This window comes from Haliotis cracherodii, unplaced genomic scaffold (assembly GCF_022045235.1).
Source record: "Haliotis cracherodii isolate W230 unplaced genomic scaffold, xgHalCrac1.p SCAF_37, whole genome shotgun sequence".
In the NCBI taxonomy this organism is placed as follows: Eukaryota; Metazoa; Mollusca; class Gastropoda; order Lepetellida; family Haliotidae; genus Haliotis; species Haliotis cracherodii.
The window spans coordinates 779,762-881,399 of NW_027266294.1; the positions used below are offsets into that span (position 1 = coordinate 779,762).

At 40.4% G+C, this 101,638-nt stretch overlaps 3 protein-coding genes and 3 pseudogenes across 3 annotated transcripts; 4 read left to right on the forward strand and 2 right to left on the reverse strand.

Moving 5' to 3' along the window:
- The first annotated feature begins 18,404 nt into the window (after positions 1 to 18,404).
- On the forward strand, positions 18,405 to 28,991 carry LOC139477875 (uncharacterized; annotated as a pseudogene).
- A 21,964-nt stretch (positions 28,992 to 50,955) lies between these two features.
- Positions 50,956 to 52,762, reverse strand: LOC139477876 (clumping factor A-like). Its single transcript, XM_071260309.1, has 2 exons — positions 51,742 to 52,762; positions 50,956 to 51,047 (listed from the first exon to the last, which is right to left on the reverse strand). The coding sequence occupies exons 1-2, from the start codon at positions 52,760 to 52,762 to the stop codon at positions 50,956 to 50,958; spliced, it is 1,113 nt and encodes a 370-aa protein (XP_071116410.1).
- Positions 52,763 to 57,145: 4,383 nt separating this feature from the next.
- On the forward strand, positions 57,146 to 60,484 carry LOC139477878 (multiple epidermal growth factor-like domains protein 11; annotated as a pseudogene).
- A 4,954-nt stretch (positions 60,485 to 65,438) lies between these two features.
- LOC139477909 (ankyrin repeat domain-containing protein 50-like) lies at positions 65,439 to 89,157 on the forward strand. The gene is made up of 9 exons (XM_071260350.1): positions 65,439 to 65,491; positions 67,443 to 67,724; positions 68,986 to 69,270; positions 69,846 to 70,139; positions 72,436 to 72,523; positions 73,360 to 73,373; positions 84,920 to 85,003; positions 85,490 to 85,537; positions 87,863 to 89,157. The coding sequence occupies exons 1-9, from the start codon at positions 65,464 to 65,466 to the stop codon at positions 88,864 to 88,866; spliced, it is 2,127 nt and encodes a 708-aa protein (XP_071116451.1). The 5' UTR covers positions 65,439 to 65,463; the 3' UTR covers positions 88,867 to 89,157.
- On the reverse strand, positions 80,482 to 81,372 carry LOC139477869 (uncharacterized; the record flags this gene model as incomplete). The annotated part of the gene is made up of 1 exon (XM_071260304.1): positions 80,482 to 81,372. A coding segment is annotated over one exon (891 nt), but the record flags the coding sequence as incomplete, so codon positions are not given.
- Positions 89,158 to 95,167: 6,010 nt separating the features above from the next.
- LOC139477879 (streptococcal hemagglutinin-like) lies at positions 95,168 to 101,277 on the forward strand (annotated as a pseudogene).
- The last annotated feature ends 361 nt before the right edge of the window (positions 101,278 to 101,638 follow it).

A 101,638-nucleotide genomic window follows, 5' to 3' on the forward strand; every position in this document is an offset into this window, starting at 1 on the left:
CTATCATGGGTTTCCTAGTCTACGTGTTGGAAACTATGCAGTGCATGTCAACATTTGGCCTAGCTACAGCATGGAGGGAACTCATACCATTTAAACTTTAAACACAATGATGCATTCATCTTTCTCCCAGACATTGGAAGACAAGGTTTCTTTTTTCAAATGCATTTCTTATTAAGGATACAAAATAAACAAGAAAACAGCGTCATCAATATCCCCCACCATGGGGTACATAAGTATTTTGTTTGTTTGTATAGCAGTGACTGATAAGGAAGATAATATTAGCTATGAAAATAGTCCTATAAAGAGTGAAGAAAAGATAGGCACTAGGGTCGCTTTATGCCAGCAGAAAAACATGTTTAAATGTGAAATTAATACCCACAAAAGGCCCTTTTTAATAATCAGTAGCACCAATTTTCGAACTCAGTCTTCACAAGTATTCCTTAGATAGACGTGCAAATTTTTATGTTTGTAACTTCAGTAGTTTCTCAGAAAACGTGTCCCCATTTCACGCAGTATGCGCACAGAAAATAATCAAGTCTAGGACAACTAATCCAGTGATTGACATCATGAGCATCTATCCACGCAATTGGGATACGATGACATGCATCAACCAAGTCAACCAGTCTGATCACTCGATCCCGTTAGTCGCCGCTTATGGGCATATGTTGCTTAAGACCAATTCCAAACCGGAATCTTCACAGGACTATTACGGTTATCAGCTAGGTTGACACGTGATAATCTGCAACATGGTTGCAACACATCATCAATGTTTGTTTGTTGTTTTACGCCGCACTAAGCAATAGTCCACCTTTATGACGGTGGTCTTTACATTGTCGAGTCTGGACCAGACAATCCAGGGATTATGAGCATCGATCTACGCAATTGGGATACATCAACCAAGTCAGAGACCCTGAAAATTCGAGTTTTTTCTCGTTACTTTGGTTATGTGTTCGTGATTTCAATCATTTTCTTGGTACTTTCATTATTTCAAAAACTCGGTTATATTCTCGTTGCTTTGATGTTATTCTTGTTGCTTCAATTGTTTTCACATAATTTCAATTTTAATTCTCGTGATTTCAATTATTTTCTCGAAATTTCTACTTTTAATATTTGAGAAAATAAAACTCGAAGCTACGAGGAAATAACTGAAATAACGAGTAGAAATTCGAAATTTCGCGGTTTTTAAATATAAATTTGAAAGGAAAATAATCAAAATTACGAGAAAGAGAAAAACCTGAACATTTAAGCAAAGAGGAAATAATTGCAATTACGGTTATATATCCCCAGTAAAATCGCTTACAGTCTCAGTAGTATAGGTAATGGAGGTTCTGCAGCAACCCCCACTGGAGCCAAATTTATATACCTATACTGCTACTACAGAAGGAATTTTTTATGCAAAAATGATGATGCACACACACAATCGTCATGAGACTAAGCTAAATTGTAAAGAAAAGGGCTCTAGCTCACCACTACCCGAACCATTTTCGAACCCCATCAATGCTTCTATGATATAAATACGATCGTCATGAACTAAATTGTAATGAAAGTATTCTCTATAATTTATACTCATACGCATTCCATTATTTTGAACAAAGTGATATTCAACATTTTTTCTAAGTTCTTCATTCTTTTTACTAGGAGACAAGACTATATACTCTTTTTCGAAAGAAACTATTGATGACCGTATTTGGTTGGTTTGACATCATTGATATGATATATACCCTGTGGTAGTTCTCACCATTTGATTGGCTTGTAATTCTCCATTATTATATACTTATGTAAGCATTCGTTGACATGTGATCCAACGTGATCAAGCAATCTATTTTAATTCTCCAACCAGTTCTTTGGTTTTGGCATGGAATAATTGACGCGCTTGTTGCCTCCCCTGTTCTATGAACTTTTTTTTCTCGTCTTCGCTAATACCTAATTTGATCGAATCTCCTGCTTCATTGCGTTGTATTTGGTGAGTTCTGACAACACTAAACGAAACTCCTCCTCAGATATCTTACAATCAGCCAGTGCTGTTGAAATATGATCGTCAATGCTGTTCCACTTCGCTTCAAATATTATCATATTTCAATGCTTTCTTTTGCAACCCACGAGAAATAAATTTTATCGCTATTCCTGCCAGTCCTGAGACTCTGGCGGCTACTTCCATGCCAAGTACGATAGGCGTGGTGATTATAGTTGATAGTAATATCATGGTACAACATTTATACTAAGTTATCTTATAATAATTAGATCTACATCAAGTGCTTTTATGAGTTATCATGGTGTAATATTTATACACCATTTCATATAATTATAGTTTAGCAAGTAATAATTATCATCAGGTAAAATGCATATATTAAATATCAGTAGTTTCAGTTATAGCTTTTTAGATGGCTGCTAGCCTAAGGTATCAAGATCCCATCTCCCAGACAAAGGATATTTATTTAAGTATATCTGTCATCACCTACCGGGGTATATTAGAATAACATTACTTCAATTAAGACTCATTGAGGATTAGCCCCCATACAAGCTCGTCTATAGTGCATTAAGGATTAGCCCTCATACAAGCTCATCTATAGTGACACCCTAATCTCTTTCAAAGCATCCAGTAAATATGTCAACAAGATTAGTGCCAGTCCAACAGGATAAACAGGATTTAGTATTCCCCTCTGTCTAGCCATCCATTTAGCTTAGGACACAACCAATCGTGTATCAACCAATCACATTCCTTTCTATTGTTCAAACTTTCATTAAATACATACTGTAGCCAAGTTCTAGCAGAGAAGGGGTTTGACTCTCTTACCAAGCAGACCTCTCTCCCACAGCCCAGAGTGTGTACCGACTCTCTGTGGCACCCTCAGTTATTTTTTAAGTATATTGTAAATTGTTAATTGTTCTTGTAAATAAAATTGTAATTAGTCTCCTGTGTCTCTGGCTCTTTGCTGACTAATTCCCCAAGAAAACCAGCACGTCATTTGGAAGGTATTGTTCACCCAGAACAGTTCCATGATAATTTGGCGGAGAATCATCGTTTTCGGAACCACGGAGTCCAGGAACTAACTACAACCAGCTACAAGAACCCATTGGAGGACCGTGTCCAACCGTGATCATGATGGAATAACAAGCAAGCTGCATCTACCTCTGACCTCAACACTGGATTAAAGACAACCAACTCCTCCAAAGACACCAACAAAGGAAGAAAAAGTCTTCAAATATTGTAAGTACTACATTGTTGATTACTTGTCTTCCTTTAATTTAGTACGGTACATACTAATAGGTGTCATGGCAAATATGGAGTCTGGTATGGAAAGTAACTTCGAGAGTGAAATTCCAACAGTGTCTTTAGTTACGCCCCTTGCCAAAAGTGTAATTCAGGCAAAATTTGGCACAAAAACAACAAATTGTTTAGTAGATACAGGGGCATCCATTTCTTGTATTTCGTCTTCTTTTCTGAGCACAGCTTTTGAAAACCTTACTCTTGGAAACTCACCCTTTCCACAGGTTAAAGGTGTTGGCGGCGAATTGCATAAAGTGTTAGGTTCAGTTGTGTTAGATTTTGGCCTTGAGGATCAGGAATTTTCTCAAAGATTCTATGTTCTGCCTAAACTACCAGAAGCAGTGATACTAGGTGAGAACTTCCTTGATGACAATGATGCAGTCTTAGATTATAGCTGTCATTCCTTGATACTTAACAACAGCACCTCAGATAGGCAATATATCAATTTCATAGCCAATTCAGTGCAAGAGATTAGTGGATTAGCAAAAACAATAGATCAGATTTACATCCCCCCTCAGAGTGAAATTCATTTCAAGGTTAGACTATCAGAGGTCAAAGAGGATTCCCTCATCCTGATTGAACCCATTGCTTCCCTCACTGCTCATTCTGAAGTAGCAGGTGGTAGAACTCTTTCCAAAGTGAAAAGCAAAACTGCTACCTTTAGGCTTATGAATCCCTCCCAAGAAGAAAAAGTTCTTGACAAGGGTACAGTTGTAGGCAAATTTAGTTACATTGACAAAGACTCTGTTTTTGAAATCGGCTCTGACCAACCATTCATCAGTACCGTTAACACCGACAATGAGAAGAGAGACAATGACACCAGGGATTATGTTAAAATTGCACAAGAATTAGGATTTGATTTGACCAATACACAACTGACTCCAGACCAACGACACAGACTACTTAGATTCTTGGGACAAAATAGAGACATGTTTTCAACGAGTCTTGCAGATTTAGGAAAGACTGACATGCACCAGCATATCATTGACACTGGCGACCACCCACCCGTTAAGTGTAGACCATATCGCCAATCCCCTCATCTCCAAAAAGTCACTGAAGAGCTTATAGATGATTTCCTGAAGTATGATTTGATTGAGGAGTCTACTTCTCTGTATTCAGCTCCCATTATCCTAGTCAAGAAACGTGATAGCTCATTTAGATTTGTTTGTGACTACAGAAAGTTGAATTCTGTCACTTTACCAATGTCATGGCCTCTTCCAGTTTTTGATGATGTTGTTGATAACATAGCCAATGCACAAGCTAAGATCTTCTCAACTTTAGACCTTGCTAATGGCTTCTTCCAAGTGCCATTACATGAAGATTCAAAGCATAAAACTGCTTTCGTCACCCATCAAGGCCTTTATCAATTCAAACGTTTGCCCCAAGGTTTGACAAATTCTCCACTTTGTTTTCAACAGCTCATGAGCAAAGTGCTAAGAAAATTGCTTTTTAAGGTTGGGCTGATCTACATTGATGATTTGATAATTTACAGCAAAAACTTTGAAGAGCATCTCCAGCATTTGGAGCAAGTATTTTACTATCTGAAACAGGCAAAATTGACACTAAAGCCATCCAAATGCAATTTTGCAACGGACAAAGTTTCTTTTCTGGGTCATGTTTTATCATGTGGAGGTGTTCAAGTTGATGACAAAAAGATTGAAGCAATTAGAACCTTTCCAGTGCCCAAATCACAAAAGCAGATCCGCTCCTTCTTAGGTCTCACAAACTTCTACAGGAAGTATGTGAAAAATTACGCTCACATAGCGCTTCCACTGAATGCCTTGCTAAAGAAGCATTCGGAGGCAGAAGTAGGAAAGAAACCAAAGTTCCAATGGTCACTTGAGTGTGATCAGGCATTCAACACACTCAAACATGCCATGAGTAATACACCTGTTCTGGCGTATCCAAATTTTGACAAAGAACTTCTTCTTGCAACTGATGCCAGTGATATGAGCATAGGTTTTGTTTTGAGTCAAAAAGACGAGAAAAATAATGAACATCCAATAGCTTTTGGTGGTAGAGCTCTTCATGGCAGCGAAAAGAACTGGAGCATTACAGAAAAGGAAGGCTTAGCTCTAGTTGAAGCCATTAGATCCTTTCGTCCAAATCTAGCAAATTCCAAATTCACAGTCTACACTGATCATATAGCATTGAAATGGCTGAAATCCATCAAGGATGCCACAGGTAGGTTAGGGCGATGGTCTTTGGAACTTTCTACCTACACTTTTGACATTGTTCACCGCAGCGGCAAAGCCAATGGGAATGCCGATGCTCTCTCACGTAGGGAATATGAGGAAAATATTAACTGTAATGATCAGACAGAAGAAGATGCTGAGAAAACAGTCTTCTCAGTAACTTCAACTCAGCGAAGCAAACCGTACTGCGAATCGAAACCCAAACCGCACCAAAGCGAAGCAAACCATACTGCGAATCGAAACCCAAACCGCACCGAAGCGAAGCAAACCTTACTGCGAATCGAAACCCAAACCGCACCGAAGCGAAGCAAACCGTACTGCGAATCGAAACCCAAACCGCACCGAAGCGAAGCAAACCATACTGCGAATCGAACCCAAACCGTACCGAAGCGAAGCAAACCATACTGCGAATCGAACCCAAACCATACCGAAGCGAAGCAAACCGTACCGAAGCAAAATAAACCAAACCCTATCACATTGAACCGAACGAAAATCAAAGCGAAACAAACCAAATTGAAATAAAGCAAACTTAACAACCGAAATGAACCAAAACAAAGAAAAGGCAAACCAAATAGTTACGAAAACTAACAAAGAATTCTAAAAAGGATATACACCTTTCTAACACCTTTTGTATACCGTATTAGTGTAATAAATCGATGCACTTGTTATATGCACATGCACATATATGTATATATAATTCGTCTAATGATTGTATCCAAAAATAGAAGGATATTACTATTTTTCTCATGATATACTTTTGTAATTTGCCGCCAATACATTCTTCCTGGCCATGACACCGTTTAGTAATAATTATGTACTGATCTTTTACATCATAATTATCATATTTGTTTTATTTTCTAGTTAATACAGACAAACTGAGGAAGTATTTATATATGACATATTATTTGAACATGCTAACTCTCTTTTCTTTGTTTCCATGTAAAACCTCCATGGACACAGCCTACTATCTTACAACCCCAATCCAGGATGTGGAACTCAAGGCCTCCTACATCACCCATAAAACTACCAGTACAGAGTGCCAAGACAAGCCAGCTCCACATCCAGATTCCCTGATGACAGCATTTTTATATCATGTTTCCTTATATCAAAGAAACGCTATAATAATTGTTATTTACTATACTACCAGTTTAACTTAATACATTGTCCATCTAAGCCATAATTATTTTAATTTTTACACGTTTGGGGTCCAAACTTTTTCAGACGGAGGGGAAGTTATCATGTTACAACATTTATACTAAGTTATCTTATAATAATTAGATCTACATCAAGTGCTTTTATGAGTTATCATGGTGTAATATTTATACACCATTTCATATAATTATATTTTATCAAGTAATAACTATCATCAGGCAAAATGCATATATAAAATATCAGTAGTTTCAGTTATAGCTTTTTAAATGGCTGCTAGCCTAAGGTATCAAGATCCCATCTCCCAGACAAAGGATATTTATTTAAGTATATCTGTCATCACCTACCGGGGTATATTAGAATAACATTACTTCAATTAAGACTCATTGAGGATTAGCCCCCATACAAGCTCGTCTATAGTGCATTAAGGATTAGCCCCCATACAAGCTCATCTATAGTGACACCCTAATCTCTTTCAAAGCATCCAGTAAATATGTCAACAAGATTAGTGCCAGTCCAACAGGATAAACAGGATTTAGTATTCCCCTCTGTCTAGCCATCCATTTAGCTTAGGACACAACCAATCGTGTATCAACCAATCACATTCCTTTCTATTGTTCAAACTTTCATTAAATACATACTGTAGCCAAGTTCTAGCAGAGAAGGGGTTTGACTCTCTTACCAAGCAGACCTCTCTCCCACAGCCCAGAGTGTGTACCGACTCTCTGTGGCACCCTCAGTTATTTTTTAAGTATATTGTAAATTGTTAATTGTTCTTGTAAATAAAATTGTAATTAGTCTCCTGTGTCTCTGGCTCTTTGCTGACTAATTCCCCAAGAAAACCAGCACGTCATTTGGAAGGTATTGTTCACCCAGAACAGTTCCATGATAATTTGGCGGAGAATCATCGTTTTCGGAACCACGGAGTCCAGGAACTAACTACAACCAGCTACAAGAACCCATTGGAGGACCGTGTCCAACCGTGATCATGATGGAATAACAAGCAAGCTGCATCTACCTCTGACCTCAACACTGGATTAAAGACAACCAACTCCTCCAAAGACACCAACAAAGGAAGAAAAAGTCTTCAAATATTGTAAGTACTACATTGTTGATTACTTGTCTTCCTTTAATTTAGTACGGTACATACTAATAGGTGTCATGGCAAATATGGAGTCTGGTATGGAAAGTAACTTCGAGAGTGAAATTCCAACAGTGTCTTTAGTTACGCCCCTTGCCAAAAGTGTAATTCAGGCAAAATTTGGCACAAAAACAACAAACTGTTTAGTAAATACAGGGGCATCCATTTCTTGTATTTCGTCTTCTTTTCTGAGCACAGCTTTTGAAAACCTTACTCTTGGAAACTCACCCTTTCCACAGGTTAAAGGTGTTGGCGGCGAATTGCATAAAGTGTTAGGTTCAGTTGTGTTAGATTTTGTCATTGAGGATCAGGAATTTTCTCAAAGATTCTATGTTCTGCCTAAACTACCAGAAGCAGTGATACTAGGTGAGAACTTCCTTGATGACAATGATGCAGTCTTAGATTATAGCTGTCATTCCTTGATACTTAACAACAGCACCTCAGATAGGCAATATATCAATTTCATAGCCAATTCAGTGCAAGAGATTAGTGGATTAGCAAAAACAATAGATCAGATTTACATCCCCCCTCAGAGTGAAATTCATTTCAAGGTTAGACTATCAGAGGTCAAAGAGGATTCCCTCATCCTGATTGAACCCATTGCTTCCCTCACTGCTCATTCTGAAGTAGCAGGTGGTAGAACTCTTTCCAAAGTGAAAAGCAAAACTGCTACCTTTAGGCTTATGAATCCCTCCCAAGAAGAAAAAGTTCTTGACAAGGGTACAGTTGTAGGCAAATTTAGTTACATTGACAAAGACTCTGTTTTTGAAATCGGCTCTGACCAACCATTCATCAGTACCGTTAACACCGACAATGAGAAGAGAGACAATGACACCAGGGATTATGTTAAAATTGCACAAGAATTAGGATTTGATTTGACCAATACACAACTGACTCCAGACCAACGACACAGACTACTTAGATTCTTGGGACAAAATAGAGACATGTTTTCAACGAGTCTTGCAGATTTAGGAAAGACTGACATGCACCAGCATATCATTGACACTGGCGACCACCCACCCGTTAAGTGTAGACCATATCGCCAATCCCCTCATCTCCAAAAAGTCACTGAAGAGCTTATAGATGATTTCCTGAAGTATGATTTGATTGAGGAGTCTACTTCTCTGTATTCAGCTCCCATTATCCTAGTCAAGAAACGTGATAGCTCATTTAGATTTGTTTGTGACTACAGAAAGTTGAATTCTGTCACTTTACCAATGTCATGGCCTCTTCCAGTTTTTGATGATGTTGTTGATAACATAGCCAATGCACAAGCTAAGATCTTCTCAACTTTAGACCTTGCTAATGGCTTCTTCCAAGTGCCATTACATGAAGATTCAAAGCATAAAACTGCTTTCGTCACCCATCAAGGCCTTTATCAATTCAAACGTTTGCCCCAAGGTTTGACAAATTCTCCACTTTGTTTTCAACAGCTCATGAGCAAAGTGCTAAGAAAATTGCTTTTTAAGGTTGGGCTGATCTACATTGATGATTTGATAATTTACAGCAAAAACTTTGAAGAGCATCTCCAGCATTTGGAGCAAGTATTTTACTATCTGAAACAGGCAAAATTGACACTAAAGCCATCCAAATGCAATTTTGCAACGGACAAAGTTTCTTTTCTGGGTCATGTTTTATCATGTGGAGGTGTTCAAGTTGATGACAAAAAGATTGAAGCAATTAGAACCTTTCCAGTGCCCAAATCACAAAAGCAGATCCGCTCCTTCTTAGGTCTCACAAACTTCTACAGGAAGTATGTGAAAAATTACGCTCACATAGCGCTTCCACTGAATGCCTTGCTAAAGAAGCATTCGGAGGCAGAAGTAGGAAAGAAACCAAAGTTCCAATGGTCACTTGAGTGTGATCAGGCATTCAACACACTCAAACATGCCATGAGTAATACACCTGTTCTGGCGTATCCAAATTTTGACAAAGAATTTCTTCTTGCAACTGATGCCAGTGATATGAGCATAGGTTTTGTTTTGAGTCAAAAAGACGAGAAAAATAATGAACATCCAATAGCTTTTGGTGGTAGAGCTCTTCATGGCAGCGAAAAGAACTGGAGCATTACAGAAAAGGAAGGCTTAGCTCTAGTTGAAGCCATTAGATCCTTTCGTCCATATCTTGCAAATTCCAAATTCACAGTCTACACTGATCATATAGCATTGAAATGGCTGAAATCCATCAAGGATGCCACAGGTAGGTTAGGGCGATGGTCTTTGGAACTTTCTACCTACACTTTTGACATTGTTCACCGCAGCGGCAAAGCCAATGGGAATGCCGATGCTCTCTCACGTAGGGAATATGAGGAAAATATTAACTGTAATGATCAGACAGAAGAAGATGCTGAGAAAACAGTCTTCTCAGTAACTTCAACTCAGCGAAGCAAACCGTACTGCGAATCGAAACCCAAACCGCACCAAAGCGAAGCAAACCATACTGCGAATCGAAACCCAAACCGCACCGAAGCGAAGCAAACCTTACTGCGAATCGAAACCCAAACCGCACCGAAGCGAAGCAAACCGTACTGCGAATCGAAACCCAAACCGCACCGAAGCGAAGCAAACCATACTGCGAATCGAACCCAAACCGTACCGAAGCGAAGCAAACCATACTGCGAATCGAACCCAAACCATACCGAAGCGAAGCAAACCGTACCGAAGCAAAATAAACCAAACCCTATCACATTGAACCGAACGAAAATCAAAGCGAAACAAACCAAATTGAAATAAAGCAAACTTAACAACCGAAATGAACCAAAACAAAGAAAAGGCAAACCAAATAGTTACGAAAACTAACAAAGAATTCTAAAAAGGATATACACCTTTCTAACACCTTTTGTATACCGTATTAGTGTAATAAATCGATGCACTTGTTATATGCACATGCACATATATGTATATATAATTCGTCTAATGATTGTATCCAAAAATAGAAGGATATTACTATTTTTCTCATGATATACTTTTGTAATTTGCCGCCAATACATTCTTCCTGGCCATGACACCGTTTAGTAATAATTATGTACTGATCTTTTACATCATAATTATCATATTTGTTTTATTTTCTAGTTAATACAGACAAACTGAGGAAGTATTTATATATGACATATTATTTGAACATGCTAACTCTCTTTTCTTTGTTTCCATGTAAAACCTCCATGGACACAGCCTACTATCTTACAACCCCAATCCAGGATGTGGAACTCAAGGCCTCCTACATCACCCATAAAACTACCAGTACAGAGTGCCAAGACAAGCCAGCTCCACATCCAGATTCCCTGATGACAGCATTTTTATATCATGTTTCCTTATATCAAAGAAACGCTATAATAATTGTTATTTACTATACTACCAGTTTAACTTAATACATTGTCCATCTAAGCCATAATTATTTTAATTTTTACACGTTTGGGGTCCAAACTTTTTCAGACGGAGGGGAAGTTATCATGTTACAACATTTATACTAAGTTATCTTATAATAATTAGATCTACATCAAGTGCTTTTATGAGTTATCATGGTGTAATATTTATACACCATTTCATATAATTATATTTTATCAAGTAATAACTATCATCAGGCAAAATGCATATATAAAATATCAGTAGTTTCAGTTATAGCTTTTTAAATGGCTGCTAGCCTAAGGTATCAAGATCCCATCTCCCAGACAAAGGATATTTATTTAAGTATATCTGTCATCACCTACCGGGGTATATTAGAATAACATTACTTCAATTAAGACTCATTAAGGATTAGCCCCCATACAAGCTCGTCTATAGTGCATTAAGGATTAGCCCCCATACAAGCTCATCTATAGTGACACCCTAATCTCTTTCAAAGCATCCAGTAAATATGTCAACAAGATTAGTGCCAGTCCAACAGGATAAACAGGATTTAGTATTCCCCTCTGTCTAGCCATCCATTTAGCTTAGGACACAACCAATCGTGTATCAACCAATCACATTCCTTTCTATTGTTCAAACTTTCAATAAATACATACTGTAGCCAAGTTCTAGCAGAGAAGGGGTTTGACTCTCTTACCAAGCAGACCTCTCTCCCACAGCCCAGAGTGTGTACCGACTCTCTGTGGCACCCTCAGTTATTTTTTAAGTATATTGTAAATTGTTAATTGTTCTTGTAAATAAAATTGTGATTAGTCTCCTGTGTCTCTGGCTCTTTGCTGACTAATTCCCCAAGAAAACCAGCACGTCATTTGGAAGGTATTGTTCACCCAGAACAGTTCCATTATAGTAAACCAACACCGGCAACACCGAGTCCCATGCCAGCTGTTACAAGTGCAGTGTCAACTCCGTCGAGAGCATTCACGGCTCTGTGATACTTTTTATACAATCCAAGTCTCAACTCCCTCTCCTACTCTATTCGATGTTTTATGTCGCTGATTGATGTAATCAAAATCCATCAACAGTATCCACCTTTTCAGATGCTTCATCGAGCGCTGGATATAAACCCATAATTTATATTATTATATCATATAATAGTCTTTAATTGGTCTTGCTTCAATGTTTTGAGAGTATACATCATCCTTATTAAATGTATATTATATGGCATAAATATCTTAGTAAGAGAAATGCTATCACTTTTATTAACTTGGACCCCCTCAAGGGTTGCAACGGGTGATACTCCCATATAAATAATACTGCAACGTTGACGCTCATGGTTCTTAAGCCATTTAATTGATAGACCTGATAATATTTCTAATATCTCCAAACAAGACTTCAATGGTAATTGTAGAAAGATTAGGTATAGCATTCAAGTTATCTTTAATATCTAGAATTCAGTAACCAAATCTAAACTAACATTTTTTACTGCCAGATGACTCAATAACATATGACCTGGGTTTTCTGGCAGGGGAGCGACTAACACACTTTTTCGTTTTGAGGGGATATAAGCCCCGAGTACGATGCCACTATTTCTTATCTTAGTTAATTGATGTCCCTTACCCATCATCACATATGGTGGGGTATACGTAATGACGATATTCAATAGCCACTTTCTTTGACCCTAGTCCATTTATTATCATCATTGCGAGTGAGACTGTATGAAGTGTTATTATGCAGTCTACTAACATCGACATCACTTAAATCTCCTAGATTACCTGTGAATGCAACTTCTTTCCGCTTGTATACATTATCTTGTAAGTGTAAAGTGTATAACTTGCCATCGGTACCAGGTTTACCAAATCCTTCTGTGTCTCCAAGATTGGAAAGCGCAATTGTATTACATTGTCTAAGGTTATGCGTTCCAGGGCCTGATGAATCAACCATTATTTATAATATGGAGTGTTACACTCAAGTATCCTATATAAACAGGTTGATGTTTTACATCTAATACCGAAATTTTGAGATCTGAAATAATACCTCGCTTTAATTTTTTATATTGTAATGATGAAAAAGATTCCGTTCTACCGCTATTGTATTTCTCATCTTTGACTGGAATAGCTCTTAGCAGAGTTGAAGGACTTTCAAGATGAATATTATCCGTCGTACTGATCTGATCAAGATGGATGCACAACTCTTTATAGGGATCTAAATCGGGTAATTTAACTCCCTGCAATGTTGTGTTAGGTTGTATTTTTATTCCTCCACTTACAAATTCAAGTGTGTCTGATAAGTTCCCTACAAGAATTATTTGCCATTAGCTTAATTTCAGCATCCCATCCAACTCATTGTGTGTGAGACTAGCTCAAAACGCCTAAAATATTTATCATTGAGTGAGCATACGCTGTAATACCCAGATATACTACTGCGAGTGTTATCACTAATTCACCTATTACTATCTCATTATTACCTCTCACAGCACTTATATTGGTCCACCACGGGTAAAACGTTACATCGCAGAGAGCGACTTCAAGTTGACCAGCCGAGTTATGGATAGTATGAAGCAGTTGAATAGACTGACCATTGGTTATTCCGGGGAGTGTAACATACATATTAAATATACAAGGGTACTATATCGATCATAACTTAAATATGAAATCAACTTACATTACTAATCAGTTGATTTTAGTAAGTGCCTCTGGTGCTAATTTTTTTGTTAAATTCCCTGATATCTTTGAAAAGTACAGGGTCACGGCAACTAGCGATAAAATGGTGCATGATTGCAATTGGTTCCACAATCCAATGCAATTTTGGCAGAACCAGTTAAACTTTGCCGTATGGTGTGCCACAACAGGATGTGGTGTATCTCTTTATGCACCAGGATTTGAACTAAATAAGTCTGTTTTATCATTTCACGTGTACTATCAGATTAGACATATTCTTAAATAAATTAGTGCCCCATTACCACAGGATCGAGCATGGAATTCCACAAATAATCAGTACAATAGGTTCGCGTATGAGCGTATTTGTCAGGAATTTAATATTTCCACGAGTAAAGATTGGCGTATTAAAGGACTTAACCATAGTCTAGGTGTTCCGTACAGCAGACAAAGAACTGTTAAAGAAGAAAGTGATGATTTAGTTTAAAAAAATCATCAACCATTCAATCCATTTAAGTTGTTACAGAAAAACAATCTTTTTGTAAGGATGCATAATATTTATCATGGCTGGGAACTTTCGAGTAATGATTGGAGAGTAAATCTTATGAGTGGTTTAGCTTAAATTGATGCAAAATTTGTGCAACTAAACGATACCGCAAACGCTTGGAATGAATTTCTTAATGAAAAAACAAAAAATAATTTTACTAGCCCAGGAGTTGTAAGAGTAAATGAATCAATAAGAACTTATGTATGGGCAATTCTTGGTGCACAGTCGCAAACACGAACGGGAATAATTGTTTCTGGGACAGCGCTTGATGCGCAAAAACAGTTTGTCGCAAACATAGAAGATGCTATTAATTCAACAGTTGACATACCATCTTCTAGATTATTACAGTACGCTCAATCTAAAGTAGACTATGTTTATGTGCCTGGACTATACATGTCCCCCAGTAATATGGAACGTAAGATCGGTCAAGTGATCGGTTATAAAAATAAAATTGTTATTGCTTCCAATCAGCAAAAACCAGGTATAAATTCAGATATTAACACCGAATCAATAACGCAAACATATACAGGCGAAACGGGAATAGTCAAGCCACAGATATCTACTGATGCTATTACTAACACATCTACTTACGCACAACCACAAGTGTCACCACATATTGCCGCTAAAGATCAACAACATATCGATGAAAAGACAGCGCTATAGTAGGCGGAGTCGCGGCTGGTTTACTCATGATTTTGAGAAATAGTCTTTAGCAGATACGTACAACAGGCCGGCAATTGCTACGATCAGTGCCAACAAGTTTTGACTAAGCCAAGTGGTGGTCTTAGCTAATAAATTCAAGAGCCAGGAAACAATACTCCCTATTATACCAGGAAGTGCAGACGCAGCTTTCCCAGCAAGCTTTCCCAGTGCTTCTCCTAATGCTTTTAAATGCTTTTTAATCCACTCTTTTACACCACCCCTATCACTAAGAGGTGTGCGACCTCCTTGTACCACCACCACCGGTTAACGTGAGAGTCAAAGTTGATATGATAAATCACAATGCGGTTAAAATACTGGCAATGGTTATCCCCTGTTCTCTGAACAATGTTTTAATTTTATCGGCCAGTGTAGTATCATCGTTGAGGACTTGATCGATAGTTTCTCTAATTCAACTGATTTGTGAATGAAGTGCCTTTCTATTACTGGCAGCAGCTTCGAGGCAGGCCGATCTTTTGTCTTCTCAGTTACGCAATCATTCATTGCCCGCCTGTTCAAGTTTTGTTTTCTCATGATCTATATGCATGTCGAGTTCAGATAGCTTGGCTATATTACTGATGAGTTCTCCCTGTACTGTTAACATTGCCTTGTCAAGACCTCATAATTCCCTTATATTGTACTCAAAGGATGGTACCTGTAAGGTGGAATTATCGTAGTAGGTATCCAAGATTTTTCCGAGTCTGTCCGAGGCCAGCCTCGAGCGTTCTTCCAAATTATCTTTATCTGTGACACCGAGTTCAGTAAGCACAGTCTGAAGAACCTTAGTAGTCTTAGTAGAAAGTTTTTCTCGTGAGTAGTCTACAAAACCTAAAGATTTACGAACAATGTTGATGTCATGTTTACTGGCTATCGTAGACAAGGCTCAGGGCTTACGAGTATGAGAATTCATAAGATCAATATCCGGTGAGCCACGCATTCATAATATTCCTTCACTATCTTTCGTAAACTTTGAATAATCACAACCTTTTTTTGTCATCTTTTAAGGTATTGTAATAATCATTAACAGTTGATTGCATAAATTCATTGTTAAGATTCTTAAAGCTGGTTTCATCAGTACCCTCTTCGATTATACTCGGGTTATCAAAATTATCTAGATTAAAATCATCCATTTTTATTTTAAACATAAGGTGACATAATTTCCATATAACAGTGTCTTCGCAATACGGTTGCAAGTTAAACCCACAACATAGACTTTGGGATCCATTAGGGGTCAAAACAATTCGCCAGTGTGTAACTATAACTAATGACCCGAGTACCATTGATCAGAATCAAACACTTCCTACTTCCTTCCTATACTTGCTTTCCTAATCTCGGCGCACACGATGTGTTAGTTCCAGGAACTGCCAGACTATCATTTACAATTTGTTTGAATTCTACCGACGCTAGCATAGAGCTCGTTCAGAACATAGGTCGAGGGATTGTTAAGAAAATCGCGATTAAAGCTAGTGGTAATGAGGTTTTGAGTATTGACGACAGCGACGTATACTTCTGTTACATGGATCTCTAGAGAATGGCTAAAGAACGGGAAAACCTACAGTACCAAGGTATTTGTAATCAGAACACATTGAGACTGCGTGTGGGTGCTGATAGTGGTGATAATACCATCGTAGAAGATAAGGATGTTGCTGATGCATTAGGTAACCGATTCTATATTTTGCTAGACTTTGAATTACTAATTAGTCACACGCCTTTTATCAAGCATCCCTAGGCGATAGGTTAGAATATGAACTCAATTTTAATGACTGTAGCAGAGTAATCAAAGCTACTGAAGATCATACTAGCTATTCTACTGACAATATCTCACTGGAGTATGATATGATAACAGATCCTGAATTAGCCAGACAAATTCGTAACCAGTATATCAGAAGTTTAGCCATTTTGTATGATTGCTGGCTTCGACACCAGAAGATCTCCAGGAACAAAAGAGATACGACGTGCAACATCAATCTAAACGTCCCAGTGAGATAGTTGAAGGGTATTTTAATGTTGTTCCAGGACCCTACTGAAGCATTTGCAAGAGATACCGAGAAGTTCTACAACCCCAAGATTACAAAAGAAGAATTGACTATAGAGGGTGTGCCTAATCAACTATATAGTCAAGGCATGCAAGAAGTGGGATGAGATTAAAAAACTCCCTTCTGTAAAACGAAGCCCAGAAGCTAACGTGGTTGTGAAAGATCTGTCCCTCGGGGATGTATCGATGGCTGGATTCCTTACCACGAAGTATGCGCTATGGCTCGACATGCGAAACCACAGACAGTGACCAACTACACGTCAGTGGGAAGAGAATAGAAATGTCAGTGAGGGTATAACTATACAGATAACAAAGCGTCAGGAAGCGGCTGGTTCCTGATTATGGACTCAATATACAGAATGGAAGATTCGTGCAAGCGATCTATTAATAATCTTTTACCTAAAGAACCGCACTGTGCTATCATCTACGAAAAAACGGGTTGTGGAAAAACAGCTTTTTTTCTAGATATTTTACAAAGTCATTATCGGGATGTTTTCGACCATATTATTATTCTTTGTCCGACTGTAAATGTTAATAAAACATACCTATCGAGAGTTTGGGTAATGAATGATCCCGGGGTGTACAGAGTTGATCCGGGCGATATTACAAGACTGTTTACGAGTATGTCACGAAAAATACAAAGAAGAATCAACCCTTTTCATAATAGAGGACTGCAGTGCGAGTAAAGAACTTACCAAAAAGAAAGACATGCTTTCATATTTAGCATTCTGGGTAGCCCTGTCCATTGCAAAGACCAAGATTCATTTGGGGAATGTCTACGCGAAAATGATGTTATTTATACCAAGCCTGAACGAGATAAAGTCAGAAAACTGTTAGCGGAAACGAAGGACTGTAAACTCGTATTAAAAAAAAATCTTCTTAGGTATTACATAATGGAATGCGACTAACTTATCAGACAAATGCTCAAAGAACCTGATCAACATGCTGAAGTAGTAACAGATAAATCTTTAGATAACATAGAGAAAGACTCGCGGCTTTGGTAGCCGGTGGAAAATGTTCCCAATATTTTGGGGAAAATGATACCACTGAAAAAATTGATAACATGACCGAGGAAGAAATTAAAAAAATGTACGCGTGTTACGAGTCTAGACTGGGAGCTACCATGACTTAAACAAAAGGTTCGACTATGTTACAGCTATACACAGTTGTAGCTAGTAGGTCTCTTCCTATCCCGGCAGAACATCACCCCCATATATGCAATCTCTCGAGAAAGACCCTTTCATCGAACATGCTATAAGCGCAGTAAGCCGCCAGTTTGATCATAGATACGGAATGTTATTAGCGCCAGTGACCACCGCTTTAATAACGGCTAGGTATTGTCAATTTAAACATATGTGCCCACTTACTAATAATGGAGACGGAAATACAAACCCAGATTGCATCACAAGCGATTGTGCCACAAGTGAACGAGGAAACACAAGCGATTGCACAATCACAACAACAAGCCAGAGGGACTAAGAATTCTCGAAAGGTCGCAGCTGGTAGGAAGGGTGCGCTAGCGAGGAAGGCAAAACTAATACACAATATTGAACATAGCACGATTAAAACTTGGGCTCCCTTTACAGTAGGGGTTGTTGCTATAGCGGTGGTATGGTTATTTTATAAGACCGTAGAAGAGAAAACGTCACCAGCAATTGCACAATCACAACAAGCAATTGCATCACAAGTTCAATCAGAGTTAAGCCCTCATGTAATGTTATAAATGCATGACTACTCCAGTTACAGACGGTAAACTGTTGGTAAATGCAATGTATCATTCAGCGGTGGTCAGCGGCTTGGCCATTTGCTATGCCCGTATAGCTAAAACAATTACTAAAGCCACACCACCAAAGCCAGATTTTAATGGTTATGATATCGGTATGATGATTTTTTACATTGGATTGGCAATGACAACAAAAGATATGCTTATCAAACATGGGCTTATCCCAGGAGACATAATGAAGTAACTAAACATTTGAATATTTCATATTATTGAACATTTGAATATGGCATTAATTGCGATGATGGTTGGTGGGGCTATTGTTAATGCTTTAGCTTTTTTGGGGAGTAATTTTTTATTTTCTAGTATGAGAGGAGAGGAGCAATAAAGCATCAGAACAACTTGAAGCAGCCCAGTCACAATGGGCCAGAAATAGGATGTTAAGATTAGATTTTATAAATGATGAACTGCGTAAACAACGACATTCAATTCAAACGTATAAGGCACGAATACTTCCTTGTTTATGGAAAGGAATTTGACCCAATACCGAGGCCAACAATAAGTCAGTTTTATACACCATCAGAGGCTCAGAAAGACCGCGAGATGGTATTTATAATGTTGGGATTGGGTGGTGTGGCTATATTTATCTATGTTATTATGCATAAGCCATGACCTATCCTTATCAGCTATTAATAACCCTGACTACTCAGCTATTAATAACCCTGACTACTCAGCTATAAATAGCGATGACAGCTATGATTCACCAGTGGAGATGTGATTTGCATTTAGACAAATGATTTGATAGATGTATAACGATGAATCTGTGCAGATTTACACTCATGGGGAAGCCGATTCAATGCAGCCGATGTTGTGTTGGCATATACTGCGGATTGCATTCTTATTACATCAGACAAGGAAATATAAATTACGTTTGTTCTGTATATAGGATAGGGGTCAAAGGTAGTTATTGTTTATGTAAGACACACGGTGCTGATAGGGTCAGGAACCAGATTATTTACGCTAGGAAGAGAGATTACATCAACGAGAGGAATAGGTTGGGGAGCATAAGTCTTTAGATATATGAAAAACAACCATTTAGAGATTTGACTCATTTTGCATATACCATTAAATCACAAAAGTTTTTGTCAGAGAGTTGAAGGCTTTGGCAAAACAACGTGGCCTACATGGATATTCTCGAATGAGAAAAGCTGAATTGATCGACTTACTCGGTTTGGAATTCAACAAACCCCAGACTGTTAGAGAACTCATAGCTCAAGCAAAAAAAAGTGGGCTGAGAGGTTATTCCGGAATAAGAAAAGCTGAATTGATTGCTTTACTAGATGATAATCAACCCGATGATAAAAATCATCAATCAGTTGATGAGTTAAAATTTGCACCCACAAATAAGGTAATATCTAAAAGGTTGGAAGATGAATATTAATTCCAACATGGATGTTAAGCCCATCATATCAAGCAAAATTAACGAGGAATTAAATGATTTAAACAGCATAACATACCAGCTGAGGGTTAAAATGTCATTGAGTAAAAGTAACGCAGACGATAGCACTGAATATACTGAACCTTATTTCCGGAGCAATCAAGAAGTTATAACCGAATCCGATACTGTAAGCGCATCATTAGATACATCAATTCAGCGGATACAAGAAACTTTAGAAAGCTGGACTAATAGAGGTTCGGGTTGGGGTGTGGTTAAAATTGATAGTTTATATTTAGATATAGCAAATTATATGCCTTTCAAAGGTAGATCTTATATAGATTTACCCCGTATTTAAAAAAGAAAAAAGCCATACTTAATATAAAAAATGAAGGCGATGACTGTTTAATATTTGCGATAATATCTTTCAAGTTCCCTGTAGTTTCTAAAATTGCAAATAGGGCTTCGAGGTATCCCCAAAACCATGGACTTAACTGGGATGGAATAGATGAATCTACACCAATCTCTCAAATTGATAAGGTGGAAAAGCAAAATAATTTGGCTATAAATGTTTTCGGACATTCTTCTAAAGGAATTGTTGTACACAGGATAAGCTCTGCCACACAACATATTCCGAGAATCAATTCATTTCTGATCGAAAAAGATGGTAAAAATCATTATACGCGGATAATGAGTTTAAGCAGACTATTATACGATCAAACAAAACATAAGGGAAAGAAATATTTCTGTGAAAGATGCCTACATGGGTAGAGCAGACAAGATCTATTAGAAGCGCATAAAGAAGACTGCAGAGGTGTTGGACAGACTGCCATCAGGATTGATATGCCTAAAGAGGGAAAAAATATACCAAAATTTGAACATTATTGTAATCAAATGCCAGTACCGTACGTAATATACGCTGACTTACATAGTTGTAAGGTATGATGGGAAAACAAACCCGCCCGTGATTTACAGAGGTCCTGATGCAGAGGGAAAGTTCCTAGAATATCTACAAAATGAAGAGAGATTAATCCGGGAAAATTTATGGCTAAGGAACCCATGTGTATGACGAGGGATGATTGGAGGGCCTATAAGAAGTCAACGAGTTGTCATGTTTGTAATAAAACCCTGAATGGGGATTCCGTAAGAGATCATTACCACATCACGGGTAATTATCGGGGAGCCGCGCATAACAAGTGTAACTTGAAACTTAAGATGAATTCTCAAACAATACCCATCCCCGTTGTGTTTCATAACCTTAGAGGATACGATTCTCATCTCATTATGAAGCTATCTCAAAGACCGACGGTGGTGTAACGTGCATTCCTAACAATATGGAAAAATATATATCTCATTCTCGTTGACTAAAACTATACATTATACGGACAAGGATGGGAAAGCCAGAATAAAGCAAAGTAATTGACTTAGTTTCATAGACTCCATACAGTTTCTCTTATCTTCCCTGGACACTTTAGCTAATGCAAACAATCTCAATGACTTTGCAATAACAAATCAATATACTGATTGGTAAAACGGCATTTGTTACTGCGAAAAAGTGTATATCCTTATTAATACATGGATGATCATCTAGATTTAACGAAATTAATTTACTACCCCTTGAAACACTCTATAGTAACTCAACAGAATCTAAAATAACCGATGCGGATTATGAACACACTCTGACGGTCTGGGATAAATTAGGTTGTAAGAATTTAGGCGATTATCACGATCTGTACTTAAAAACCGATGTATTGTTACTCGCCGAAATATTTGATATATTTAGAAAGACAGATTTAAAACAATACGGCTTGGACCCAGCATGGTACTATTCCAGTCCCGGACTATCGTGGGATGCTTTGTTGAAGAAGACCAGTGTAGAACTAAAATTACTCACCGATTACGATATGCACTTGTTTATTGAGAAAGGATTAAGGGGTGGTATATCAATGTCGGCGAAAAGGTTAATAATGAATTAGTGGAAGGATATGATCCAAGTAAACCCGATACGCATATTTTATATCTCGACGCCAACAATTTGTACGGATGGGCTATGAGTCAACATTTACCCACGATGGATTGATGTGAATGATATTGATGTGAATGATATCCATAATATCAATATGAATAAAGGGTACATACTAGAAGTTGACTTGAAATATCCAACAGAGTTACATAAAGACCATAACAGTTATCTGCTAGCTCCCGAAAGGTTAATTGTTAATAAAGATTGGATGTCGGAATATCAACACTCCTTGATGGGTAATACTAGGTTAGCTAACGTAGAAAACCTCGTACCAAATTTGATGGATCAGACAACATATATAGTTCACTACAGAAATCTCCAGTTTTATCTATCGTTAGGTATGAAACTTAAGAAAATACACAGAGTTCTAAAGTTTGATCAAAGCCCTTGGATGGAGCCCTATATAAGGCTGAACACAGATTTAAGAAAGATAGCTACCAGCGATTTCGAAAAGAACCAATATAAGCTCATGAATAACTCAGTATTTGGTAAAACTATGGAGATTCTAAGGAAGCGTGTTGATGTTAAATTAGTCAGATCTAATGAGGAAAAAAGACTCAGGAAACTTATAGCCAGTCAGTCTTTTAACAGAAGCAAGATATTCGATAATGACTTAGCCGCATTACATATGCAGAAAAGTAATATAAAATTCAACAGACCGGTGTACGTTGGTATGAGTATTCTTGACTTGTCAAAACACTTAATGTATGACTTTTATTACAAAGAACTTAAGAAGCAATACGGTGATAGATGTGAGGTGTTATATACCCAGTCCTACGGACAACCCCTTTAGCAGTGCTCGATCTGAGCACATCTAAGATCTCTGTTGCTGTCAACACCAATTTTCTGGTGGACAATTAATTAACACACTGGGGGGTTGGGGTGAGGTGCGGGAGACATTCTCCAGCATCTGGATGGTTTAGGATTTCTTGCTAACTTCAATAAAGATAAACAATCTAATTTTAGCTACAGTTAATATTCCATGGTTCTCCCACTTCGATTTGTTTTACTCTCCTCAATAAGCTGTGTACACACGCGGACATAGAAATATCTTGTGAGAGAATACATTTTATCAGTGAAGTTAATATATTCATCACGCAATGTGCTACATTTATGAGCCTGGATACATCATGAAGTTGGGTGAGTAATGTTTTAAGTTATTCCATGTGACTTCTGTAAATATATATTTATTTAGAGATGTATATGTATTGAGAAATGATAACATACACACCAGTTACCATTTACTTTCGAGAAAAACAGTTGAAATGTAAATCCAAACAGAAATATCTAACCTAATTATAATTAATTGTATATTTGATAAACTAATTCCATGATAATGTATACACTCTTTGAAACCATATTGAAACTTAATTTGGGTATGAAAAAACAGCATAATACCAGCAAGCAAACTTTTTCTTTTAGGCTTGCTTAACAAGGATGTTTGGGCTGAGCACAATACCGGTTTTAGTTGATAAGGAGAACAAATGGATCAACATTGAGGACTTCTGTAAATTTTTGAGGACTGAACACCATGAAGAAGACAGAATAAAGATAAAAAAAGAAAATATCCGAAGAGAAGTTGCTTCCTATCGCAATAATTATATCAAGACAGACGGAAATGCAATTTTTCTCAATACAGTTGCAATTGTAAAATACATATGTCACCACAGTGATGACTTTAGAATATGCTCAAAGATAACACAGAGCATTCACAGCAGTATATTTGGAGGCCAACAGAAAACAAACTCAAGAACATTATTTGACTTATATAAACAGATTGCAACATCACAATTTACACATGATATCAATGACCTTATTGATTACACTGCCACTGAATCAGATGTTCCGAACTTGGAAATATTATACAAGAAGCATTTCACAGAGAAGGAGTGGTCTAATATTTGTTTGTTTGAGTTGCACTTTGCAAATGACATTGTAGCGACTGAGCGTGATAATACCACTGACAAAAAATGGGAATATTTTGGAACAGTTGCCAGTGCAAAACATCTTAGCAGTGCTATACTGAAAACTGCAAAATCCACAATCACAAGACGACTAGACAGATATAGTTCGCACATTGAAGCAGAAGGCATTGAGATATACGCAACATTTCATCATCGCCCTCATATTGTAGAAAATCAAATATTGAATGATCTAACTAACATTTTCCCTGGAGAAATACTATCAGTCACCTGCGTGAGTTGCCATTGTGTTTCAACCAAAAATCATCAAGATCTTGTGGAGGTGTTTGTGGAATGTAACCCAGCAATTGAGGAAAGAAATGCTGAACTTCTACAAAGGATCATTACCAGTAGACAGAATCAAGAGCACTGCTTACAATGTCATCTTATTGTGTTGTTTCCACTTGGATCACTTGAACCATATTACCAAAAGAATGGCCAAATTGCAAGGTTAAGTCTTCATGATGACTTTCGCATGAAGAAACTTCAAAGTGAAAACTTTCTGCAGCTCAATGCTCTTTCACAAAATGAAGTTACAGAGATTTCCCTCGATTCCCGTGAAAAATGTCGATCTCGTTTCACAGCAAATCTACCGAAACCACTCTCTGTCTCTAACTTTGAAATCCTTAAGGAATGGACTTTGGATGTACCACTGGTTGTGCAAATCGTCTTGGATACATTCATCAACAAAGATACCATTCAGCAATCTAATAACACCCAAAAGACCATGAAGAAGAAATTGGAACGACTCTATACAGCTTATGACCTGCTATTGAATACTTACAACAAGAATTTTATCGGAGTTCTGCAGCAGGCAACAACTGATGAGCTTCTAATGAACTACTATAGCATAAACAATGTCTTCTCAATAACAAGTGCTTCTGGAATAACAACATCTTTGTCTCTTGCTGAAAGAAATTTAACAAGCAAATCCATTGATGACACCTTGTACTTTGCAACCTATATCAAGGAACACCCTCTTACATATAATACCTTAGCAGGTGAAGTGAAGGGCATGGTGAGCATGAGAGGATGCCACATAGTGCTGATGCTTGACAATCTTGTCCGCCTGAAGTTTCACAGTGACCCAAGCCCAGGAGAACATCGTTCGAAACAGCTCTGCATGTTGCCAATAACACTGCAAGGCATGCCAAAGGATTCAGTTGAAACAGAATCTTGGCATGATGCAAACATATGCGACGGGACACTTGCATGCCAATGCAAACGACAAATATCATTGTCAAAACCTGAAGCTTTTGATGTCATTCTGAATCCTTCCACACAAGAAACAACCAGTATTGGAATATTTAACAAGATTTGCCAATGGGGAAGTACCCGATTGTGGAGACTACTAGATGGTAAGCATAGTTACTTTTGTACTTGTAATAAGTCTTTCCCATTTTACATAAATACTTGAAAAACCTATACTCTGTGATGAGCAGAAAACCAAATACATTTGCCTATATACAGTTACCTTCTTAGTTCTATTCAAAGTTAATAATGTTCCATCCACAGAATTAAAGGAAGATTGTTACACTTTTCAGATGGCTTGTGTACGAAAACAGCATGGCTACGGACATATTTCAAGGAAATGACACCTGAAAAAAATGATGATCTTCAGGAAAGCTGTGATGTACAGACCCAGGACCAAATAGATGTTGGTGATTCTGTTGCTGCAGATGTCACCATGTATGATGTGGAATCTCCATTGCAGGTGAGTGTGAGTGTGAGTGTGTGTGTGTGTGTGTGCGTGTGAGTGTATGTGCGTGTGTGTGTATGCGAGAATGTGTGTGCATGTGTGTGTGTGTGTGTGAATGTGTGAGTGCATGTGAATGTGAGTGTGTGTGTGTGTGTGTGAGTGTGGGGGTGAGTGTGAGTGTGTGCGAGTGTGTGTGTGTGTGTGCGAGTGTGTGTGTGTGTGCGAGTGTATGTGCATGTGAGTGTGTGCGCGCGTGTGTGTGAGTGTGTGTGTGCGAGTGTGTGTGCGTGCATGTGAGTGTGTGTGGGTGAGTGTGTGTGCGAGTGTATGTGAGTGTATGTGCATGGGAGTGTGTGTGTGCGCGCCTCTTACATCTGAGAAAGTCCAAGGTGAATACTTTGTTTAGTGCATACAAACATGCTGGCCTTGTGGAGCTGCTCATGGTTATGAGAGATCAAGATGTCACAGAATGGTCAAAGCTACTAACAGCTGATCACATCGACACAGCAACAAGACATGTTAGAAGAATTGCTCAGGCACTGCAAATGGCATTCTTACTGAAATTTATACAGTCTTTGGGTGATGATGATGCGAAGATAATCACATGGCACTTCATCACAGGAAAGTCAACTACTGCCTCTGAGACATGGGATGAACGAATGATGCAATTCATGGATAAAGGAAGGCAAATGAATGCTACTTTTGCCCTCCATTATGACATGATGACACACTGCAATAAAGTAGTTGCTATTTCAGTTTCAGAACGGCTCGGGGGCTCCAAAGGATACAGTCTCCTATTGGGAACTGTAAAGTCATCATTGAAGTTTTCTTTCTTGAATGGTGCTACCTCGTTTGCTCCGTATTGTGCAAGGCTACTAGCTCATCACTATACAGCAGGCATCTTCAACCAGAAGCTAAAGGAGACACTGTACTCAACACCTATTGGGAACAGTACGGTAAATATTGCTTGTGATACCAAGAGGGAGATGGACCACAAAGATGCACTGAAGGGATTTAGATTGGGCTCATCTCTTGAATCTGCTTCAAGAAGGATGTCGCTTATTGATGTGTTCAATGATATCCATTCCACCAAGGAGAAGACCAAAGAAAATGACGGAGTACAGTGGTTATTTTCAAACATAGATGCTGAGCACATTTTCAGGGTAGTGGAAGTCATTTTATGCCAGAATTCTTTGTCTTTGGAGGCCTGTACCACTCCATTCAACATGTATTCTGAAAAGAGGTCTTTACTGTCCAGAGAAATTCGTGATGATGACACCAGAGCAATTGGTGAATATCTGATACAAAAGTTCATTTGTCATGACCAACTGTTTGGTTTATCCCCTGCTGATGTTCCAAGCCTAATGACAGTGGAAGGTCCTAAACCACTGCTCAGCAGAGTGAAGAGATCCAAAGGTGTTACCATCAAGAGAACAATCAAAGCTACTAGACACGTCCAACAGTCTGAACGAGATGAGAAAGAACAAAAACGATCCAAGGCCATCAGACGGGAAGTTAAGCAAACGGATTGCCTTTCCTCGGAAATGAACATGTGCCAAGCACTAGTGAAACCAGACTGCAGCAAACCTAAGATCCAGAAATCAACTTCTATGAAGAATGCTCTCATGAAATGCATTGAAGATTGTCAGGCAGGAAACAGGCATGGTGTCATTGAGTCTGTTAAAGGACCCTTGCCAATATGGTTGACAAGTAATGTAAAGTTAGTTACCCTTGAATTTGCTGGAGTGAAATTTAAAAGTAAATTTATCACAGGAAAGCAATATCTGCACTATGTACAAAATGCTATATTGCGTCCCCTACCGTCAAAAATGCCAAATTTGGAGAGGATAGTGCTGTGTGAAGAGAAGTATTCCTTCACTCCCGATCAGTTTAAGGCAGGCACAAGGCAACAGAGAAAAAAGGCCTGCAGTGTATCTTCTATTACCCATCTGAAACCAGCTGATGATGCCATTACACAGCAGCGATTTCAACGAGATGTCATAACTGGAACAACATTTGGGAAATCTCTCATTAGCAAGTGTGTTGCAGCTAACGCTAAAGACCTGCTATTGCCACCAGGCATTACACTTGACATCGACAGTGAACTTGAAATGCACACCTGTACGTGTGATGGAGCTTGCACATGCAAACATTATGCAACGCCAATCCGTTGTACATTTGACAAAGAAAGTCAAAAACCAACCATTACAGCTCTGGTGGATGTTCAACAACGTAAGGTGAAGCAGAAATGTCACAGGTAGACTGGCTAATAGCCAGCAGATCTGATCTCAAAGCAGGCGAAAGAGTTGTTAGTTTGATTACATCAGGTGACATTGATGCTGTCTGCATTCATCTCTATGCCATATCCAAGCACTGGCCTCGTGATGACAATGGCTGTTTTATAAATGAAGTTTTTGTGGTTCTGCAGAAGCCACATATGCTTCATGATATCTACAACATCACAGCCATCATTCAACTTTTTGAGGACAAATACCAAGATCCAGACATAGGAGTGAAGCTGGCATTGGGTCTCTGCATTGGAGGGAATGACTTCATCCCCAAATTCAAAGGTATCTCACATACCCAAATTTTGAAGACATACCTCTCCAGCAGTCACTTTAGGCAAAATCTTTTCCAGATTTCGAAAGGAACACAACCCTCAATTGACAAAGATATTTATGAAGATTTCGTAAAACATCTCTACTGTCCAAAAAATGTATCTTCAAATTCTGTTACCGTAGAAGAAGTAAGAACGGTGAGCATGAAACTGAAAAAGAAATCTGATGACAGCTTTATCTCCCAGCTTGAGCTCAGAAATGCCGAAAAATGGATGCCACCATCCAGTGCACTCCATCGCCTAGCTAACCTGATCCAACTCCAGGTAGAGTACCTGGAGACAGCAGGATACCATGATGCTGATCTGCCGGATTTCATGGCTTCCTCATGCCTCAAAATAACAAAAACAGGAGAGGTCGAATATGACTTTGGACCGGAGGTCCATTTGAATGTACAAGACATCCAAAATAAAATTAAAGATGGCAAGAGAAAGCAAGAAGATACACCACAGAAAGGACAAAGGAGGAAGAGACAACTTACATCCGCACCCAGAAAGAAACCTTGAAAATATAGTCAGTACCTTTATTGACAACATCAGACTTCAGACAATGTTGATAAATATTTTGAGGAAGATGTTATACATACCAAAGTTGACAATGTGAACAACATAATTCAGCATTTTGTTAGTACTGCTAGAAGAAGAATTCAACACATTTCACAAACAGTTTCTATCACACAATCAGGACATGACAGTTCATTTCTTGTAGATAGTGAAAATGAAAAGACATTTTATGCTCATATTCTCACAGTGTATTTCAATAGTCAGTATTTTGTAGATATTTGTGCCTTGTATTTGTAACATCTACAATATGGATAGATATGTATCTTCTCATGACCAATTTGTATAAAGTAGAACATGTTCATCAAAATCATACTATCAGTTTGTCTTTGTACTAAGCAATGTACAGACATTTAAATCAGCATATGTTATGGCCAGACAACAGGCACTACATGGACATGTTTTCACTATGTTGTGGAAAGTGACAGAGATGATACTGTCATGAACACGTTGTACCACCACACAGTCGTGTGAATTACCATTATTTTATGTACTTATTTTATGAACACTTAACGCTGTAACAGTACATGAACATGCCATTTTTGTCGATGATTGAAAACGGCAGACACATGTATGTCATAGTGCATCAATGTGCACTACATGATTCACGGCTCGGGAAGATCCGGTGTACAGCAACCCATGCTTGTCGTAAAAAGCGACTAACGGGGTCGGGTGGTCAGGGTTGATGACTTGGTTGATGCATGTCATCCCAATTGCGTGGATCGATGCTCATGATGTCAATCACTGGATTGTCTGATCCGGACTCGATTATTCATAGACCACCGTCATATAGCTGGAATATTGCTGAGTGCGGCTTTAAACAACAAACAAACAAAACATAATTGACACATCACATCAATCCATGATCCAAATGGATTCTTTCATTGACTGTATGAAGTGCCTTATAATTTTTTTCTTTTCCAAAATCATAATTCACAACGATGTGTATATGTGTAAGTATATGTAAATAGTTAACCGAATCTGTTTACAATTAGTTTAGCATAGTTTTCATACAATACTATTTGATGCTGAATAACTTTCAGAAAATACATGCCAGAGCAAAGTCACTGATTCCCCGCATGCAAATCGTAAATTTGCTAAGTATGTTTACATGTATTTGATAACAATGTTCTGAAAATGTTATGAATTTGATGTTATTAAATGAATCTTATGAAATGTTATCAGTTGAATGCTATGAGGTGATCACTGCTAATACAAATCAATGCTGTAAATACGTGTATTGTCATTTGTTTTATCCAAGATGGCGGATACATATACAAACATATACAACGAACAACGGATATAATGAACTGATTTCTCTGGTCACTTGTAGTTCGTTTTATCCATGTTCTACTGTACTCGGAAGTTCATGCTCAGCTGTGTGCGTTCTGTTTTAAATTCATTTGATGTTTGCTATTCAATACATATTTATTGAAAGAACAAACCCTACTCTTTGCCTGGAGGACGCACTTTAGGTTCTCCCCTATTTCATTTACATTACAAAATTTTCATGCAAAGAAAATGTGCATCTCCTCTCTAGGCCTTTTTAATATTTGTATTCAATGGTGTATGTCAACTTTCCGTTATAAGTAGAAGTGTACATCCTGCTCCCTGTGGGTATTTTTGAACAATAAATCTTCTTCTAATGTATAAAATATTATTGAATAGTTGCAAATTTTAGTGTAACTGTAAATGAGTCCAATTCAACATAAACCATCAGTTCAACATTATACTCATTAATTAATCAACCATGTAATAATAAATAATAAAACCACTCATTCAACTTGCTGAAAACACAGGCTACACAGAATAGTAAAGAATTCTTCAAATGACACATCTGGAAGCAAGGTCGTAGCGCTAATGAGAAAAGTCAAGGAATGGGGTCAAGAAAGGTCGTACGGTAAGGCCTGTTGGCTGAATTTATTTTGACACTTTACAACAAATACAAGTGATAGCTTATCGGGGCAAAATGCTGAGGAGACTGGGTTATACGTAGGACTGTACCGACACAGATGCTTTGTTGATGGAAATACAAACCGAGGGTGTGTATAAGGATATGGCAGAAAAAATAGATATGTTTGACACGAGCGATTACCCTAAAGATAATCCACTGCACAGCGTAGTAAATAAGAAGGTATCAGGTAAGATGAAGGATGAATGTGATGGGACCCCTATAGCGGAGTATGTCGGTTTAAGACCTGAGATGTATTCTATAAAGAAGTTTGATAATGGGGAGATAAGAAAAGCTAAAGGCGTTGGTATGTGGTAAAAAAGCATAACATACACGAACAGAATAAGGAATAATTATTCAATGGTAGAACATTCAAACACGATATGAACTCTTTAAGAATGGTCAATCACAGTATATATGGATTAATAATGAACAAGACATCATTATCCCCCTCAGATACAAAGAGATGGATTGATAATGATGGTGTAACTACCTACGCATATGGTTATGTAAGGTAATACTGTATCGTTGGGAACTATGAGCAACTCTTCTCGTACAAATGCCCTGCCCCGTCCATCTTGAAGATAATCAAGAATAGGCTCTCCTTCTTTCATAACCAATCGACTAATGTTATATGTCTTAAGGGACCAAATTGGATCGGTTGCGCGATGTTGGCCTCCTACGTGTTCACCGGGCTGGTATAAATATCTTACACTTACTCTATCCAGAAGTTTTTATTCTTTGCCTCTCCGCGGTGCTGAAGATTCAGGAGTCACAGATTTCATTTTAATGGCATCGGATGGTTTCTTCCCGATTAATCTTGTTACTTCATTATTCAGCGCTGATACAACAGCTGATAATCATGTCACCCATTCGGTTGATCTTAATTGTTTACCCAATTCATTAATCATTATCATGGAACTATTTCTAGAAACTAATATCTCATACAATTTTGGAAATTTTAAGTTACATTTAGATTAGTCACATAATTCATGGTAATAATATATGAAGAGCATTACAGAGCGATCTTTTTAGCATCTGTTGTTGTATGCGTGGTCTGTGCGTATGAATTGTTACAGGAGAACGAACAATGCATAATTGTGTATCGGGTTTACGACAGAACTAGGTTAAATTTGGTATCCCTTGTGGTACAATGTGAAGTGCTTCAGAAGTAATGTTAAGCTAACTCTCCCCTGAACGTATTCCCTGACATGAAGCTGATCACTCACTGTAACAATGACCTAATTACAATGTCGGCTCACAGACAGGGAGTTACATATTTAGAGGTTATATAGTTTTAATCATCATCAGAATGAATTATGGCTGAACCTTATTCACAGACAGACTCGAGGGCCAGGGTGGTCCGGTCGCCTAAGTATGAGAACTTAAAAGGGTGCTCACAGCTAGGAACCTTATTCACAGACAGACGCGAGGGCTAGGGTGGTCCCTTTCAATCGCCACAAAGAATATCTGCTTAACGCAGTGTTGATGTACGATTGCGACTGTATCATGAGCATGTGTTTATGAATATCTAGCAAATAGTGATGACACCAGGTGTTCGCGAAGAGGTCGGCGTATCCTGCCCCACGGTCGTACGAGTCACAAACACAAATGTAGTAGAGGACAAGGCTCCGGTTAGGACAGCTAACACAGAACAGGCTACTGGGGTGTGAGATGACAGCCTTGCCACGGAGTCAGTATGTAGTTATATGTATGTAGTAGAGGACAAGGCTCCGGGTAGGACAGCAAACACAGAACAGGCTACTGGGGTGTGAGATGACAGCCTTGCCACGGAGTCAGTATGTAGTTATATGTATGTAGTAGAGGACAAGGCTCCGGGCAGGACAGCAAACACAGAACAGGCTACTGGGGTGTGAGATGACAGCCTTGCCACGGAGTCAGTATGTAGTTATATGTATGTAGTAGAGGACAAGGCTCCGGGTAGGACAGCAAACACAGAACAGGCTACTGGGGTGTGAGATGACAGCCTTGCCACGGAGTCAGTATGTAGTTATATGTATGTAGTAGAGGACAAGGCTCCGGGTAGGACAGCAAACACAGAACAGGCTACTGGGGTGTGAGATGACAGCCTTGCCACGGAGTCAGTATGTAGTTATATGTATGTAGTAGAGGACAAGGCTCCGGGCAGGACAGCAAACACAGAACAGGCTACTGGGGTGTGAGATGACAGCCTTGCCACGGAGTCAGTATGTAGTTATATGTATGTAGTAGAGGACAAGGCTCCGGGCAGGACAGCAAACACAGAACAGGCTACTGGGGTGTGAGATGACAGCCTTGCCACGGAGTCAGTATGTAGTTATATGTATGTAGTAGAGGACAAGGCTCCGGGTAGGACAGCAAACACAGAACAGGCTACTGGGGTGTGAGATGACAGCCTTGCCACGGAGTCAGTATGTAGTTATATGTATGTAGTAGAGGACAAGGCTCCGGGTAGGACAGCAAACACAGAACAGGCTACTGGGGTGTGAGATGACAGCCTTGCCACGGAGTCAGTATGTAGTTATATGTATGTAGTAGAGGACAAGGCTCCGGGCAGGACAGCAAACACAGAACAGGCTACTGGGGTGTGAGATGACAGCCTTGCCACGGAGTGAGTATGTAGTTATATGTATGTAGTAGAGGACAAGGCTCCGGGTAGGACAGCAAACACAGAACAGGCTACTGGGGTGTGAGTTGACAGCTGGACTTTCTTTCATGTGCAATGCACATACGCTAGCTGGTTATAACTCGGCTAATATGCATAAGAATACAATTGAAATATCAAATAGATTAAATATAACAAACATATCACAGGATGTCAACACACCAATGAATTAACTACATTTAGATACACGGTTCGTCCAGTTGAATATGCTATGCATACAATACATGTTACTGATACTTGATATGATATATTAATGTATCAGAGATGCAGAACAGTAGTTACAGTTACCGTAGTTATAGTTACAGTAGTTACAGTTACAGTTGTTACAGTTGTTACAGTTACAGAAGTTACAGCTACAGTTGTTACAGTTACAGTTGTTACAGTTACAGTTGTTACAGTTACAGTTGTTACAGCTACAGTAGTTACAGTTACAGTAGTTACAGTTACAGTAGTTACAGCTACAGGTGTTACAGTTACAGTAGTTACAGCTACACTAGTCACAGCTACAGTAGTTACAGTTATAGTTGTTACAGCTACAGTAGTTACAGCTACAGTAGTTACAGCTACAGTAGTTACAGCTACACTAGTCACAGCTACAGTAGTTACAGTTACAGTTGTTACAGCTACACTAGTTACAGCTACAGTAGTTACAGTTACAGTTGTTACAGCTACACTAGTTACAGCTACAGTAGTTACAGTTACAGTAGTTACAGTTACAGTTGTTACAGTTACAGTAGTTACAGTTACAGAAGTTACAGCTACAGTAGTTACAGTTACAGTAGTTACAGTTACAGTAGTTACAGTTACAGTAGTTACAGCTACAGGTGTTACAGTTACAGTTGTTACAATTACAGTTGTTACAATAACAGTTGTTACAGTTACAGTTGTTACAGTTACAGTTGTTACAGCTACAGTAGTTACAGTTACAGTAGTTACAGCTACAGTAGTCACAGTTACAGTTGTTACAGTTACAGTTGTTGCAGTTACAGTAGCTACAGTTACAGTAGTTACAGTCAGAGTTGTTACAGTTACAGTTGTTACAGTTACAGTAGTAACAGTTACAGTTGTTACAGTTACACTTGTGGTTTTAAGCCAGATTACAGTTACAGTAGTTACAGCTACACTAGTTACAGCTACAGTAGTTACAGTTACAGCAGTTACAGCTACAGAAGTTACAGTTACAGTTGTTACAGTTACAGCAGTTACAGCTACAGAAGTTACAGTTACAGTAGTTACAGTTACAGCAGTTACAGCTACAGTAGTTACAGCTACAGTAGTTACAATTACAGTTGTTACAGTTACAGTTGTTACAGCTACAGTAGTCACAGTTACAGTAGTCACAGTTACAGTTGTTGCAGTTACAGTAGCTACAGTTACAGTAGTTACAGTTACAGTTGTTGCAGTTACAGTAGTTACAGTTACAGTAGTTACAGTTACAGTTGTTACAGTTACAGTTGTTACAGTTACAGTAGTAACAGTTACAGTAGTTACAGTTACACTTGTGGTTTTAAGCCAGATTACAACTTACAATACTTAAGACGGTTACATAAGTACCGCCTCCACAAATTGCCATGATATAACAGAATGTACACAAACTATACACATAACTAACCACTGTGTGGCAATAAGCTGGCAACTATGCTGACTCGACTATTTCAGAGTCCGAAAGGCATACGGTTGTATTCATAGGAACCTAATGGACCGACAGTGAAAGCTGTTCTTTCCTTGTGGCATTCCTCAATCTCTACTTGGTGATAGCCGCTTTTCATATCTAACGTGCTGTAGAACGTGGATCCCGAAAGGGCATCAAACATCTCTTCTATGCATGGCAAAGCATAAGAGTCCTTCATGGTCTGTTGATTGAGCTGTCTGAAGTCCACGCACATTCGCAGCTTTCCACTTTTCTTGCGCACCAATATAACATTAGATGACCAAGGTGAAAAGGACTGACGGATGATGACACTTGCAAGAAGTCGTTTGAGGTGCTCCTTTACTTCTTGGTACATGACTGGTGGAATCCGTCTGTGCCTCTGCTTAAAAGCTCGTTCATTCTCTAGGTAAGTCCTGTGCTTCACTGTTGTCACATGCCCATTGTGTGATAAGGAGTAGTTCTACCTTTCTCCATTCCCAAGATAGTACACAGCTCCTTCTATGGCGGCTCTCAAAATTCGCTCCCTGGTCAATGTGTATACGCTTGGGAATTCCATAGTGTAGAATGAAGTTTCTAAAGAACACTTCAGCTGTTGTCTTTGCAGTCATATTGCGTGTTGGAATAGCTTGTGCATATCTTGTAAAATGAATTGTAATGACAAGCACACACTGATGACCTCCCTTGGAAACTTCCAGTGACAAAAAGTCAAGACAGACTAACTCCAAAGGCTGTGTGGTAGTTATGTTCATCAGAGGCGCATGAGCATGGGTAGGGGGCTTCCTGCGCAAGCATCTTCCACATCCTTGGATCCAGTCTTTTACTGGATTCCTGGCTAAAAGAAGCGATCACGTAGGAGTGATAGGGTCCGATCTCTACCAAGATGTCCAACATCGTCGTATAATCCTCTCAAAGTATCTTCTATGAAGGCAGAAGGCAGTACCAGCTGTTGTTTCTCTTGTCTATCCAGGATGACTTTTCTGTACAAAACTCCACTCTGTAATGTCAGACTGTCAAAGTGCCGATAAAAGGCAGTATTGGCTGGACATGGTGGATAATCCTGTCGTCTGGGTTTCTTTGTTGCTTTCACCAGTTCTATCCATGGTCTAAGAATGTCAGATGACTGAGCCATTCTCAAGTCTCGCTGTGTCATTGTCTGAAGATGCTATCCAGGTGGATCCATATGTGTGACCTCTGGTGTTACGGAGAAGCACAGGGACTGTATAACTGGATGATCTTGTAGAGTATTGCATACTGCTCTTACTGATTCAGCTGACATTTTCGAGTGGTGATTACCATTCTCTGTTCCTGGTAGTCTGGAGAGCCCATCTGGATCAGCATTATTGAGGCCTGGTCTGTATACAATGTCAAAATTGTATGCAGCAAGGGCTTCTAGCCATCCGTGTCCTGTGGCATCAAGTTTAGCTGAGGTGAGTACATAAGTAAGAGGGTTATTATCTGTGTAGATGGTAAAAGTATTACCATACAGATAATCATGAAACTTTTCAGTCACCGCCCACTTTAGTGCTAGAAACTCAAGGCGATGAGCTGAATAGTTTTCCTCTGATTTGCTAAGTCCTCTACCTGCATAGCTGAGCAATAAAATAAAATGACTACAACTGCATTTAATTATGTACGTGAATTATACTTAAAAGGTAAAATTCAAGAAATAGTCAAAATATGTAACTGCCACATACTTGCCTCCTGTGAAAATGACGTCCACGTCATTCTGGTTGTTCATCAACAACAGAAAGTAGTGATTTGGATATACCACTGCTGATGTGACCAATGACGCCGGTAGCGGGGGAGGTTGGATGGGGTAGGGGAGGTTCCTGACAAGCACACATCCACAATGTGTATATGTGGCAGATACATTTTATTGTATTATTATATTTATGTAAATATTAGTTTTAAGTCATTCAAGCGTTGCATTGATATTTGTTTAATGACAATTGCTTTAAGAATTGCAGGTATATTATTTCCGATTTTAACTAATGAATGTATTTTTTCTATCAACAGGTTTGGTCATTTTTGATACAGACTATAATTATAAGGACACAGAAGGTTGGGTCTATTATTAGCTCTATAGTTAGTTTTATTCTAATATGATTAAGGCTAGATAGGTAGGGCTACCACATTATTACGTGGCCTGATTTAATCAACACCAATTGGATCATTCAAACTCTTGCCCTGTTTCTTAATTCAAATCTGCACTTCACATTCACCCTTTGCACCATCAGGATTGTAATACCATGGAGTCATAAACAGATGCAAATACCTCACAGGTTAGTTTAATCTTTTACATTGGTTTATTAGTGTGTAAACTTCATATGTTATATTTGTATTGTGTGGGTTTAAATAAAACCAGTAAATTCAACTTTTATAATGGTAAGTCTAACCTAAATGTAAATAACACTTTAGTCAGGTTTTAGTGCATTTCAGAGTATAGAATTAATACCAAAAAAAATATCAAATAACTCTTATAATTCATTCAGGTAATTATAATTTCCCTATGAGTGAATTGTTGCATGTTTGAGTGCTTGATTGACTAATTTCATATATGAGAGGAAGAATAGTGTATATGTGAATGTAAGTACGAATGTGATTTAAGCCTAAGTTGTTTTGATGTGTTCCATGCGTTTGTAATGATAATAGATATTTTGATTTGTAGTTACCCCAGAATTAATGTTGTATATTGTTTACACGGATTTTAGGTACGCTTGGTATATCTGGCTTGGCGGAGCTTAGTGAACGTCGTGTGCACCCTAGTGCCATACACCGGGTAGGAACTATGTTATTTTGCATTCTCGTATGTTTATGTGATACTGAGTATCTATTCTATAGGGGAGGTTCCTGACAAGCACACCTCCACAATGTGTACATATTTGTCTGTATTCTATATACACTGTTAGGTCGGGGAGGTGGGGTGGGGTAGGAGAGGTTTCTGACAAGCACACCTCCACAATGTGTACATATCGGTCTGTATTCTATATGTACTGGTAGGTCGGGGGAGTGGGGTTGTGTGGGGTAGGGGAGGTTCCTGATAAGCACACATCCACAATGTGTACATATTTGTCTGCATTCTATATGCACTGGTAGGTCGGGGGAAGTGGGGTGGGGTAGGGGAGGTTCCTGACAAGCACACATCCACAATGTTTACATATTTGTCTGTATTCTATATGTACTGGTACGTCGGGGAAGTGGGGTGGGGTAGGGGAGGTGCCTGACAAGCACACATCCACAATGGCAAATCAACAAAGTTTGACTTATCCGGGATTCAATACATCAGGCTTCACAGCATTACATAAAGAACAGCCGAACATGTAGTTCTGACAAGCGGGATTGTGCATTACCGATATCAGATCACATAGTAAACAAGTCAATGCACTGATGTTTTTAGCATTTCATCCAGGTCCATCAACTGTTCTTTGATTCTTCCCGCCGTATTAAGGCCGGTATATTTGTGCAAGGTTGTGCCAAATATTTTAAGTTCGCTTTTGGCACACCCAGTTCAACACTCCCAGGTTAAAATAGTGATAAATATGGTGATTGTTTGCTAGGTATTCGACACAAACCAGTTCGAAATAACGGGGTTCCAATGTAGTTAATTCAGTGTCCTTATTTACATATAGAACATCACAATCACTTACCTGGTTTGTGATATATTTTGAATTAACTCATTCGATTACGTGAATTGTCAAATAATAACGTGTGCCCTGTTTCAGAATGCTTTGCTCGGACGTGCAATATGTGCAGGGCGACCACTGATAACTCACACATTCACTATTCTTCCTGTTCTTTGTGACAAATAGCCAGTTGACATGCCGAGTGTATCTGAATTTAGAGTTTGTACTTCCTCCTTCTCTGACATTGTATTGATTGTCAAAAGCATCATCCTTTCGTATCAACCCCCCCCCCCCCCCCCAACCCCCCCAATATCTCTAAGAAAACATCATACATTCCCTATGTGAAACTTTTTAATTAATAGATATAACGTGCACATTTACAGTTGACGACTTGACTTTCAGTCTGTGATTCTCGGCTTCATGCTGCATACATGGTGACAGAGTGACCCCAATATGTCGTTTAATGAAACGCGACAGTTCGACAGTACCAGTAGACTTCCTCAATAATAATTACTATCTGCGGTCTCCTAATTCTGGTATTGTACACTGAGCATGTGTCAGCCCTAACTTGCACCTCCCACAGTTTACCTGGAATAAGCCTTGACAACACATACACATTTCATGGAACACATTATTGCACACGGCCTGAATATAGGCCTATCGAGAAAGTTCTATACAACCAAAATACACGCATACAGTTTACACGACGCACTGTGTCAATATGCGAGTCCGCTGTGACGCCTTTGTGACGTTGTGTATGTTTCAGGCCAGGTATAGGTTAGAGATCATGTAAATGTTACAGACATGGTGTAGGTTAGAGATCATGTAAATGTTACAGACCAGGTGTAGGTTAGAGAGCATGTAAATGTTACATACCTGGTGAAGGTTAGAGATCATGTAAATGTTACATACCTGGTGTAGGTTAGACATCATGTAACTGTTACATACCTGGTGTAGGTTAGAGATCATGTAAAAGGTGCAGACCTAGTATAGGTTAGAGATCATGTAAATGTTACATACCTGGTGTAGGTTAGACATCATGTAAATGTTACAGACATGGTGTAGGTTAGAGATCATGTAAATGATGCAGACCTGGTATAGGTTAGAGATCATGTAAATGTTACATACCTGGTGTAGGTTAGAGGTCATGTAAATGTTACAAACCTGGTGTAGGTTAGAGATCATGTAAATGGTGCAGACCTGGTGTAGGTTAGAGATCATGTAAATGTTACAGACCTTGTGTAGGTTAGAGATCATGTAAATGTTGCAGACCTGGTGTAGGTTAGAGATCATGTAAATGTTGCAGACCTGGTGTAGGTTAGAGATCATGTAAATGTTACAGACCTTGTGTAGGTTAGACATCATGTAACTGTTACAGACCTGGTGTAGGTTAGAGATCATGTAAATGTTACATACCTGGTGTAGGTTAGAGATCATGTAAATGGTGCACACCTGGTGTAGGTTAGAGATCATGTAAATGTTACAGACATGGTGTAGGTAAGGCAACATATAACTGTTACAGACCTGGTGTAGGTTAGAGATCATGTAAATGTTACATACCTGGTGTAGGTTAGAGATCATGTAAATGGTGCAGACATGGTGTAGGTTAGAGATCATGTAACTGTTACAGACCTGGTGTAGGTTAGAGATCATGTAAATGTTACAGACATTGTGTAGGTTAGACATCATGTAAATGGTGCAGACCTGTTGTAGGCTAGAGATCATGTAAATGTTACAGACATGGTGTAGGTTAGAGATCATGTAACTGTTACATACCTGGTGTACGTTAGAGATCATGTAACTGTTACAGACCTGGTGTAGGTTAGAGATCATGTAAATGTTACAGACATTGTGTAGGTTAGACATCATGTAAATGGTGCAGACCTGGTGTAGGTTAGAGATCATGTAAATGTTACAGACATGGTGTAGTTTAGACATCATGTAACTGTTACAGACATGGCGTAGGTTAGAGATCATGTAAATGTTACATACCTGGTGTAGGTTAGAGATCATGTAAATGTTACAGACCTGGTGTAGGTTAGAGATCATGTAAATGGTGCAGACCTGGTGTAGGTTAGTGATCATGTAAATGTTACAGACCTGGTGTAGGTTAGACATCATGTAAATGTTACAGACATGGTGTAGGTTAGAGATCATGTAAATGTTACATACCTGGTGTAGGTTAGAGATCATGTAAATGTTACAGACCTGGTGTAGGTTAGAGATCATGTAAATGTTACAGACCAGGTGTAGGTTAGAGATCATGTAACTGTTACATACCTGGTGTAGGTTAGAGATCATGTAAATGTTACAGACATGGTGTAGGTTAGAGATCATGTAAATGGTGCAGACCTGGTGTTGGTTAGACATCATGTAACTGTTACAGACCTGGTGTAGGTTAGAGATCATGTAAATGTTACAGACCTGGTATAGGTTAGAGATCATGTAAATGTTACATACCTGGTGTAGGTTAGAGATCATGTAAATGTTACAGACCTGGTGTAGGTTAGAGATCACGTAAATGTTACAGACCTGGTGTAGGTTAGAGATCATGTAAATGTTACAGACATGGTGTAGGTTAGACATCATGTAAATATTACAGACCTGGTGTAGGTTAGAGATCATGTAAATGGTGCAGACCAGGTGTAGGTTAGAGATCATGTAACTGTTACATACCTGGTATAGGTTAGAGATCATGTAAATGTTACATACCTGGTGTCGGTTAGAGATCATGTAAATGTTACAGACATGGTGTAGGTTAGACATCATGTAAATGTTACAGACCTTGTGTAGGTTAGAGATCATGTAAATGGTGCAGACATGGTGTAGGTTAGACATCATGTAAATGTTACAGACCTGGTGTAGGTTAGAGATCATGTAAATAGTGCAGACCAGGTGGAGGTTAGAGATCATGTAACAGTTACATACCTGGTATAGTTTAGAGATCATGTAAATGTTACATACCTGGTGTAGGTTAGAGATCATGTAAATGTTACAGACATGGTGTAGGTTAGACATCATGTAAATGTTACAGACCTTGTGTAGGTTAGAGATCATGTAAATGGTGCAGACCTGGTGTAGGTTAGAGATCATGTAACTGTTACAGACATGGTGTAGGTTAGAGATCATGTAACTGTTACATACCTGGTGTAGGTTAGACATCATGTAACTGTTAAAGACATGGCGTAGGTTAGAGATCATTTAAATGGTGCAGACCAGGTGTAGGTTAGACATCATGTAACTGTTACAGACATGGTGTAGGTTAGAGATCATGTAAATGTTACAGACCTGGTGTAGGTTAGAGATCATGTAAATGTTACAGACATGGTGTAGGTTAGACATCATGTAAATGGTGCAGACCTGGTATAGGTTAGAGATCATGTAAATGTTACAGACCTGGTGTAGGTTAGAGATCATGTAAATGTTACAGACCTTGTGTAGGTTAGAGATCATGTAAATGGTGCAGACATGGTGTAGGTAAGAGATCATGTAACTGTTACAGACATGGTGTAGGTTAGAGATCATGTAAATGGTGCAGACCTGGTGTAGGTTAGACATCATGTAACTGTTACATACCTGGTGTAGGTTAGACATCATGTAACTGTTAAAGACATGGCGTAGGTTAGAGATCATTTAAATGGTGCAGACCAGGTGTAGGTTAGACATCAAGTAACTGTTACAGACATGGTGTAGGTTAGAGATCATGTAAATGTTACAGACCAGGTGTAGGTTAGAGATCATGTAAATGTTACAGACATGGTGTAGGTTAGAGATCATGTAAATGTTACAGACATGGTGTAGGTTAGAGATCATGTAAATGTTACAGACATGGTGTAGGTTAGAGATCATGTAAATGGTGCAGACCTGGTGTAGGTTAGACATCATGTAACTGTTACAGACCTGGTGTAGGTTAGAGATCATGTAAATGTTACAGACATGGTATAGGTTAGAGATCATGTAACTGTTACATACCTGGTGTAGGTTAGAGATCATGTAAATGTTACAGACCTGGTGTAGGTTAGAGATCATGTAAATGTTACATACCTGGTGTAGGTTAGAGATGATGTAAATGTTACAGACATGGTGTAGGTTAGACATCATGTAAATGTTACAGACCTTGTGTAGGTTAGAGATCATATAAATGGTGCAGACCAGGTGTAGGTTAGAGATCATGTAAATGTTACAGACATGGTGTAGGTTACAGATCATGTACATGTTACAGACATGGTGTAGGTTAGAGATCATGTAAATGTTACAGACATGGTGTAGGTTAGAGATCATGTAAATGGTGCAGACCTGGTGTAGGTTAGACATCATGTAACTGTTACAGACCTGGTGTAGGTTAGAGATCATGTAAATGGTACAGACCAGGTGTAGGTTAGAGATCATGTAACTGTTACATACCTTGTATAGGTTAGAGATCATGTAAATGTTACATACCTGGTGTAGGTTAGAGATCATGTAAATGTTACAGACATGGTGTAGGTTAGAGACCATGTAAATGTTACAGACCTTGTGTAGGTTAGAGATCATGTAAATGGTGCAGACCTGGTGTAGGTTAGAGATCATGTAACTGTTACATACCTGGTGTAGGTTAGAGATCATGTAACTGTTACATACCTGGGGTAGGTTAGAGATCATGTAACTGTTACAGACCTGGTGTAGGTTAGAGATTATGTAAATGTTACAGACATTGTGTAGGTTAGACATCATGTAAATGGTGCAGACCTGGTGTAGGTTAGAGATCATGTAAATGTTACAGACATGGTGTAGGTTAGACATCATCTAACTGTTAGAGACCTGGTGTAGGTTAGACATCATGTAAATGTTACAGACCAGGTGTAGGTTAGAGATCATGTAAATGTTACAGACATGGTGTAGGTTAGAGATCATGTAAATGTTACATACCTGGTGTAGGTTAGAGATGATGTAAATGTTACAGACCTGGTGTAGGTTAGAGATCATGTAAATGTTACAGACCTGGTGTAGGTTAGAGATCATGTAAATGTTACATACCTGGTGTAGGTTAGCGATCATGTAAATGTTACATACCTGGTGTAGGTTAGACATCATGTAACTGTTACAGACCTGGTGTAGGTTAGAGATCATGTAAATGTTACAGACATGGTGTAGGTTAGAGATCATGTAAATGTTACATACCTGGTGTAGGTTAGAGATCATGTAAATGTTACAGACATAGTGGTTAGAGATCATGTAAATGTTACAGACCTGGTGTAGGTTAGAGATCATGTAAATGTTACATACCTGGTGTAGGTTAGAGATCATGTAAATGTTAGAGACCTGGTGTAGGTTAGAGATCATGTAAATTGTGCAGACCAGGTGTAGGTTAGAGATCATGTAACTGTTACATACCTGGTATAGGTTAGAGATCATGTAAATGTTACATACCTGGTGTAGGTTAGAGATCATGTAACTGTTACAGACATGGTGTAGGTAAGACATCATGTAAATGTTACAGACATGGTGTAGGTTAGAGATCATGTAAAAGTTACATACCTGGTGTAGGTTAGAGATCATGTAAATGGTGCAGACATGGTGTAGGTTAGAGATCATGTAACTGTTACATACTTGGTATAGGTTAGAGATCATGTAAATGTTACAGACCAGGTGTAGGTTAGAGATCATGTAAATGTTACAGACCTGGTGTAGGTTAGAGATCATGTAAATGTTACATACCTGGTGTAGGTTAGAGATTATGTAAATGTTACATACCTGGTGTAGGTTAGAGATCATGTAAATGTTACAGACATGGTGTCGGTTAGAGATCATGTAATTGTTACATACCTGGTGTAGGTTAGACGTCATATAAGTGTTACAGACATGGTGTAGGTTAGAGATCATGTAAATGTTACAGACATGGTGTAGGTTAGAGATCTTGTAAATGTTACAGACCTTGTGTAGGTTAGAGATCATGTAAATGGTGCAGACCTGGTGTAGGTTAGAGATCATGTAAATGTTACATACCTGGTGTAGGTTAGAGATCATGTAAATGGTGCTGACCTAATGTAGGTTAGACATCATGTAAATGTTACAGACATGGTGTGTGGTAGAGAGCAGATGTATGTTAGAGACGATGTATATGGTATATGATCAGGTGTAAGTTAGAGACCAGGGCCCACTTGCACAAGCGATCTTAGCACTAAGACTATTGTAAGCCTATGTTAAAGTATGGGTGTATGTTACAGACCTGGTAAATGTTACAGACCAGCTGGATGTTACAGACTAGGTGGATGTTACAGACCTGGTATATGTTACAGACCAGGTAAATGTTACAGACCAGGTATATGTTACAGACCAGGTATATGTTACAGACCAGGTGTATGTTACAGACCAGGTATATGTTACAGACCAGGTGTATGTTACAGACCAGGTAAATGTTACAGACCAGGTATATGTTACAGACCAGGTATATGTTACAGACCAGGTGGATGTTACAGACTAGGTGGATGTTACAGACCTGGTATATGTTACAGACCAGGTAAATGTTACAGACCAGGTATATGTTACAGACCAGGTATATGTTACAGACCAGGTGTATGTTACAGACCAGGTATATGTTACAGACCAGGTGTATGTTACAGACCAGGTAAATGTTACAGACCAGGTATATGTTACAGACCAGGTATATGTTACAGACCAGGTGTATGTTACAGACCAGGTATATGTTACAGACCAGGTGTATGTTACAGACCAGGTAAATGTTACAGACCAGGTATATGTTACAGACCAGGTAAATTTTACAGACCAGGTATATGTTACAGACCAGGTGTATGTTACAGACCAGGTATATGTTACAGACCAGGTGTATGTTACAGACCAGGTATATGTTACAGACCAGGTATATGTTACAGACCAGGTGTTTGTTACAGACCAGGTAAATGTTACAGACCAGGTGTATGTTACAGACCAGGTATATGTTACAGACCAGGTGGATGTAACAGACCTGGTATTTGTTACAGACCTCGCATATGTTACAGACCAGGTGGATCTTACAGACATATATGTGGTCTGTAACAGATATATAGATAGATAAACATGTCACACGTCTGTATGTATTTATACGACACCCTGCACAACACGGTAACGGACATCCATGATTGAGTTTTTAGTACGACTCCGGGGCCTGACTGGGTCGGTGTTGTCACAACACACGTATACAGTGAGGGTTCGAAATCAACAATGAACAGATTGAAGTTTTATCTTTTGTCGCTATTATGACTCTTTTGAATGGTATTAGCATGTGTAAAGATGTAAACATGCTATATTTCAAGAGTGAACATTCATAAGACTGTCGATATGTCCTCCTTTGTCAACACAAATAAAGTTGGTGTCATCACCGGGAGTGGGACACGGCTTGGCTGATAGACAAAACAGTTCGGATTACGTCTGCGTTTGAAAGGCAGCGTTTTCATGACTGCAATATGGCTTTATCTGACAGTAATGTCTTTTCAATTACACTTCATACGGTTCGTCCTGTGTCAATAGTCCCTCACCTTCATTGTATGCCTGTAGTCCACCTGACGCACATGGAAATACCTGAACACTGCGAGCATACAGAAAGACATGTGTATTTATATGTAAATTCACTCAGAAAGTCTACCCCATGACAGACTAGCTAAATGTATACGCCAGTTTGAGTGTGTATTTGTATAAGGATATTGTAATGAACAATATTGAAAATAACCTGTGAAGTACATCAGTGAACACGCTCATGTAGACTATGTAATAACTCATCAATGTTGGTGATCACTGAAATATTTACTCTTTGCTTTGGAGAAGACCGCCCCCTCCTCCCCATCCCACCTCCTTAATCCGGATAATCAAGAAACCAGATATCGAGATTCTTTTGTTAACAGACGGACGCCTTATTTGAGTCTCACCTCCACAAACATATATGGTACACAAATAGGTTACAATAATTGAGCTATTCGACACGGAATTATAAGAAACTATTTGTCAGTAATACATGTGTCTGATGCATATGCAAACGTAAAACATTAACTGAACATCATAAAACAGTGAAACATTAATGTTTAATATTATCCAACATTGTACATATTTAATAAGAGCAAGTTTTTGTCGTTAGAAGACACGCATCTGAATAAACAGGACTATACGTTTTCCTTATCAGTAACATTACCGACGTTATCTAATAGTTCATCTATTAATTACATTAGTTCTTCCATCTGTATATACAGGGCGATAGAGTAAACCATGACATTCATCTTCAATAAAATCGTTACCGTAGAAACAAGTTTGTTTCACAGAGGGGCTACCATTATATCTTCCAGTTTCAACTTTTAGCGGAGCAACAAATCTTAAACAAACTAATGCCCTCTGGAAGGGACGAGACATATGAAGAGTAACTATTATTCTACACCAGACACGTGTTTAAAAGTTGTAGTAAAACTCTCAGTTGATTGCCTCCTGTACCCATGCCACTCTGTACTACTTGATTCCACTGGGTCGTATATCTTCACAATATAACACATTTTACTTCCTCCTTCCCTGACATTGTATTGACTGCGTTGTCAACAACCCCTCTCTCTCTCCCCTTTTAGAATCCCAGATAGCATGGTAACGTTTGTTCAATGGTGGTGCAATGTTCTACGTTGTCAAATTAGGCTTATATCCTCGGCCAACCCAAATGTGTTCATTGGCACGTCGGCGCAGTGTAACGTCCCAAACCAATGTGATGCCAATGTCCGATTTTATATAATATATTTTTGAAGTTTGCACGAGATACGGCTTTTCCATTGGACGAGAGGTCGGTCACATCAACGGGAAATTGACATTCATAAGTGTATGAACGACACAATTTGACGTTCATACATTTTTCACGAGATCGTGTTTTTGAAATGACGTAAACACTGACGGACTACTTCCACATTTTTCGAGGAAGCCCTGGGAATTCCCCACCACGAATAAATACAGAAGCGTTCTTACTGATCATTTAGAACCTTTACTCTTTGACTCAGTCTTTTAGCATACATTGACAAACGTCAGAGACTGACTGCATGATCGTTCACGAATAGCCTCGCTACGACCAATCCAAGTGAGCAAAACGAAAAAATGCACATCCAAATTATGGTAGTTTCGACTCGATCCGTGTCTAGGCTGACAATGAGTGTCAACAGTGTCTATTTGACACATCTTTAATCACCTTTCAATAATCGGCCAATTGATCAATGAAGACTAAAACATGTAACCGCCACAGGTTCGTAAACAACTTCCGAAATCTCTCCCGTCACGTTTACTGTGGCGGCCATTTTGACGTCTTTTACATGATGTAAATGTCTGATATAAATGAGACACGACAGTTCGACAGTACCAGCAGACACCCTTAATAACATGACGGTAAATCACTAAAACCTGAAGCCTGTGGTGTGCTAGTTGTTGTACATGATGTAAATGTCTGTGTTACCTGAGACACAACAGTTCGACAGTACCAGCAGACATCCTTAATAACATGACGGTAAATCACTAAAAACTGAAGCCTGTTGTGTGCTAGTTCTAGAAACTGGCAGCCCTGAATTATAGCACCTCCTACAGTTTATATAGAATAAGCACACGCCTTGACAACACATACTCATTTCATGGAATACATAACTGACAAGGCCTGAATATAGGCCTATCGAGAAAGTTCTATACAAGCAAAATACACATATTCACTTGTGTCAATATGCGAGTCTTACTTCTGTCTGCGTGTTATGTTCGGCCCCTGTGACAATGATATTCTCAACCAAGCACACTGCACTCACCAACAACTTCTAACAGCCACCTGGAGAGTAACATTGATACAGTCTCAATGCAGTCTCATATGAAAAAGAAATCTTTTCAAGTCAACACAAAAGCTCCGTGATAACATGACGCAGACAGAGTGTATACACCAAAGTCAAGTCACATGATCACGTGTACAGTGTTACGCACAGTCAGATCACTTGATCAAGTGTACAGTGTTACATACAGCCAGATCACTTGATCACGTGTACAGTCTTACCTACGGTCAGATCACTTGATCACGTGTACAGTGTTACGTGCTGCCAGATCACTTCATCAAGTGTACAGTGTTACGTACAGTCAGATCACTTGATCACGTGTACAGTGTTACGTACAGTCAGGTCACTTGATCAAGTTTTCATTGTTACGTACAGTCAGATCACTTGATCACGTGTACAGTGTTACAGTCAGGTCACTTGATCAAGTGTACAGTGTTACATACAGTCAGTTCTCTTGATCACGTGTACAGTGTTACAGTCAAGTCACATGATCAAGTCTACAGTGTTACGTACAGACATGTCACTTGATCACGTGTACCGTGTTACGTACAGTCAGATCACTTGATCACGTGTACAGTGTTACAGTCAGGTCACTTGATCAATTCATCAAATGTACAGTTTTACAGTCAGATCACTTGATCACGTGTGCAGTGTTACGTACAGTCAGATCACTTGATCACGTGTACAGTGTTACAGTCAGGTCACTTGATCAAGTGTACAGTGTTACATACAGTCAGTTCTCTTGATCACGTGTACAGTGTTACAGTCAAGTCACATGATCAAGTCTACAGTGTTACGTGCAGTCAGGTCAATTGATCACGTGTACAGTGTTACGCACAGTCAGGTCACTTGATCACGTGTACAGTGTTACGTACAGTCAGGTCACTTGATCACGTGTACAGTGTTACGTGCAGTCAGGTCAATTGATCACGTGTACAGTGTTACGCACAGTCAAGTCACATGATCAAGTCTACAGTGTTACGTACAGACATGTCACTTGATCACGTGTACAGTGTTACGTGCAGTCAGGTCAATTGATCACGTGTACAGTGTTACGCACAGTCAGGTCACTTGATCACGTGTACAGTGTTACGTACAGTCAGGTCACTTGACCACGTGTACAGTGTTACGTACAATCAGGTCACTTGACCACGTGTACAGTGTTACGTACAGTCAGGTCACTTGACCACGTGTACAGTGTTACGTACAGTCAGGTCACTTGATCAAGTTTTCATTGTTACGTACAGTCAGATCACTTGATCACGTGTACAGTGTTACAGTCAGGTCACTTGATCAAGTGTACAGTGTTACATACAGTCAGTTCTCTTGATCACGTGTACAGTGTTACAGTCAAGTCACATGATCAAGTCTACAGTGTTACGTACAGACATGTCACTTGATCACGTGTACCGTGTTACGTACAGTCAGATCACTTGATCACGTGTACAGTGTTACAGTCAGGTCACTTGATCAATTCATCAAATGTACAGTTTTACAGTCAGATCACTTGATCACGTGTGCAGTGTTACGTACAGTCAGATCACTTGATCACGTGTACAGTGTTACAGTCAGGTCACTTGATCAAGTGTACAGTGTTACATACAGTCAGTTCTCTTGATCACGTGTACAGTGTTACAGTCAAGTCACATGATCAAGTCTACAGTGTTACGTGCAGTCAGGTCAATTGATCACGTGTACAGTGTTACGCACAGTCAGGTCACTTGATCACGTGTACAGTGTTACGTACAGTCAGGTCACTTGATCACGTGTACAGTGTTACGTGCAGTCAGGTCAATTGATCACGTGTACAGTGTTACGCACAGTCAAGTCACATGATCAAGTCTACAGTGTTACGTACAGACATGTCACTTGATCACGTGTACAGTGTTACGTGCAGTCAGGTCAATTGATCACGTGTACAGTGTTACGTACAGTCAGGTCACTTGACCACGTGTACAGTGTTACGTACAATCAGGTCACTTGACCACGTGTACAGTGTTACGTACAGTCAGGTCACTTGACCACGTGTACAGTGTTACGCACAGTCAGGTCACTTGATCACGTGTACAGTGTTACGTACAGTCAGGTCACTTGACCACGTGTACAGTGTTACGTACAGAGGCCTTTACCACCGACATGAATTCTGCAGATCATGGTTTGCAAGCTTGTCTTTATGTTACAGCCAGTTTCAACAACAGGCTGTAGTAATATGGCCCGTCGTTATTCTATGAAGAAGTTCATGAATGTATCTGCCAACCAGTCGTTTAATAGTTTTACTCTATCTGCATCCAGGTGCTCGTATGTCCAGCCACCTAGGGACAGCAAAATGAGTCATCTGTTCACAGTTGTAACAAACAATTCATATATGCTGAAACCACCCGTTGTTAGTATGGCATGAGCGCATATCATATTATAAGACTGGTGTGATGTCACGTAGACGTTCCTGGTAGACAGAGGGTGGTTTTATCAAAATCTCCTACACTCGATCCGGGATATGAGGCTTGTTCCTGTCAACCGTCAGATTCCTCTGCACAGAGACCATGTCCAGTTTACAATCCTGACACAGGCAACTCCACATCCTGCCTCATCCCCCACCATAGTTGACTGTGGGACGTGCGTAGCTGGGCGTGTTTGTTGTAGGACCGGAACAACACGCTACAAGAACCTGCTCTCATTCGACAAGTGGACAGCCCTCAGGTTCCAGCCACTTCTCCCCAAAAGCTCCCTGCGATGACGACGTGACAGCACAGGATGATTGATCACCCTCCTTAACCCCAAACCTTCTCAATGTCTGTGACAACAGTTGTCTGCGGGGCATCCAGTTCTCCTTCAGACAGGTGCTTGTGGCAAAGGGTTGTCACGTGCACGTAACCCAGTGGAGCAGGTTGCGCTCTACATATGTTGACATCACACAAAACCTTGGACGCTCTTTACCTTATGTGTTTTTGATGTTTCTACTGATGTTTCTGTGTCAATCTGTTTATAACGGGATAGTTGTAATCTCACTATCTTTGTTCATCTTATCATCTATGTTCGTCTCACTATCAATGTCCATCTTATCACCTGTGTCCATCTCATCATCTGGGTCCATCTCACCATATACGTCCATCTCAACATCTGTGTCAATCTCATCATCTGTGCCCATCTCACCATTTAGGTCCATCTCACCATAAAGGTCCATCTCACCATCTATGTCCATCTTATCATCTATGTCCATCTCACCATCTATGTCCGTCTCACCATCTATGTCCATCTCACTATTTAGGTGCATCTCACCATCTGTGTCCATCTCATCATGTAGGTCAATCTCACAATCTATGTCCATCTTACCATCTATGTCCATCTCATCATGTAGGTCCATCTCACCATCTATGTCGGTCTCACCATTTATGTCCATCTCATCATGTAGGTCCATCTCACCATCTATGTCCATCTCACTAATTAGGTCCATCTCGCCATCTATGTCCATCTCATCATGTAGGTCAATTTCACCATCTATGTCCATCTTACCATCTATGTCCGTCTCACCATCTATGTCCATCTCACTATTTAGGTCCATCTCACCATTTGTGTCCATCTCATCATGCAGGTCCATCTCAACATCTATGTCCATCTCACTATTTAGGTCCATCTCATCATCTGTGTCCATCTCATCATGTAGGTCCATCTCACCATCTATGTCCATCTTACCATCTATGTCCATCTCATCATGTAGGTCCATCTCACCATCTATGTCCATCTCACCATCTGTGTCCATCTCATCATGTAGGTCCATCTCACCATCTATGTCCATCTCATCATGTAGGTCCATCTTACCATCTATGTCAATCTCACCATCTATGTCCATCTTACCATCTATGTCCATCTCATCATATAGGTCCATCTCACCATCTATGTCCATCTTACCATCTATGTCCATCTCATCATGTAGGTCCATCTTACCATCTATGTACACCTCATCATGTAGGTCCATCTTACCATCTATGTCCATCTCATCATGTAGGTCCATCTCACAATCTATGTCCATCTAACCATCTGTGTCCATCTCACCATCTATGTCCATCTTACCATCTATGTCCATCTCATCATGTAGGTCCATCTTACCATCTATGTCGATCTCATCATGTAGGTCCATCTCACCATCTATGTCCATCTTACCATCTATGTCCATCTCAACATTTATGTCCATCTTACCATCTATGTACATCTCATCATGTAGGTCCATCTTACCATCTATGCCCATCTCACAATCTGTGTCCATCTTACCATCTATGTCCATCTCATCATGTAGGTCCATCTTACCATCTATGTCCATCTTATCATGTAGGTCCATCTCACATCTATGTCCATCTTACCATCTATGGCCATCTCATCATGTAGGTCCATCTCACCATCTATGTCCATCTCATCATGTAGGTCCATCTCACCATCTATGTCCATCTTACCATCTATGTCCATCTCATCAAGTAGGTCCATCTCACTATCTGTGCCCATGTTATCATCTCCGTCCATCTCAACATCTATATCCAACTTATCATCTATGCCCATCTTAACATCTATGCCAATCTCAACATTTATGTCCATCTTATAATCTATGTTCATCGTATCATCTATGTTCACCTTATCATATATGTCTTTCAACATCTATGCCCATCTCACCAGCTACGTCCATCTCTCCATGTATGTCCAAAGTGTATTATGGCAACCCCACCGTCGCTTAGAAGAACGCAGAACGCAGAATGAGTATTTGTGACTCTGCATTAAATGTGCTACTGAGCTGATGATGAAACTGGGCGACTTCATTTGCCCGTGCACTCTCGCGACGGCCTCATGATATATCTGTCGACTTGACATACTTTATGTTGAGGTACACTAGTTATGATCATAATGGCCACTGCCCAACTTCAGTTATTATACAAGGCCACGAAACCAGGAACCTTATTGCCAAACATGTAGCATGTAAAATCATAGAATCAGTAGAAATGCTAGAATCATATTATAAAAGGGTTATTCATATCTGGTATCAATTAATCAGTAAATTGCACATGTGAGAACTTCACGCTGCATGTAGAACCTAGCAATTTATAGGGAGTCGCTTACATCTTTAATCAGTCTTAGTATAACACTTTTGAGTAAATGAAGTATCATATGGTTTTATACCGCTTTAGCACTATTCTACCAATATCTTTTGGGCAGACAACCGATGGACATTGTACCTATGTGGGGAATTGAACCCGTGCCTTGACTGGTTGAGCAAACTGGTGACCAAAACATTACCCATCCCAACCTTTTATTTGCATATGCTTTTATGTAAATGATTCAAAAATATAATATCTAAACTCTAATTTACCTAGTTTCGCTTACTCTATTTAAAACCATGGTATACCGTAGCCTTTTATCCCCAGATGTTTTGTCCGAAGTCTCTTCTGTATGGTGCATCCAGTCCTCATTGGTGTGACTTTGTATCACGTGGAGCGAGGAGGAAGACGAAAGTAGGACACTGAATATGAGATGTGAATTACACCGAGTAGAGATTACATATAACACCAGTACACAGGCTAACACAACTACACTGAACCTGCCGCTAACAGCTTTCCCAGTCATAAGGTAATTATCATTATTTACGTCTTTTGAAGTGTAATTTTTTGCTCCTGATATAGTTTTTTGCATGTCGAAATATAGTACTTTCGTTCCTGCTAAAAAAATTTGCGTGTAAAAATAAAGTTCTACTTATGCTCATTAGATTAATACCAATGAATTAAAGCAACAAACCCTTTCTATAAGCACAGGAAATAGCTGCTAAAAGCAGAGTTTATTGTAAGATTCAAACAATATCATAAGCATGAGTTCATCTGTCACCGTGTGATACCGGGTGTTCGTAAAAGCTGAGGGCATACTATCCCACCTATGGCATCTGTCACGAACACATGTAAAGGCAAGTCAAGTGTTCGAGTTAAGAAACACGGGAACACATGATACAAAGCAACAAATCCTTTACATAAGCAAGGTACCATTGAAAGATTCCTATCATATCATTAAGCATGTCTTTATTAGTCACTGTCAACTATACACCTCGTCATAAATATCGCACCACACATTTTAAAGTAAAAGTAGAAAATAGAATTTTCGGTTTTTTAAACCACAAGTACATATTTCATATACTACACCATCTGTGAACATAATATCCCAAACACACCCTTTTCCGAGCTGCTCGTGCATGTTTGTACCGGGGGTCGGTTTGCTAAAAAACAGTATGCACATAGCCTCTTTTGGCATATGTTATGTTGGCAGACACAGTTAAAATTTGGTTTTAGGCATAAATAAAGCTTTATTTTGACAAACCAGTGAAATGCCCAAGCGTCCAGTGCCGCTGAACCAAAGATGGCAAATTATTGGTATGCACCAGACTGGTATGTCATGTCGTGCTATTGGAGCACAACTGAACATTAACCACACTGTCTTCAGCAGGCTAATACGTACGCATACTGCTTCCGGTGAAGTGAAGGATGCACCGAGGTCTAGACGTCCCAGAAGATAAATGACAGGGAAGATCGTGCTCTCGTACGCCAAGCCAGACGAAGCCCAAAGTCAAATTGTACACAGCTGCGACATGGATGGCATCCATACAACAGAGTGTCCATCATGACCATCAGACAACGCCTAAATTCTGCAGGATTGAGAGCAAGACGACCAATCAGACGTCCACTCCTCACAAATCAGCACCGCCATGCCCGTTTAACCTGGTGCCAAGCACGTGCTCGCTGGAACCTGAGGACATGGGGAAGGATCAACTGGTCCGATGAAAGCAGATTTTTGCTGCATCATACTGACGGGAGGGGGCGATTTTGGAGGCAGAGAGACACAGCATATGATCAGAGGAACATTCAAGCTGATGTTCCATTTGGGGGTGGATCATGGTGTTGGGGTGTTGTTCCTACGATTGTAAACTTGACCTCATCACAGTTCCCGGAACACTAAATGGAAAGAGGTACCAGAACGTGATCCTGGACGGTGCTGTTGTGCCTCATTTCGATAACCATGCTCTCGCCACACGTCCAGTCTTCAAGGACGATAATGCCAGACCACATCGTGCTCGAGCTGTTGTTCAGCATCTCCAACACAGCGCCATTGAGACACTACCCTGGCCTGCCAGAAGTCCAGACATTAATCCTATTGAGCATTTGTGGGACATTTTGGGACGTAGGGTGAGAGCAAGGGATCCTCCAGTTCAGAACCTTCAGGAATTGACCCATGCATTGCATGATGAGTGGCAGCAGATCCCCCAACAGAGATTCAGACGTCTGGTGACCAGCATGAGGCGTGTAGTACATGTTATCCGAGTGCGAGGCGGTTACACCAGATACTGAGTTAGCCAGTCATTGTGGACCTTACTAGTGTGTTCAACATAAATGAAATGTGAACTGTGTTCTGTGGCTGTTGTAACGACTCTGGCAGCCATACATATTTCACCTTATTTCACGTTGATTTTAGTGAACTTTAGTTTGCTACAACCCTCAAGTAGTGCTCAAATTCGGTCTTGAGTTGTCAATTGTCTGACTGAACGCTCACATGAGGCCATATAAACAGTTTAATGTGCTTTTCTAAGCACCATTTTTATGCGGTTGTAGATCCAGTAATACTTAGTGAAAAAAAGTGGGTGGTGCGATATTTATGACGAGGTGTATTTTTGTGTTGCTTGGTGTTCGTGAAGGTTGAGAGCATTTTACCCAACCTATTGCACCCATAACACATGCAAAGGCAAGTCAAGTATACAAATCAAAATAGAGAATTGTTTCAGACATCTTTGTTGTCACTGATGTGTCATGTTTAGAAATGTATTTTTTTGTCAGAAATCTATGTGAAACCCTCATGTTGGCATATGGGTATAAGGGAATTGGCTGTTAAGCTGTCATGAGCAATATCAGATCACCGATGTTTAAGCTTAATTAAAAAAACATCTTGGTCAAATGTCCATGTTTGTCAAGCAGAAATGATGACTCGTATGCATAAAGAATCAGATGCGCAAGGTTGGGAGCTCACTGTGTACCCATGGGGATGCCTACTACTTAAATGTCCGATTCCAAAATTTCAGGCAATATATACTTTTTTCATGAAAATTGTGGGTGAGTTGGTTATGTTCGTTGAAGCTTGTCATGTGGGCAGCTGGCTGGGATAGAATGGGTTTATTCAATTCGATGTCCCCTTTTTCAGTTTGTGCATTCAACCAATGTCACTCTAACACTCTGAAAGACATCAACAGGTTCATCGTCTAAACTTGTTCATTCAAGACAGTAACGTGATCGAAAATGGTTATATGTGCACTGTATCCACTGCCCCCTTCCACCGACCACATGTCCCGTATACAGTTGAGTGTCATCATGTATAAGCTTCTTTATGTTCAAGATAACAAATGACTGCTATTGTGTACCTGGCGTTTGCTTGTTTGTTTGTTGAAACACAAGGTAATCTACAACTTGACATCTCCAGTACGCTAATATACATTGTTTGTTGGTTACTATCTTCTCTCATCTTTCTTCATCTCCTTGGTCTGAATACGAACCAATATTTTATAATCGATTAATCAGATATGAACCATCAGAAAAGCATATCATCCTTCTTTGTACGTTGGATTTGAAAAACACACGGAAGCTTACCTCACATAAAGGGGTGCAACGTGACGTTATTTCATTTCATAATATGATTTATTTCCGTTAGTATACATGAACAAGCAATTCAAATATATTTCTAATTCCATGTGTAGAGAATGAATATACAATGAAAACAGAATATGAAAACGAATATACAAAAAGTATCTTTTCACAGCTGCCAAATGCAAAGACGATCATCATTGCTCCGACTGTGACGAGAAGACTGGGCGATGTCTGACCACGTGCTATGATGGCTATACGGACAAAGAGTGCAGGTTAAGGTGTAGCAGCGGTTGTCCAAACTATACATGTGAAACCACAGATGCAGGGATTGAGCGATGTTCTGAAGGCTGTGTTACAGGCTTCCAAGGCACAAGTTGCAACGTACACTGTCGTAACCCTGGAGAAAAGTGTACACTATGTCCTGGTGGGTGTGAGGAGGAATACTGTCAGCTGGGTTCCTCCTGTGTGTCTGGATGTGTCGACTCCTACTACGGTTCTGACTGTCGACTGTGCTCCAGCAGATGTAGATCCTGCAACAGGATCACAGGATCACAGGAACATGTGAGGAGTGTCACCCTCCATACGCTGGTCGAGACTGTGAACATTCCTGTGCAAACTGTTCAGGAAGTTGGGACAGTGAATGCTTGAAGGAGTGTTCTTCTAGATTTTACGAAATGTTCTGCATTGAGCCGTGCAATGAAAATTGCATATCAATAAGTAATATATGTCCACTGAATTGCACTGACAAGGAGACTGTCAACTTTTGTACACCGACTTCTCACAACCAGAGTGGCGAGTGTACACGTGGTTGTGTAGATGGATGGTACGGACCCACGTGTTCATCTCGATGTGACGCTAACTGTTTGAACCACAGGTGCGACCTGACAGGTACTTGTGTTGAAGGATGTAAGATTGGATATTTCGGGAAAAACTGTACACCGTGTTCTGAGACGTGCCTCAATCACACCTGTCACTCAAACACCGGATCCTGTACACATGGATGCAGCCAGGGCTGGTATGGGGAAGTGTGTGACCAGACTTGTGCAGTGTGTCGTGACGGGGTGTGTCATCAGAAGACTGGAACATGCATCAAGGGGTGCACTATCAGCGGGTGTGATCCCTCCTGTACAGGCAACTGCTCCATAGAGGAATGCCGTCAAGCTACTCTTTGTAAATCAGGTGAATATTCAAACACACAACAAAATATGTGACCAGAGTATTATTTTCCAGTTTTTCCAGCTATCCCAAATGTATATTTAAATAATGATAGACAGAAACAGCTTAATGTTTCTGTTTCATTGAGCGTAAAAGAAATCAGTCATGACACCGGGCGCAAAAGGTAAGCATATCCTGCTCTACCTTATCCACATCCTGCTCTACTGGTAGCACTACAATAAGATACTTCTGCTTTGACCAGACATTTGGAGTTGTGTTAGTTTCCGTTTCATGTTTTCTTGCCACTATATGTTGCCAAGCAAAAAATATTTGTATTTACATATTCATAAAACGAAAATATTACTTATGTCTAATAGTCGTAAACAGGTTAATCAAAATTTCATTTCCTATACATCTGACAATGTGGTTAAATACACATATGTCGTATTGATAATGTCAATCCTAATGATAAATAAGCCTCATATTTTTTTCTATTTATTATGTTTTCAGAGGCACCGAATACAAGTGGTATCATTATCGGAATTCTTTTAGCATCTGTGCTTGGCATATCTCTGCTACAGTATATTTGCTACCGCAAACGCCTTTCAACACAAAGGTTAGTATATATATATATATATCGTCTAAATCGGTTGATAATATTCAACACTGAGATTGAGATTGAGTTGTTGAAAGGTAAAGTGTCCACTGATTGAAAAGCTTCAACCTCTAAAGAATTGAGCTTCGCCGGGAGACATCACTAGTTCAATCACTAGTGGTTCAATCATATAAGTGTTATTACTATTTTGCCTTCCTCAGCCCATGCAATTTGCTTCGGCAGATAATTGACATTTTGTCTCTGGCGTTGACGTTTTAAAGTTCTCTTACCAGTGAATACAATGACGTTGTACTCTGGCATTAATATCAGCAATGCATCAGCTTATGTCACAATGTCACTGTGATGATGCACGGTATATTATATTTATATGTTACTACATTATTTTTGGCATCAAAGATATGACTGCAACAGACATGCCTATCCCTGACAAAAGCGAGATCTTACTTAATGGAATAGGACAGTTATTAGACGACAAGTGAAAAATGATTTTTGCTAATAATTCAATATACTTTTTTTTAATGTGATCATCTGATCATGATTACATTGGGGAAACTATGCAGATACTTAATGATTTTCACAAAGGCCACATCCCATTGTAGGTCACTGGCAAGAGAAGTGTACAAAACTTTTTAGTGCCACGTTTGTAACATAATTTTATCGTTTTAAATCGAAATATCTCATTATATCAATTATATGTCTTTTTCTTTTAAAATTTCGAATTATTTTCTCCTAATATATATAATTTTCTCAAACTTTCGATTATTTTTTCGTTACTTTGACTATTTGCATAACTTTAAAATAACAAGACATTTTAACTTTAAAGAATTATCATAATGCTACCAAAGTCGCACCATTAGGTTTCCGTACATTTGATCTCACTGCAAACAATATAATAATTTCACTTATACTTTTATACAGAAGACATCTATTAGAGGCTGGGATGCCCAATGGACCGATGCATCTGCCTTCAGTGCAATACCAGGTGTTACACAGGTACTACGAAATACACGATGAAGACATGGACCCGGAGCTTCCCAGGAGGGTACCAGACAACATGATGAGGGAAGAGGAGGAAGAGGAGAAAGAAGAGGAGGAGGAGAAAGAGGAGGAGGGGAAAGAGGCGGGGGAGGAAAGCGTAGCAGCCGGCGCCATACCGGCTCTTGCTGAGTACTTCCCTGTGTCCAGTGATGTAGAAGAAGAAGAGGATGCTACATCCGGGGCTTCTCCTGAAGACCACTCATCGTACACTCGCCTTCTCCGGGATGTGTTTGTTGATGGCCCGACAACAGTTGTGACATATCTGTCACCAAGGCAGGACTCCCAATAAGTACTCATTTTACAGAATACTTCCACTTCAACTCGCCAGCCCTTGAAACATGTATACATGTGACCTCTGCTATTAGATGCTTTACAACTATTGAGAATAAAGTTTCTTCATTGCATCAGTGTTTCTGGTGAACATAAATGTAGCTACAAATGCGCTTTCAATGAAGATTGCAAAGAGCGTTACACGACTCTTCCTCAAAATTTCTTTCCTCAACATTCAAGTCCTTAATCCTTCTGACAATATCATAAACATGTGTTTCTGACACAACCACTATCAGATGGGGATGATACCAGGTGTCAACGGAAAGGTGGGCGTGTACTGCCCCACTCGTGATACCAGTCACGCATCTGTACAAAGTTGGCACATGTCTTATGAGGGCGATATTATTGTGGAGACGAATATCGCCCCTCCAACTCTGTCAGAATACAAATTTACATGTATGTTCAGTTTAAAGTATACTGAATTACATTAACAAATTACAGTTACATCTGACCGCAAACATTAAATTGAATGTTTCATTGTTAACTTCAGATTTGTGAAGTCAACCTGTAAAGTTGTGCAAATAAACACGAGGCACTCTTCCTGAAACCAGGATTGGCCAAGTTAACATTGTATATACTTGTTTTATACCAAGACACGCGTAGTGATTGTCTCAGGTACTTGATAACAAACTGTCAAGATTACATCGTATATACCTGTTTTATGACAAGACAGATGTAGTTAATGTCTTGGGTACTTGATGACAAACTGTCAAGATTACATCGTATATACCTGTTTTATGTCAAGACAGATGTAGTTATTGTCTTACCAAATCTGCAACAATTTCGGTTTGCAACAGATAAAAGACTCCTGTAAGTGTTCAAATGGTTTAATTTGCCACACTGACTTCAGAAAATGTGTGATTTCACAAAAAACAAACATGAACATCTTCGTCTCATGGAATGGACCAGGCGTCGCACAAGTCCTGTGGGATATCTGTCCATATCTGCTGGAGCATGTTTCAAAGTTCCTGGAGTGTCTGTGGAAAACGTGGTTGACATCGAAGGCGCCGATCCATCTCATCCCACATGTGCTCGATTGGTGAGGGATCAGGGGAGCGAGCCGGCCAGGGGATGACATTCGTGTTGTTTTGTTGAAGAGAGTCATGGACAAGTAGAGCAATATGAAGCCGGGCGTTGTCATGTTTAAAGGTGCTGCCTGGGCCATGACGACGCAAAAACGGTAGATCAACAGGGCCGATGATCTCGTCGCGGTAGCGCTGTCCATTGAGATTTCCCTCAACCAATCTTCTTCCATGACACAATGATTGACGTAACGTTCACCTCGACGTCGATACAGTCGAATCCGTCCCTCGCAGTGGCTGAGGTGAAAACGAGACTCGTCAGTGAATAGAACTTGTCCCCACTGCATGGCCGTCCAGCGTAGACGTTGTCTCCACCACTGTAGACGTGCTTGACGGTGGTTTCCTGTCAAAATGGGACGTCTGGCGGGTCTTCTGGCGACAGTCTTATATTAGTCAAAGATATTCGTCGAAGGCCAGGGATGCTTCTTGCAGTCACTGTTGCTGGCTTGAATCGATTTCGTAGGTGTGTTGTTCGAATCCAGTTGTCTTGTCGATTATTGGTTACGCGTGGCCTGCCACTCAGAAGATGGTCTCTGACTGCATTCGTCTGTTGCCAAAGTTGCCATAAACAACGCCATAAATTGTCTTGCAACATCACGTTGACTCGATCCTGCTCCAAGCATACCAATGGCTCGCAGACGCTCATTTTCGGACAGGCGTGGCATTTCGTAATGTTGAATAATTGGGTAATTTTGTCGTTTTCTGAGTGGTTGTTGTCAGCACGATGCTAAACAATGCATATGGAATCCCTTTAACGCACATGTTTTTATACCCATTCTTGCGTAGTGAAATGCATGGGGCTTGCATAAAAGTCAACTTATGCATGGAATGCATGCTTTTCTGTAGCAGTTTTTGTGACTTGATTCCATACATGTACTACAATATTGAAAACCAAACTTTACTTGAAAGATACACTAAAATATTAGCGTCGCAGGAACTTTTGTTGTTGAGCATATTTGATTACAGCTTATCTGACTTTTGAATATATAACGTCTCCCAACACTGGTTTATGAGTCCATCTCAAAGTGGCAACATATCAAGAAGTGAAACCAATGGTTAATGTACATGTATTTCAGTATGAGCCAAACATTGGGTCACAATGGAAGCGTGAAAAAGATAATATCTTTCATAGATGATACCACAGGAACAACAAAACACACTCTCTGATTTATGGCTGAACCATCCGCCTATAGAAATATATACTTTGAATGAAATGCACGACTGTCATTTGAGTGTTCACTTCGACAAACAGCGTAATGAACATAGAAGATGAGATGAACGTTGTTGTTGTTGTTTGTTGTTTAACGCCGCACTCAACAATATTCACACTATATGACTGTGGTCTGTAAATAATCCAGTATGGACCAAACAATCCAGTGATTGACATCATGAACATCGATCCTCACAATTGGGATACGATGACAAACATCAACCAAGTCAACGAACCTGACATCCCGATCCCGTTAGTTGCCTGTTACGACAAGCAAAGTCGCCTTTTTACGGCAAGCATGGGTTGTTGAAGACCTATTCTAGATTCTGAAGAATATTCACGGATCTAGATGAACGTAAAAGGTGAGATGAACATAGATAGTGAGATGAACAGAGATGGTGAGATGAACATAGATAGTGAGATGAACATAGATGGTGAGATGAACATAGATGGTGAGATGAACATAGATAGTGAGATGAACATAGATGGTGAGATGAACATAGATGGTGAGATGAACATAGATGGTGAGATGAACATAGATGGTGAGATGAACATAGATAGAGAGATGAACATAGATGGTGAGATGAACATAGATGATAAGATGAACATAGATGGTGAGATGAACATAGATGATAAGATGAACATAGATGGTGAGATGAACATAGATGATAAGATGAACATAGATGATAAGATGAACATAGATGGTGAGATGAACATAGATTATGAGATGAACATAGATGGTGAGATGAACATAGATGATAACATGAACATAGATGATAACATGAACATAGATGGTGATATGAACATAGATGGTGAGATGAACAGAGATGGTGAGATAAACACAGATGTGAGATGAACATAGGTGGTGAGATGAACATAGATTATGAGATGAACATAGATGGTGAGATGAACATAGATTATGAGATGAACATAGATGTGAGATAAACATAGATGGTGAGATGAACATAGATGGTGAGATGGACATAGATGTGGGATGAACATAGATGATAAGATGAACATAAATGGTGATATGAACATAGATGGTGAGATGAACATAGATGGTGAGATGAACATAGATTATGAGATGAACATAGATGGTGAGATGAACATAGATAGTGAGATGAACATAGATGGTGAGATGAACATAGATAGTGAGATGAACATAGATGATAAGATGAACATAGATAGTGAGATGAACATAGATGGTGAGATGAACATAGATTATGAGATGAACATAGATGATAAGATGAACATAGATGGTGAGATGGACATAGATTATGAGATGAACATAGATGTGAGATGAACATAGATGATGAGATGAACACAGATGTGAGATGAACATAGATGGTGAGATGAACATAGATTATGAGATGAACATGGATGGTGACATGAACATAGATGTGAGATGAACATAGATGATAAGGTGAACATAGATGGTGATATGAACATAGATGGTGAGATGAACATAGATGGTGGGATGAGCATAGATGGTGAGATGGACATAGATGGTGAGATGAACATAGATAGTGAGATGACCATAGATGGTGAGATGAACATAGATGATAAGGTGAACATAGATGGTGAGATGGACATAGATGGTGAGATAAACATAGATAGTGAGATGACCATAGATGGTGAGATGAACATAGACGGTGAGATGAACATAGATGGTGAGATGTACAGAAATGGTGATATGAACATAGGTGTTGAGTTTGATACTTTTATTTATTATCATCTGTTTGACCCATCAATAATGAGCTGTGCATATTTGATCGAGGGTGTATTAAGGTTACACTGGTTCCACCCCAACAGCCAAGATACTATTTGATTGAAGAATCGAATTAAAGAAACTAATCATAAAATCAAATAACTGGTCAAACATACAAACATTACAACCCGGTCTACTGCATTCCTGTGTGGCAGATACCCACGTTGTATACAGCTGCACAGTTCAGTCATAGCCACGCCCACCTCGCGTCACAGTTCACTGGAGACGAGATAGACCGTGGTGTAGTTCCTTACTACGCTGTCGTGTGTCACTCTGTTGGTGCGGTAAGTCATTTCAAATCATTTACGTTGGTAGTTTCTGAACAAAACACAAATTGGAGAAATATTTTCGCAATTTTAAACACGCGTAAAACTTAAGCTGAAAAATGGCACGCCTACGTTAATCAATGCTTTTGGCAGATGTTTCTGATGAATATGGAAAGGGCCTTGTTGCTTTAAGTTACTGTAATGCAAAGTCAGTTAGTACATATATTTGTTAAATGTGGTTGTCTGCACATAGTGTGACTCACGCTTATCCATGGTGAGAGAGGCATCGTGTAGCTGAAAGGGTTATGAGGCATAGCATATTAGTGTTCGACAGTCAGGGCACACTCGTCACGATATGGCTGAAATATTGCCGATATGACGTTAAATTTTAACTCACTCACTCAGTCAGGGCACTGTGGTATGCATGAGTGCATATATTGAATTCACATATTTCCAAGTATTTACGAGTCTAATACTTCAATGACTTGTCTACTTTCAATCCGAATCTTTTACACAAAATATAAACTAATGAATTATTAGTAAAATAACAGTAATTGGGTGAAATTTATAATGATATTGATTTTGCAGGATCTTTTGAGGGGATAAGCAGCCATGCTTGGATCGTTGCTTGTCACAGTTTGTGAGTACCTATTCACACACGACACAGCTACATAGTTACTGTATTTACTCTTTGAGTTAACGTTAGTTAAGTATGAAAACTTCTCATCTGAGAACGTGGTGGCTAAATGGAGAAGGCGCGGACAGACTGACAAATTCATCCGTCATACATCGGTAAAACCTAACCCTAACCCTAACCATATCTGGTGTCTTGGTTCACCGCCTCTCAGTCTACACTTACATCATTAGTTAAGCAGTTTTGCGAACAGCTCACACAAGCCTGTTACTTGTGTGGTAATACACCGACTTCAGGTAAAGGACGTCACAGAGATCTGTTGTTACCGTTGTTCAATTGGCCTATTCTTGAAAGGGGAATACAAACAGATGAATAGGTGTTGAGGTAAAGTCATTGTCACCGACACTCTCAGTGTCAAATCGTGAGTATAGGATTCCAGTGATCATAAATAACGATTGTGTGTTCACGGTAGGGAATTCTCAGGGGTTATCACTGGAGACAGGAAGCTGACGTCATTGTCCATGTCAGGTTCTATTATGCAGTCTCGAGAAATCGTCACAAAGTGTCCTTCATTCGCTAGGGTGACGACTCAGCTTCAGGTAGAATAGCTGTATATCATGGCACGTACACACTTGGACTACTGTTAGGTGGTATTTGTTACGCGTCGAATTCCAAATTGAAACAATATGTGACCCAAGAAATCTGTACATAAAAGAACCTAGTGTGAAACCAACAAACAAGAAGCAAGTGAAATACAATCAACAAATGTATTACAAAATAAACTAGGTTTACAAATCAACACGATTTACTGCACAGATATTACAATGGCAGGACACAATAGAGAAGTAGTACAATAGTCAGTTGCAATACTATGACGGCCATTTACTGTAATTATACTGTATATGTGCTTATAACGAACTACGGTTATTACGAACTAATGTTTAACGGTCCTTTTTAGTTCGTTATAACCGTAGTTTTGTGTACAAAAATAATATGATAATATAATAGTTCACCCAGTGGCGACAGTGGCCAAGCTTCCGAGATTGGGTATGCAGTGAATCAGGGATATTGAGCCATCCTCACATGAATGCTGATTCCGAAACGATGAAGTAGCATGAGGGACACATACACACGCTACAACCTAGCAAGCTGCTGGAAATTTCCATACCGTGCCCTCATAATATTTAACATTACAGAAATTTCGGTAACCTACTATCACCGTCCGCGGAATGCCGAACCTGAAGCTTCAACACCATACTAGCATCCGAATATAGTAACTTCCTGTGTCCAAACAAAATCCAACAAGCGTCCACCGAATATCGTCCAAAATAAATGTAACAAAGTTACAATCATTGTCAAACAACAAAATACACTGCCATATAACATATAACATATCAATGTCATTCAGATGCTTATCATTTTTTTTATAAGGGGGCAGTCGGGTAGCCTTGTGGTTAAAGCGTTCGCTCGTCGCGCTGAAGACCCGGGTTCGATTCCCGACATGGGTACAATGTGTGAAGCCTATTTCTGGTGTCCCCCCGCCGTGATATTGCTGGAATATTGCTAAAAGCGGCGTAAAACCAAACTCACTCACTCACTTATTTTTTATATTATGTTTTCATATTATGTGGACCCGTGACTATACTTATCGCAAGTGGCGACTAACGGGATCGGTCGGTCAGGTTCGCTGACTTGGTTGATGTCATCGATCCCAATTGCGTGGATTGATGCTCATGACGTAAATCATTGGATAGTCTGGTCCAGAATCGATTATTTACTGACCGCCGTCATATAGCTGGAATATTGCTGAGTGCGGCGTTAAACAACAAACAAACAAAATCATATCACGTCTGTGATGGATCACCTCTAGAACGTGCATGTGGTGACCTTTATGTATACAATGTAGCCTTACTTTCGGCATTCAGCAGATGTGTAATATTATATTTGTATTTTTCAGTTGCTGCAGTACATGGTGCCCTAGTATGTGACTTCGGCAAGTATGGAAAAAACTGCGACCGACCCTGTTCTGAAGAGTGTGGCCTCTTCCCAGAGAGAAACCTTCGACCTTGTCACAAAGATACTGGAGCGTGTTTACAAGGGTGTGTTCGTGGTCGTCATGGTGACCAATGTGATCAACTTTGTAGCCACAACTGCATCAACACCACGTGCAATCAAGGCAACGGGGGATGCACCATCGGATGTATAGAAGGATACATTGGATATTTCTGTAACACAACAGGTACACCGATACAGTTCCATACACAGACTTTAGCATATATAGTTGTATTGAAGTTGCCTCGGAAGTGCTAACATCAGAATAAACATACGCAGTCACATTTTATCACTATAGCTACACATTTGAGAGGAATAGTGAAAATGACTGCAATCTATTACAAGTTCCCAGTTGAATCTACATGTAGACAGCACCTTCGCGTGCCTTCGTTTACCACTTCGGTGAAACCCACGAGCACGGGTATGGTGCTGACAAACCTAGAAACATAATCGGGGCGAACCGGGATTCGAACCCACATTCATGGGTTTCTTGCGTGCCCAAGGGACACAACTCTGTACAGCGAATCGCGGCGCCTTAGACGACTGGGCCCCCCGTGCCCCCGATGGTTTTAGAGTTCTTTACATGTCCTTTGGTCTTGCCAGGTTTGCATTGTCATCATTACCTCGACAATCCACAGACATGTCGGAAGTTTTTATTGTGGAGGGTCACACTAGGTATGGGTAGTAAACAGTAAGCCAGATGACGTCACAAATGGCCGTTATATTATGTGTTTGTGCGCCACTGTGATCATGAAATATACAAAATGTGAATTGATTCGATGCTAAAATTGTGTGATACCACTAATCTTACAACTCCTTGTTTCAAAACGTATCTAACTCTTTTTCGTTTTGTAAGAGAAATGACATCTGGCAGACATTCGTCTAGTAAAGTCTTTTGGTAACTTCTCCACTGTTCACTCGCCTAGTTTTCTCTTTGTATCATATTTTAGGCAGCAATGTCTTCTTTTTGTGTTTGTAATAAATAGCTCGTATGTCATATGCCTGGCAAGTTGTTGTAGAATTACATACCCGTATGTTCTTTGGGGATTCATTCTATGTATTAATTTATCTTCTTTGTTCACGAATGTTGTGTGTGTGAGTGAATCTACCCGAAGAGCAAGGTATGCTTCCACTGTTCGTGAAAACTTCTTTTCATCACCATTGTCAGTGACCTGTTTGTATCTGTCATGACTATTGTACCTTATAAGGGCCATGGAATCAATTTGGACAGATATTAGCGATTGATTATCTGGTGTTGATGTTTTGAAATTCATGTCAGCCATAATGGATCCATTACACGTTCAACAATCAGGCAACTATTAATCAGAAAAGATGCAGAGATTGAAAAAGTTGTAGTTTTCCTAATAACGTTCAGTCAAGCATAATAGTGATTAGTTGAAAGCAAATAACGTCCTAAGTATGCCATTTAATTAATGGTTGTCTTGCAGATCCCACAGTACAGAACGGCATAATATGTAACTTTGGCAAGTATGGACAAAACTGCGACCGACCCTGTTCTGAAGACTGTGGCCTGTTCCCAAAGAGAAACCTTCGACCTTGTCACAAATACACTGGGAAATGCTTACATGGATGTGTTCGTGGTCGTCATGGTGACAAGTGTGATCAACTTTGTAGCCACAACTGCATCAACACCACTTGTAACCAAGGCAACGGGGGATGTACCATCGGGTGTATAGATGGACACGTTGGATATTTCTGTAACATAACAACAGGTACACAGATACAGTTCTTTTCACAGACTGTAACAGATATTTAGTTGTATTAAATATGTTCATATGTACACTTATGAGAGTAATAGTGGGAATGAGTCCAATCTGTTACAAGTTTGCAGTTCAGTCTACATTTTGCCAGTAAATACTCGCGAGTTAATCTCTATTTATCCCAGATATCAGGACATCTATATCATAAAGAACAAATATATTGCGTATTTTAAGACACCATGCTTTCAGTAAACCAAATATGAAGTTGTAGGTGAGGCATTTGAGACAACTGGTATCAAACATACATGTATGTGTGAGATCGAATTCTAGGTCCGTTATTAGGGTCTCCCCCTTGGTGATACCCTTTGATTATATAATGACGGACTACTTTCTTGGTAGAATTTCATTGATACGTTTCTCGTGCTTGGGTCGAATTCAGCTACGTCTGCATCGAGACTCCATTGTTTTAAAGAATTAATGCATGCTATTTGTCTTGTCTAGTTTGCATTATCACCGTCGCCTAATTGTAATTATTTGAATGAAAATAACGTCCTGAGTATGCCATTTAATTACTGCTTGTCTTTCAGGTTCCATAGAAGAAAATGTAAAGAAAGACATAATATGTGACACGGGCCAGTATGGACGAGACTGCGACCTTTCTTGTTCTGAAGACTGTGGCCTATTTCCAGAGACAAACCTTCGACCTTGTCACAGAGATAATGGGACCTGTTTACAGGGGTGTGTTCATGGTCGGCATGGTGACCACTGTGATCAACTTTGTAGCCCAAACTGCATCAAGACCACGTGCAATCAACGCAACGCGGGATGTACCATCGGGTGTATAGATGGACACAGTGGATATTTCTGTAACACAACAACAGGTAGACAGTTACACTACACTACACAGACTATAGCAAATATTTAGTTGTATTGAATTTGCCTCGAATGTGCTACCATCAGAACAAACAAATACAGTAATATTTTATGTTTATATGATTCAAATTTAGTTCTCAGTTAACACTACACTTAGACATCGAAGTTCTCAGTTCACACTACACTTAGATATCGAAGTTCTCAGTTAACACTAAACTTAGACATCGAAGTTCTCAGTTGACACTACATTTAGACATCGAAAGTTCTCAGTTAACACTACATTTAGACATCAAAGTTCTCAAATAACACTACATTTAGACATCAAAGTTCTCAGTTCTCGTCTAGCTGCTACATGAAATAACACGGATTGTCCTTACTGCTATGTGGATATCAAATGGCTATCTATCAATACTAATAACGCAAGTGAAGAAAATGAATTATGTAAAATTACTGAGGTGAACAAAATTGATTTATTGAGCGATATTGACTATGATGCCTTCTTTTCGGAAATGACAGGAATCTAGCACCAAGACAATTACGAATGAAAACAATGTTGTAGACTAGTTCTACCCTGCTCAGATGTGGCCGTCGACACAGCCCCTGATCAGTCCCAAACTTAAACCCGATTCACTATCATATCGGAAAAAAAACCTCCAAGATTTTGAGAAACCAAGACACAGCAAATCTTAGATGAAAAACATCGAATTGATAGGCTCTGAAAATGTTCAATGGTAAGACAAATAAAATGAATCTAGCTTTAAAAAATAAGATATAAAATGTAAGGAAAGAACTTAATTTAAAAAAGAAACAAAACAAACTTTCCGACCTGTTTTACCGATTAGTCATCGGGGACAAGAAAATAGCCGTAGGCGGAATTACTATTCCGGTTTCCGAGTAGGCCGACCTTCTCCGTGCATTCTAGGCCGAGAAGCGGCGGCAAATGATAACGGGGAATAAAAATGAAGCTGGTCATACAGTAGGTCCATCTCAGGTGACAAGAAACACAAGCCAAGTAAAGTATTACAGCACTCGCGACAAATCCCAAACTCCAAATATAACACACCCTGACACAAAACACACACATTTCAGAGCACCCCGTTCAATCCCCACCAGTTCATTCCACATCGTCCGAATTGGTTTGCGATTATCCAAACACAAGCAACACATTCATAAATCAGTGCTAGTGATTTGCTAGTGCCATGGGAGGGTTCATGACAGACACATAAATGATTAATTTGTAAAGAAGTAATAATATTTCGAATAATACATTTCCATATTGCCATATTTTGCCTCTTCCATATTAATCAGAAATTATTTTGTTTAATCCCTTAGAGTTGTAATACTATTTTGATTGGCTTATAGCCTTATGATTTATGAAATTGTATGACAGTAACGAGGTACAATCATTACTTTATTTTACCTGTTTGGTATAAGACTTGTGGGGTATTTTATGATATGTAATACTGATACTGAAATTACTATTAAATTGAACGGTATGTTGCAGTACGCTCTTGATGTGTGTAACAAGATCAAAGAGAGTTAGTAAGCCATCATTCAACCATAACAGTGAGGAATACTTGATTCTAATTGGTCAAACTAGATTAACTTGTATAATCGGGTGTCTAATTTCAATTGATACTTTACAATTAAGATGCCTTTTCACAAAAAAAACCTTGCGTAACGAAATGTGAATCTATTACTCGATGCTAATAACAACGACTGCCGACAAAACCTCACTAAAACTGCTTTCTCCTACAAGCTGTGTCTGTGTTGCACCGATCGCCAGGGACCTACTCTAACCACGAATGAACGCGGTGTTATTAGTCATAGCCTACAGTTCGTGTTCCAGCATGTTCGCTTTAGCTCAAGTGAATACACACGTTTCTTAGTGATTTATACACTGTGATTGTCGTCGGTTGTTCATCCCTTGTTAAGACATTTCTCTTCGCAAACTAGTCCTATTCTGTTTGTGTTTGTTACAGGCGAGAGGGACATTAGACAGACCAATTAGTCATATTGTGTTTGTTTGTTACAGGTGTGGGACACATCAAACACACTAATTAGTCATATTGTGTTGTGTTTGTTACAGGTGTGGGACACGTAAGACAGACATAATTAGTCATATTGTGTGTGTTACATGCGAGGGTCATATTCGACGGGCTAATTATTATTAGTTATATTGTGTTTGTGTTTTACAGGGGAGGGACACATTAGACAGACTTATTTATCATATTATATTTGCTTGTTACTGCTGAAGGGCACATTAGGCATATTAATAAATCATATAATGTTTGTTTGTTGCAGGTGAGGGACACATTAGACACAGTATGCACTGGATGTGGATGTTACCTGTTGCGGTCTTAATCTTTTTAACAATTTGTTGCTGGAAGAGGTGAGTTTACTTTGTGTGGGTCGGGTAGTGACCTCAAACTGCTTCATTTTGTTCAGCGTAAATTTGACTTATTTTCAAAGGATATAATGCTGTACTAGAGTCTACAAGACTTCACTTCTTCGAAAACACGAATGTTTTTATATATTTATGGTATAAGCATCCTTATCAGTTATAGCAATTGTATATAGTCGTTCATTGATGACAGTCTTAATTCAACACAGGTCATGGTTTTACTGGCAAATGTGAATGTGTATTTGTGTGGAGTCACCAGAAGGGGTTGGGGAATACGAGGAAATGTCAAGCAGGTGCCCTGTGTTTTATGAAGCACATCTCTTTGCAGTCCACGATGTAGAAGAACGTTTGACAAAGGGTTTACGTGGCCGATAATAATTCTCACGAATACTTGTTCATTAAAGCACACGGTATATCTTCTCTATATGATTGTTGGTAGTGTTACTGAAGAGGTGGTGAGTTAGTGTGGTTTAACGCCGCTTTCGGCAGTAGTTCAGTTATATCACGGCGTGTCAGTTTGATGTGGGAGGAAAGCCCGAAGTGATGCAGGTCTCAGACGTTTACCACTTCGGTGAAACCCACGAGCACGGGTATGGTGCTGACAATCCTAGACACATAATCAGCTCGATCTGGGATTCATACGATCCTAGGTTTTCGCTGGCCTGAGGGACTCTATTCTGGCACGAACAATGGCTGCAATTCTGCACAACAAACTGTAGGGTCTACGACGACTGAGCTAACCGTGTCCCCTTGTTAATGATAAACACAATTTTACATTATTTAAATATTACAGTTTACTTACCTCCTCTTTTATTCTTTTTCAGGTATCCAAGGTCTTGTGAGTGATACTTTCCTTTTTCATATTTTACTTGAAGCATACTTTTGACACACCCAATATACATGTATGCACCTAATCTAATCTAATCTGGTGAACTGTTTGGGATGTGGACGATCTTGTTTCACATTTTACGACTGCCTCTGCACTATTGCCAGAACCAGCATGTGACGACAATGTCAGGTTACTTGTCTAGCAAATCTAGCAAAGGGAGTTCATTTTTTCGCAGAATATTTAAGTTGATATTTTCAATCATTCATCTATCTCTGACTGCAACGTAATCTACCATTAACTCAGACCGTCCTCTAGGACAGTCAGGTAAAGTAAACACAACCAAACAACACATGGATGATAGTATGTCAACACAACCAAACAACACATGGATGATAGTATGTCAACACAATCAAACAACACATGGATGATAGTATGTCAACACAACCAAACAACACATGGATGATAGTATGTCAACACAACCAAACACATGGATGATAGTATGTCAACACAACAATAACACATGGATGATAGTATGTCAACACAACCAAACAACACATGGATGATAGTATGTCAACACAACCAAACAACACATGGATGATAGTATGTCAACACAACCAAACAACACATGGATGATAGTATGTCAACACAACCAAACACATGGATGATAGTATGTCAACACAACAATAACACATGGATGATAGTATGTCAACACAACAATAACACATGGATGATAGTGTGTCAACACAACCAAACAACACATGGATGATAGTATGTCAATACAACCAAACAACACATGGATGATAGTATGTCAACACAACCAAACAACACATGGATGATAGTATGTCAACACAATCAAACAACACATGCATGATAGTATGTCAACACAACCAAACAACACATGGGTGATAGTATGTCAACACAACCAAACAACACATGGATGATAGTATGTCAACACAACCAAACAACACATGGATGATAGTATGTCAACACAACAATAACACATGGATGATAGTATGTCAACACAACCAAACACATGGATGATAGTATGTCAACACAACAATAACACATGGATGATAGTGTGTCAACACAACCAAACAACACATGGATGATAGTATGTCAATACAACCAAACAACACATGGATGATAGTATGTCAACACAACCAAACAACACATGGATGATAGTATGTCAACACAATCAAACAACCCATGGATGATAGTATGTCAACACAACCAAACAACACATGGATGATAGTATGTCAACACAACCAAACAACACATGGATGATAGTATGTCAACACAACCAAACAACACTGTCTCCCTTTCATTAAAATAAATTATTTCAGGTTTTTTTAAGTAATGTTAAACCCACAGATTGTAAACTTAAATACGTACAGTACAACAATACTAAACTGACGACCCAAATCAACTTTACCACTTTAAAAGGGAATTTGAAAACAAAAGGTGCAAACGCAGCGATGGTCTCTGCAGAAAGTGATACACGTCGACAGCACGTCTTTTCTAGAAGTGTGAAAAAGTGCGAAACACATGCCGCTTGGACAGTAGACACAACACATGCAATAAGGGTTTTTGGCAATACAGACGGAACCACAGAAATGCCACGACTGACACCCGAACAACGCGTGCAGACCCTTGATAGATGCAGATGGGAGCCAACCATGCCAACATTGCTAGAACCGTTGGTAGCTCCCGTGTTGATGTAACTAACCTGATGCAACGTTACAGACAGACCGAGCAGTTATCAAACAGGCCAAGAATTGACAGACCCAGGGTAACCACGCCCCATGGACACTGGTACTTGCGTATTTGCATCTCCCGAGTCGCTTCCTGACAGTGTCGTCATCAGCGACGACGGCCATGCCTTAGGGCACATGGTTAGTCGACAGACAGTGGCCAGATGACTCAGGGCTGAAGGAATTAGGGCTCACAGACCTTTAGGAGGACAGTTATTGACAGTGCATCATCGACGAGATTAATATGGGCCCGTACTTCACTGACATCAGACATTATGACAGAGACGGGCACTCCAAGATCCCTTTTGCGACCACACACACATCGGACATTATGACCAAGACAGGCACCCCAAGGTCCCTATTGCCGTCATACATACATTGGATATTATAACCTAGACAGGAACACCAAATGCACTATTGCAACCACACATGCATCGGAATTATGACCACGACAGGAATCGTCAAGGTCCCTATTGCAACTACAGATACATTAGACAGTATGACCAAGTCAGCCACTCCAAATTGCGATCACATATACATCAGACATTATAACCAAGACATGCACCACAAGGTCCCTTGCATAGACACATAGACGGCTGGATTGGTGGTAAGACTGTAGTAAGACTTACAGTATATCACTCCACACTGCATTAATATTGGAGTGACGGCAGGCGTGATCGATGGTTAGACTGTAGTATAACTCCTAACTGCATTTATCTTAGAGCGGCGACTGTGTGAATGGCAAAGGGGCATTCAGACAGGTCAACTGGTTGTTTACAATTTGTTGCATGCAACACATTCCATCGTGTGAACAGGAAAGTCGAGCCAACCTTTGACATAAGAAACTTTTTGGACGTGATCTGTACGAAATAGGACATGCTCTGTTTTGATGAGACAAGTTGTACGCACGCAGCCAATCAAATCGCGTATGAAATCAGGTGACATTTACACGTCAATTTATAGACAATAATGACGACGTCGGTAACGTCTGCTTTTCGGTATCCTAAGTGTCACCAGTCAATAAAAGGCATATGAAACGCAGGTACGTGGAATAACTATGTAAGGATTTTGACATTTTCATCGGTGTACTTCTCCATGTTAAACTGTTCATAGTGTCATATTTGACACGGTAAGCTATGTCACTGTACACTGTCGACCTGGGCTAGATGAGTATAGTTCCATATTACGTTTCTAAAACTTACACTACATCACGCACACAAATACACTTCATAGTTTTGTATTCGGCAGGAAGGTATTCGGGAAGTTGTGTATTATGTTATGTCATTAACAACCATTATAGGCAAAGCATATGTACAATAAACAACATCTGAAAATAATATACCAAGAAAATGGCACTATTTTCGCAGTTTACCAATTCCCCATTCTCAATGTAATTATTTATTTGAATGACGTATAGCTAAACGTAAAACTATCTGGTGTCTGCTCTTTGTCCAAACACCAAAAAGCATTCCGAAAATACTCCAATAACCCTATTTTCGTTTTGGTAACGTCGTAAAAACTCTGAAACGAACCTCCATGTTGGACAATGCTGCAAAATCACGATTCTTTTCGCGTCTGTCGACGTTCCTGTCACATTACGATAGAAACTTACAGTTTTAGTCCACTAGTCCTTATAATACTATTTGATAGATTGACAAGGACCAAAGACTATTGTCAATTGCTAATGCTGATTTTTACACTCAGCTATGACACGTACATCCCTCAATTCATCATACCACTAACAATCAAGTGACACAATCGTTGCAAGAATTCATGAATTATTAAAAGATACTTAAATATTTAAGAAAAATTCAAGACAAATCGTTCCACGTGACGCAATGACTGACGCGAAATCACGCACACCGACGTCGGTCTGCCTTTACACGTAGTCTTGAGGACAGAATGAAAACATAAAAACAAGCTGATTTCAAATTTATTCTAATCACTGAACTTAAATGACTCATTTATGTATATGTGCGATCCCAGCATCACGGAAAAACCTGCTCTAAACATGCCGCGTACTGCTGACAGTGAACTCGCTATTTTGTGAAGGGGTGTGTGATGTACGTAATGTCATATTAATATACTGAACCGCAAAAGAAACGTCACCGTGGATAGATATTTGGGTAACCTTATTTGTCCAGACACTGTTAACATACTTTGAGACATATTAAAAAGATGAAACTTCGCAAAACTGATCATCAAGGTAGAAATTAAAGTGCCAAATGTTCTTAAAGTGAAATACAACTACTTCGATACATGGAATGGATGAGGCGGTTGATGAAGGCAATAGGCACTTGAGCCCACACTCTGAGGAACGCCTGACGCAGTTCAGCTGCAGTTGTAGGCCTTGGTCGGACATCATTCAGCTGTCATTGAATCTTGTCCAACAGTTGCTCAATGGGATTTAAATCGGGAATGAGTGCAGGCAACTGCATGGTTTTTATGCAGTTCTGCTGGAGGATGTTTCTTGTTGCTCTCGCAGTGTGGGCACGAGCGTTATCATGCTGAAACTCGTGGTTGCAATTGCGGCGACGTGCCAAATGAGGTATGTCGTGTGGTCTCAAGACTTGATCAATATACCGAGCTGCTGTGTCACCATTGACTCTCCCTGGACCGATGTTCGGGAAGACCACAGGGCCGACCCTCTGTGCAAGATCAATTCCACACCACACCATGATGCTCGGACCACCTCACGAGTCTCTCTCAACAACACAAGCATCCAAACAATGTTCCCAACGGCGTCGCCAGACTCTATCTCTCTCTGCCATCTGCTGTTGAGATGCAGTAACGGCTCTCGTCTGAGAAGGGGACTCTTCTCCACTGCTGGTGGCGCCAATGCTGGTGCTGTGTTGCCTACTGAAGACGGTCCCAGCGATGACGTGGTGTCACAATGGGTCTTCGGTGTGGCCTGTGACGGTGGAGGTGTCTGCTCGTCAATCGTCGACGTACGGTGTCCGCACTAATGTGTCGCTGTCCCCATGGCCTGTCAAGCAGTTTCCGCAGCAGTAACAAAGCGATCTTAAAGATGATGTCTCACAATCTGACGATCCTGACGTCGGGTTGTGACCCTTGGTCTCCCACTGGTCGGTCATGTGTAGTGTTGGTGGTCTGGTACCGTTGCTGGAGTCTGTACATGGTCCTTATGTGGACTTGAAATGTATTGGCTACTTGCCGGGCAGTTTGTCCAGCATGCAATCGTCCAAGAGCTTGGTGTCGCGGATTTCTGTGGTAGCACTTAAATAACGAATGAATGTTATCCGATCTGGGTGGATTTTCACAGGGCAAGAAATGGGGTAACGCATGTGAATTTCAATTTGCACGGAACACACACCATGGCCGTTGCCGTGGTGCGTTTGGGCGATCGGTTTTATTGTCATCTGCTTAGGTTTTTTTTATCATCAAATTTCATTTTTCCGGACAAGGCAATGTTAAATTGTAGAAAACTTTGACAAAAATTACCCAAATATTTAAATGACAACGTTCATGCAATGTTACTTTGGGTAACGTTTCTTTTGCGGTCCAGTATACTATACGTCAACATCAACATCGTTGTACATCGTACTTGTTAATTTCTTTGAGGTGCGGGGAATTACACAGAACATTCATTTCATGAAGTAGTTTACTATTTCAATGTAGAATAATATTTTCAGCAGTTAAACAAATTCACTGCTGCAATATAGGTACATGTAGGCTATCTATTACTGTTTAATATTATCTAAAATGCAATAAAAATGTATCATGAAAGTTTTGATAATCTGTTGTTTGTTTGAACATAGAAATTGACATTCATCATGTGTCGTGTGACACATATTCTTCCTATAAAATGTTATGTGAATGCAGCAGATACATATGTCCTTTGGAGAATCGTGAAGTATTCACTATGCCAAATATTTACAAAAACATGTAGGTTAAATAAAAAAGCCACTCCGTTTTATTAATTAATTAAACGTATACTTCTGCTTTAAATCTGAGGCCGAGGTGAGTTGAGTTGACTTGAGTTGTGTTGAATTGAGGTGAGGTGAGGTGAGGTGAGGTGAGGTGAGGTGAGGTGAGGTGAGGTGAGGTGAAATGGGGTTTAACTTCGTGTCCATTTAAAAACCGACGTGCATGCACGGTTGCGTGTATGTGTGGCTGATTGTACTCGTCCCGACTGATGCGGTTTTATCAGTCATCAGGCATTTACATATCACAATAAAACATAAACAAAGTACAACCTAAGACAATTAAAGTATTCCGAAAATTATGAAATAACAGTTGCAGTATAACTTTTACAATGTATCATACAATAAACAAATGCATTTAACAATGAAACGAAGACACTCTCCATTTGGTTGAAAATATATTACACGTGATATAGCGCAATTAAAGACAATGTATTTTAAATAAATAGGATAACTCTTCGGTAAGGCACGTACTACATGTGTTAACAATAACTAAACCAATCGTACATGATATTTGCTATTTATGAAGAACGTAATGATGAGCTTTACTTTAATACAACCTTACAGAATATAACTTAAACCGAATAATAAGAATACACAAGTATCAATAAATATCTCACCAATTACTAAAATAATCTTACATGATCTTTGGTTGTTTATTAGAAACGTAAAGATGAGCTTTGCTTCAATACAACCTTACAGAATACCACTTAAACCGAATAATAAGAATACACAAATATTTATAAGATTTCAATCTGCTAATTAAATAATATAGCCACATGTTATTTATCTAAACTACCGTTAATTATTAAAAGTCATATGCTCGACGGCATGTCATTGAATGTGACATAAATAATAGCTTAATGATACTGAAAATGTAGCCATACATGAACAAATGAATCAAACAACAAGTGTTATGTGCGCTCACGGGTTTCGCGTACGCAGTATAGTTACCTCGCTTAATAAGTACATTATTTAAACATCAATTACATCAAGGGTAGTTTGAATCATTTGAATGGAACACACACAGTAATCATTTAAAGATACATTCATTTACATGTACTTCAATTGCAAACATTCAATAAAATATACAATTGACAACAGATGCACAGGAATAACTTTGCTTCCACTTCCGCTTCCAGCTGTAAAATCTTAGCTCGTTCTGCCTGTTCCACCTTCCTGACTCCCTCCACAGATCGGTAGATGTGGGGATGTCGGTGAGGAACACCTCGGTTGAGTCAGTTATGAAAGCCTTCCAGGTTGTTGTTCGTCCTGGGACCTGTTGTACCGTGATGGTTCCACAGTGGTAGGAGGAATCGTGCTCCGTGGTCGACCCAGGTAGTGATGATGTAGTCGTTGAAGGCGATTTGTTGTCCATTGCGTCAACCCACGTGTCCTGGGTCTTGTTCTTGGGGAGTACGGCTAGGCCAGCTGCTCCTTTATCCTCTTGCAGACTTCAGGATCTTCTCGATACGCGACAGCTAGTCCCAGATCCTGGACCTTCCTCCATATCGCCTGGCAGTAATGGAAGAAACATCCCTTCACATCGGCAGTAGGAAACACGACTTGGACAGCACGAATAGCAGCCATCTCAAAGTCTGTCTGGATGCATGACGGGGCAAGTGGTCTGTTTAGTCTCTGTTGAACTTCATCCTTGAGTAGCCTGAAGAGTCTTGAGTAGGTGTCTGTCTGACGGTCGGGGAGTAAGGCGAAGATGAGGGGATAGGTCGTGGCTCCGAGTCTTGCATGGATGATGTACACTTGATTCCTTAGTCCAGGGCAGGCAGTGAACGTTCCATCCATGTATAGAATCTCAGATGACTGCAAGGCCTCGAGACTCTCTAGACTGCCAAACGCCAGAATCTTGTCATCATCACCGTCAGCAAACAGGAGTAAGGGTCGTCCATCTACTGTCTGCGTCCAGGAATCCTGAAGATCCTCCTCCGATCTTGTCTGTGGCAAAACAGGAATCGTCTTCTGTCTGTGCCGGTACAACGCGCTGCTCATGGTGGGGAAGGATGGCATCATTCCTGTCTCGTCGTTGTTCAAGTTGTAGCGTTCGTCGTTGTAGAGGGTGTGCATCGGGGTTGACTCCTCTCTCGCTCTTTTCCTCAAGGTGCTCATAAACCGGACCTTCTGGCTATCCTCAGGGGCATGGTTATGCTCTGTAGCATTCCTCATCACGGTTCCTACCGTCGTGAGTCTTCCTCTACATGAGGACTTGACGCACTTCCAGTGTACGCAAGTCAGTCTCTCGACGTTTTTAGTGTGAAGATAACCATCAAATAGGACTTGGGGCTTTCCTCTCTGTGTTGTTTAATCTTATTTTAGAAAGTCAAAATTATTTTTAAAAAATAGAAGAAAATATGATGTATTTTGGAACTATGACATTTTTATTGTTTGTTTCTTGTTTGACGCTGCAACATTAATGTTATATGACGGCGGTCTGTAAATAATCGAGTCTGGACCTGACAATCCAGTGATTGACATCATGAGCATCGATCCACGCAATTGGAATTCGATGACATGCATCAACTGACCCGTGAACATCCTGGGTAGATTAGATCTTCAGCAACCCATGCTTGTCGTAAGAGGCAACTAATGGGATTGGGTGGGCGGGCTCGCTGGGGTCAGTTGATGCATGTCGTCGTATCCCAATTGCGTGGATCGATGCTCATGATGTCAATCACTGGATTGTCTGGTCCAGACTCGATTATTATATATATGTTTACACAAGTGTGGACAAAACTATTTCTTTTATATTTGTATTTTATCGGTTGATTGGCAGAATATTTGATGTCTAAAGATTGCATCAGGTGCCCGATTATGGGGGCCGACCATTTGAGATTCATTGGTGGAGAAGGGTCATGGTCTTTTTGGTCGTGCGTTGGTGGGTTGGGTAGCTGTCGTATTGATAAAGTCTACCATTTTCTAGACCATTGTCTATACTGTGAATGAATACTAAAGGTGGTATATACTATCAGTTTTTTTGTGGGACCAATTTCAACGTTTCTTGTAAATTGAGATAAATAACCCACAAAAGTCTGGTTTCAACTGGCCATAGAGGACACTTTCATGACTTTTATAGCACATTCTTCTCTATTATTGCCAAATTTGAAATATGTCTTCTGTCACCCTCTGTCAAGGCATTTCATGACCGGCAGTGACATGTGTCATTCATGTTAGGACGTCATCGGTGGGTAAGTTATCAGTTTCTACTTTTAGAATAATTAATTTTAGGAAATTAGATGAAACAGATATGATAAATAAGTTAAGATTGATGTACAACAGAATGAATGTTATAGGAATCAGGTGCTTGCTGTAACAGTGTTTGCACCCAGACAGTTGTTTATCCTGTCATTGGGGAGAAACAAACGTCTGGATGTAAACATTTATAAATGGCGTTTTAACCCCCAGGGGCCAAATACATTAGCCTCGGCCTACTAATGTCTATGAAGCTACACCCTACACAATGTCTTAACTGTAGGTCCTTTAGGCCTTGGACCCGTGAAGATCCGGGGTAGAATAGGTCTTCAGCAACCCATGCTTGCCGTAACAGGTGGCTATGCTTGTCGTAAAAGGCGACTAACTGGATCGGGTGGTCAGGCTCGCTGACATGGTTGATGCATGTCATCGATCCCAATTGCGTGGATCGATGTGCATGACGTCAATCACTGGATTGTCTGGTCCTGACTCTATTAGTTACAGACCGCCGTCATTTAGCTGGAATATTGCTGAGTGCGGCGTTAAACAACAAACCAACAACCTTTAGGCCTCGCCCAGGCCTAACTCTCTGTTCGGCCTATTTCAGTGCAATCTCCTTAAAATCAGATCTTAGTTCTCGCTACCGCTAAGCTTTGTTTACCCTGTAGTGAGAACTAATAATAATATAATCAGTGCGGGAAATATTATGTGTAGCCAATGTTATAACCTGATCCAGCATTTTTTAAAGAATGGCAAGGAAACGTAGAAGACAGGGTGATGGCAAAGAGTTAATTGCGAAATCAATATTAGCGCATATCACACGGGCAGTCGCCATTTCCCTCTTTGTCGTCATATAGATGACATCATGTAGATGTGGGCCGATCACCTCGTGTTTGTACCCGTGTACAGCCGAACATGGCATCGATTTTGCCTGACATTCTAACTGTCACTGTGTTGCACAAACGCTGGGTCAGGTCACAGAGCTATGTAACTAATAATAATAACAAACAAACTCGCAAACTTCGGTCTCGTCTACAAATCTGTTTGAGTTTGTTTATTATTGTTATTAGTAACAAGGTCCGGTGGTCAAGTAGACCAGTTGCTCTTTACATTGCATCATCTTTGCATTGTCATCACTGACATATTAAACTGTTTCTGTTTCATGTCGTACGTCTGTGTTTACCCAGTAAAACAAATATTCTAGTTACACAACGCTCCGTTGTCAATATATTCATGTCTATTTTGAACAGAGTAACTGAATATTGAAATTCTGGCAAGGTTTACACAGTAATATCGTAACATGACAGAGGATCATATCACTTAATTGTCTAGTCACACATACATTCTTGATGTTTTAGTGTTATTGTATTCCCTTAAAATCAATGTATACCCTTGGAACAACAAATAATTTACAAACGTTCGTCGCAGCATTCTACATTTTGGTGATTAATACAGACGCTGAATGAACGAGCGTCAAACATGTATTTTCACTGGTCTAACACTGGATGTGCCTTATCATTCTGGCAAAAATATATAACAGTGTGCATTGATTCTCGCACACAACAAATATAGTATTCTTATTATAATACACATAATAACATAAACGGCAATGAAAATGAGAAATATGTATTTATGTATTACCCTCATGTGCAGACACTATGCTGCTACGGAGTAGGCCTAACGCATCAACTTCCGTTGGCCTTTTCCTTGTCCCAACAATTCCATCCACAATTAATTAATTCAAACTAAAATACTAATCAATCCCAAAATTGAAATTATGAGATGATGGCTTATGTGAAACCTCAGTGAGCGTCCCAATATAATGAATGCACATAATATTATCATGTTTATCATTATATTTTAGTTCTGATTTTGCTTTCAGTGTTGTAAAACAATGTTTAATTCTGTTGTAAGTTTATGTTCCAAAACATCAAAACAATCTATTTGCGCTACTCATCAAAGAGAAGCAATCAGTCTCAGTAAGGTAATAGGATTCAAAAGTGTTTAATGATTTAATGATAGACACACACGGGGTATATCTATAGGTAAGCAACAATCTGTTGCGTCTGTTGTATGAGGGATTTATCCAGGATTCTAAGTTAAGACAAATTGGGAAGAAATTGTAATTTTCTTAAACTCAGAGTTTTTGTAGCATTGTATTTAACATATTTAGGACTGTAAAATCAGTGTAATAATATAAAACTGAGCATGAAACCTCTTCCTATATATCCTGTTATCAGTGAAATACAGGTTACCTCTACAAAGCTATACAATTAGACGAATTAGTGATTGTAGACGATTGTAGAATCAGTGTAATAATATATAACAAAGCATTAAAACGCTTCCTATTTATTGGTCTTTTTATAAGTGAAGTACAGGCTGCCCCTACAAAGCCATACAATTAGTTATATATAAAGGGACAGTGTTTATTCCGATTTAGGAATGTTCTACTGACATTTACTGCTTCTGAGCAATTCCATTTGATTAATCCCTGTGTTACTGTATAGTATGTCATTTTAGCCATTTACCAATCACTGAGTTACCTGATATTTATATTCATCCTCTTTGTCGAATGGATGACAAGAAGTTATCCGAGGTATTAATAATGCTTATCATACGCTATATATAGTTTTCAGACCACCATATTCTGTTTCAGCCTCAAGTGATCCAAGTCAGGATGTGAGCCAGAGCGAGAGAGTGCCACTTGTCCCATTGACGACACAAGAGTCTGATCGTCACGGTAGGTGGGAGAACCCAGTATGTGGTGGACAGTGTCATTGTCCAACTTTGTAGGATATTTGGTCAGATCACCATATCAGCTGGATAGCTTAGATTACACTCTGCAACTTTCCTGTAAACAGTCTCTGCATTTACCAAGTTGATAGATGAATACCCTTATTATCCTATTGATTTTAAACATGTCCACAAATACGCCCGTAGTTCCACCATAAAGTTTAATCAAACAATCACGTGTATAGAGACGGTGTAGATGAACTACAATCTATGTTTGTATGTTTGTGTTATATATTTATCAGTCATGTATTCTAGTTGACAATCACTAAACTACTTTATACTTCTACTATAACAAAGGTATTCTAACCTAGTAAACCTTTTGAAAGGCTTCAAACTGGTGGAATGGCAATGACTAGTCTGTGGTCAATATTTATAATGCTTGTGTGCTAGACCTCTATATATAGTTTTCTAAACAACATATTCTGTGTTTCAGCCTCGAGTGACCCGAGCCTGTATCCACGGCTCTCCACTGCTTCACACGGTAGGTGGGAGAACCCAGCAGGCAGAAAGCTCACTCCTAACCCTTCATGCATACAGTGTATTCAATGAACAAGCTTATGTAAAGCAATGTAAAGATAAATATCATATTATCTTAATCATTTGAGACAGCAATTGTACTGACAGTGTCTGTCTATTATCTTATTAAGCAAACAAACGTTAAAGCCCCACCCTGAGTATAAATAGCCCGCAAGGTGGCGGTGTTTCAGTTTCGAACAATGAATGACAATGTAAACACAACCGAGTGTTGGGAGACGTTTTTTGAAAACCATACGGGAACCAGATCACCATTGACCGTCAAACTTTGTATCAACTTGAATGGCAAACCGTGGATACAACAAATGGCTCCATATCTAGATATAAGTCAATAAATGTTCTGTAGTTTTATCATAAAAAATCGAATCGATCGTGTTTGGCGTCAGCATCAATCACAGTGGGCGGAGCTTATGTACGGTTGCGCTATAAATAGCAAAGCACATGGTCATGTGTACATGTGGCACATTTAATGCATTTGTGGTCAAAGTGTATTGTGTTGCATATTTATACAGCAGAACAGCAGCAGAACATCAGTTTCGGTTAATGTAACAGCAACGATATTTAAATACGAAATTGGCGACGCGATTATTTCAGTTCAATCCGAAAATTACAAATATTTGTTTATTTTTGGTCATTTGCATTCAACAGTTAGATTTGTGTCACACAATAATGAGTTTATATTCATAAAACTTAAATTATTACACATATTTTTCAACTAGTGTTTAGGAAGGGGACTAATTTGAAGCACCAGAAGTTGCGCCAATATTTCTCAGCTTGACTACAATAGATGAATATGTCACGTGTATCAACATAACAATGCACATAAGCAACTGGTAAATAAGTAAGGAAATATACTTGATGTTTTGACCTACAGAAGGCGTATCCAGATAATACTGTACTTACGATAAATGAAAACTCCAATACACATATTCCAAGACAACTTTAATTATGAATTTCCTTTTCTTTCACAGAATTTTCACACACAAAACTGACTTTGATCATTAGATCCACACTTGTCCCATATATTTTTTGTTCGGGGTATTTGGATACACTTCACACACAAGTTCCAAAATACAATCTGGGATCCCTTTTCCGTTTTGTCCACACGAATCCTTCATCTGCTGCAACCGCAACGTTTAATTCCGTTTCTTCAAGTCCAAGTATATAGATCTCTCCAAACACTTTGTTTATTTAGCTCAGTCCAGAAGCAATGTGTTCATATCGACGAATGTCCGCAACATGGTGGCCGCACCCTTCCCCAACTGCGATTGCCTGTGCCATGGTTGACAATAGAAGTGTGAACATACATATTCGGCTCCATCTGGTTCCACAATGAAATCTAGCTGTGGCACTGATTCACCAATCCCAAGAATCGGCACTGAATTTATTAAAGTTCCTGTTGCACTTGCAAGGGCGGGAAGAGAGGTGCCATCTTGTCGATTCGAGTTGTGAATCGGAATGATGTCATTTTGAATATTGGAACTTTCTCCACGATAAAGTCGAAATGACCAAAGGCTCCCTGATTATCTCGACCAACTCTTCGTCAAATTAGGCTTCACATGAAAATGTTTTGTTGCTCCTATTGAAGACAAGCGAAATTGCAATTGAAATTAATATAGTCGTCAATTTCGTATTTAAGTATCGTTACTGTTACATGAACCGAAACCGATGTTCCGCTGCAGTTCTGCCGTAAAAATATACAACACCATGCACTTTGACCACAAATACCTTGAATGTGTCACATGTACACATGACCATGTGCTTTGCTATTTATAGCGCAACCGTAAATAAGCTCCGCCCACTGTGATTGATGCAGACGCCAAACACGATCGATTCGATTTTTTATGATAAACTACAGAAAATGTATTGACTTATATCTAGATATGGAGCCATTTGTTGTATCCATGGTTTGTCATTCAAGTTGATACGAGAGTTTGACGGTCAATGGTGATCTGGTTCCCGTATGGTTTTAAAAAAGCTTCTCCCAACACTCGGTTGTGTTTACATTGTCATTCATTGTTCGAAACTGAAACACCGCCACCTTGCGGGCTATTTATACTCAGGGTGGGGCTTTAAACAAATGTCACGTGAATAGATTATTCTTAGTTCAATACATAAACCACTCCCCACATCGTTATATTGTTGTCATCCTTACAGGAAGTGGTTCATCATGTATCGATGTTCCTGTCACGTGTCACCACTTCGAGGTGTGAACACAGTAGATGTATGACAAAGATGTCTGGATGTGTACAGAGTTTACTTTGTGTTACAGCGACTCCATCACAAGCAGACCGCGACCTCTACTACGCCAGCGAGGCCGGGGACCAGGAGGAGGTGAAGCGGCTCCTGTCTACACCGGGAGTCAACGTCAACTGTAGAGTGGGAGGGTGGCGCAGGACATCGGTGATGAAGGCAGCAGAGGAGGGACGCAGAGACGTTGTGGAGCTCCTGGTGAGTAAAGGAGCTGATGTGTCACTGGTGGACGAGTACGGTAACAACACCCTTCATCACGCCTGTATAGGAGGAGATATTGAGACGGTGAAGTTTGTGCTGTCTCTGAACGTGGTTGACATCAACAGTAGAGGATGGGGGAGCAGGACACCGGTGATGAGGGCAGCACTGTATAGACACAGAAAGGTGGAGGAGCTCCTGGTGAGTAAAGGAGCTGATGTGTCACTGGTGGACGTGGTCGGTAACAACACCCTTCACTGGGCCTGTCGGGGAGGAGATTTTGAGACGGTGGAGTTTGTGCTGTCACTGAACGTGGTGGACATCAACAGTAGAGGAGTGGGGGGCAGGACACCGGTGATGAGGGCTGCAGAGGAGGGACACAGAGACGTGGTGGAGCTCCTGGTGAGTAAAGGGGCCGATGTGTCACTGGTGGACGAGGATGGTGACAGCATCCTTCACCTCGCCTGTTGGGGAGGAGATGTGGAGACGGTGGAGTTTGTGCTGTCTCTGAACCTGGTTGACATCAACAGTAGAGGAGGGGGGAGCAGGACACCGGTGGTGAGGGCAGCAGAGAGGGGACACAGAGACCTGGTGGAGCTCCTGGTGAGTAAAGGGGCTGATGTGTCACTGGTGGACGTGGTCGGTGACAACATTCTTCACTGGGCCTGTTGGGGAGGAGAAATGGAGACGGTGGAGTTTGTGCTGTCTCAGAGCGTGGTGGACGTCGACGCCAGGAACAACTCGGGTCGGACAGCTGTGGACTGGGCGAGACTCGGGGGACATCAGCGAGTGGCGGATCTCCTGGTGTCCCGCGGCGCTCGGTGACGTCAGTGTCGTGTTTGTGTAGACGGCGGAGGGGGACATGTTGTTACTGACAGTGACGTGGTGTGCCGTGCACGTCGTCGTGTTATATATTCCTGGATTAGGTGAGAATGTTTGTTGTGTTTGAGGAGAAATGAAACTTGATAAAAATATTTTGAGACATTTTGTCATTTGTTGTGTTTGGAACTTTAAAAAATTGTCAACTGAGTGTAAATAAAGATAATGTGTGATTATGATGTGAAACCTGCATCTCGTGATATAATTAGTCTGTGTTAATTGTGTGTCACAAGTTATAATTAGTCGTGGAACACACAACAAACTGTTTGTTTACATCTCGCTGCACTCTGTGACCTCAGACTGAGCCGAGGTTCGCCCAGCTGTCGTGGCGCCAAATGTACAATGACGGTGACGTCACACTGTCCATGACGTCACGGCATTGCGGTCAAGGCCTTGCACCAAAGTGACCGGCTGTTTTCTCTGCCAAAACAGGGCGGCACACAGGACATAACCATACAACATATGCCTGCACTGTGTGGTAGCTATAGTTTAAACAAAGGCAGACATATAGATTTATTTTCTGTGGAGTTACTTTTAATATGTACAAATTATTGCTGCTTGGATTAAAAATTTACAGTCGGCAAAGCCTTTTCTATATTCATAAGAAATCTCGGTCAAAAACAGTCGATTGTACAAATCCGGCTATTATCAAGATCATGTGTTTATCTCTCATGGTGCCTGGCCGTCAGTCGCGGTTTCAAAAACGTATACATTGTATAAAAAGTGTTCTTATATATTCCCACAGTGTAACCAAATGGTATAACTTTCAACAAGCGTTGATTGTCGTCACAACGGTATCCAAATTCAACAAATCCCAAAGGTATATGCACTGCCTAGCCATCAATGAAAAATGCTATTTTTGTTACATGAACTGTCATATTGAAGCAGCCGAATGTGGCAAGTCAATTCTAGCAAGCGCCCTTGTTTGAAATCTGGATCTCCAATAATTCCTTCCATTGTAATAAGGATATATACTAACAATGATAGCCATATGACATTTGATAATTGTCTGTGAGTTTAATTTACCGACAACAAATCTCGTTGAAATTGACAGCTTATTTATATTTCGGGTGTTACTATACGTTGTTAATGGTTTAAACCTAATATACTGGTTACCGTATATTTCATACAAGGAAACTATGACCTTCGCAGGTGAAGGATTAACTTATTGTTGGTAAAAAACATTTCCTTTCATGAAATTTTTTTTAATAATTGCGACTTTAGAACTGTATTTACACCTTGATATATACATGCACATTAAAGTAAAGTTTGAAATAAATAATGATCATAGATCAAAGACACAAATGGAATTATTCGTCATAAGAGCGGAAATGAAACTGAATGACGGAAGTAAAACTAGCAGTCGTTTATACAAATGGTTTTCAGCAATTATACTGATGGACATGGAGAAGGGAACACTTTGTTTTAGACACAGTCACGTGATATGCTGTCATGGGTTTCCCTGCCTTGTCTAAGTGTTGGAAACAATGCACACAAATACATGTCAACGTTTGATTCTGACGTGTTGAATTTGTATGCGCCCTTATCCAAATGTACTGACAGCAAAGATTATTTCCCTTCATTTTTTCAATGTTCCCTTATTCGCTTCCATCAATATATATTTTACCCTTTTCTTTTCGAGGGAATATGATTTAAACTTGTGAATAAAAAAACCGAATCTAAATAAACGCAATAATGCATTCATCTTTCTCCCAGATAAGATTTTTTTAACAAATACAATTATTATTAAGGATACAAAATAAGAAATCAGCGTTATCAATATCCTACCATGGGCACATACGTATTTTGTTTGTATGTTCAGTAATGACCAATAAAGAAGTTAATATTAGCTATGGAAATAACACAGTGAAGAAAAGATAGGCGCTAGGGTTGCTTTCTGTCATGAGAAAAAAATATTTAATGTGAAACTAATACACACAAAAGGCCACTCCTCTCGGGAAAAGCACCAATTTACGAACTCAGTCTTCACAAGAATCTCATAGATAGACATGCAAACTTTCATCTATGTAACTTCGGTAGTTTCTCAGAAACGGTGGCCCCATTTCACGCAGTATGCACGCAGTATGCACGCAGTATGCACGCAGTATCCACTATGTTGAAACGCACGGGCTGGAAGTCTGTACATAAATTATTCAGGACACCAATTTTGGAACTCATTTGAGATCATGACCAGTAACATCAGTATGAAAAGTTTCATTTCTCTGGGCAGACGGACGAAAGAACGAACTTCGTTCCTATATCCTCGGCCCCCATCGGTGGTTCGTTTGTTGTTTAAGGTCGAACTCAGTAATATTCCAGCTATAAGATTGCTGTCTGTAAAGAATAAAGTCTGGGACAGACAATATAGTGAGTGATATGATGAGCATCGATCCACGCAATTGGGATACGATGACATTCATCAACCAAGTCAGCAAGCCTGACCACTCGATCCCGTCAGTCGCCTCTTACGACAAGCATGGGTTGCTGAAGACTTTTACAGTTATAACCTAGGTTGACTCTTGATATTCCTTGGCGTGGTTGCAACACATCATCCATGTTTGTTTGTTGTTTAACGCCGCACTCAGCAAAATTCCACCGGTAGGAAGGCTGTCTGTACATAAACCAGCCTGAACCCAAGCCATCCAGTTATAATGAGCATGGATCTATCGGGATACGGTGACATACATCAACCAAGTCAGCGAGCCTGAAAATTCAGTTTTTTCTCGTTATTTCGATTATATTTTCGTAATTTCAATTATTTTCTCGTTATTTCGATTATTTTCTATTTGCTTCGATGTTGTTTCTCGTAATTTCGACTTTATTGTCGTTATTTCTATAAGTACAATATTAGTGTATTTGTTAGTAGAGTTGAAAAACCTTAAGTATTTTGAAAGTGTGTGCTAGAGTTAAGTGTGTGAAGCGTATTAGTTAGTGGGAGGGTGAAGTGAATGGGTGTGGGTACATAAGTTGTGAAGTTATTATCAGTGTAATTCTTTATGTATTAAATTTATTCTTAATCCGTATTTTGGTTGTGTTATTACTCCGTGTTGTGACGTGTAACTATTTACTCAGGTATATTCATCTTTAACTCCATGTACAACACAACGATATATAATTATTGAAGTACTTGCACGAAAAATTGTTTGATAGGCATTACTCAGAAGTTGACGGATGGACAATTTTTTATGGATAACAATTTCTTTAATACTGTGAAAAGCGACGTTTCGGTATAGATCCTTATACCGTTGTCATGTTACTTGCACGATTTTGAAACTTGGCACTAGACAGACAGACAGACAGACATACAGACATATATATTATTTATGTCTCACCTTGGGCATACATACAATATAAAAGTATACAGACAAAAGTGAAATATGCTCAAGCCACTCCTACATACTCGTATATACACAGAAAATAGGATATAATCTATTAAAATTGGTATATGTTGAACAGTTAAAAAGAACATGGATTTCGTTCTCGATAGCGTTTGGGCAGGCGAAACAATATCTCTTACTGAGGGTATATTTACATATTTTCCTGCCTCTACTGTCTCTGGCCGCAAAGGAACTGAGACAACCCACGTCGGTTGCTTCTGCACACATCGTAGAACGTAGTCCTCAGCATGGTGAAACTTCTGCAAAGTTCTGTAGTTGACGGTGGTATGAGACAGATATTGCATATTTAACTCCTTGAACTTTCTATGAACTTGAAGGTTCCAGTTGAATTTCCCCATATTTGCGTGAAATCATACGAATTATTCACCTGTGTTTGATGCCCGGAGGCCTCCTCAAACCTTCATATAGCTTCATGGAGCCGGTAGATAATAGCATCTGACATGAGGAACTCATGGGAGTAGACTTGTAATCATATACAGTACGATACAGGGGCTTTTTATCGTATTGAGCAGAAGGTGAGAAAGATGTGGTTAACAAAATCCTATTTGTTTGGCGTCCGATTCTATGTGGTAATAACACAAGGGTGTCATGTTCCACCAGTGTACGTACTTACATAAACGCGTGGCGAGACGGGGCAAACTGATCTACGTGAACTTTTCAACCTGACGTTCTGAAGGCATGAAGGTATTTATAACATGGGTGGGCACTGTCATCGTGTCTTTCTCTTGCAAATTATGACTTTCAGTTACGAAGAACATATGAGTAAACTATTTTGTTTATGAAAAAGATTCGAATACATGATGTTAACTAACAAAACCTTCCTACTTTCACAACCTTATACTACAACCCTACTTTCAGACTTTGACAAACCGTCAATAGGTAGTTCCTTAGTGGTCTGTATTTGGTTGGTTGTGTTTGGTTGACGACTCTGGCTGAAAAACCCAAGAAGAAGAACCATGAGGAGGAGGAGGGCAGCGCACGCAAAAGAAAACAGGATGGAACCCTCTCAACCCATCCCCCGACAAAACGTCAGCGACGTCCATCACCCCAGGAAGAGGAGGTGAAGGGAGAGGATGCCATGAAGGTAGACGCGCCCACCCCGTTTGAGCAGAGGAGAAGGAGATGAAGAAGACGAAGAAGACAAAGACGAAGAAGAAGAACACCACCGTCCAGAAGGAGGAGCTCATTTATGTGATGGCAGATATCGCACGATCCTATGATCTGCACTTGATGATGAAGGGCCTGTACCCACATCTGGTGAAACTCCCCACCAAGATTCGGAATTGACAACAGATTTTACAGGTGACCCTGGGACGATTGTGTTTCGAAGATTGTGAATTTCATTCCCTACCCACTGAAAGCATTTCCAAAGACCTTTGGACTGAATGAACTGAAGAAAGGGTATTTTCCATACTTTTTCAATACCAAAGCCGACCAGACCTACAGAGGTCCCTATCCACCAGCCGTCGTGAACGATCCCGATGGCATGTCTCCCATGGAACGTGCAGCCTTCTTCCAGTGGCATACCAAGAAAGTTCAAGAAGGATCCTTTTTGACTTGCAAGAAGAACTCTTAGCCTACTGTCAGAGTGATGTCGACATTATGAGACGTGGATGCGCTCACTTCCGACAGAACGCCATCAGGACGGTTCACGTGGATTTGTAGAGGGGATGACAACCGCTGCATTCACCATGAAATCCTTCTGAAAACATGATCTGAAACCCGATACCATAGTCATTCTACCACCTCAAGGCCACCAGCCCCAGAGAAACTATTCCCAGGCCTGTATGCACTGGTTAAGTTATCTCATGGAGACTGATCCCGATCTGTACCTTCAGCAGGCCAGGAATGGAGGTGAGAAAGAGTTCACGTGTGGAGAGGGTAAACATTGGTACAGGGTGGATGGCTACGATCCAGCGAAAGGCACCATCTACGAATTCCTGTGGTGTTTCTGCCATGGGTGTAAGAAATGTCACAAGACCAAGCGTGGAGAACCTCATCCCCTCCTTGGTACGTTGATGGGAGCAGGTTATACCGACACCCGCTACAGCCTGAGTCTCTTGAACCAACACCCTGAGGTGAAATGGGTCGTCACCCTGTGGGAATGTGAGTTTAAAAAAATGCAACAGGAGGACTCCGCTTTGTGAGCTTTCTTGCAGGGACTCCACTGTATCCACTTACCTGATCCGCTCAACCCTCGCAAAGCCTTCTATGGAGAACGCACCAATGCCACTCGATTATGCTATGAAGCCCAAGAAGGTGAAACCATCAAGTATATTGATATCTGTTCACTGTATCCTTATATTTGTAAGACCGGAGCGTTTCCCACAGGACACCCGACCCTTCTCCATCAACCACCTGTGGACACGTTGTTTGAGCTGAAAGGACTTATCCAATGCCGTATCCCACAGATGGGCTGGTAAACAGCTCGGTCCTTTGTGCCAGACGTGTGCCGATACCCGGTCCGACTCACCCTGCAAGCACACGGACGAAGAGAGGTCTTGGGTGGGCCCGTATGCCACCTTAGAACTCCATGAAGCCGTGAAGAAGTATGGCCACAAGGTGCTTCAGATCTTCGACGTTTGGCATTTCGACACCTTTGAACAGCATGACCCTGACACCCAGCAAGAAGGACTCTTTGACACCTATATTGACCGTCATTTCAAGGAGAAACTCAAAGCCACGGGATACCCTGAGGGATGTAGCAATCATGATGGTTACATCCAGGCATTCGGTTGGACAAGGATGGCATTGAGAAGAACCCAGGACTTCGCACTATTGCCAAGCTCTTTCTTAATTCGCTCTGGGGCAAGTTCGGACAGCGGTTGAACTATAGTCAGAATGTCTATATGAACGACCCTGTGCAGTACTTTGCCTTGTGGAGAGAAGAACGGAATACCATCGAGGATGTCACTGTCGTCAACGAACACATTGTGGAAGTGACCTATACTCACAAGGAAGAATTCCAAACCCCTAATTCTCATTTCAATGTCTCCATAGCTGCTTGGGTCACCGCACAAGCACATCTCACGCTGTCCGTGTCAAAGTACAAGACCCTGCGACTCCACCAGGACAAGGGTCTCATACTTTGATACAGACAGTGGCATTTACATTCATTGATCCCTCGACATGAATCCAGAGCTGGGCCATTCGTTGGGTGAGTTTACAGACGAACTGGACATTTGTGTCAAGAGGCCCGAAAAACTATGGCTATGTGTTAATGAATTCCAGACCAAATGGAACATGCACGACCTGCAAAGTGCGAGGGTTCACCTTGAATTACAGAAACGAACAACACCTTATCTTTGACACCATGAAAGGACTAATACTGGGTCAACAGCCTCATCAAATCATTTGTAAAGGACCATTGCACGGCAAAGGCTCTCGGCACAGCAAAGGCTCTTGTGACCCGACCCACCCGAAAAGAGTACCACACAGTTTACGACAAGCGATGCATCGTCAACAACGAAGCCACAGGGCTGCCTGTAGACATGCTCCCCTTTGGGTACAGAGACGACAAGATCATTTTGGGTGTCATGATGTTATTCATGCTGTGTTGGCTGTTGTTGTTTTATCTGGAAGACAGGCAGTGTTTGGATCGAGTACCATCATTTGTTGACTCACATGCGTGAAGACTTTGAAGTGTTAGTGGAAGTGGAAGTGCCACTAGAACGGATCGACATGCACACCTACAGAAAAAACAACAACAAAAAACCAGATCAACATCTGACCAATCAGAGACTTGGGTTTTCGACCAATCAGAGGCCGCGCTCGGCTTGTGCTGGCCTCTAAATTGGTCGAAACAAGGTTGTACGTTCTCTCCCATGCTACAAGCCTGACCCTATGGAAAAGAAACACAATGGGCGTACCACACTGGAGTGGCGTGTGGGACAGAAACCGGCCAATGAGAAGGTCGGATTTTCCACCAATCAGGAAGCAGGGTGTCAGTGCCTTTAAATACTACCAACGGTCTCTGGCATTCACTTTTCACTGAATGGTCCAAGCAGCAACACCATCATGTTCCGGCTATTACCACCGTATGACGACAATGGCTACTACCGCATCACCATCAAACAGAAGAAGAAGAAGAAGAAGAAGAAGAAGAAGAAGGGGGACAAGTACGAGGACGTTCTCAATGGCGAGTATTTCCGTCGTGCAATGGCAACTGGAGGAGCAGTTAGTTCTACATTGGGAGATGATGAAAGCGAGTGCCTTGTACAAAGCTTCCCATGACCCCATACATGAGAAGTTAAAATGCGTCGTGGACACATTTCTGCCACTGGGGTATGGCATCTGCATCCCCAGCATGGAACTATTCGTGGAAAAGTAAACCCCAACACCTGAAGCAGCAGCACTCACAGCCTCCATACTCAAAGTAGCAAAAAAGCAGCAGCACCACATATCGCAACACTCACCACAGTGGTAGCAGATGGAACATTATAAGGAACAGACATACTCACCTCACCACTCATCGCAGCATCAGCAGCGGCAGTAGCAGCACCCATACTAACAACACCATCAGAGTGAAAGCAGCACAACAACTCGACTCAGCACTATGGACAGCGATACTAGCAGCCGCGGCAGCAACGCCTGCGGCAATAGAAGCAGCAGAAGAAGCACTCATTGAAACAGTAACCTCACATGCACCATTGCTGCAGCAGTACTCGTCGCAGATAACACCAACAACAACGCCCGTAGCAGCAGCAGCAGCAGAACTCATCTCACCACTATACAGAGCGGCAATAGCAGCAGCAGCAGCAGCAGCAACACCCTCACCAACAGAAGCAGCAGCAAGAGCAGCACTCGTTGCAACATTGAGCAGGCTACCTGTGTGATGATGATGAATTTTTCGCATTGTCCGCATTGTTTCGCATTGTTTCGCATTGTTTGCCCTGTATCTAAGTTAAAGTTTGTTAGGTGTCATCATTAAACAGGGATAAATTGAACTGACTCTTTGTGTCTTGATTGATCTCAACTCCAATAGGATGTCGAACCGAGGGTAGAACCGTCTGTCTGAGAAAACGGGTACCACCGCTGATTGCCCTCGCCAGGTCGACCACGTGTTACGTCACATGCAGAGGATCGTTAGATTGTCTTACGTCACCTCCGTAACCGATTTTTGATGGCTACATCAGAAATGAACTGTTTAGGGGTAGACTGAGTGCGCAAACTGTTCGAAACCGTCTGAGAACTGCTCACCTTCAAGCACGATGGCCATACTGCGGGCCGATTCTGACTCAATTACACAGACGTCAACGTCAGTTGTGGACACATTCAGTGATGAATCCCGATTTAATCTTCGATTTGCTGATGATAGGGCGAGGGTGTGGAGGCGCCGCCATGAACGTTACGGCCAGTGTTGTGTACAGGAAGTTGACAGATTTCGAGGCGGAAGTGTCATGGTGTGGGGTGCTTTCTGTGGCAATGCACGTTCCACGCTTCTTGTCATCCATGGCAACCTCAACGCTGCTGCTTACCGCAACCAGGTTCTGGCACCAGAACTTCTGCCTTTTATGGCAGCACATGGATCCGGTTTGATCTTCAAACACGACAATGCCAGCCCCCTCACAGCAATTTTGACAAGGAATGTGTGAAAATGCTGACTTACCAGTGCCCGTTCAATTGTATAATTTGTCCTCAGCATCATTGTTGTATACGGACGATTTACAACTTCATCACAAGATAATTCTATGTACTTTATCGGATAAAGGTGTCTGCAAAACTTTTAAAAAATCCCCCCCCCCCCAAATAAAACTCGCTGACTGACTATGTACAAGTTCAGTTATATTGCACAATGTGCGGGGTCAGAATATGTACACACGTTACAAATACAGAATATCTTAAGTGATCACAACCCTTGAGGGCGAACATCAACAAATGACATTACATGTTAGTTTTACAAACAATTGACATTGCGGTCACACCTTGTGATGAATCAAGAAAATCGAGAACACATTGATCATGAAACTAGCGCCATGTTTGTACTGGATTACCCTGTCACTGAAAAAGGCAAAGTGACAGCGCCAAAGTCAACGTGACAGACAGCGCCGAAGCCAACGTGACAGACAGCGCCAGAGCCAACGTGGCAGTCAAAGACAGAGTCAACGTGGCAGGCAGCGCCAAAGACAACGTGACAGTCAAAGCCAGAGTCAACGTGGCAGGCAGCGCCAAAGTCAACGTGACAGTCAAAGCCAGAGTCAACGTGACAGTCAAAGACAGAGTCAACGTGGCAGGCAGCGCCAAAGACAACGTGACAGTCAAAGACAGAGTCAACGTGGCAGGCAGCGCCAAAGTCAACGTGACAGACAGCGCCAAAGTCAACGTGACAGTCAAAGACAGAGTCAACGTGGCAGGCAGCGCCAAAGACAACGTGACAGTCAAAGACAGAGTCAACGTGACAGACAGCGCCAAAGTCAACGTGACAGTCAAAGCCAGAGTCAACGTGACAGACAGCGCCAAAGTCAACGTGGCAGTCAAAGCCAGAGTCAACGTGGCAGGCAGCGCCAAAGACAACGTGACAGTCAAAGCCAGAGTCAACGTGACAGACAGCGCCAAAGTCAACGTGACAGTCAAAGACAGAGTCAACGTGACAGACAGCGCCAGAGCCAACGTGGCAGTCAAAGACAGAGTCAACGTGGCAGGCAGCGCCAAAGACAACGTGACAGTCAAAGCCAGAGTCAACGTGACAGACAGCGCCAAAGTCAACGTGACAGTCAAAGCCAGAGTCAACGTGACAGACAGCGCCAGAGCCAACGTGGCAGTCAAAGACAGAGTCAACGTGACAGACAGCGCCAAAGTCAACGTGACAGTCAAAGACAGAGTCAACGTGACAGACAGCGCCAAAGACAACGTGACAGTCAAAGCCAGAGTCAACGTGACAGACAGCGCCAAAGACAACGTGACAGTCAAAGACAGAGTCAACGTGACAGACAGCGCCAAAGACAACGTGACAGTCAAAGCCAGAATCAGAGTGGCAGTCAATGTCAAAGACAACGTGACAGACAGCGCCAGAGCCAACGTGGCAGTCAAAGACAGAGTCAACGTGACAGACAGCGCCAAAGTCAACGTGACAGTCAAAGACAGAGTCAACGTGACAGACAGCGCCAAAGACAACGTGGCAGTCAAAGCCAGAGTCAACGTGACAGACAGCGCCAAAGACAACGTGACAGTCAAAGACAGAGTCAACGTGACAGACAGCGCCAAAGTCAACGTGGCAGTCAAAGACAGAGTCAACGTGACAGACAGCGCCAAAGTCAACGTGACAGTCAAAGACAGAGTCAACGTGACAGACAGCGCCAAAGACAACGTGACAGTCAAAGCCAGAGTCAACGTGACAGACAGCGCCAAAGTCAACGTGGCAGTCAAAGCCAGAGTCAACGTGGCAGGCAGCGCCAAAGACAACGTGACAGTCAAAGCCAGAGTCAACGTGACAGACAGCGCCAAAGTCAACGTGACAGTCAAAGCCAGAGTCAACGTGACAGACAGCGCCAGAGTCAACGTGACAGTCAAAGACAGAGTCAACGTGACAGACAGCACCAAAGTCAACGTGACAGTCAAAGCCAGAGTCAACGTGACAGACAGCGCCAAAGTCAACGTGGCAGTCAAAGCCAGAGTCAACGTGGCAGGCAGCGCCAAAGACAACGTGACAGTCAAAGCCAGAGTCAACGTGACAGACAGCGCCAAAGTCAACGTGACAGTCAAAGACAGAGTCAACGTGACAGACAGCGCCAGAGCCAACGTGGCAGTCAAAGACAGAGTCAACGTGGCAGGCAGCGCCAAAGACAACGTGACAGTCAAAGCCAGAGTCAACGTGACAGACAGCGCCAAAGTCAACGTGACAGTCAAAGCCAGAGTCAACGTGACAGACAGCGCCAAAGTCAACGTGACAGTCAAAGACAGAGTCAACGTGACAGACAGCGCCAAAGTCAACGTGACAGTCAAAGCCAGAGTCAACGTGGCAGGCAGCGCCAAAGTCAACGTGACAGTCAAAGCCAGAGTCAACGTGACAGACAGCGCCAAAGTCAACGTGGCAGTCAAAGCCAGAGTCAACGTGGCAGGCAGCGCCAAAGACAACGTGACAGTCAAAGACAGAGTCAACGTGACAGATGGCGCCAAAGTCAACGTGACAGTCAAAGCCAGAGTCAACGTGACAGACAGCGCCAAAGTCAACGTGACAGTCAAAGCCAGAGTCAACGTGGCAGGCAGCGCCAAAGACAACGTGACAGTCAAAGCCAGAGTCAACGTGACAGACAGCGCCAAAGTCAACGTGACAGTCAAAGACAGAGTCAACGTGACAGACAGCGCCAGAGCCAACGTGGCAGTCAAAGACAGAGTCAACGTGGCAGGCAGCGCCAAAGACAACGTGACAGTCAAAGCCAGAGTCAACGTGACAGACAGCGCCAAAGTCAACGTGACAGTCAAAGCCAGAGTCAACGTGACAGACAGCGCCAAAGTCAACGTGACAGTCAAAGACAGAGTCAACGTGACAGACAGCGCCAGAGCCAACGTGGCAGTCAAAGACAGAGTCAACGTGGCAGGCAGCGCCAAAGACAACGTGACAGTCAAAGCCAGAGTCAACGTGACAGACAGCGCCAAAGACAACGTGACAGTCAAAGACAGAGTCAACGCGGCAGTCAGCGCCAAAGTCAACGTGACAGTCAAAGCCAGAGTCAACGTGACAGACAGCGCCAAAGTCAACGTGGCAGTCAAAGCCAGAGTCAACGTGACAGATGGCGCCAAAGACAACGTGACAGTCAAAGCCAGAGTCAACGTGACAGACAGCGCCAAAGACAACGTGACAGTCAAAGCCAGAGTCAACGTGACAGACAGCGCCAAAGACAACGTGACAGTCACAGCCAGAGTCAACGTGACAGACAGCGCCAAAGACAACGTGACAGTCAAAGCCAGAATCAGAGTGGCAGTCAATGTCAAAGACAACGTGACGGAAGAGAAAATATGAATTATAGTAAACGTTAACAATATATTTTGGTTACTTTTGACATAAAACAGGTATTTCCCAAATATCGTACACAATATACATACCGGCATTAAACTGAAGCCGAAACGTTAAAAAGTACAAGTGTCGGCCACAAAACGTATATCAGTTTTTGTTCCCCAATTCCATCCCACACGAAATACATCAGCAAAGCCTATGATCGTATCCATTCGTGTAAAACCGAAATGTCTCTTTATGTAGGTTTTACAAACTAACTATGGTTCAAACAATGTCGCTAAAATCTCCTGAGTTGCGCCCTGCAAGAATCATGGCGACCTTTCGTTCCATTCATCTCATTCCTTTAATATTTTCCTTCATGCCAGAC

What these genes read in the sequence shown, in the direction of transcription:
- LOC139477876 (XM_071260309.1), bottom strand. Translation starts at nt 52,762, where the DNA reads ATGGACATAGATTGTGAGATGGACCTACATGATGAGATGGACATAGAT. An exon ending in TGATAAGATGAACAAAGATA is followed by an intron (nt 51,048 to 51,741) that starts GTGAGATTACAA and finishes TGCTGTCCCTAG; the next exon opens with GTGGCTGGACATACGAGCAC.
- LOC139477909 (XM_071260350.1), top strand. Translation starts at nt 65,464, where the DNA reads ATGCTTGGATCGTTGCTTGTCACAGTTT. An exon ending in ACAAGAGTCTGATCGTCACG is followed by an intron (nt 85,004 to 85,489) that starts GTAGGTGGGAGA and finishes TCTGTGTTTCAG; the next exon opens with CCTCGAGTGACCCGAGCCTG. An exon ending in GCTCTCCACTGCTTCACACG is followed by an intron (nt 85,538 to 87,862) that starts GTAGGTGGGAGA and finishes TTTGTGTTACAG; the next exon opens with CGACTCCATCACAAGCAGAC.